Here is a 119,728-nt window from a genome sequence, read left to right on the forward strand (position 1 = left end):
GAGGAGGGCAGATCACAAGGTCAGGAGATCCAGATCATCCTGGCTAATATGGTGAAACCCCATCTCTACTAAAAATACAAAAAATTAGCTGGGTGTCATGGCGGGCACCTGTAGTCCCAGCTACTCGGGAGGCTGAGGCAGGAGAATCGCTTGAACCCGGGAGGCCGAGGTTGCAGTGAGGGGAGATCATGCCACTGCACTCCAGCCTGAGTGAGACTCCGTCACAAAAAAAAAAAAAAAAAAAAAAGGTGGTGTACCAAGGAATATCTTTGGAAATCCCCATGAACATGTGCAAAGGAATCTGTAGGTTACATTTCTAAACACTGAGTCAGAGCATCTCAGCACTTACAATTGTGATTGCCCTCAGAAGAAAATACACCAATTTACCCTCCTTCCAGTGATGGCTAACTTTGTGGAATTGGACGTTTTAAAAATTTTTGACACATGAAGCTAGGAGTCTGAAAACTTTTTCTGTAAAGGGCCAGATATGAATATTTTAGGCTTCGCAGGCCATCTCTGTCCCAGCTGCTCACCTCTGCCTTTGTAGAATGAAAGCAGCCATAACCAATAGATAAACAAACGAGGGTGACTGTTCCAATAAAACTGTACTTAGGAGCCTTGAAATCTGGATTTCATATAATTTCTACATATTACAAAATAGTAATCTTATTTTGATTTTCTTCAACCATTTAAAAATGCAAAACCGTTCTTAGATTGCTGTCTGCACAAAAACAGGCAATGGACTAGAATTGACTCGCTGACTATAGTCATGCCACCTCCTGATCTACCCCCAAAATGTTATCTAATGGTTTCAGTGATTTATTATGAATTATTAAGCATCTTTCATACATTTATTGGCCAGTTATATTTTTTCTGTGAGCAGCCTTTCATCCCTTTTGTCCATGTTTTTGGTTTTTTTTATTTTTTAATTGAAAACTCTGGATAGTCTGAGACTTTCTATATAGTATAAAAATGTGTTCCCTATCATATGTATTGAAAATATTTTCCTCTCACTTGTTATTTATGTCTTGATTTTATTTATTTTTGCTGTTGTACAGAAAGAAAACATTTATGAAATCAAATTTATTATATTTTCTTTATGGCTTTCAGATTAAAACCACTACTGCAAATTTTTTTTTTTTTTTTTTGAGACAGAGTCTTGTTCTGTCGCCCAGGCAGGAGTGCAGTGGCATGATCTTGGCTCATTGCAACCTCTGCCTCCCGGGTTCAAGCAATTCTTCTGCCTCAGTCTCCTGAGTAGCTGGGACTACAGGCATGTGCCACCACGCCTGGCTAATTATTTGTATTTTTAGTAGAGACGGGGTTTCACCATGTTAGCCAGGATGGTCTCGATCTCCTGACCTTGTCATACACCCTCCTCGGTCTCCCAAAGTGCTGGGATTACAGGTGTGAGCCACTGCGCCCGGCCACCACTGCCAAATTATAACTGAGACAGTGGAAGAGATCTGACCTAACAAAAGCCATCTTGCTTCTTCTAGCCTCCAAGCTGTCCTTGTTCATTCTGGTGTGGGCTGAACTAACTGTGGGAAGAACTTAGTTTATAGTTTATTTATTTTTTTCTGAGTTGGAGTCTTACTCCGTTGCCTAGGCTGGAGTGCAGTGGCACAATCTCAGCTCACTGCAACCTCTGCATCCTGGGTTCAAGGGATTCGCCTGTTTCAGCCTCCCAAGTAGCTGGGATTACAGGCGCATGCCACCATGCCTGGTTTATTTTGTATTTTTAATAAAGACGGGGGTTTCCAAACACCGCATGTTCTCCCTCATAGGTGGGAATTGAACAATGAGAACACTTGGACACAGGAAGGGGAACATCACACACCGCGGCCTGTTGTGGGGTGGGGGTAGTGGGGAGGGATAGCATTAGGAGATATACCTAACGTAAATGACGAGTTAATGGGTGCAGCACACCAACATGGCACATGTATACATATGTAACAAGCTTGCACATTGTGCACATGTACCCTAGAACATAAAGTATAAAATAAAATAAAATAAAGACGGGGATTTCACCATGTTAGCCAGGCTTGTCTTGAACTCTTGACCTCAAGTGATCTACCTGCCTCGGCCTCCCAGAGTGATGGGATTACAGGCATGAGCCACCACACCTGGCCTGAAATTATCTTATTTTCTTTCAACACTTTTACAGTTTTATCTTTTAGGTTTCTATTTTTAAAATTTATTAATTAACAAATAATTGTCCACATTATGGGGTACGATGTGATGTTTTAATCTCTGTATACATTATAGAAAGATTCAATCAAGCTAAGCTATCATATTACCAAATTACCGTTTCTTGTGTGGTGAGAGCATTTCTATTTTTAATGCTACTTTAGAATTTATTTTTGTGTGTGATGGTGCAAATGAGGGATCTGATTATTTTCTCCAAAATATAGCCATTACCTTAATATTGTTTATTGAAAAATATTAATTTCTCATTGCTTTGGAATGCCACTTTTACCATATGCTGAATTTCTGTATTTAGAACTGATTCTGTTCTAGCCTCTTCCAGGGATTTCTTTATTTTCTGTCCCAGTGCCAAATTTTATTAATCACTGTAGCTTTGTACTATATGTTGATATTTAGTTGGACAAGTCTGTTGTTGCTTTTCAGATTTTTCTTGACACAGTAACTTTACAAGATAAACTTAGAATTAGGCTTTTTGCTTGTTTGTTTGCTTTTTCTTTTTTTTTCTTTGTTAGAATTAGCCTTTTAATTTTTAAAATTTACTTGGGACTTTATTATGACACATTGATAGATAATGGAGGAGATTGAAAGCTTTAAAATATTTCCTCTTATCCAGGAACATTGTATGTTCCTTCATTTAATTCAGGTTTTGTTTGTTTGTTTGTTTGTTTTGAGACAGAGTCTTGCTCTGTTTCCCAGGCTGGAGTACAGTGGTGCGATCTTGGCTCACTGCAACCTCTGCCTCCTGGGTTCAAGTGATTCTCCTGCCTCGGTCTCCTGAGTAGCTGGGATTACAGGCGTGCACCACCACAGCTGGTTAGCTTTTGTTTTTGTATTTTTAGTAGAGACGGGGTTTCCCCATGTTGGCCAGGCTGGTCTTGAACTCCCAACCTTAGGTGATCCACCTGCCTTGGCCTCCCAAAGTGCTGGGATTACAGGTGTGAGCCACAGCACCCAGATTTTTTTTTGTTTTTTGGTTTTGGTTTTTTTTGAGACAGTGTCTCGCTCTGTCACCCAGGCTAGAGTGCAGTGGCATGATCTCAGCTCACTGCAACTTTTGCCTCCCAGGTTCAAGCGGTTGTCCTTCCTTAGCCTCTCGAATAGCTGGGATAAAAGGAGCCTGCCACCACACCTGACTAATTTTTGCATTTTTAGTAGAGGCAGCGTTTTGTCATGTTGGCCAGGCTGGTCTTGAACTCCTGACCTCAGGTGATCTACCCACCTCAGCTGGCAAGTGGATTATAGGCATGAGCCACCACACCTGACAAATTCAGGTTTTTAAAAAAATGTCCTAAAACAATATTTTAGAGCTTTATTCACATAGTACTTTACATTTTTAGTAAGATAGTGGATTATTTTATAGTGCTGTGGTATTCTGAATTTTTTTTTTTTTTTTTTTTTGAGACGGAGTCTCGCTCTTCCACCCAGGCTGGAGTGCAGTGGCCAGATCTCAGCTCACTGCAAGCTCCACCTCCCGGGTTTACGCCATTCTCCTGCCTCAGCCTCCGGAGTAGCTGGGACTACAGGCGCCCGCCACCTCGCCTGGCTAGTTTTTTGTATTTTTTAGTAGAGACAGGGTTTCACCGTGTTAGCCAGGATGGTCTCGATCTCCTGACCTCGTGATCCGCCCGCCTTGGCCTCCCAAAGTGCTGGGATTACAGGCTTGAGCCACCGCGCCCGGCCGAATTTTTTGTATTTTGTAGTATTTTATAGTTTTGTTATTATGAATGGGTACTTTTTCATGTCTTTTCTAACTAGGTAACAATCTGAACAAAATGGATTCCTGACATTAATGTTACTGCTTCTGTCACCTCACTCAAGCATATTACTTGCTTTAGGTTTTTATTAGCTGCTCTTTATCTGATTCTATGGCTTTATGTTAAAAGTTAGAAATAATAGGATGTTTGCTATCACTGGCAACATTCAATATAGTTCTAGAGAAATTAGACAAAACAATAAAAAAGATAATTTGAGAGGTATACATTAATAGTAGAAAGTAACTTAAATATTTTTAACAGCTGATAATTGTCTATCTGGAAAATCCACAACAAGCAACTAAAAACCAATTGGAACTAATAGAGGTCTTTAAAGCAGCAAGAAACAAGATCAACACTAAAAACCAATAGTTTTCTGTCAATAGCCATAATTCATTCTCTTCCATACTATTGCTAATATCCAAGTCCAACCCTTTCTATCTTTTACCCGGCTATTTAAATAATCTTCTGCGAGGAATACTTCTTTGCATGCTATGACCCTACAAGTCATTGTTTACCCAGCAGGCAGAGGCATATCTCAAGTATAATTAGACTCCTAGACTTAAAACTATTCAATGGTCCCTGACTACATTTATATTTCTCTTTTAGCTTTCTATAACATCTTGTTCTTTTTCTTAATAGCACCCATCATGATTTGCAAACATACATGTTTTTGTGTGTTTATTGAATATCTGCCTCTAGAATAAATGTTGTATAAAGGCAGGAAAAACAACATTTTTGTTACTACCATATATACTTAGAATATAGTAGGGAATTTAGTAAGTCTTTGCTGAATACATTGATCAAATCTACTAGGTTTTGTTTGTTTGTTTGTTTGTTTTGAGTCAGAGTCTTGCTCTGTTGCCCAGGCTGGGATGCAATGGCGCGATCTCGGCTCACTGCAACCTCCACCTCTCAGGTTCAAGTGATTCTCATGCGTCAGCCTCCCAAGTAGCTGGGATTACAGGTGCCTGCCACCATGCCTGGCTAATGTTTGTATTTTTAGTAGAGATGGGGTTTCACCATGTTGGCCAGGCTGGTCTTGAATTCCTGACCTCAGGTGATCCGCCCTCCTCCAGCCTCCCAAAGTGCTGGGATTACAGGCATGAGCCATTGCACCTGGCCATATTTACATCTTGTTTTCAGGTGTTTCTCCTTGTAGAGTTTTTTTTTTTTTTTTTTTGAGACGAACTCTCGCATTGTCGCCCAGGCTGGAGTGCAATGTCGCGATCTCGACTCACTGCAACTTCCACCTCCCAGGTTCAAGCGAGTCTCCTGCCTCAGCCTTCTGAGTAGCTGGGATTACAGGTACCTGTCACCATGCCTGGCTAATTTTTTGTATTTTTAGTAGAGTTGGGATTTTACTATGTTGGCCAGGTTGGTCTCAAACTCCTGACCTCATGATCTGCCCACCTAGGCTTCCCAAAGTGCTGGGGTTACAGGCGTGAGCCACCGTGCCTGGCTAGAGTTTTTTTAGTGATTGCTCTAAGTATTAAATTATATATTCATAAACTATCATAGTCTACTACCATTGTTTTTTACAAGTTGAGTGAGCCATAGAAACTTTACCTCCTTTTACATCTCTTTATCCTCCCCAGCTTATAATATAAATTGTCTTAAATATTTTATATAATTTAGAATATTAGATAATATATTTTTTGCTTTTTTGTCACATATAATTTAGAAAACTCCAGAGGACAAGGAAGGCTTATTTTTTAAAATTTTTTTGAGACGGAGTTTCACTCTTGTTGCCCAGGGTGGAGTGCAGTGGTGTGATCTCGGCTCACAGCAACCTCCACCTCCCAGGTTCAAGCGATTCTCCTGCCTCAACCTCCCCAGTAGCTGGGGTAACAGGCATGCGCCACCACGCACGGCTAATTTTGTGTTTTTTTTTTTTTTCTGAGAGGAGTCTCGCTCTGTCGCCCAGGCTGGAGTGCAGTTGCGCAATCTCAGCTCACTGCAAGCTCCGCCTCCTGGGTTCACGCCATTCTCCTGCCTCAGCCTCCCGAGTAGCTGGGACTACAGGCTCCCGCCACCTCACCCGGCTAGTTTTTTGTATTTTTTTTTAGTAGAGACGGGGTTTCACTGTGTTAGCCAGGATGGTCTCGATCTCCTGACCTCGTGATCCACCGGTCTCGGCCTCCCCAAGTGCTGAGATTACAGGCTTGAGCCACCGCGCCCGGCCCTAATTTTGTATTTTAAGTAGAGACGGGGTTTCTCTTTTTTGGTCAGGCTAGTCTCGAACTCCCGACCGCAGGTGATCCGCCCGCCTCGGCCTCCCAAAGTGCTGGGATTACAGGCATGAGCCACTGCGCCCAACCAAGGAAGGTTTATTATGTTTACACAAGTTTTTGTTTATCATGTTCTTCGTTCCTGATGTTCCAGGGTTCTTTTTTTATTTAGAGAAATCCCTTTAGCCATTCTTTAGGGTAGATTTCCTGGTTCACACCAGTTAAAATTTTCCTTCATCTGCGATTGTTGTTATTTTTCTCATATTCCTGAAAGATCCTTTACTGGATGGGATTCTGGGTTGATAGTTCTTTTCTTTAAGCACTCGCAAAATAGTGTGCCACTTCCTCTGGTCTCCATGTTTTCTAGCAAAAATTTTGCTGTCATTTGAATTGTTTTTCCCCTATAGATAAGGTATTTTTCTCTGGTTACTGTGAAGGTTTTTTTTTTTTTTTTTCTTTGTAGTTTTCAGAAGTTCAATTATGTTATGTTTTGGCATGGTGTTTTTTTTTTTTTTTTTTTTTTTTTTTTTTTTTTTTGAGGCAGAGTCTGACTCTGTTGCTCAGGCTATAGAGTGTAGTGGTGCAGTCTGGGCTCATTGCAACCTCCACCTCCTGGGCTCAAGCATTCTCCTGCCTTAGCCTCCAGAGTAGCTGGGACTGCAGGCAAGCGCTGCCACACCTCGCTCATTTTTGTATTTTTAGTAGAGACGGGGTTTCACCGTTTTGGCCAAGCTGGTCTTGAACTCCTGACCTCAGGTGATACACCCACCTCGTCCTCCAAAAGCTCTGGGATTACAGGCATGAGCTACCGTGCCCAGCCTGGCCTGATTTTTTTTTTTTTTAATCCTTTTGTGGGTTTGCTCTCCTTGAATCTGGCTTTGTGTCTCTTACCAAATTTGGAAAATGTTCAGCCATTATTTCTTTGAGTTGTTTTTCTACCCTGCCCTTGTTCTCTTCTCTTTCTGGGATTCTGATGTGAAGAATATTAGATATTCTGTTATAGTCCTTCAGGTTTCTGGGGCTCTGCTCACTTTTTTTCCCAGCCTCTTTTCTCTGTGTTGTTCAGATGGTATGAGATCTATTATTCTGTCTTCCATATAACTGGTTCTTTCTCTTTCTCCTCCATTCTGCTGTTTAAACCCCTCTACTGAGCATTTTATTTCAGTTATTGTATTTAATAGTTCCAAAATTTCCATGTGGTTTTTTTTGTTTTGTTTTGTTTTTGGCTGAGACCTCTGTTTCTTTGCTGAGCCTTCTATTAGTACATTTGTTTCAAACATGTTCATAGTTATTTGAAGTATTTTTATCATGGCTACTTCAAAATCTTTTTTTTTTTTTTTTTGAGACGGAGCCTTGCTCTGTCGCCCAGGCTGGAGTGCAGTGGCCGGATCTCAGCTTACTGCAAGCTCCGCCTCCTGGGTTTACGCCATTCTCTCGCCTCAGCCTCCCGAGTAGCTGGGACTACAGGCACCCGCCATCTCGTCCGGCTAATTTTTTGTATTTTTTTAGTAGAGACGGGGTTTCACCGTGTTAGCCAGGATGGTCTTGATCTCCTGACCTCGTGATCTGCCCGTCTCGGCCTCCCAAAGTGCTGGGATTACAGGATTGAGCCACTGCGCCCGGCCCAAAATCTTTACTAGATAATAACATCTCTATAATCTTGATGTTGACATTCATTGATTGTCTTTGGTTCTAGGTATAGTCATGTGTACTTAACAGCAGGGATATGTTCTGAGAGATGCATTGTTAGGCGACTACATTGTGCAAACATCAGATTGTATTTACACAAACCTAGCTGGTAGAACCTACTACATACCTAGGCTATATAATAGAGCCTATTGCTCCTAGGCTGCAAACCTATGCAGCAGGTTACTGTAGTGAATACTGTAGACAATTGTAACACAATGGTAATGGTTTTTTGTTTTGTTTTTTTGAGATGGAGTCTCGCTCTGTTGCCCAGGCTGGAGTGCAGTGGCAGGATCTTGGCTTTCTGCAGCCTCCACCTCCTGGGTTCCAGTGATTTTCCTGCCTCAACCTCCCGTGTAGCTGGGATTACAGGCCCGTGCCACTACACCAAGCCAATTTTTGTATTTTCGGGAGAGATGGGGGTTTCACCATGTTGGCCAGGCTGGTCTTGAACTCCTGACTTCAGGTAATCTGTGCACCTTGGCCTCCCAAAGTGCTGGGATTACAGAAATGAGCTACTGCGCCCGGCCAATGGTAAGTATTTGAATGTCTAAACATAATTAAGCATAGAAAAGGGACACTGAAAATATGGTTTTATAATCTTACCATACTCACATCATAAATGTGGTCTCTCATTGACCAAAAACATAGTTATGTGGCACATGACTGTATATTGGGTGCTTTCTATTGAATTCTGGACACATTTGTATTGTTAGCAGACTCTGGCTCTTATTTTTTAAGACAGTCTCCACCAGGTGCGGTGACTCACGCCTGTAATCCCACCATTGTGGGAGGGCGAGGCCAGCAGATCACAGTCAGGAGATCAAGACCATCCTGGCTAACACAGTGAAACCCCACCTCTAGTAAAAATACAAAAAATTAGCCAGGTGTGGTGGCTGGCTGCTGTAGTCCCAGCTACTCCAGAGGCTGAGGAAGGAAAATGGAATGGTATGAACCCAGGGCGGAGCCCACAGTGAACCAATACCGTGCCCCTGCACTCCAGCCTGGGGAACAGAGCCGCGTTCCATCTCAAAAAAAAAAGAAAAAAGAAAAAGTGTCTGCCAGTTTGGAGTGCAGTGGTGTCATCTTGGCACACTGCAACCTCCGCCTCCTGGGTTCAAGCGATTCTCGTGCCTCAGCCTACCAAGTAACTGCAATTACAGGTGCACACCACCACACCTGATTTTTTTTTTAGTAATGATGAAGTTTCACTGTGTTTACCAGACTCGTTTGGAACCGACCTCAAATGATCCGCCTGCCTCAGTCTCCCAAAGTGCTGGGATAACACACGAGCCCAGCCTTCGGTTCTTATTTTTACCTTTTAGGAGATTTTCTCTGACATTGCTGGGGGAAAGGAAGAAAGATGCTACTGCCAGATAAAGTAGGTGACTTTTGGCAACACATCGTGTCCAAAATTGGTGGGCTCCAACCTCACTTAGAGAAAGAGGCTGCAGACCCTCACAGGGTCTGAGTGTTACAGTTCTTAGACATGGTGTGTCTGGAATTTGTTCCTTCAGACATTCAGAGGTTTACTGGAGCGTTTCTTTTCTGATAGGTTTAGTGATCTCACCAACAAAAGTGAAGCTGCAAACCTCCACAGTGAGTCTAACAGCTACTTAAAAGTTGCACATCTGCAGTTTTTCCTCCTGGTGAGTTCGTGGTCTCACTTACTTCAAAAGAACTACATACACTTCTACACTGACTGCACTGCTCTTAAAGGCAGCTTTAAAAACACAATGGACTGAGTGAGCAACACCAATAATTGTTTTAAAGAGTAAAAGAACAATGCTTCCACAGTACAGAAGCTAATCCGAAGATGTTACCACAGTCTGCCCGGGCAGTCTGCTTTTATTCCCTTATCTGACCCCACCCACATCCTGCTGGTCTATTTTACAGAGAACTGATTGGTCCGTTTTGACATAGTGCTGATTGGTGCGTTTATAATCCTTGAGCTAGACACAGAGTGATACACAGAAAAGTTCTCCAAGCCCCCACTAGGTTAGCTAGATGTAGAGTACCAATTGGTGCATTTACAAACCTTGAGCTAGACAGAGTACTGATTGGTGTATTTACAAACCCTGAGCTAGACAGAGTGCTGATTGGTGCGTTTACAATCCTTTACAGCTAGACATAAAGGTTTTCCAAGTCTCCACTAGACTCAGCTCAGCTGGCTTCACCTAGTAGACTCTCAGCCCAGCTCCGCCAATCCCCAGCCGCGCGTACACTTCTCAGCCTTTGGGTTGTCGAAAGGACCGGGCGCCACGAGGCCGGCGGTGGCGCAGGAGCCCACCGTGGAGGAAAGGCTCGGACATGGCGGGTTGCAGGTCCCAAGCCCTGCCCTACGGGGAGGCGGCGGAAGCTCCGCGAGAATACGAACGCAGCGCATGCGGGCCGGCAGTGCTGAGGGACCTAAGTAACACCCGCAGCTGCTGGCCCGGGTGCGAGGCCCCTCACTGCCCTGGGCCTGTGGCGCCGGCCGCTCAGTGTGCGGGACCCGCCAAGCCCGCGCCCGCCGGAACTCCCGCTGGTCCGCGAGCGCCTGCGCGCAGCCCCGATTCCCGCCCGCGCGTCTTTGTCCACATGTCCCCGCAAGCAAAGGGAGGTGGCTCCGGCCTCGGCCAGCCCAGAAAGAGGCTCCCACGGTGTCGTGGCGGGCTGAAGGCCTCCTCGAGCGCTGCTGAGAGGTGACAGTGTGCTAACAGCCCTCACTCCCAGCGCCTCCGCAGCCTCGGCGTCCATTCTGGCGGCGCTTAAGGAGCCCTTCAGCCCGCCACGGCACTGTGGGAGGCCCCTCACTCTGCTTAGGGGAAGATGTGCAGGGAGAGGGTGGACGGGAATCGGGGCTGCGCGCGGCGCTCGCGGGCCAGCGTGAGTTTCGGCGGGCCCCGCACACTGAGCAGCCGGCCGGCCCAGGGCTTAGCACCTGGGCCAGCAACTGCGGAGGTTGCACCGGGTCCCTCAGCAATGCCGGCCCGCCGGCGCCACCGTCAAATTCTCGCCGGGCCTTAGCTGCCTCCCGGTGGAGCAGGGCTTGGGACCTGCACCTCGCCATGTCTGACCTCCTCTAGCGGTGGGCTCCTTCGCAGCCTGAGCCTCCCCGAAGGGCGCTGCCCCCAGCTCCCTGGCGCCCGGTCCCATCGACAGCCCAAAGGCTGAGGAGTGCAGGCGTGGCTCGGGATTGGCAGACAGCTCTGCCTACAAACCCGTTGCAGAATCCACTGGGTGAAGCCAGCTGGGCTCCTGAACCGGATGGGGAGTTGGAGAACTTTTATATCTAGCCAGAGGATTGTATGTGCACCAATCAGCACTCTGTGTCTAGCTCAGGGTTTGTAAATACACCAATCAGTACTGCCTATCTAGCTAACCTAGTGGAGACTTGGAGAACTAGCGCTCTGTGACTCTGGGTCTAGCGCAAGGATTGTAAATACACCAATCAGCACTCTGTGTCTAGCTCAGGGTTTGTGAATAAGCCAATTGGTACTCTGTATTTAGCTGATTAGCATTCTGTGACTGTGTCTAGTTCAAGGATTGTAAACACACCAATCAGCACTCTGTCAAAATGGACCAATCAGCTCTCTGTAAGATGGACCAATCAACTCTCTGTAAAATAGACCAATCAGCAGGATGTGGGTGGGGTCAGATAAGGGAATAAAAGCAGGCTGCCCGGAATCCCCCGGTGGTAAGCCAGTTTACAGGGTGGAATTGTTGGTGTTTTGGTTTCTATTATGCGTCTTGCTGTGCTTGTTCTTATGAGCTGTAGCATTCATTGTGAAGGTTTAGTAGGTTCACTTCTGAAGCTATTATAGACAACATGTCTTTGGGAAAGAATGGACAGTAAACGACTCAAGATGCACTGTGTTTAAGAGCTGTAACGCTTACCACGAAGGTTTGCAGCTTCACTCCTGACAGCAAGACTATTGATAACCCCCCAGGAGGAAGAAGGTTGACACATATCTGAATGTCTGGAGCAACAAACAGCACACAATCTTCAAGAACTGTAACGCTCACTATGAGAATGTATGGCTTCACTCTTGCAGTCAGTGAGGCAAAGAACCCACTGATTCTGCACGTCAGCCAGAATGGATGTTGAGGGTGAAGCCAGTTCTCGGACGCTGCCAGAGTGGATGTTGTGCTCTTTGTGTGGTCCTTAGGCTACAGAGAGTAGGAATTTTGTTGCACGTTTTATTTGGTCCTATACCTGTCTATTATGGTAATTTTTTTTTTGAGAAAGTTTAGCTTTTGTTGTGCAGTGGTGTGATTTTGGCTCATTGCAATCTCTGCCTCCTGGGTTCAAGTGGTTCTCGCCTCAGACTCTCGAGTGGTTGGGATTATAGGTGCCCGCTACCACACCCAGCTAATTTGTGTTTTTAGTAGAGACGGGGTTTCACCATGTTGGTCTGGCTGGCTGTGAACGCGTGTCATCAGGTGATCCACCCACCACGACTTCCCAAAGTGCTGGGATTATAAACATGAGCCACAGCGCCTGGGCAGCCATTCTGCCAAGTTTTCACATTTTTTTTTCTTTTGTTTTCTTTCAGGTGTCTCGCTCTGTTGCTCAGGCTGGAGTGTAGTGGCGTGATTTTGGCTCAACTGCAACTTCTGCCTTCCAAATTCAAGCCATTCTGCTGCCTTTAGCCTCCCGAGTAGCTGGGATTACAGGCGCCTGCCACCACACCCCGCAATTTTTTTGTATTTTCAGTAGAGCTGAGGTTTCACCGTGTTGAAGTGTTGAACTCCTGACCTGCCTCAGCCTCCCAAAGTGCTGGGATTACAGGCGTGAACCACCGTGCCTCGTTGGTTTTCACATTTAAGTCGGATATATAAGGGAAACAATTTTAGGGAACTTACCATGTCATTCCTGAGTCCCAAGGTCCCTGACTCATCACCCTTTTCTCCACCTTTCAGTGCCTTACGTGTCATGTATATATGTGTCCAGGGTTTTTAGTTGCCCTTGGTGAGCCGGGAAATTATGTCTACTCTGTCATCCCAGAGAAGCAAGTTTCTGAATGATTTTTAGACGGAATTAAAAATGGATACAAATGTAATTCCTCTTACACCATTCTCTCTAGAATCAATGTAGATCACCTTATAAGGCAGTTACTTGAGGCCGGGTGCGGTGGCTCATGCCTATAATCCCAGCACTTTGGGAGGCAGAGGCAGCAGATCCCCTGAGGTCAGGAGTTCAAGATCAGCCTGGTGGACATGGTGAAACCCGGTGTCTCCTAAAGATAAAAAAAACTAGCCAGGTATGGTGGCTGGCACCTGTAATCCCAGCTACCTGGGAGGCTGAAGCAGGAGCATCGCTTGAACCCGGAAGGCGGAGGGTGTAGTGGGCCGAGATGATGCCACTGCACTCCAGCCTGGGTGAGAGGGAGACTCTGTCTCAAAAATAAATAAGTGACTTGATGAAGTTTCCATGTATTAAATGCTAGTCAGTTCCTAGGGAATGCATATTACAGCAAGGTTGAGCATAATGCAGATATTCCTGAGAGGTGAAGCCAGCTGGGCGGGGACTTGGAGAACTTTTCTGTCTAGCTAAAGGATTGTAAACTCACCAATTAGCGCTCTTGTGTCTAGCTAAAGGTTTGTAAATGCACCCATCAGAATTCTGTAAATTGGACCAGTCAGCAGGATATGGGTGGGGCCAAATAAAAGAATAGAAGCAGGCCACCCGAGATAGTGACTCCCCCCAGATTTGTCTTATTTGCTCTTTTGGGTAGGCATTATGTTTATGAGCTGTAGTACTCACTGCGAAGGTCTGCAGCTTCACTCCTGAAGCCAGCGAGCCCACGAGCCCACTGGGAGGAATGGGTAACTGGGCAGGCCATCTCTAAGAGCTGTAACACTGCGAAGGTCTGCAGCTTCATTCCCCAAGCCAGTGAGACCACGAGCCCACTGGGAGAAGAACAATTCTGGACGCCTGGCCTTTATGCTCTGTAATACTTACTGCTAAGGTCTACACCTTCATTCCTGAAGCCAGCGGGAGCATGAACCCACCAGGAGGGATGAACAACTCTGGGCGCGCCACCTTTAAGAGCTGTAACACTCACAGCAAAGGTCTACGACTTCACTACTGAGGCCAGTGAGACCACTGAACCCCCCAGAAGGAAGAAACTCTGGACACGTCCGAACATCTGAAGGAACAGACTCCGTACACACCATCTTTAAGAACTAACACTGACAGCGAGGGTTCGTGGCTTCATTAAGTCGGTGAGACCAAAAACCCCCTGGAAGGAACCAATTCCTGACCCATTCCCGTCAAATGTTTAAAATTCTTGGTGGGGACCGGGAGCTTTGGCTTATCCTGTAATCCCAGTACTTTGAGAGGCCGAGGTAGGTAGATCCACAAGGTCAGGAGTTGGAGAACAGCCTGGCCAACATGGTGAAACCCCTGTCTACTAAAAATACAAAAATTAGTAGGGTATTGTGGCATGTTCCTCTAATCCCAGCTGTGCCTCCTCGCCTCAACACGGGAGGCAGAGGTTGCCGTGAGCTGCAGCCTGGGCAACAGAGCAACACTCTCAAAATAAAATTCTTTGTGCGAAGTTTAACTGAAAGGGTGAAACTGGCTGTGTAAGTCTGTTTTAAGACACTGGGTCTCTGTCACCCTGTGTAGTGGCACGATGACAGCTCCCTGTAGCCTTGAACTCCTGGGTTCAAGCAATTATTCTGCCTCAGCCTCTTAAGTAGCTATGAGTACAGGCATCCACCCCCACACCCAGCTAATATTTTTTTGTAGAGACCAGGTCTCACCATGTTGGTCAGGTTGGTCTCGAACTCCTGACCTCAAGTGATCTGCCCGCCTTGGCCTCCCAAAATGTTGAGATTGTAGGCGTGAGCCACTGTGCCCAGCCAGAGGGTGTTTTTTTAATGTGGCATTTAAAAAGAAAGTTGGAAAATACATTGGTTCCTGAGAGTATTCAATACTATTAAAGAAGATTGGTATATTTGTGACATATAGGGGAAAGCTTTTAGTATGAGTTAAATATAGATAAATCTTAAAGTTTTTAAAACATAGGCAGATCTTACAAGATGTGTTAAGTAGTAAGTAAATAGAACATGTGTTAAACAGAAAGGAATAAAGTCCAGGGTACCTAACATTCCTAGCCACCAAGTATACATGAGACACCTAAGCATGAAATATTCGATACATTAAATGTCCAAGAGGCACTAAATACAGGGTGCAAAATATGCATAAGCATGAAATAGTCATGAGGTCCTAAATAACGTTACGTCTGTCCCCAAGTGTCCTCTGTCCAAGAAACACAGTAAAACCCATGTTTTTTTACTGGCCAACACCCAAAGCTCAACTCTGCCAGGCTTGCTTGTACCTGCATCTCGGACAGAGCAAGTGTGTGTCATTGGCACAGGGCACCTTGCTTCTGAATCTCCTTGCTTAAACCTCTCGTCTTCAGCACCACCATCCACCGAAAAGTTGATGTCACAGAGAGGGGTGGGAGGTTGGGGCAGGTGGGGTACGGTGGCTCCTTAAACATTGTATGAGGCAGGCTTTAGGTAGCGGGCATCTTCCACCAGATTTGCACCCACTCTTAACAGCATTTACTTATCCTACCACCTTCCTCTTGCTTTTCACTGTCTCTTTAAATTGATTTAAGTAAACTAAGAGATTCTAGCATTTTCATTTCATCTGTGAGCCTTTCTGCTCACTGATCTCTGAGAAGGTAGTATACCTGGAGGCCATCGCATTTCCCACATGACAGTTCAAATCAAAATACGGAATCCATTTGGGGAGGTCAGGTTGATAGCTTCCCTTTTCCTCCTGAGAATGGATAGTCTGCATATTGTCTTAGCCGTCCACGTGTTGAATGATCAACTTTGCTATTTATGTAGACCAGGTTTTCATCACACATACACCCCTTCCTGATACAATTGCCCATATGTAAGCATTCACCTCTACCTTCCCTTGCTCCATTGTTTATCTGACAGCCATGTAGTGAGTGCTCACCATGTGTGCCAGGTGCTATCCTAGATTCTGGGGGCTAGAAGGAAAAACAGAATCCCTTCCGAAATACATAGCTTTGGTAAATAAATTAACGTATTAAATGCAGTGGCCTGGGGCAGTCATGGGCAGCTTGACTGATAACTCTAGTGAAATGTTGAGTTTTTGAATGACACAGGGTACATGATGTTAACTCAAATTTTCTTTTTTTTCTTTTTTTCTTTTTTTTTTGAAATGGAGTCTCCCTCTGTCACCCAGGCTGGAGTGCAGTGGTGTGATCTCAGCTTACTGCAACCTCTGCCTCCTAGGTTCAAGCGATTCTTCCTTCTCAGCCTACCGAGTAGCTGGGATTGCAGGCGTGCACCACCACACCCGACTATTTTTTTTTTGCATTGTTAGTAGAGACAGCGTTTCACCATGTTGGCCAGGCTGGTCTTGAACTCCTGACCTCAGGTGATCCATGTGCCTCAGCCTCCCAAAGTGATGGGATTACAGGCGTGAGCCACCGCTCAGCCTGTCTCAGATTTTAAAAGACTCTTCACTGAAAGACACAAATGCAACTCTGGATGTCCTAAGCTTCAACAGAGGACGTGCGAGTAAGTGTATCTGGCTGAGGCCAAGCTAGGAAGAACCAGAGCCAGGGTACAGCCAGGGCAATCTGTACATGTGGCCTTTGTTCTCTCTGCCGACCACCTCTCTCATTTCTCATTCCACATCGACTTGTCCATTCAATACATGTTTACTGAGTACTGGTTATGGGCCAGGCACTGTGCTAAATGCTGCATAAATATCACTCCTGTGAAACGAACATGTGAAAAAGGGGGAGGTAGGCTCTACAATGGTTAAGCCTGTTATGGAGCAGGTTAGCAGGGAATTGTCATGGAAGGAAAGAAGCTGTCAGGGGAAATGCAGATGAGTTGAAGTTTTAATTCAGGTGATCAGGGAAGGCCTCTTTGAGAAGTGACATTTGCGTAAAGACAGAAAGGAGGTGAGGGAGTGAACCGGAAGATTGTCTGGAGAGGGGTTCCAGGCAGGTGAAGCAGCTGGGAACAAGGAAGAAATACCAGTGAGGGGGAAAGAGAAGATGCTGATGTCAGGGAGGTGGATGTGTGGGGCTTTGCAAAGCACTGCCTGAGAAAAGGTTGCCACCAGAGGGTTTTGGGGAGAGAAACGGCACAATAAGACTTATAACACAAGCACTCTGGTCACTGTGTTGAGAACAGACTAAGAGACAGAAAAAAGCCTCTTCACTGCAAGAAACAAATGCAGAGTTAGGACAGCTCTGCCATTTGCTGTGTGACCTTGTACTCTGTGCCTCAATTTCTTCCATGTGTAAAAGCAGGAGATATTCATAGTCCTCACTGCACAGAGTTGGTATGAAGTGTAAGTTAGTTAACATATGTAAAGCGCTTCCAACAGTGGCAGATAATAAGCACTGCATATGCTTTTGCTAATATTTTTATGGCTCCAATAAATATGATCTAGAAGTAGGTGGCAGATGGGGTAGGTTAAGAAAATAGGCGGTTTTTTTTTTTAATGATTTCTTTTATTTCTTGGGGAAAGAGTTATTGACCTTGCTCTTCAAACAAACCTATAAAATACTCCCAAAGATGTAGAAATTGGTATTGTAGACACTTGATAGACATGAATTACCTGGGAGGACTGCAACTTGGGTTTGTTTTTTACATTTTTGTTCAGGGACCTGTTAATTTGTAAAGTTCAACACATTCAGGCTCCAAAAATGATAAACTAATGCTTAAATTGAAGCTCCATTCCCTTTCTTCATGAGCTCTTCTGTTGTGGGAGATGATCTCTGCTGCTGTTGCTGTGTGAGTACACACCTGTGTGTACCTGTGTTTGTCTACCAGACAATTCTTACTCAAAGCCTCTTTGTGGGAAAAACAAAACAAAACACCCAAACCTACTGATGGGCCTCAGTGACCGAATACTAAAAACTTAACATTCCCTGACATAGCTTGATCACACCCTTTTGACACATTTGTGTATCAGGATTCCGATAACGCAGTGGGTCCCCAGTGAAAAGCTAAGCTATCTCTTAACAACGTTAATGCCAGCTAGCAACATTCCCAAACACATATCATTGATTGATTTACTCTGGTACTAATTGAAATAGAGCAGAAACCAATTTCTTTAACTGATGACATGTTTTGATGGACTTTTCCTACACAGAAGAGCTATGTGTTCTGGTTGAGGAACGACACTACAAGAAGCAGCATATGGTAGAGTTAAGGACGTAGGCTTTGACATTAGACCTTACTTTAAATAATAGCTCTACCAGTGACCAGGACTGTAGGTAATTTAATTCTCTGAGGTTCAGCCTCTTCAAATATAAGGTGAGGGAAGGGCTCGAGAATCATCGTGGATGATCCTAATTAAGGTTTTAGGCTTGTGCCTGCATAGGGAAGAAGAGTCCCTAAAGCCATTCCCTGCTAGTTAAGACAAGTCTCCTTATTAATTGTTCAGGAAAGTCTTCAATTAAATTGAAGGTCTGGCATACTGCAACTCCTGCAAGTTCTTAGTCATTATCAGCTTTGGCTGGTTAGAATCCGCTATGATAAACACGGGCTTCAACTTAGCTCTCTGCAAGGTAGGTGCTGCTGCAAGTGGAAAGTCTGTCTTTAAGAATATGCGCTGCAATTTGCTTTATTCACTGATGATTATATTGATCGGATTTGTCTATGTTGATACTTGTAGGGGATGAAGGAGAGGGAGAAGTCAACGATGACAGCAAATTTTAGTGTAGAGCAACTGAGAGAATGGTGGTGCAGGAAACACAGGGAACAAGAGCGACTTGGAAGTGGGAATGGAGATAACATCATGCTGTGGACATTCGGGATCCACAGAGCTGCGTGGAAATCAGATTTAACTTGCTTTCTCTCCCCCTTAAAGATGCTTCTCAAGTAGCCTAACTCCCTAAAACAAACGGATATTTGGCATTAAGCCACATTGTTCTGCAGCCGCCATATTCTCTTGCAGGTAGAAGGCAGGCCCTTCCTGGTGTAAACAAACAAGATCGGGCTAAAGTGACAATCCTCCCTGATGGCCCGCATCTGGTTTATACCCTCTATTATTGGGGTCCTTCAAAATCCAGCCTCAGATGCCCTCCTCCCGCAGCGGTGGCCTCCACCTCCGGCCTGGTCCCGCTTACATGGTCCAGCTTGTGCAAGACCCAATTCCAGCTCCGGGTTTCCGGCTTTTGGCCACACAGGATTGGACCTGGTACTGGAGCTGGTCGGCCCTGCAGGTGCTGGGCCTGGGGACTGAGGAAGCACAGAGATTCCCCGCCCCGTTCCCCGCCTTCGGCACTCGCGGCGAGGCACCGTCCCACTCCCCGCCCCCGGGATGCAGGGCGCGTGAGGCTATTCGGCAGCTCAAGCCCCGCCCCCGCCGTCTCCATTCTCTGCTCACCCCTCTCCCAGGACACTGCGCAGGCGACACGATGCCCCGCCTTTCTCCGCGCCCTGCCGCGCCCCAGGGACGCAGCGCGCTCGCAACCGCGTTTCCGGCGCGAGCTGGCTGCTGTGCCTCGCGGCTTGTGCGCGCTTGTGGACGGCGTGGGCCTGCGGGAGATCGGTGCGGCTCCTTGGGGAGTATGGTTATTATTTCTGCCACTTTTAACTTTTAGGGATTATTTAGGAGTTTCACGGCCGTCTGCTTTTCGTCTTGCCAATTCAGCCGGGCCTGTAGGCCGTGTGGTCAGTGCTTTTCTCCTTCGGTATTTTCTGCTTGTCTTGAAAGAGGCTGTGGATGGGCGGAGTCCCCGAGCTCCTGAGGCAAAGGCTTACCCATGTAGCATAGTGTTGCCTCGTTTCCTGGTGGTTTTGTTGCTCCATCTCTTTAAAAGCCTCCCTTACTCAGTGCCTCCTCGAGTTAAGAAGTGTGGGCAAGATCCCAAGCCTTCTGCCCTTCCCCGTTTTATGGGAGCTTAATTCTTTCTTTCTTTCTTTTTTTTTTTTTTTGTCCTTGAGGGTCTCACTCTGTCGCCCAGCCTGGAGTGCAGTAGCCTGAATATGTGTCATTGCAGCCTCTGCCTCCTGGGCTCAAGCCATCCTCCCACCTCAGCCTCCCAAGTAGCTGGGATTACAGGTGCACGCCACCATGCCCGATATATTTTTTTTTTTTTGTATTTTTTAATAGAATATGGGTTTCACCATGTTGGCCAAGCTGTTCTCGAACTCCTAACCTCAGGTGATCCGCCTGCCTGGGCCTCCCAAAGTACTGGGATTACAGGCGTGAGCCACCTTGCCTGGCCTAATTCTTTAAACAGAATAAACGGGGTATGCATTGCTTTCCATCTTGTTAGGCTCACTGCATACAGGATACTTTTCTGTAACAAAATACGAGCTGTTTTTCCAAGGTTGCAATGTCACCTGTGATTTTGACTTGAGTTTTCGTATATTTTACCCCCCTCTTCTGCCCTCCTACCAAGAACTGTGAGTTGGATGCGGAAGTTTCTAAAAAACTTGAGTATTGAAATTGGCTGTTGCAGCAGGGAGGAAAAGCAACACCCCTGCCTCCCCCCGAAAGAGACATGAAAGTAGTTGGATTAAGGGCACGGGAGTATTTGCTTTCTGATTTAGTGATAACGTGAGTACTTGATGAAATGGCTAACACATTCCCTGATTATAGAGTTGGTCAGTGGATCTTGCTGAGTTTCCTGTGGGCCTATGTGAAATGATCGGCATCTGTTCAGCGTTACTATGTGCTAAGCACCTTTGCATATGCCATCCGTTGAATGCTCACAACAGCCCCAGGAAATTGGTACCAGTGTTATCCTCGTGGTACATGAAGGATACTGAGACTTAGGTTGCGTAACTTGCGGGTTGGACACACTTCTTTCGGACTGCTGGAGAGCTGTGCTTTTAACCACCTCTGATCCAGCTTGTTTTCCCCAGATTCTTGTTCTCTTTTCTGGACTGAGAAGAGAAGAATGGAGAAGAGCCCCTTCCCATTGTGAGTGGACAGTAAATGGGTATGGAGTAGCCAGGAGCTTCTGGAAACCAGAGTTCCTTTCCTCAGCTGAAAAGAACCCTAAGAGTAGACTGCCTGGGATTGCGTGGGGGATGGGAGGATCACTGGACCTGTGGGCCAGAGACTTGGGTTTGAGTCCCAGCTCTGGCTTTGCTGAGATGTGTGACTCTCAGAAAGTCATCCAACCTCTGTGGGCCTTATTTTCAGTGATAGAACCTGTGGGGAATGATTACCTTTTAGTCTCATCCTATACAATATGGTTTGTTTTTAAAGCCAGGTTAGCACTGACTTCTCTCTTGTGTTTTCAGAGTGCCTTTGCATTGGTTTGGCTTTGGCTACACAGCACTGGTTGTTTCTGGTGGGATCGTTGGCTATGTAAAAACAGGTATGGTTTTGTTGTTACTTAGCCTCTGAACATCTTCACGTTGTTCCAGTGAAATGTGAGTGCCCGGGTCCCTGAGAAGCAAGCTCGTTTGAGTCAGGTTTGCTGTAGGACCCCAAGTGGAGTGCAGGCTTCCTTGTCAGTGTTGCAGCTCCTGCACTTGCCTTCTGGTTATCTGGTGAAGCTGAGCCGGGCCTCTTGTGGAATGACTTGTTTTTGCCTCTTTATCTAAAGATAGGCAGGGGTGGTTGTAGTTTGTTATTATCATTGACTACCGTGCATCAGCCACGACCCCCAAGTGCCATCTCTGGGCTCAGGTAGGAGGAAACCTCTGGTCTACACAGACTGGTATTTTGAAGTCTCCTCGTTAGGCCAGGCAGGGGTGTGTGAGTGGCTGTGCTTGTTTCTGCCCCCTAGTCCTTGCCTGCATTCCCACCCCAGCCCCCACACCAGAATTCTTATTGTCCTGATCTTCTATTTTTTTTAACCACCTGGCCCTATTTCCCTTTCCTTTTGTGATATGCTGGAGGTCCTGCCTGTACACAGTTCCAGCCCTTCATAGTTAATCAGTCCTGTTTAGAAAGAAGGCCTAGCCACTAGCCATAGTTTCGGCCGGGCGCGGTGGCTCAAGCCTGTAATCCCAGCACTTTGGGAGGCCGAGACGGGCGGATCACGAGGTCAGGAGATCGAGACCATCCTGGCTAATATGCTGAAACCCCGTCTCTACTAAAAATACAAAAACTAGCCGGGCGAGGTGGCGGGCGCCTGTAGTCCCAGCTACTCGGGAGGCTGAGGCAGGAGAATGGCGTAAACCCGGGAGGCGGAGCTTGCAGTGAGCTGAGATCCAGCCACTGCACTCCAATCCGGGCGACAGAGCGAGACTCCGCCTCAAAAAAAAAAAAAAGAAAGAAAGAAGGCCTAGCCACTAGCCATAGTTCCATCTAAGGAGGGAAGATGGCCTTCTTTCCTTTCCTTAGATGGAAGTGCCCTGCCTGTTAGAGGAGAGAAAAATGGGGTGGGAAGACCCTGACTTCTCTGAGAAGATAGCACACTCCCCGAAACATCTTCCTGCTTGAGTCCACCTTGGCTATGAGCCGTGTTGAGAATTCTCTGTGCTGTCCTCCTTTGTAGGGATGGGGGTCTGGTGGATTCCGTGAGTGAAATAAGTGCCAGACATTACAATGCAAGCTGTGTTTGCTTTCCTCTAGGCAGGGTGCCGGCCCTGGCTGCAGGGCTGCTCTTCGGCAGCCTAGCCGGCCTGGGTTCTTACCAGCTGTCTCAGGATCCAAGGAACGTTTGGCTTTTCCTAGGTATGTCTGCTTCAGCGGCTCCTTAGGGCAGTCGTGTATCTGCAGTACTCTTTGCCAAAAGACCCTGGTTTGGTGGGATGGAGCGAGTTCTTCACACTTAATTTACTACAGTTTCACTGCTTCTCCAAGTCCAAGTCCTCAGAAAGTTTGAAAATAGGAGAAGGGTGGCGAAAATTGTCCTGGTTCCTGTTTATCATTTATGTAGAGAATATGGAAAGATTTCCATACCTCATGAATTGTGTGACTCTCAGAAAATCATCCATCCTCTGTGGGCCTTATTTTCAGTGTTTACGTAGTAGAATTAGCATCAAACTTGTATTACCTGTATTTACCCAGTAAAATTAGCATTAAACTTGTGTAAGACAAATATGTGTCAATCGTTGAGGTTTTCCGCTGAAAACCATTGGCCTCAGCATCACTAAAATATCACACATCTGGGTTAGGTTTGCATCCACGTTGCATTTTTCCCGTTTGAAAATCACCTCTTTAGCAGTCAGCTAAATAAATATATAAGACATAGGCCATGCCTTCAAGGAGCTTTCAGCTGACTTCACTGGGGAAGTAAGACATGAGCATAGAAGCAGGACTGGAAATGTACCCTGTGAGCGGCATGGACAGTGAGTGGGGTGGGGGACTGAGGAGTCCTACTTATCAGGGTGGCTTTCAGCACATTTCTGTGGGGCTCCACCTATGTGTCAGACGCTGCTAGCAGTGTGGGTTCCTCACTGTCTCCACAAACCCCGGGTGAGAATGAGTGCCATGTGGCAGGGAGAAGCCTTGTGATCTGTACACCATCAGCCGGGGTTGGGAAGGGAGGTCAGTGATGGCTCATGGGGTGTGCTGGGGAAGGAGGTGCGTCCAGGTCCCCACTCAGCCTAACAGCTCCCTCCCTCATGCTCCAAAATGACTTTGAGCCTGCTTTTTCCCTTTCTCTGATCCTGCTCCACTCAGCAAATGACCTCATGCCTATTGTAGAGAAAAAACAGCAGCCATCAGGTGGGGATTCCCTGGAACCTTTAATCTCCAAGCTTCACCTCGTCCTGTTTTCCCTCCTGTCCAACACCAGTGTCCTCCTCTGGGCTTTGGGTGTCTTCTCCCTGACCTTCTCCAGACCTTTACACCGGCAAGGATCCTGTCTTGTATTTACAGTCCTCCTTTTAGGTGGATCCCACCATTGATATTCAGATGTGCTTGTCTCTTTCCTCTTCATAAACTTCATTTTTTTTTTTTTTTTTGAGACAGAATCTCACTGTGTTGCCCAGGCTGGAGTGCAGTGGCGCGGTCTTGGCTCACTGCAACCTCCGCCTCTTGGGTTCGAGCGATTCTCCCGCTTCAGCCTTCTAGGTAGCTGGGATTACAGGCACCTCCCACCACGTCAGGCTAATTTTTGTATTTTTAGCAGATACAGGGTTTCGCCATGTTGTCCTGGCTGGTCTGGAACTCCTGACCTCAGGTGATCTGCCCACCTTGGCCTCCCAAAGTGCTGGGATTACAGCTGTGAGGCACCATGCCCAGCCAAGAGGGCAAGAGGGAGGGAGTGGGAGGCCGGAAGCCTACAGCACCTGCTATTTCCCCCAAGGTGGGGTGGTATTCTCCCATCCAAGTACCATGCAGGACCGACTTTGCTTAGCTTCTGGGAGCAGACAAGATCGAGCATGTTCAGGGTGGTATGGCGGTAGACCAAAAACTTCTTAAAGATCATTTATGCAGCTGGGCGCGGTGGCTCACACCTGTAATCCCAGCAGTTAGGGAGACCAAGGCAGGCGGATCACCTGAGGTCGGGAGTTCGAGACCAGTCTGACCAACATGGAGAAACCCCCGTCTCTACTAAAAATACAAAATTAGCCTGGCGTGGTGGCTGGCACCTGTAATCCCAGCTACTCGGGAGGCTGAGACAGGAGAATCGCTTGAACCTGGGAGGTGGAGGTTGCAGTGAGCCGAGATGAAGTCACTGTACTCCAGCCTGGGCAACAGGAGCAAAACTCCGTTTCAAAAAAGAAAAAGATCATTTATGCTTCCTCTCCCATCCCACATGATCAGCCCATCTCAGTCTCTGTTTCTATCCCTGTGTTTGTGGAACAGCTCTCCCTGAGGCTGCCAGTGACCTGTGTTTGTACAAAATCCAATCTACATTTTTCAGTCCTCATTTTACTTGGCCATTTAGCAGTTCTCAGCGTGGTTGACCAATCATTTTCCATTCTCCTGGTTTCCCTTTTTATCCTCTCAGTCTCTATTGGCAACTCATTTTCCTTTTTGGCCACTAGACATTGAAGTTCTTCAGGCTCTTTTTGTCTACTCACTTGACAGTTTTTAAGTATCATCAAAGCCTATGCCTTTAGTTTCCACCAATACACAAATGACACAAATTTGTTTCTCCTCCAGGCTGAATTCTCATGTATTCATTTGCCCACTTTCCTTCAGATGTCTCCGGGAATCTGTACGGACCTAACCTCATGGCCACACACTCCTCCTGTCTACTGTTCTCCATCCATTCGGGTCTTGATTGCTCTCTTTCCCCTCCACCGCCCCCTTTCTGACTAATCCATCAGCAGGTCTTCTCGACACTATCTCCAGCCCTTATCCTGGGTTGTCCTCTTTTTCATCTGCACAACCATCATCTTAGTCCCAGTTATCCCCCCTTTCTTACCTGCATTCCCAAGGACGTTCCTTAGCTGGTATCCCCATGTACCCTCTAGTTTCCGTGAAGTTTGTTCTGTATGGTACAGCTAGAACTATGCTTTCAAAATGCAACTCTGGACCGGGTGCAGTGGCTGACGCCTGTAGTCCTAGCACTTTGGGAGGCTAAGGCAGGAGGACTGCCTGAACTCAGGAGTTTCAGACCACCCTGGGCGACATGATGAAACCCCGTCTCTACTAAAATTAAAAAAAAATTAGCTGGGCACGGTGCCAGGTGCCTGTAGTCTCAGCTACTTGGGAGGCTGAGACTTGAGGATTGATTGAACTGGGGAGGTAGAGGTTGTAGTGAGCTGAGATCATGCCACTGCACTCCAGCCTGTGTTGCAGAGTGAGACTGTCTCAAAAAATAATAATAATAATGCAACTCTGTTGATGCATCCTTCTGCTTAGTAGCCTTTAATAGCTTCTCATTGCTCTTATGATGAAAACCCAATCTCTAGTATGGCCTTCAAGGCTCCATGTGGCCTGGCCCCTCTTACTTGCAGACTACATCTTGACTTCTGTGCCACACTGCCCATTTAGGGTGAATGTGCCATGCTCCCTGTCAACCACTGGGCCTCTGCATGTACTGTCCCCTCTGCCTTTCTGGAAAGGGCATTCTCATCCTTCAGCTTATTAACTCCTGTAATTTCAGATCTCAGCCAGTCTTCACTTCCTTGACTAAAAGCCTTGCTTGATCTCCCTGAATAGGTTGATCCCGTGTTGAGCTTTTTTGTGTAGCATCGATTATACCTGAAGCACAAATTGTTTTTCTTTGTGTGATTGTTTAAAGTCTGTCCCATCAGACCTGAAGCACTGTAAAAGGGCAAAGACAGTTACGATTACCTTTTTATTCTCCAGGACCTAGCACAGCGCTTGACATGTAGTAGGTGCTTTGACAGTTACCCAGTGGGAATTGCGTGCAGGGTAGAGGAAATAGCGTCTGCAGGGCGTGAGAAACAGCAGCATTTTGGAGAAAACTAACGCATTGATGGCTAAAGGGGGGGGTTTGCAGAAGATGAGTGGTAAGAGATGAGGCTGGAAGGGCAGGCAGGGCCGAGGCTGGAAGGGCAGGCAGGGCCCAGGCTGTGAAGGGCCCTGTTTGGCCAATATTGGTACTTGGACCCATAGGATGTGGGCACCAGTAATCTCCCCCCACTTGGAGAAGGAGGAATAAGCATAGGGTGCGGTGTGAGCCTTGAGAGATGGGTGGGGCTTGGCCCACTTCTGATTCCCCTGCGTAGAAGATGTAATGAGTTTTGACCCTTCTTTGTATCTTTTTCAGCTGCTACATCTGTTACTTTTGTTGGTGTTTTGGGATTGAGATCCTACTACTATGGAAAAGTCATGCCTGTAGGTTTAATTGCAGGTGCCAGGTACTTTTATTTGTTACTCTTCTTTACCATGTAGAATTCAGTTTATTCCCCAGGATACTTTATGCATTCAGAACCTTACTTGTTTCAGGATATCTGATGCTATGCATCAGCTGACATTTGATTTATACACTAATAGGAGATGCTTCAAAAACAATGGTTGATTGAATGTCACAATGACATGAGTATATCCATTCACTGTCTAGATGGCTTTCTTCTCTGGTCCTAGCTCCTCCCTATATGGTGGCAGAAGTTTTAGTGCAAAGCTATGACTGCAACCTTTTGTGTGACTTGCGGGGAATGTGTAGGGGTCCCATATTTCTTAGATGTGTAGGTGTCTTTTATAGAAAATTTTGCTAAAAGGGAATTTTGATTGAATCCTGTTTTCTAATTTTGATTATAATATGTAAACCAAATTGTGGTTTTTAAAAAATTTAGTTGTAGGCCAGGCACAGTGGCTCACACCTGTAATCCCAGCACTGTGAGAGGCCGTGGTGGGAGTATCACTTGAGGTCAGGAGTTCGAGACTAGCCTGTCCAACATGGTGAAACCCCTCTCTATGAAAAATACAAAAATTAGCTGGGTGCAGTGGTGCATGCTTGTAATCCCAGCTACTCGGGAGGTCGAGGCAGGAGACTCACTTGAACTGGTGAGGCGGAGGTTGCAGTCAGTTGAAATCGTGCCGCTGCACTCCAACCTGGGCAACAGGGTGAGTGAGACTCCGTCTCAAAAAAAAAGAAAAAAAAAATCAGTTGTTAAGTATGATAAAGACGTGCTGAAGGCAGGGGAATTTTAACAAACCTGTTTTGGAGAAAGATTACATACTCTACTCTCATCATAGTTGCGATGCTGCCGGTGTAATATTTTATACCTGAAGCAAAAGAGTCATTGTGGAGCAAAGTCTAGAGCAGTAAACTGAGAGGCTGGAGATTTGACCATTAATCAGATCCGTGATGGTGGGGCGGCCTTGCTCTCTCTTGCCTCCATTTCTTCATCTCTTCAAATTATTGGCAGTTGGATTAGGATCCAGCTCATGTGTGCTATTTTAAGACCTCAGTATGAGACTGTCCCTTGGCTTGCGTTTCCTCTGGTTCCTCCAGGGATGGAAATTTTACCTCTGACCACTCTTGCCTTAGTACCTCCTCCCCCACGCAGTTGTGAGGAACGTGCAGAGTTTAGTTCCTTAAAAACATAGTTGCCTGTTCTGTCCTTTACCTGACGTTTTCTATCTTGTTTCTTTTAAACAGTTTGCTGATGGCCGCCAAAGTTGGAGTTCGTATGTTGATGACATCTGATTAGCAGAAGTCATGTTCCAGCTTGAACTCATGAAGGATTAAAAATCTGCATCTTCCACTGTTTTCAATGTATTAAGAGAACTAAGTGCAGCATTTTTGCATCTGACATTTTACCTAAAAAAAAAAGACACCAACCTTGGCGGAGGGGTGGAAAATCAGTTGTTACCATTGTAACCCTACAGAGGTTATAATGAGGATGTAACATGAGCATGTGGAGACCCTCATAGAGCTCGATTCTTGTGTATCGATGTTATCTCTTCTTTCTGTATCTATAGGTAAATCTCAAGGGTAAAATGTTAGGTGTTGACATTGAGAACCCTGAAACCCCATTCCGTGCTCTGAGGAACAGTGTGAAAAAATAGAGTATCTGTTCTTTTGCTCATCTTAGACCACAGACTGACTTTGAAATTATGTTAAGTGAAATATCATTGAAAATAAAGTTTACTATAAATAATATTTCCTATGGTGTCTTCATTGCCAGAGCTGGTCTAGTTCATAGAATGACATGGTGCTAGCCACAGGATATAGCAACTTGAAAGTATTTTGTTGATATTTAGAAATTACCTATTTTGAGAAATTTAAGGCCCAAGGAAAGTTATTTGATTGTACATTGTATTGAAGCTTGTTTCAAAATGATCTCTGAGGATTTTTTTTGTTTTTTAAGAGACAGGGACTTTTTCTGTCACCTAGCCTGGAGTACAGTGGTACGACTATATCTCACTGTAACCTCAAACTCTTGGGTTCAGTCCTCCCACCTTAGCCTCCTGAATAGCTGGTACTACTGGTGCATACCACCTCACTAACTTATTTTATTTTTTTGTAGAGATGCGGTCTTGCTCTGTTGCCCAGGCTGGTATCAAACTCCTGGCCTCAAGCGATCCTCTCTCCTTAGCCTCCCAAAGTGGTGGCGTAATGAGCATGAGCCACTGTACCTGGCCACTGAGGATTTCTAAGATTAGGACTGTGTAGCAAAAAAAGAAGAAAAAAATGTGTTTTTTTTTGTTGTTGTTAATTAGTTCATACATAATTGTGAAACTAGAAGACCCATCTAGAGCTTGAATCGCCTAATTTGGTCTCTACATCGGACACATTTACTGGATACTGGTACGTTTTTAGTTTATTCATGTTTCAACATGAAGAATTAATCTGGTGCCCCTTGCTTTAGTTTTCATTCCATTTGAAAAGGTAAGGAGCTGGGCGCAGTGGCTCACACCTGTAATCCCAACACGTTGGGAGGCCGAGGTGGGTGGATTACAAGGTCAGGAGTTTGAGACCAGCCTGGCCAACATGGTGAAACCCTGTCTCCACTAAAACTTCAAAAATTAGCTGGGTGTGGTGGCATGCGCCTGTAATCCCAGCTACTCAGGAGGCTGAGGCAGGAGAATTGCTTGAACCTGGGAGGCAGTGGTTGCAGCGAGCTGAGATCGTGCCACTGCACTCCAACCTGGGCGACAGAGTGAGACTCTTGTCTCAAAAAAAAAAAAAAGATACTTGCTACCGATTTCCCCTAACTGATACTGGTTGAGTTTAGAGTATAGTTCAGACACTTTATGTATTTGCCTAAGCCCCTTGATGGTGGTCCTAGTTTTCCATCCTTTTTTATAGGACTCTGGACAATTGAGGGCACTTGTGTTGCAGTGGTAGAGGCATCAGAAGGCCATAGACCATCCAAAGCTACCAGCCTCCCAGGCTTCCATAGCTAAGAGTTTGAAGCACAGTGTTGGCCCTGTTTTCATCTATCATGGAGTGTTTCCAAAGGGCACACATTTTTGCCACCTTCAGTCCTAGAGGAGCACCTGAATCCTGAATGACAAGGTTCCCTGAAGGTGGGAGTTAGTTTAGGTGCCAAGTAGATCCCTGTGTGACTATTTGGTCCTCAGCAATCAGCCTAGAAAATTCTGAGGCAGCCCGCAGATGAGAGGCAGGAGGTCTTCATAGCCCTTGCCAAATCCCCTTGTCCCTGCTTCTCTGCAAAGGTCCCGGAGTATTTACTGCCTAAGGGTTGCGCTGGGTCCTAGCAGTGCAAGGAACAAGCCATGGTGCTTGCTCTTCTGGAGTCTAGTGGAGGAGGCGGACGTCTAAACAAAGGCAGTACAGAAATAAGTGTATAATGGAGGTAGATCTCTATGACTGTGGGGGCACACGGAGGGGAGTGGGCATTTCTGTTTAGGGAGTCAAGGTAGGCTTCACAAAGAAACCAATAGTTAAACTGAGCCTTGTCAGTTGATTCATGAGTCAGTTGACATGAACTCCTTTTGTGAGTTGTCTATGAGGAATTCATAGGTAAGGAAGGGCAAATGTCTCGGATAGAGGGAACAATACATACAGTGCCTCAAAGGCATGAAACTGTGTAGCACAGCTGGGTTCAACCTTTCCTTAGGGATCTAATTTTTTTTTTTTTTTTTTTTTTTTGAGATGGAGTATGGCTCTTGTTGCCCAAGCTGGAGTGCAGTGATGCGATGTCAGCTCATTGCAACCTCCACCTACCGGGTTCAAGCGATTCTGCCTCATCCTCCTGAGTAGCTGGGATTACAGGTGTGCACCACCATACCCGGCTTTTTTGTATTTTTAGTAGAGATGGGGTTTCACCATGTTGGCCAGGCTGGTCTTGAACTCCTGACCTCAGGTGATCCACCCGCCTTGCCTCCCAAAGTGCTGGAATTACAGGCGTGAGCCACCGCTCCGGGCCAAGATCTAATTCTTTATAATGGCTTTTAAGTTGTACGGATGTTTACTATTTAGTTTACCATTCCCCTACTGATAAAAATATGTCTTGTTTAATGTCTTTGATAGCCGGGAGCAGTGGCTCACGCCTGTAATCCCAACACTTTTGGGAGGCCGAGGTGGGCAGATCGCCTGAGGCGTTTGATATTACAAAGGATGGTGTACCAAGAAATACCCTCATGGAAATCCCCATGAACATGTGCAAAGGAATCTGTAGGTTACATTCCTCAATGCTGAGTCAGAGCATCTCAGCATTTAAAACTGTGATTGCCCTCAGAAGAAAATGCACCAGTTTACCCTCCCACTAGCGGTGGCTAACTGTGGAATTGAACTTTTTAAAAATCTTTGACACGTTAAGCTGAAAGTCTGCAAACTTATTCTGTAAAGGACCAGATAGCATTTTAGGCTTCGCAGCCCATCTGCGTCCCAGCTGCTCACCTCTGCCTTTGTAGAATGAAAGCAGCCATAGCCAATTGGTAAATGAGTGTAACTGTTCCAATAAAACTGTACGTATGGGCCCTGAAATCTAGATTTCATATGATTTCTACATATCACAAAATAGTAGTCTTATATTGATTTTTTTCAACCATTTCTAAATGCAAATCCATTCTTAGCTTGCTGTCTGCACAAAAACAGGCAATGGACTAGAATTGGCTCGCTGACCATAGTCATGCCTGTAAGAGTTAAAGAAAGAAGAAACATGAAACGCGGCTTTGCAGTCAGAGACAGGTTTTCTTTAGTTAAAACCTGAGAGGCCTCCCAGCCGATTTCAGTTAGGAGCACTATCTCCTGCAGACTAAGAGTGTATATTGGTTTTAGGGTGAGGGGACTTATCAGAAGCTTGGAATGTTTGTGTGTTCATGGTGGGGTTGGAATCTCTCTGGGAGGAGGGGTTATCTTGGGACGAACATCTTCCTGGCTGGAGGGGTCTTACCTTGGGGCCAGCATGTCTCTGGTCTGGGAGGGGTTTGAATGTTTCTGGTTGAAGACGTTGTGGTTTATGGTAGTGCTGACCTTACCCATTAGGCTGATGCCCTTTGAATTCAGGCGGTTTTTATGAAGGTGAACTTGAGAATGAGGGATTGTCCAAGATGATGATGCTCCTGCTCTGTCCATGCCAACCCCTAATTTATCCAAAAAATGTTATCTAATGGTTTTGATGATTTACTTATGAATTATTAAGCATCTTTCATACATTTATTGACCAGTTATATTTTTTTCTGTGAGCTGCCTTTAATCTCATTTGTTCACGTTTTTGGTTTTTTAATTGAAAACACTGGATAGTCTGAGACTCTCTAGTATAAAAATGTGTTCTTTATCATATGTATTGAAAATATTTTCCTTCCATTTGTTGTCTCTTGATTTTGTTTATTTATTTTGCTGTTGTACAGAAAGTAAACATTTATGAAATCAAATTTATTATATTTTGTTTATGGCTTTCAGATTGAAACCACCATTGCAAAATTGTAACTGAGATAGTGAAAGAGATCTGGCCTAACCAACTCCATCTTACTTCTCACCTCCAAGCTGTCTTAGTTCATTCTGGTGTGGGCTGAACTAACTGTGGGAGGAACTTAGTTTATAGTTTAAAACAAAGATGAAGGCCTGGCGTGGTGGCTCACACCTGTAATCCCAACACTTTAGGAGGCTGAGGTGGGTGGATCATGAGGTCAGAAGATCGAGACCATCCTGGCCAACACAGTGAAACCCTGTCTCTACTAAAAATACAAAAAAAAAAATTAGCTGGCATGGTGATGGCGGGCACCTGTAATCCCAGCTACACGGGAGGCAGAGGCAGCAGAATTGCTTGAACCTGGGAGGCAGAGAATGCAGTGAGCCGAGATCGCGCCACTGCACTCCAGCCTGGCGACAGAGCAAGACTCTGTGTCAAACAAAACAAAACAAAAAACCCAAAGATGAATAACAGTCCTTTCCCGAAACAAACCCCCTTCTTACCTGGAGACTTGACTGCCTTTGTAGCTTAGCCAAAAGATTAGAAAATATGATTTAGGAGTCATAAGGAGTTGGAGGCTACAAGATTCTGACCGTTCCCAAATTGCTCCTGGGGGTAACATCACTATTGTAAAGCCTAAAATCAGTGCTTGAGATATTTTGCAGTCCCTGCACTTGATGGATCACCTGGCATCACCCAGATTGATAAACTGGCTCATCTGATCTTGTGGCCCCCACCCAGGAACTGACTCAGTGCAAAAGGACAGCTTGTACTCCCTATGACTTAATCTCCCACCAGACCAATCAACACTCCTGACTCACTGGCTGCCCCCGGCACACCAAGTTATCCTTAAACACTTCGATCCCTGAATACTCTAGGAGACTGATTTGAGTACCGATAAAACTCCAGTCTCCTGCACAGCTGGCTCTGCGTGAATTACTCTTTCTTTATTGCAATTCCCGCCTTGATAAATCAGCTCTGTCTAGGCAAAGGGCAAAGTGAACCCATTGGACCGTTACAAGATTTTGTGTCTTTGGAAAGCACTTCACATTTTTACTCTTTTTTTTGAGATAGAGTCTCGCTTAGTCACCACAACCTCTGTCTCCCAGGTTCAAGCGATTCTCCTGCCTCAGCCTCCTAAGTAGCTGGGATTAAAGGCATGTGCCACCACACCTGGCAAATTTTGTATTTTTAGTAGAGACAGGGTTTCTCCATGTTGGTGAGGCTGGTCTCGAACTCCCGACCTCAGTTCGGGACCTCTCGCCCAGGCTGGAGTGCTGTGGCACGATCTGGGCTCACTGCAGCCTCCACCTACTGGGTTCAAGTGATTCTCCTGTCTCAGCCTCCCTAGTATCTAGGACTACAGGCATGTGCTACCATACCCGGCTAATTTTGTATTTTTAGCAGAGCTGGTGTTTCACCATGTTGCCCAGGCTAGTCTCAACCTCCTGACCTCAGGTGATCCACCCACCTCGGCCTCTCAAAGTGCTGGGGTTATAAACGTGAGTCACCACTGCACTTGGCCATTCATGCATTCATTCATGCATTCATCTTAGTATGGACTCATGGATAGTTCTTTTTTCTTGGGGTTGTAATACTTATTTTCTTGCTCAAATTGTTGAGCTTTGGCCATTGGAAACTCAGTTGACCTCTGCCAAAGGGTTTGTGTGTTTGTAGAACTTCCTTATTGGGCTAGTTTGTGTGTTTGTAGAACTTCCTTATTGTCTGGCACTACAAGACGTTCTAGGCTCGGCCGGGCGCGGTGGCTCAAGCCTGTAATCCCAGCACTTTGGGAGGCCGAGACGGGCGGATCGCGAGGTCAGGAGATCGAGACCATCCTGGCTAACACGGTGAAACCCCGTCTCTACTAAAAATACAAAAAAAAAAAAAACTAGCCGGGCGAGATGGCGGGCGCCTGTAGTCCCAGCTACTCGGGAGGCTGAGGCAGGAGAATGGCGTAAACCCGGGAGGCGGAGCTTGCAGTGAGCTGAGATCCGGCCACTGCACTCCAGTCCGGGCGACAGAGCGAGACTCCGCCTCAAAAAAAAAAAAAAAAAAAAAAAAAAGACGTTCTAGGCTCATCTTGTATATTTCCTGTCCTAGTACTAGAAGCAGCCATTTCTCCAAGTAGCCCTGGTTCCTTTTATTGAACAGTGGTATTGGAAACCAGTATCTGAGTACTAGGTATGCTTGTTGCTACTGGGCTGAAATCTACTTAAAAACATTTTTTTTTACATTGTTACTCTTTTTCTAGCTTCCTAAATTAAATGCTCAAATTCAGCATAGTTTCCATGCTTGCTTCTTTCACAAATAAACCAGGCTCATAATTTTTTTCTGAGATCTGTTTTGGCTGGATGTTACACGTGTTAATATAGAGGTATATTATTGTCCATTTCTAAAAGGCTTTTCATTTCAATTTTGATATTTCCTTTTTGAAACATTTATTTAGAACAATATTTTTGAATTTTTAAGTGGATAGATTTGGGGGCCATGGCATTTTGTGATATTCTAATTTTATTACACTGTAGAAAGAGATTGTGGTTTGCATATTTCTACATTTGAGAATTTAAGATTTTTTTTTTTTGTGGCCTAACAATCGGGTTACATTTTTTGTGAATGTTACATGTATTTAAGAAGAATGTGAAGATTTTCCTTGTTGGTCAAAGTTCTATATGGTATACTTTTGAAAAACTTAGTTTACTGTATTATTAAGTATTTCTTTACTTATTTCAGGTCTCTAGATTTTTTTTTTTCTGAGAAAAACCTCCTACTCTGATCATTTCTTTTTATATTTATAAATCTTTGCTTTATATATTTATGTTGTTTTAACATTTTATTTCGAACATTTTCATATCTACAGGAAAGTTTCAATAATCTTCAGGAGCAGCCACATACCCTTCACCTAGTCGCACTGATTCACCCGTTGTTAGCATTAGGCACATTCTCTCTCTCTAAATACACACACAGACACACACACATGAACAGAAATGAAAAAGCCTCTAAAGTATCAGCAAATCAAGTCAAACAATATAGAAAAGGAATAATATACCACAATCCAGTGGGATTTACATGCAAGGCTGAGTTGCAAGATTTGAAAATCAATTAATGTAAACATCACATTCACAGGCTGATGAAGAAAAATCACATGAGCACATCAATAAATGCAGAAAATGGATTTGGGAAAATCCAACATCCATGTATAATACAAACTCCCAGAAAACTGGAAAGAGGAGCTTTCTCAAATTGGTAAAGCGTATCTATTTAAAAACCCCTACAGCTAACATCATACTTAATAAGGGGAGAAATTAGATGTTTTCCCTGCTAAAACCAGAACAAGGTAAGGCTGTCTACTCTCACCACTCCAGTGCTATACTGGAAGTCCTAGCTAATGCAATAAGACAATAAAAGCAAGTAAAAGGTATACTGATTAGGAAGGAATAAATAAAACTGTTTTGCTTGCAGATGACATGATTGTCTGTGCAAAGTCCCAAAGAATCAACAAAGAAACTCCTGGAACTAATAAGTGATTATAGCAGGTATGAGGATATAAGGTTAATATATGAGTCATTTGCTTTCTTATATACCAGCAATGAAGAATTGAAGTTTGAAATTAAAAATACAGTATTGGGAGGGAAGAAAAAATTACAGTATAATTTACATTAGCACCAAAAAACCTCACATATTTAGCTATAAATCTAACAAAATATGTACAAGATCTATATGAGAAAAACTACAAAACCAATGAAAGAAGTCAGAGAAGATATCAGTTCTCCCCACTTGATCTAGATTCAGTGTAATCCCAATCAAAATCCCAGTAAGTTACTTTGTGGATATCGACAGTCTGATTTTAGAGTTTATATGGAGGGATAAAAGACCCTAATAGTCAACATAATATATTGAAGGAGAGAGACAAATTGGAGGACTGACATTACTCAACTTCAAAACTTTTATAAAGCTAAAGTAAATAAGACAGTGTGGTATTGGGAAAGAATAGACAAATAGATCTGGAACAGAATAGAGGATCCAGAAAAAGACCCACATAAATGCAGTCAAATGATCTTTAACAAAGGGAGCAGAGGCAAGTCAATGAAGAAAAAAGGTAGACTTTTCAACAAATGTGCTGGTGCAGTGGCTCATGCCTGTAATCCCAGCACTTTGGAAGGCCAAGGTGTGTGGATCACTTGAGGTCAGGAGTTCTAGACCAGACTGGTCTATATGGTGAAACCCCATCTCTACCAAAAATACAAAAATTAGCCAGGCATGGTGGTGGGCACCTGTAATCCCAGCTACTCAGGAGGCTGGGGCAGGAGAATCGCTTGAACCTGGGAGATGGAGGCTGCACTGAGCCGAGATCATGCCACTGCACTCCAGCCTGGGTGTCAGAGTGAGACTCTGTCTCAAAAAAAAAAAACAAAAAAGCAACTACTGGAATGACAGGACATTAACATGAAAAAAACCTCAAGATACAGAACTTACATCTTTCACAAAAATTAACTAAATATGGATCACAGATCTAAATTTAAAATGCAAATTATAAAACTCCTATTAGCTGGTTGTGGTGGTACACACCTGCAGTCCCAGCTACTTGGAAGGCTGAGGAGGGGAGGAAGCTTGAGCCCAGTGAGTTATGATTGTGCCACTGCACTCCAACCTGGACAACAGAGTGAGACCCCCATCAATAAAAAACGTTTTTGTTTGTTTTTTTTTAAAGCCTCATAGAAAATAACAGGATAAAATCATAAATGACCTTGGGTTTGGTGATACCTTTTTAGATATGACATGATAAGCACAATTTATGCAAGAAAAAATTAAGTTAGGCTGCATTAAATTTAAAAACTCCTGCTCTTTGAAAGACATTGTCAAGAGAAAGACAAGCCAAGCCATAGATTGGGATAAAATATTTGCCAAAGACATCTCCGATAAAGGAATGTTATCCAAAATAGACAAACTCTTAAAACTCAGTAGTCAGAAAATAACCCAATTTAAAGGTAGACAAAGGATCTGAACAGATACCTCACCCAAGAAGATAGACAGATGGTAATGCATATGAAAAGGTGCTCAACATCATGTCATTAGAGTGTGCAAAGCATAATAGCAGTGAGATGCCACTACACATCTATTAGAATGACCAAAATCCAAAACACTGATGCCACCAAACACTGGTGTGGATATGGAGCAACAGGAGCTCTCATTCGTTGCTGCAGGAAATACAAAATGGTGCAGATACTTTGGAGGACAGTTTGGCAGTTTCTTTTATATTTTATTTATTTATTTATTTTTTATTTTTGGAGATCGAGTTTCACTCTTGTTGCCCAGGCTGGAGTACAGTGGCACAATCTTGGCTCACTGCAACCTCCACTTCCTGGGTTCAAGCAGTTCTCCTGTCTCAGCCTCCCAAGTAGCTGGGATTACAGGCATGCACCACCACGGCCAGCTAATGTTTTTGTATTATTAGTAGAGATCGGGTTTCATCATGTTGGCCAGGCTGGTCTCGAACTTCTGACCCCAGGTAATTCTGGAAAAAGAAAAACTGTGGAGACAGTAACAAGGTCAACGGTGGCCAGAAGTTCAGGGCAAGATAGGGAAGGATAAATAGGGAGATGACAGGATTTTGAGGGAGTAAAACGATTCTTATACTATACTGGTAGATACATGTCCTTATACGTTTTGTCAAAACCCATAGAGTACAACACAAGAGTGAACCCTATTATAAACTATGGACTTTAATAACAATGTATCAATACTGGCTTATCGGTTGTAATGAATTATCTACATGAATGCAAGATGTTGATAACAGGGAAAATCAGGGAGGGGGAGATGAAGGGGCATATGGGAACTCTACTTTCTGATCAATACTTTCATAAATATAAAATGGCTTTTTTTTTTTTTTTTGAGACGGAGTCTCACTCTGATGCCCAGGCTGGAGTGTAGTGGCACGATCTCAGTGCACTGCAACCTCTGCCTCCCAGATTCAAGCAATTCTCCTACCTTAGCCGCCCAAGTAGCTGGGATTACAGGTGCCCACCACCGTGCCCAGCTAATTTTTGTGTATTTTTAGTAGAGACGGGGTTTCGCCATCTTGGCCAGGCTGATCTTGAACTCTTGACCTCAAGTGATCCACCCGCCTAGGCCTCCCAAAGTTCTGGGATTACAGGTGTGAGCCACTTTGCCCAGCCCTAAAACTGCTTTTTTTAAAGACTACTAATTAAAACAGCAACAAATAGAATTCAGGATATAAGGTTTAAAAACATAATGAAAACACACTAGTTAACCATATTTATTTTAATGTCTATTCAGAGTTTAAAAGTTTCCCAGTAACACAAAAGACTGCACAGCTTTGAGACATTAAACTGTACAAATACATATAACCATTACCCCTAGGATAAATTACTCTTTAGATTTTAACAGTTTTCAGCATTTTACATCTGAACAGTTGAATCTTCTATACAAAAATATCATTATTATTATTTTATAATATGCCTTGGATAATGCCCACAAGATGACACCTATTACAATAGCAGTTGTTACAAAGTCACAAAATACGTAAAAATCTCAGTTGATAACATTATTATTCTTTAAAAAGAATTTACAGTACTAAGGTCCAGCCCAGAAAGGGGCAAGTTTAAACAGAGTAGCCCAAAGTTCAAAGTGTCTATTTAAAATACCAGTTTGGAAATAAACTAAGACAATAATATGTGTACTATGTGATATCACTGCCCCAGCAGCTGAACGCACTTGCTTTAGAGGAATGTGAACGTCAGAGCTGAGTCAGTGGTCAGCAGCATGAGTTGGCTTGGGGGAACCAGCTGGCACGCTTCATCTTTTTGTCTTGTAGGGACACAGAAACGAAGCAGTTTGAAGAGTCCAATGAACCAGCATCAAACACAGTTTCCAAAACTTTATTAATGATGTCAAACCAAGAGAACCTTGACTTGGTTAATATCGAAGTCATCAAGCCATCGGGTTTGACAGTCACCTTGAATTCATAGAAGCTGTACTGTCAAGATCAAAATACAAGCGGTCTACTAAAACCAGGTGGCATAACTTTGATACTCTCTATGTTAAGATACATTTATTTCTTAAAAAAAAAAAAAAAAAGCTGGGCACTGTGGCTCACACCTGTAATCCCCACACTTTGGGAGGCCGAGGCAGGTGGATCACCTGACTCGTTTGAGACAAGCCTGAACCTGACCAACATGGTGAAACCCTGTCTCTCCTAATACTACAAAAATTAGCTGGGCGTGGTGGTGCACGCCTCTAATCCCAGCTACTCGGGAGGCTGAGGCAGGAAAATCACTTGAACCCAGGAGGTAGAGGTTGCAGTAGGCCAAGATGGTGCTACTGCACTCTAGCTTGGACAAGAGTGAAACATCGCCTCATAAAAAAAAAAAAAAAAAAAAAAAAAAAAAGACATCCTGCTCAAGATTGAACTTACCATCGCTCCCATAGCTTCAAAGGAGAAAAACAAATTATTGCAATCTTTCTGTCATTGACAAAATGGCAGCACAGAGCCTTAGCCAAATAAGAACCACAGCTGACAGCCAGCAGAGGTTGGCCCAACTGCTGTACAGAAACAAAAGACAAATCTCTTGAGCCAATCACAGCAAAGTGAAGAACTACTAAACCATTTGGGCACATACAACAAATGAAAACTAAAACACTCTAAACATTTTCTGGACATTTTTTTTTTGTTTTTTGTTTTTGTTTTTTAAGAGTTCTTATTGGATTTACTATTTATTAAATTGTAGATCAAATACTTCATACTTTGGCAAATAGTTTATTCAATACTTTGTAACATCCTACCCATATATCAACACTGTGGGCAATGATTCTAAGAAAATGCATTTCTTGGAAATAAATAAAATAGGGGATGATTTTTGCTCTTCCAAGTACCCACTTTTGCATATTTCTTCCAGAACTCAGTAGAAATAGACATCTGTAGACATTTCCCAGGGTCAAGGAACTTGCACGTACTCTACGGAGCAATGCTGTGGGGTTTCACACCACAGACTTCTACCGGTGGCCTCCGTACTTGGCCACCCAGTCTGTCCTCCCGTGCACTGAGGGAATGGGCTGTGCACGGTTCACAATATTTAGGTTTTTTGCTGTAGGATTGTAAGTACGTCCTGAAAACTGCCCCCGACCAGTTTTTGTGTTCCAGGTATATTCTGAAAGAAATCAGATTCGGAAAATAGGGTTTTACTCATTTGCTTATCAAACTCAAAGAAATTCATCCTCTCATTTGATGGGGAAAATTGAATTTATGTTTAAAAGATTAACTCAGAGGCTTTTTAAATGTTAAAACCAAAAATTGTAGTGTGCTATTTTGTTGACATCAATTAGAATTTCCAATAGCTGGCTGGGCACAGTGGTTCACGCCTGTAATCCTAGCATTTTGGGAGGCTGAGGCGAGTGGATCACCTGAGGTCAGGAGTTCGAGACCAGTCTGTCCAACACGGCAAAACCCGTCTCTACTAAAAATACAAAAAAGTCAGCTGAGCGTGGTGGTGGGTGACTGTAATCCCAGCTACTCAGGAGGCTGAGGCAGGAGAATCACTTGAACCCGGGAGGCAGAGGTTGCAGTGAGCCAAGATCGTATCGTTGCACACCAGCCTGGGCGACAAGAGTGAAACTCCGTCTCAAAAAAAAAAAAAAAGAATTTTCAGTAGCTGAAGAGCCAACATTCCTGGTTTATAGTGCTGACGCTACTGCTATTTTCAGTATTTTACTTTTAGATAGGCAATGCCAGGTAAGAAGACCAAGAAAAAGTATTGGCTCAAATTCAATGGGCAACACCCACAGTGTTAGTGACTTTGTAATGTCACACTGTGGTTACATCTAAATAATATTCACACAGTATCACTACAGAAAAATGTATTTGGAATTGTGAATCTATAAAACTGTGGCTTCATGGAGAAACACACATGGGGTCCTATAATAGATTTCTTTTTAAAAATTAAAATGTGGGTTTTATAGTGAAGTTTTTTTGTGTTTTTTGTTTGTTTTGTTTTGTTTTTTAATGAGGCGGAGTTTCGCCCTTGTTGCGCAGGCTGGAGTGCAATGGCGTGATCTCAGCTTGCTGCAACCTCCACCTCCTGGGTTCAAGCGATTCTCCTGCCTCAGCCTTCTGAGCAGCTGGGATTACAGGGGCGCACCACCACGCCCCGCTAGTTTTTGTATTTTTAGTAGAGATGGAGTTTTTCCGTGTTGGCCAGGCTGGTCTGGAACTCCTGACCTAAGGTGATCCACCCACCTCAGCCTTGCCAATGATCCACCCACCTCAGCCTCCCGAAGTGCTGGGATTACAGGTGTGAGCCATCGCACCCAGCCGATACTTCATTTCTCATTGGGAAAATCATGGGTGGGAACACAACTCCCTGAAATGGTAGGATCCTAAACTTTTTTTTTCTTTTTTTTTTTTTTGAGACGGAGTCTCACTCTGTCGCCCAGGCTGGAGTGCAGTGGCGCAATCTTGGCTCACTGCAAGCTCCACCTCCTGGGTTCATACCATTCTCCTGCCTCACCCTCCGGAGTAGCTGGGACTACAGGCACCCGCCACCATGCCCGGCTAATTTTTTTGTATTTTTTTAGTAGAGATGGGGTTTCACCGTGTTAGCCAGGATGGTCTCAATCTCCCGAACTCGTGATCTGCCCACCCGGCCTCCCAAAGTGCTGGGATTACAGGTGTGAGCCACTGCGCCAGGCCGGATCCTAAACTTTTAATTACAAGGTTGTTTCATTCATATATCTGACTGTTTAAAAATTTGTGAAAAATTTTAAATTTCTTGAACATTTGTTATCTGAACAATTTATGAGCTAAAACTGCTTCAACATTTCAAAGGACAAAGCAGGAGATCATTTTACAGAGAATTTTGATGCCTTCTTCAGTCCTTCCTTCATGCTTTCCTCACCTCGAATTGAGAGCTAAGGTATCACAGGGATTGTATCTGAGGAGGGGTGTTTGCTTTTTGCATCTGGGGTTTAAATATCTCTTCACACTGTGTAGTAGCTGCCATTCTTAGATTAAACTCTAAGTGTTAATACTGAAATGAATCTGACCGTTTTGTATTCCCAGCTCTAGCTATCCCATATTTACTGGCATGGTTGGCAGTTTTTCTTAAATTTTCACTGTAAAACTGGGAGGTAGGAGGGAATTCTGTGAGCACGTGGTCCTGACAAGCTACTAACTTCAGCACGGGTGAATAAGATATTAAGTGTGGACATCCTGGGTAAGACGGCAGCCTGACTGTGGTGTAGTTTGGTGGAGGCAGGGAGGCCAACAGCTTCCCACTCCATGGTTTGACAGGTCCTTTTATTCCAGTCTTTTACTAGGCTAAAATTCTCAAAGTCAAAGCCACTAAAAAGCTATCTAACAAAGTCAGGGACAATGTGTCTACAAAGGCCAGTTAGGGCACCATGTTTTCTAGGAAGAGCCCTTTAGTTACAGCCATTGGAAGAGAAACGAGCCTCTGTCTGCTAAATTAGTGAGCTCAGCCATGTGGGCCATAGGTCAAAGTAGGAGTAGAAGAGACAGTGTAGGAGGGGAGTAGAGAGCGGGAGAGAGGCAATAAGCCCAGCTTATTCAGAGAGGGAAAAGGGAGCATGGCATTAAGCTAATGAGTGAGGCTCTGAGGGCAAGAATTGAGAGCTTTGGGGAGTAACAAAAAGAGAAGCCTTTTTCCAGGTCATGACATCACCTAAGTCAAGTCCTAAATGGTTTTAAATGAAATTGTGTTCAGGACAGTGTTTTGTAAAACTTTTCCAAGAGGGAATCATTGTGCTAAGACGGGGGTAGAGTTGAGATTTAGGGTTCCTTTCCTAGATATACTAGAATTTTAGGACTCAAGTACCTTTGGTGAATAACCCAACAGCTGAGAGGAGCCCAGATCTTGTGGCAGGGCAAGAAATGCTTTTGTGCCTTAGTGGGACCACCCCACACCTCAACGCCCCGCAAGAGCGGGATAGCGAGCCTTGTAATGCTTGCTCTGCGTTTAAAAACTGCATCTGTCCTATCAAGGACATTTAACTTCTTGTAGAAAATCTGTGCTAAACGAAAGAAGTTTGCCTTTAGTTATGGATTTCGTTGATGCCACTATGATGTAACTGTTAGCAAGATATAAAACTTGTGTAAGATGCAGATCATAATAGTACCTCCTGGAATAGAGCCCTGGGAGAATTAATGAGTTAATGTACACAGAGTGCTTAACACAGGATCCCGCACTTCTAAAGTGATCCTACAGGGTGCTGTGTAGAACAGAAGTCACTCCTCCAAGTCCTTGTTGTTAGTTTCAAGGCAAGGAATAAGGAAGTATTAGGAAGTTTGAAGGAGAGATCACATGGGGAGGAAGACATTGATTTTCCGTCTCAAAATTTAAGGGTAGAGGCCGGATGCGGTGGCTCACGCCTGTAATCCCAGCACTTTGAGAGGTCGAGGCAGGTAGATCACGAGGTCAAGAGATTGTAATCCTCCTGCCCCACCTCTACTAAAAATACATAAATTAGCTGGGCGTGGTGGTGCGCACCTGTAGTCCCAGCTACTAGGGAGGCTGAGGCAGAAGAATTGCTTGAACCCAGGTGGTGGAGGTTGCAGTAGGAAGCTGAGATTGCACCACTGCACTCCAGCCTGCTGACAGAGCAAGACTCCGTCTCAATAAAAACAAAAAAACAAAAACAAAAAACAAAACAAAACAAAAAAACTTGAAGGGGAGAAAGAAGAGCAAAGACGAGACTATGAAGAAGGGGGAAATAGTTGAGTAAATATGGTAATGACCTGGTGTTATTTTCTTGTGGGAAACTGTCACCCATCTGGGATGACAGGAAGACACATCTCTTACGGAACAGTGTTTTTCTAAGGATTTGCATTGACCACTTGAGAGTGATTAATATTTACTTCATTTTTTACCTTTCCTCCAATCACCATCTGGAGAAAATTCTGATAAGCAAAGTAAAGAAATGAAAAGTTAAGAAAAAGCATTTACTTAAAAAAATGAAAACAGAAATATGCATGCTAATTGGATAGAATAATTAATATATAAAGGCCTTCAATATCTTACAAAAATATTTTTAAAAGACCCACTCTTGATTTGTAAGAGTAGATACCCAGGTAACAAAATAATTTGACACATTATGATTTTCTGCTTTTATATTAAAAATATAAAATGTGGCTGGGTACAGTGGTTCACACCTGTAATCCCAGCACTTTGGGAGGCCAAGGCAGGTGGATCATTTGAGGTCAGGAGTTCAAGACCAGCCTGACCAACATGGTGAAACTGCGTCTCTACTAAAAATCCAAAAATATTAGCTGGGCATGGTGGTGCATGCCTGTAATCCCAGCTACTGGGGAGGTTGAGGCAGGAGAATTGTTTGAACCCGGGAGGTGGAGGTTGCAGTGAGCTGAGATTACACCACTGCACTCCAGCCTGGGCAACAGAGCAAGCCTCCATCTAAAAATAATAATAATAATAAAATTTTATATTTCTAAATGAATGACTCATAAGGCTGGCTTAAATATTTGAGGCTTTATAAATATCACTGCTGTATATAAAATGTTTACTTATTTTGTTTCAGTGGACAGATAATGAAGCAATTCTTTTCACAGATAAGGTAACTGTAGTACTACTTAAGCAGTTCTGTTGTGGCAAGAAATAAAAAATTAAAGAAGTCCAGGCTTTATACATTTTTAGCTCCAATACTGTGAACTTTAAAGACTGGCATATCTAATCAGGGGTTTTAATATAAGATAGTGGTTAGGGTAGGCTGTGAGCATACTTTCAGAGTCAACTTTTAAATTAAACTACAGGCCAGGCATAGTTGCTCATGCCTGTAATCCCAGAGTTTGGGGAGGCCAAGGTGGGAGGATTGCTTGAACCCAGGAGTCAAGATCAGCTTGGCAACATAGCAAGACCCTGTTCCTACAAAAAAAATATTTTTGAATTAGCTGGGCGTGGTGGTGTGCACCTGTATTCCCATCTACTCAGAAGGCCGAGGCAGGAGGATCACTTGAGCCCAGGAATTCGAGGCTGCAGTAAACCATAATTGCATCACTGCACTCCAGCCTGGGTGATAGAGCAAGGCTTTTTCTCTATAAAAAAGAGTTAAAATAAATAAATTAAACTACAATTAGGTATCTTATCAAAGTTCTAATAATTTGCCTCAATGTTTATTTTTGGTGCTTCACTAAGGATATCTATTTCAGATTAAAATGATTCAGAGACCATTCATGGTCAAATCTGACTGGCTTAAGTACAGAATCATCACCCTCCATTTCAAGTGTGTACCCCCACATGTGGCTGTCACATGCCACGCCACTGGGGAGCAGGCTTACCTCAGTTAGGCATATCGCTGGAGGGTGGAGAGATAAACCCTTCCCCGCCGAATACTATTGCAAAGCAAAAGGCAGGGTGTGAAAGTCCTGCCACCACTCATTTCTACGCCTTAAGATGGAACTGTAGAGACACACCTCATGTTGACTCATTCATAAATAGAGTGTCAGCATTTAGTAAGCTTTCACCCTGTGCCAGGTCCTGGGCAGAGGGCTCTGGAAAAGGCATTTTCTCACATCTCACTGTGCAGCACAGCACACTCTTTGGAAGTGGATTAAGTTGAGTTTCTATCCCAGCTCCACTAGCTGTGTGACCTCAAGTAAGTTACTTCATCTACATTTCGTCATCTGTAAAGAAGAGATCTAGCTACATCATCAGGTTATCATGAGGATTAAATGATATAATCCCAGTAAGCCCTTTACACTGTGCCTGGCAGAGAGTCACCACTTAATTAGAGGTAGCTCTTCTTATAATTATTAGACCCTCAAATGCACATTTTTGGAAGAAAAATAGGACATTTCGGTAAAAACAAAAAGAAATGCATTAATGAGGTGAGGCTAAAAGTCTTTGCTGGGAAAAGTGACTGCATAAACTTAAAAAGGAAAATGCTCCTTTCTGCTCAGGAATCTAGAAAACTGTATCTGAAGTTGTTCTTACCTGAAGCCGTTGCATTGAGAGGTGCTAAGTGGATCCTCTGGCCAGCTGACTGCACTTCTTTTTTGAGAAAGGAAGAATATATCCTGACTGATTGTAAGTAGCATAGCTTCCAAGATTTCCTAGTGACATATCATAAAGTTTCACAGTCAGAAGGTGAATATTTTAGGCACAGTAGAATAACATTGAATACTCCCCCATTACTTCTAAATACTACTTTTCAGCATCTACTATGTTCTAGGCACTATGCTGTGCTTGTTACAGATATTCTTATTCCATCCATACAACAGCCCTCTGAGATCACATTATTGTCCACATTATTATCCATATCGTGTGGCTCTCCGACGTTGAGTAACTTGCCTAACTTCTCACAGTTAGTAAGAGACTGAGCTGGAGTCTGAACTCAAGGCCCAGGGGTGTTCAGTTCACCCTGAACATGACAGGCTTTCTCACGACCCCACTTCTTTTTTTTTTTTTAGAGTGAGTATCAATAGAAAAGTAAGTTTTTCTACCATCTCCTTGAACTTATTCACTGAAAGTATATACTTTTTTTTCCTTTTCTTTTTCTCTCTCTCTCTCTCTTTTTATTTATTTATTTATTTATTTATTATACTTTAAGTTCTAGGGTACATGTGCATAACGTGCAGGTTTGTTACATATGTATACTTATGCCATGTTGGTGTGCTGCACCCATCAACTCGTCAGCACCCATCAATTCATCATTTATATCATGTATAACTCCCCAATGCAATCCCTCCCTCCTCCCAACCCCACTTCTTAATATGGGGCTGTTTCCGACTGCGAAGCCCCCATCTCCGAAGTGCTCTCTGTGTCTGTCTTCGTTCTGTAAAATGGTTGTAAGTGGACCTATTCTCGTAGGGTTGTTGTAGGGATTGATGAGACTCTTCAGAGCATGTGGCATAGAATCTGTACTCATTAAATGTCAGCTAGCATCATTGCCATCATTATCGTCACCATCATCATCATCACTATTGGTGCATGCTCAGTGTGGCGGTAGCATGGGGATGTATTGATGAGGAAAAATCTAGAGTCTGGAGACCAGTCAGGAAGTCACTGCTAATAGCTGAAATGAGAGAGGATGAGGGTCTGAACCACAACAGCGGCAGAGGGTGAAGAAGAAGGGAACGAAGCAGGTTCACGGGGTGGAGGTGGCAGGGAAAGAGGGGAATATAAACTAAGTTTGTAGCTCAGGTGACTGGGTGCATTGTCCATGGATAGCAACATAGGAGGAGAATGAGGATGGGGGGAAAGACATGGTACCCAGAGGACATTCAAATTGTGGCAGACAGAGGGCAAGTGGGCAGGCATGGAGACTGGTAATGATCAGGGTGTGGTGGTTACAGAGTTGTGGGCTTGGAGGAGCCAGCTCAGAGGGACTGCGAATGCGCAGAGACCTGGAGTAGACCCCGCAAGGAACATCAGCATTAAGGGACAGGAGAGAAAAGGACCCCATGGAGCAAGAGAACAGGTAGAGAGGGGGGTGGTAGGAGGAACAGGGTATGGAAATCCAAGAGAATACACACTGAGTGTGGAAAAAGGAATGGGAGATGAGGCAGAGGACTTGGATGGGACCAGCACTGCCCATGGGATCTGGCCACTGGGATGTCAAGATCTAGCGGAGCTGCTGCACCGGCAGGAAGCTGACTGAAGACAAACAACAACCAGAAGTGACAGGTGGAGCTAGCTCTGCAAGGAGACAGGTTTATCTCTAGAAGGCGAAACGAGGCTCTGATCACCCTTGTGGTTTCAAAGCACTGTTGAGTCAACAGAGTGTTTTCTCCATAGTGTTATCTGTTCACACGTCTCAACACTGGGCTCTTGTGTCCCTGAGGTCTGTCATGGCACATCAGGCCTCAACAGATGTCTGCTCGTGAAGCAACAAATGTTAAAGTGCAGTATTATGTCATCAGCCCCTAAAGGATTGTATACAGTAAGCACATGCTCTCAGTCTATACACGTTTAACCCTACTGCATTTTGCATAAGTTCAGCTGCTGCCTACTTTAACCTTTTACTTCAGAAAAATTTGAGGAAGGAAATTCAAAGCAGTGATTGTATTCACTAGCAGCTTCAGTCATGTCTCTTGCTCTCATCCTCATCAGCAGAGCAAACACTTACTAAATGCTTAGCATCTGACTAAATTCCAGGTAGGGTTATATAGGAATACCTAAGGAAATTTCGTCCATTTTATGGACGGGAAAGCTGGCTTAAACTACTTGTCCCAAACCACAAAAGCTGGTGAGTGACGAAATGGGGGATACGTCAGACTCTAGGATTCATGCATTGAACACTTATATGATGCTTCTTATTGGAGAAAGAAGTTGTTAGGGGAAAAAAATGACCAGAAAATTAGGTCTTCTTGAATTATTTTGGCTTATTATTTGAAGTACCTTGTATGCTGTGAATTTTCAGATTGGAGCCAGTGGTTAGCACTGTTGAAACCAGTGACACTGAACCCTTAGGAAATCCACCGTCTCTATTAACCCAGTTAACCTTTTTTTAAAAAAAAATTATTTATTTATTTATTATTTATTTATTTATTTGAGATGGAGTCTTGCTCTGTTGCCAGGCTGGAGTGCAGTGGCGCAATCTCGACTCACTGCAACCTCCGCCTCCCGGGTTCAAGCGATTCTCCTGCCTCAGCCTCCCGAGTAGCTGGGATTACAGGCACACGCAACCACACCCAGCTAATTTTTGTATTTTTAGTAGAGACAGGGTTTCACCGTGTTGGCCAGGATAGTCTCGATCTCTTGATCTCATGATCTGCCCGGCTCGGCCTCCTGAAGTGCTGGGATTACAGGTGTGAACCACCGCACCCAGCCTAACCTTTTTTAAAAAGTGGTTGTTCATGCTTAATAAATGAGTTTCAGAACTTTGAAAAAAAAATTCCAGGAATATAGATCACAAAATTAGAAAATACTCTTTTGATTCTTTTCATTAGAATTATTTGCTTGATTTCTTCTATAAAGTTCCATAATTAATTTAAGAAGACCAGCATATAACTTTTTGAGAGCATATTCATCTTAAAATCTCAATTACTGAAGGAAGATATTCTTGATGAGACAGAATGCTTTTCTTTGTCCTAGTCCTGATTTGACTTCTAAAAGCAGATCATCTTGGTCTTTTATGTCAGGATTAGGGGCACATGTTGAGAGAGAATTAGACAAGAGATTCAAAGAACAAATTGCATTCATCTGACACCCAGAAATTACCTTGTAGGTCCTCTAATTTTTCAGGAAAAGTTTCATTGCATGATAGTTTTTCGATTGGTTTAATTATGCTTTCTTCTAAAGAGAAGACAGATGGAAAGAAAGAATAATAGTAAGGAGAAAGTTTTAGGAAAAGCAGAGAAAAAATGGATTAGATGATTAATGAAAAGACCCAGAAAGAACCCTTAAAAATGCAAAAATGTCCCCATGTGTCATCACAGCATTTATTTGATGCCAACTGTATATTGCCCTGAGACTCAAAGTTGTTCTACTGTCATTTAATTGAATTTGTGTAATTGGTTGGTTCAGTGAATATTATTTTTAATTATCTGAAGAAAAAATAAGTAAATTACAGTGCTGCAGTGTATGACACCTCAGCAACATTAAATGGATAAGCTGAGTTTTTAAAGAATCTGGAAAACTTATAAAAAGTTCAGATGTATTGAGTATTGATGTCACATCAGAATATCTCACTAAACTACTCACTTATTATAATGGTAATTGTCAAAGTTTTTGATCCAATATCACCTACATTAAAAACAAACTGTACCTCTTCACACACTTTTAAGTTGATATTTAAAATTTTTAATCATAAGTTTAACAGTTGCAAAGGATGTTATTTCTGACATATTGTAACTATAGACATTTTAAAAATAAAACTATTAGTGATTTTGTTTTGAGACAGAATCTCGCTCTATCGCCCAGGCTGGAGTGCAGTGGCGTGATCTCGGCTCACTGCAACCTCCACTTCCCGAGTTCAAGAGATTCTCCTGCTTCAGCCTCCTGAGTAGCCGGGTTTATAGGCGCATGCCACCATGCCTGGCTAATTTTTTTTTTTTTTGTATTTTTAGTAGAGATGGGGTTTTACCATGTTGGTCAGGCTGGTCTCGAACTCCTGATCTTGTGATTCGCCCACCTCGGCCTCCCAAAGTGCTGGGATTACAGGAGTGGGCCACTGCGCCTGGCCAAAACTATTAGTGATTTTACGCCCTCCAATATTGACATAAAAATACGTGAACAAGTTCCTTTTTGACACTTGGACATTTCACATTAATTCCTTTTTCCCTTCAAATTATATTTTTATTTATACCTCAGCTTCCAAATTTTATCCAAATGTAATCTTAGGCTTAAAAGTCTTAAAATTGGCCACTCTAAAATATGTATAAATTACATTTTAAAAAATTTCTTGTAACCATAAGGATATTAACATACTATACAAAGTTAGTTATAATTACAATGATTCATTGTATATAATTAATCAAAAAAGTTAAATATATTTTATTACTAAACACGAAAATTCAGTTTTTTGCAAACGCATCTCTTAATGAGAAAGGTGAGGCTATTTTCAACTAGTTCATGTATCAACAAATGAGTATTTATTGCTGGAATCACAGCATCAGGGCCATTTTCTCTCTTCTTTCTTATTCCTTTCTGGAGACAAAAGCACTAAGAAATCTCGCTAATACAAATAGATAGTTGGGAACAAAAGGGGTTTTGTGATAGCTTTGCCCTCTATTCTTCAAACACTCTTCAAAGTTACAGATCAAAATTCACATATTGATCTCATAAAAAAAATTAAAAAAACATTTTAAATTACCTGTCAGCTAAGAACTCAAGCAGGGAGAACTGTTAAGACTCTGTGACTTTAAAAAGGATCTGTTCCTCAGTCATCAAATCAAAGTTACTGACTCTCTCAACAGTGACATCAACATACCAGAATTTCCGTTTCATTGGCACCCCAGATATTTTTACATTTTGAGGAAAAAGCAAATGCACCATGGTAGCCAGTGAGAAGTCTTCTTTTCAGCATAGAGACTCCCTGCTAGGGCAGATCCATTTCAGGAAAGACTCAAATGGAGGTTGAGAATATCCTTAAAACTAGCTATACTCAAGAATTAATGGAAAAACCTTTTTTTTTTTATTATTGTACTTTTTAATATAGAGGCACAGTTCCACCATGTTGGCCAGGTTGATCTCGAACTCCTAAGCTCAAGGGACCTGCCCACCTCCGCCTCCCAAAGTGCTGGGATTACAGGTGTGAACCACCACGCTCATCCAGCTGAAAACAGCTTTACTGAAGAGGCAGTGTTACAACTCCATGATGGCTCCAGCAGAGCAGGGCTGCCCCTAGGCAGAGTGTAGCGGAAAACCTTTGTGTGTCTCCCCAGTGCACACGTATCTTGGTTGGAAGAGCACTGCAGTATACTTAAAAGTAGACATCTATAAAGGAAAACCACGTACATGTACATTTTGTATTCGTGCGTTACCTGCACTGCTCCTTTTGAAAGCGAGTTCTGCCCCGACGGGTCCCAGTGACTTAGGGAATAACTGGTTGCTCCAAGTGTGGGGGTTTATTTCCTTTCCACTGGCCATCAAGGACACGTTCTTGGGATTCACACCTGAGAAGAACAAAGCAGCCGCTTCGAAGGTTAGAGCGGATCATAAACGTAAAGGAAACATGTGTAATACATTCAAACAAAGATTAGAGATACCTTGGACAGGAGAATGGAAATAAATGTAGGTGAAATTGTAGCAGATACTTGCTTTCTGATGAAGCCCTTAGCACAACCCTCTGGGATGCTGACAGTGTACTTTATAGGCAGAAGATATTTTCTATAATATGATAACATTTGATGTTCTTGCTAAGGGTCTTGTAAAAAATGAGGTGTCACAAAAATTTTTCTTCAACAACACGACATTTTTTTTTTTGTTTTTTTGAGACAGGGTCTCTCTCTGTTGCCCAGGCTGGAGTGCCGTGGTGTGATCTTGGCTCACTGCAGCCTCCACCTCCCGGGTTCAAGTGATTCTTGTGTCTCAGCCTCCCGAGTAGCTGGGATTACAAGCGCCCAACAGCATGCTTGGCTAATTTTTGTATTTTTAGTAGAGAGGGGATTTCACCATGTTGGCCAGGCTGGTCTCAAACTCCTGGCCTCAAGTGATCCGTTCACCTTGGCCTCCCAAAGTGCTGAGATTACAGGTGTGAGCCACCACACCCGACCCAACATGACATTTTCATGTCACTTGTTTTGAGCGTATATTCTTGGCCTGACCTTGGTGTAGCAGGGAAAACAGACACATGACTAAGAACTCAGGAAAACCTTTGAAGTTCGGAGACAGGAAGCTCCGCCTGTAGCACTTATTTGTATGTGAGACACAGTAAAATGGAAAGTTTATGCCCTGTGTACCAGAAAGAAGGCATTGCAAATGTACTTGGAAAAAGGACAGTTTTAATTACTTATGATTTTCTGAAATCTGTGAAATGTCCATTCAGCCTTGGGCTGTGATACTAGTGGTCAAAGGGAGTTGTTTCAACCTGTTCTTAAGAGACTTGAAAACTTCTTGAGCTTGTTTGCTTTTCACTGATAATTAGAGTGAACTTGCCCATTCTATGCCTTTAGGTCATTCACGGAGAGTTTTCTTTATCTAGTGCCGAAATAATCACTGGGGACTCCATTGATTTAGGAAGTCAAAACTGTCTCCAGTCAGTTGCGCTTTTGCTTTTTGCAAGCTGAATTCCTTATAAAGGTTTCATATTTATGAGATATGTAATAATGTCCTTATTTTGAAACCAGAAATACTGAGCCTCAAAAATTACCCATTATCAGTTCTCCAAGGAAACACTTCATCAGGCAAGTAATTCCCTTTCTTTAAAGGATTTAACTTCCCTAATAAAACTACAAATCAAACTATAATAGGCAACTACTGTCTGGGCGCAGTGGCTCATGCCTGTAATCCCAGCACTTTAGGAGGCTGAGGCGGGTGGCTCACGAGGTCAGGAGTTCGAGACCAGCTTGGCCAACATAGTGAAACACTGTCTCTACTAAAAATACAACAATTAGCTGGGCATGAGGCAGGAGAATTGCTTGAACCCGGGAGGCAGAGGTTGTGGTGAGCTGAGATCGTGCTACTGCACGCTAGCCTGGGCAACAGAGTGAGACTCCATCTCAAAATAAAAAAAAAAGACAAAAAAAGGCAACTACCTGACCATAAAGATGCACTTGGTGGCAATTACTCATATTAAAAACATCTTTAGGCTGGGCATGGTGGCCCACGCCTGTGATCCCAGCACTTTGGGAGGCCGAGGCAGGTGGATCACCTGAGGTCAGGAGTTTGAGACCAGTCTGGTCAGCATGGCAAGACCCCGCCTCTACTTAAAAGAATACAAAAAAATTAGCTGGGTGTCGTGGTGCCTGCCTGTAATCCCAGCTACTCGGGAGGACCCAGAAAGGAAGTGCAAGGTAGGGGGTAAAACATTAAAAATCGGTGTGAACACAGTTCTCATAACTATAGTTCAACGAAGAATGAGTTCTGAATATTTAAATAATGTTGTTAATCCAGTTGGCCTTGGCAATATTCCTAAATTGGCTTTTTTTTTTTTAAAGTAAGTATTTTAAAGTAAAAGGAAGGTAAGTAAATTGTTGAAGATAATTAGTTTAATTCAAGGTCTGTTTTTTTTTTTTTTAGGCAGACTTTTGCTCTTGTTGCCCAGGCTGGAGTGCAATGGCGCGATCTCAGCTCACCAAAACCTCCACCTCCCAGGTTCAAGTGATTCTCTTGCCTCAGCCTCCCGAGTAGCTGGGATTACAGGCATGTGCCATCCCACCCGGCTAACTTTGTATTTTCAATAGAGACAGGGTTTCTCCATGTTGGTCAGGCTAGTCTCCACCTCCCAACCTCAGTTGATCTGCCCGCCTCAGCCTCCCAAAGTGCTGGGATTACAGGTGTGAGACACCATGCCTGGCCTCAAGGTCTATTTAAGATAAATATTCCAATTTTGTTGGAAATTGATATATCCTGTTCTAGAATTTTGTTATTTGTTCATAAATTTCCACTGGGTACCTCCTATACACCAAACGCCCTTAGGAAGAAGCATAAATTAATATAATTTGATATTATAATGATAGATATCATTATATGATGATAATCCCTTGCCTCAAAGGACATAAGTCAGTTAGCAAATATTTACTGAGCACCTACCAGTGTCAGGCAGTGTGTGGCACTGGATAAAAAGTGGTAAACAAAATAGACCAGTTTCTACTCTTTGGCTCTTAGAATCTAATGAGAAGGGAGACAGTTTTAGTTATAACTAAGTAAATACATAATGAGCAGTGTGCATAATATTTAGAAGAATCTAGGGTGGAGGGGGCAAATAACAGAAGCAACTCAGCCAGTCTTTCTTTAAATAAGCAACTTTAAGCTGAAATATGAATCATGGTTAACCCCCATTTATGCCTGAGGTCGCAATTTTTTGAAATTTTGCAATCAGGCCTTGGCAATGACCTTGAGCAGTAGGATGTAACTCCCACATGCTTAGCGTTCCAATAACGGAACACTAGGCATAAATGTGTTTTAAGGGGTGGGGAGGTGTGATCCTTGAAGAGGCAACAGTTTGGGCAGAGGACCTGAGATGGGACAGAACTCAGAGATGGCCAGTAAGGGTACAGCAAGAACACGGGGTGGTATAAAATGAGGCTGGAGAGGGAAGGAGGGGCGGGTCACATAGGATTTTGTGTGCCGTGTTGAGAAAGTGAAAATGCTGTAGCAGAGGCTAAATGTAGAAATGACACAGGACATTGAATAAACAGGGTGGGAGGAAAGATGGTAAATAATGAACGGGAAGAGAGAAGGATCCACAGATCAGCTTCAAAAGGGCTGTGGAGGCCAAGTACAGTGGCTCACACCCGTCATCTCAGCACTTTGAGAGGCTGAAGTGGCTGGATCACTTGAGGTCAGGAGTTCATGATCATCCTGGCCAACATGGTGAAACCCCATCTCTACTAAAAATACAAAAATTAGCTGGGCGTGGTGGCGTGCGCCTGCAGTCCCAATTACTTGGGAGTCTGAGGCAGGAGAATCAACTGAACACAGGAGGCGGAGGTTGCAGTGAGCCGAGATGGTACCACTGCACTCCAGCGTGGGCAACAGAGCAACACTTCGTCTCAAAAAAACAAAACATAAAAAGAAGTGCAATGGAGTGAGCTGCTCTTCTGGCCAGCAGTGGTGGCATCGATTCATGCCCAGAGTCCTGGGTCTAGGAGCAGGGGGTGAGACCAGAGGGCACCGCTGAGAGATTAGCATTTCCATTGCGTACTGTATTTGCAACTACCTTGTGATAATTAAAGTACCTAAGGCTTACAGAGTGAGCTGACAGATGGTGCAGTCCCATTGTAAGTTACAGAAAACGGAATCTTGCTCCAAGTACACAGCCGGTTAGTAGTAGCAGGTCAATAACTATGACTCTTGCGTCTCTTTCCCTGAAGGCCAGTGTCACAGATCTGCCAATCCCTGTAGTATAATGTCATGCTGCCCTGCAATTATATGGTACATTTCTAGAGCTCCCATAATCCTAAAAGTTGATGCTTAATAAGACCTCTTATACTTGGCTTTAGGGTAAAGAGGGGGCCCCAAAAGATATTAGTATTTTTTATTCCTGAAGATACTCAATTACAAAAGTAACTATGGATCATAAATAAATGTCAAGGATTGCTTCTTTTTTAAATTTTTTTTATTTTTTGAGACAGAGTTTCACTCTTGTTGCCCAGGCTGGAGTGCAATGGCACGATCGTGGCTCACTGCAACCTCTGCCTTCCGGATTCAAGCGATTCTCCTGCCTCAGCCTCCTGTGTAGCTAGGATTACAGGCACCTGCCACCACGCCTGGCTAATTTTTTTGTATTTTTAGTAGAAATGGGGTTTCATTATGTTGGCCAGGCTGGTCTCGAATTTCTGACCTCAAGGGATCCACCGGCTTTGGCCTCCCAAAGTGCTGGGATTACAGGCATGAGCCACCGCACTCGGCCAAAGATTGCTTCTTATTTGGGTTTCTATCCTCTGCATAGTTGCTGGTTCACAATAGGTGTTCAATAAATGTCTGTCCAAGTGACTGAACTGAGCCTGATTCTAGTTTTAAATTTCATCCGACTCCAGAGGGGTCATCTTCAAAACAATGAATGCCAATAAGTGACAGTAAGGCTCAAGTTTACATTCCAAACAATTCTTTGTAATTGAGTTTACTTTTTAAATCTCAATTATAGCCATACTTCTGATCCCAAGTAATTTGCAGACTTTGTTAGATTTCTAGTTAAAAAGGAAATTATCAAACAGGTCTCAGATACCCTGAAATAAATTTTTGAAAACCACATTAGGAAGCAGAACTATGAAAACAGGGTGCTTTGGCTCAAAGGATAAATATCCTTTGACAAAAGTTTGCAGTAGTCTTTCCTACCACTCACTTGTATAAGTAAGAAAATACCGATTTGTGATATTTCAGTCAGTGAAATGTACTGTTTTTGTTTTGTTTTGTTTTTGAGATGAAGTCTTACTCTGTTGCCAGGCTGGAGTGCAGTGGTGTGATCTCAGTTCACTGCAACCTCCGCCTCCCAGGTTCAAGCAATTCTCCTGCCTCAGCCTCCTGAGTAGCTGGGATTATAGGCATGCACCACCACGCCCAGCTAATTTTTGTATTTTCAGTAGAGATGGGGTTTCACCATGTTGGCTAGGATGGTCTCGATCTCTTGATCTCATGATCCACCCGCCTTGGCCTCCCAAAGTGCTGGGATTACGGGCGTGAGCCACCTTACTCAGCAAAATGTACTGATTTAAAAAAAAAAAAAAAAGTGAAAAGTATCTCCCATGAACCTATGTACCTATGTTTTGGAAATTTCCTTCCATCCCTGCTTTTGCAATCAGATTAAAACTCTCTCAGAATTTCTTTTTTTCTCTCTCATGATTTCAACACCAAAATTTACACACAGGTATCTAAAGATTAGATTTAGAGGATTTCTGCTGCTTTCAAAAGTGTGCCTCAACCCTGGTCTTGATCCCAACTCCTTTCCCACCTTCCTAAGGTCTTCAGTCCCTCACTCATCCGCCTTCACCTCCTGTGTTAACAGTTCCTCCTCTGTAAGGGATCCTGCTCCTCTACACGCAGACCTGCGTGGAGAACTGCTGAAATGCCTCATTCCATTTCTAAGCTCCTCTTCACAGCCATCTAAGATGAAGCAGCCGAAATGAGGCCTGCCATGTTTACAGTCTGATTGTCAGGAAATATGGGCAGATTTCTCATTCTGTGAGTGTCATGATATGACAACTTCCTATACAAAAATGTTAGAATAACTTATTTTCTCTCACTTTCAAGAATCAAAGCATAATGTCACAAATAGAACAGTTTTCAAACTGTAGGTGAAACGATAGTCAGGAAAATTTGACCTCATGAGGAAGAAAGAATACAGACTTTAAGGTCAAAAGTAGATTTTTTTTTTTTTTTTTTTTTTTTTTGAGGCGGAGTCTCACTCTGTCACCCAGGCTGGAATGCAATGGTGCAATCTTGGCTCACTGCAACCTCTGCCTCCCGGGTTCAAGTAATTCTCCTGCCTCACCTTCCTCAGTAGCTGGGATTACAGGCACCCGACACCACGCCCGGCTAATTTTTGTATTTTTAGTAGAGACGGGGTTTTGCCATGTTGGACAGGCTGGTCTCGAACTACTGATCTCAAGTGATCTGCCTGCCTCGGCCTCCCAAAGTGCTGGGATTACAGGCATTAGCCACTGCACCTGGCCTCATTAACTATTTTAATAAGATACTTGTAAATTAATTTGGCATATGTGACCAGTAAGATACGTATACATTTTTTCATTGTTTCTCTATCCAGACATACACAAACAAGACCCAGGTTTTTTCAGGCCCACTTACCATGTCTCACTCTGGTGCCACAGAGCCTAAAGACGTGCTTACATCAACAACGACAAAAAATATCATAGGGCTGGGTGTTGTGGCTCACGCCTGTAATCCCAGCACTTTGGAAGCGAGGCGGGTGGATCACCTGAGGTCAGGAGTTCAAGACCCGCCTGGCCAACATGGTGAAACCCCGTCTCTACTAAAAAATATAAAAATTAGCCAGACGTGGTCATGAGCACCTGTAATTCCAGCTACTTGGGAGGCTGAGGCAGCAGAATCACTTAAACCCAGGAGGCGGAGGTTGCAGTGAGCTAAGATCGCGCCACTGCACTCCAGCCTGGGCGACAAGAGCAAAACTCTGTCTGTCTCACACACACACACACACACACACACACACACACACACACACAGTATTTAACCTATTTAGATCTCCAAATACCCAGGGTTATAAAGTTTTTGCTCTGTCCTTGATGGCTTTATGCCAATTTCTTCAACCTCCCAAATACGTTAGTGTCTTTCTCCTTACAAATCAGCACAGGACTGCAGTCCCAAAGCCTCAATACACCGCCTGTAAGTTTATATCAACTTATTCAACACCTGTGGCTAAACCTATACACCCACTATGCCTTCTATTTTCTATCCCATTCATTTCTAAACCCTCTGCTTGGTTTCATTTTGTTTTTCCTTTCCCCAATTACTAACAGCAAGAGAGTGTCAACTGATTTTTTTTTTTTTTTTTTTTGACAGAGTCTTGCTCTGTCGCCCAGGCTGGAGTGCAGTGGCCAGATCTCAGCTCACTGCAAGCTCCGCCTTCCAGGTTCACGCCATTCTCCTGCCTCAGCCTCCGAGTAGCTGGGACTACAGGCGCCCGCCACCTCTCCCGGCTAGTTTTTGTATTTTTAGTAGAGACGGGGTTTCACAGTGTTAGCCAGGATGGTCTGGATCTCCTGACCTTGTGATCCACCCGTCTCGGCCTCCCAAAGTGCTGGGATTACAGGCTTGAGCCACCGTGCCTGGCCTGAATTTTTTTTTAAGACAGAGTCTTGCTCTGTTGCCCAGGCTGGAGTGCAGCGGTACCATCTCGGCTCACTGCAACCTCCGCCTTCTGGGTTCAAGCAATTCTCCTGTCTCAGCCTCCCGAGTAGCTGGGATTACAAGTGCCCACCACCATGTCCGGCTAATTTTTGTATTTTTAGTAGAGACGGGGTTTCACCATGTTGGCCAGTCTGGTCTCAAACTCCTGAACTCAGGTGATCCACCCACCTCGGCCTCCCAAAGTGCTGGGATTACAGGTGTGAGCCACTATGCTCAGCCCCAGCTGGATTCTTAGAACTGAAATTTCTATGTTTGCCTAAAAGGTACACAGGGAAGTGTGTTACGGATCCATCTTTTGCGAGCAATCCAGTCTCAACCTTTTCTCTTGTTTGCCAGGCCCCATCTTCCCAACAAGCTTCTGGGAAATGGAGACTGTGTCTTGCTTCAGGAGACTTAGATGTGAAAAGCAAATCTTCCTCAGATAAACACTGTGGCCCACTCATGTGTTTAGAAAGTTATAAATGACCATGCCCACAAAAACACAAAAGAAAAAGATCATCTTCTCCCTCACTGGATTAAAGATGTATCTGTGCAGATACAGGATGATTTAAAAATGGATTCCCTTTTAGATTAAATTGAATTGAAACATTTCCTTTTCACTTGGATTTAGAGAAGAAAATGCTATTTGCAGGCACATTATAAACTCCCCACTGTCTGTCCAGATCTTTCTCCCAAGCTCCAGATTCATATACCCAAGCGCCCATTAGGTGGATCAACTAAGATGTTTAACAGGCATCCTGCACTTAGCTCTCCATTCTCTACCTCCACAGTCCTCTCCTCTTCTCATTTCCCTTTCTCAGCTAAAGTCACCACCGTTCACCCAGTTCCCAAGTCAAAACCTCAGATGCTGCCACTAATTCTTTCCACCAATCTACCTAGTCCTATTGGTTCCACTACCAAAATGTGTAGATTCTGCTCACTTGTACCTCTGCCACTTCCACTCTGGAACCAGCCATTTACATTACCCCATCCCATCTGGACATAAGCAGTGGCCTCTTAACCAGTCTCCTTGTCTCTCTTGAGTTCCCAGCATGCTCTTCTGAGCAGGCAGAATCTTTTAAAAATGTACACCAGGTTGGCTGGGCATGGTGGCTCACGCCTGTAATCTCAGCACTTTGGGAGGCTGAGGCGGGCGGATCACAAGGTCAGGAGATTAAGACCATCTGGTTAACATGGTGAAACACTATCTCTACTAAAAATGCAAAAAATTAGCCAGGCATGGTGGCACATGCCTGTAGTCCCAGCTACTCAGGAGGCTGAGGCAGGAGAATTGCTTAAACCTGGGAGACGGAGGTTGCAGTGAGCTGAGGTCCCACCACTGCACTCCAGCCTGGACGACAGATCGAGAGTCTGTTTCAAAAAAAAAAAAAAAAAGTACACCAGATCATTTAGGAAAGAGCATTTGAAAATCTATATTTTATTTATTTATTTATTTATTTATTTTTGAGACGGAGTCTCGCTCTGTCGCCCAAGCTGGAGTGCAGTCGCCGGATCTCAGCTCACTGCAATCTCCGCCTCCCGGGTTTACGCCATTCTCCTGCCTCAGCCTCCCGAGTAGCTGGGACTACAGGCGCCCGCCACCTCGCCCGGCTAGTTTTTTGTACTTTTTAGTAGAGACGGGGTTTCACCGTGTTAGCCAGGATGGTCTCGATCTCCTGACCTTGTGATCCGCCCGCCTCGGCCTCCCAAAGTGCTGGGATTACAGGCTTGAGCCACCGTGCCCGGCCTCTATATTTTATAAAAAGTTATAATGGGGGCACAGAATTGGTTTAATAAAATTTAGGATTTACTGAATGCATAGCTTTGGCAAGGGGTGGGGGTTCGTGTTTTCTGGAAGCATACTCATCATCTTGATTTTTGCTCCTAAGCATTTCTTGAGCAGAATTCTACTAGTGGTAGAAACAGGAGGTCCAGAAAAGTCCTTGGTGACAGACGGACGACTAAAGAGCTCTGTGATTAGGTTTTTCACTTCACTGGTGCCCTTTCTTCGCAGAGTCCAAGACACTTGAACCTGACCTATCTATACTCTAGTTAGCAGCAAACATTTTCTTTGCTCCACTTACCTGGAAGATATCTTGATTGTTTCAAGTAGTACTGTTTAGAGGTCGGAGCAGATGACAATTCGGAATCCGATTTTAGGGAAATAACCGCAGGTAAGCTCTTGTTTTCACCTGTCGAGTGGTTGGCGCCTGAGGGTACTGGCTCTGGAAGCCTTGAAAGCCAATGAAAGGTAGCATTACAGCACGAACAGCAGGAGGATCTCGCCCACCCTCTGCACATCTTCCTAAGCCAGTCAATCTGACCTCTCTTAAATGGTTTCCATCAGTCTTTTGGCTAAATGACAACTTCCCCTCTACCCCCATAGATATCAGGTTGTGCACAGACTCATTTCTGATACCAGACAGTATGTGACAGGAGGCTTTATAACTGAGCAACAGTTTGCTTGTGTGTAATGTTTCTATCTGTCCTGCAACTGCTGCAGTTGGATTCATGACGTGGGAAGCTGGTGTGTGGAGACGGAAATAACAGCCATCTTCACCTGTTGACTAAAATAATGTATAATCAATGAGGTTGTTTGGGGCACGGTTTGAATGGCCTAAAAAACGGAAGTGGGGAAAGAAGTGCTAGAAAAGCTCCCATATACAATGTCTAGGCACAGAAACTAGGTATTTGTGGAGACATGCCTGTGTCTCGGTAGCCACAACAGACTTGTGCGGTGGCAAAGCACCTAGCTGGCTGTTTGGTGGTGTTAGTATTAAGACTGACTCTCTGCCTGTTGGTCACTGACTCCCACAGTCCTGTTTCTGTGTAGGGACTGAGGACTTTCTGCTTCAAGGCTTAGTTTTGTCTCATTCCCAAGGCCTGTTCCTGAGGCCTCTTTGACCAGGTAGCAGTGCGTGAAGCAGCCATTGCTTTGTTCTGCTGCCCATTCCTCTGTGCTGTAATGAGCCCTCCACGGCCAACCTTCTCCCCGCCAGCCTCCGAATGGGCTCCTTCTTTGCTGGGGCCTGAATATACTGCCCAACTTCCATCACTTGTTAACTCCAAGCATCCACAGTTTCCACCTAGAAATTCATGCTACCATACCCTACTCACCAAGTCGACGCCCTTGGAAATGGACACTCACTTGGGTGACCCTTTGAACTGCTGGCCACCTGCCTGGGGTCTGCTTCACTGGGAACAGTCCCGCCATTTCTGGCATCTTTCCCTTCCCCTGAGCCCATTGCTGTTGTACCACTAACTGAAATTCTACCCATTCTCAAAACTGCTCACTCTAAAAAGACTTTTCTCTCCTCATCAGAGGGATCTCTGCCCATAGAACTCCTAGTGCTCCTTGCAGCTGTCACTAGTGGCACTAAACACACACACTTGTCATGTGTTATCGTCCTCTGGAGGTCTTATTTCTGTTGCTATATATTTGATGAGTTGAGAGAGGCTTAATTCCGACTAGGTATTCAGTAAACAGCTACTGAATATAAATGCAAGTATAAATGTAAATATAAATATCGTGCTTTTTGTTCACTTTTAAGAAGACAACCAGGCCGGACGCAGTGGCTCACGCCTGTAATTCCAGCACTTTGAGAGGCCGAGGCAGGTGGATCACCTGAGGTCAGGAGTTTGAGACCAGCTTGGCCAACATGGTGAAACCCCGTCTCTACTAAAAATACAAAAATGAGCTGGGCATGGTGATGGTCACCTGTAATCCCAGCTATTTGGGAGGCTGAGACAGGAGGATTGCTTGAACCCAGGAGGCAGAGATTGCAGCGAGCCAAGATCACGCCATTGCACTCAGCCTGGGCGACAAGAGCAAAGCTCCATCTCAATAATAATAACAATAATTTTAAAAATAAGACAACCATTAAATAAAAGGTATACATGTTAGTATTTGGTACTCTGTGTTCTTTATGGGGAGGCCCTGGCTGCCTGAGAGACCTAGCAGGGGACGGCAGGGTCTGTTCAATTCACTAATTCACCTCCTATTCACAAATCCACCAAATTCACCTCCTATTCACCAATCCACTAATTCACCAATTCACCACTAATTCACCAATTCACCTCCTATTCACCAATCCACTAATTCACCAATTCACCTCCTATTCACAAATCCACTAATTCACCAATTCACCTCCTATTCACAAATCCACTAATTCACCAATTCACCTCCTATTCACAAATCCACCAACTCACCAATTCAGCTCCTATTGCTAAAGAAGCAGCATGGGGTAGAAGAGAGAAAGACCTGGATTTGAATTAACCCTCACCTGATCTTGGGCAAGAAACCCAGCCTATCTGAGTCTCAGCATCCTAGTCTGCAGTATTTTTACTGAAGTATGAAAATTATAAAGTTTAGGCAGGAGCTTAACAGATGGTAGTATATTAATAATAACCATATGCCAAGAATTGTACAGGACCATTGAAAGATGCCAAAAAATAAAAATGTAGAAAAAATGGCTGGGCGCGGTCACGCCCTGTAATCCCAGCACTTTGGGAGGCCGAGGTGGGCGGATCAGGAGGTCAGGGGATCAAGACCATCCTGGCTAACACAGTGAAGCCCCGTCTCTACTAAAAATACAAAAAAATTAGCCAGGCGTGGTGGCGGGCACCTGTAGTCCCAGCTACACAGGAGGCTGAGGCAGGAGAATGGCATGAACCTGGGAGGCAGAGCTTGCAGTGAGCCGAGATTGCACCATTGCACTCCAGCCTGGGCAACAGAGAGAGACTCCATCTCAAAAAAAAAAAAAAAAAAAGTAAAAGAAATACCCACATGAAAAATTCATTGTCAAACCACTTTTCTAAAGAATTTCAAAAGAAAAGGGATAATTAATGTTGAAGAAATTTACTAGTTGTACTACAACCTTGATCTTTGTTTGATTTTTTGAGACAGTGTCTTGCTCTGTTGCCCAGGCTGGGGTGCAGTGGCTCCACCTTCCAAGCTCAAGCAATCCTCTCACCTCAGCCTTCTGAGTAGCTCAAACTACAGGTGTGGGCTACTACATCTAGCTAATTTTTGTATTTTTTTTTTTTTTTTTTGTAGAGATGGAGTTTTGCCATATTGCCCAGGCTGGTCTCAAACTCCTAAGCTCAATCAACCCACCTACCTCAGCCTCCTAAAGTGCTAGATTCATAGGCCCAAACCACCATGAACAGCCACAACCTTGATCTTAAATATAGGTTTTGATTCAAACCTCTACCATCCTCAAAAATATATGACTAAAATGTATGAATAAATTATGAATAATTATAAATAATTATGAATAAAATTTAGCTGAAATCAGAATGACACGGGTTTTAAAAAATGTTTTCAAGTCGCCAGGTGCAGTGGCTCATGCCTGTAATCCCAACACTTTGGGAGGTCAAGGCCAGTGGATCACCTGAGGTCAGGAGTTCGAGACCAGCCTGGCCAACATGGTGAAACACTGTCTCTATTAAAAATACAAAAAATTAGCTGGGCGTGGTGGCACATGCCTATAACAATCTGAGCTACTAAGGAGGCTGAGGGAGGAGAATTGCTTGAACCCTGGAGGCGGAGGTTGCAGTGAGCCAAGATCACATTACTGCACTCCAGCCTGGGCAATGAAGTGACATTCTGACATTCTGTCTCAAAAAGAGAAAAAAGAAAATAAAATGTTTCAAGTCTCCTATATAGTACATCAACGGTCTTCAAACTCTTCTGTTCCTAGACCCAAATAATTTTTTTTTAACTACGTAACTCCCTGCACATCTTTAAATTGACATCTATAATTTTTCATCATAAATTTATTCCTTATTTCTTGTTAACAGCAGATAGAAACGGTATTTTATAAGATGAAATATTGTGAGGATTGACTGCAACTGGAGTGTTTCATGGTATGGTTTGATAAAATAAGTTTTAACTACCTTATCCATAATACACTCTGATCCTCAAAAAATAAGTAAAATTTTAATCCACATGTTTTGAAGACACGTGGATTAAACACGTGGATTAGGAAAGAGTCTCTGTGGAATGTGAAGACCTGGAAATGGATTGCCTAAGAGTTATCCAAGCAAAAAAGAAAAAAAAAAAAAGAATTATCCAAGCATATGTACTCCTTAGAGATTCCCCGCGCCCCAAAGTGAAGACATCCATACTATAGCATGCCAAATAGCTACGGGATAAGTTTTCCTGACTCATAACACAACTGTTCTTCCTATTCTTCTGTTTCAAAGAGAAAACAGAGCATTTTAGTATATTTGAAAGAATACACATCACTAAGCCTCGGTGCTTCAGTGCTTCCAAATCACCATGCTTCCCAACATGGGCTAAAATACAGTAGCCCCCATTATGTGTGGGGGATATGTTCTCAGACCCCCAGAGGATGCCTGAAACCACAGATAGTACTAAACCTTATACAGCCCGTCTTTTCCTATATGTATGTGCATACATACCTGTGAGGAAATTTAATATATAAGTTGGGCACAGCAAGAGATTAACATTAATAACTAATACTAAAATAGAACAAGTATAACAATATATTGTAAGAAAAGTTACGTGAATGTGCTCTCAAAAATATCTTTTTTTTTTTTTTTTTTTTCAGAGTCTTACTCTCACCCAGGCTGGAGTGCAGGGGCGCGATCTCGGCTCACCACAACCTCTGCCTCCTGGGTTCAAGTGATTCTCCTGCCTCAGCCTCCTGAGTAGCTGGGATTACAGGCGCCTGTCACCACACCCGGCTAAGTTTTGTATTTTTAGTAGAGACGAGGTTTCACCATGTTGGACAGGTTGGTCTTGAACTCCTGAACTCAGGTGATCCACCCGCCTCAGCCTCCCAAAGTGCTAGGATTACAGGGGTGAGCCACTACACCTAGCCCAAAATATCTTATTGCACTGTACTGCAGGTAAATGAGACCATGGAAAATGAAACTGCAGGTTAGGGGGACTACTGTACCCAATTTCTATAAGACAAGAACCAACAGAAAGCCAGTTTTCTGATTTGTCCCTTTATTTAGTAACTCTATGCCATGTAAGAATTGAAATAACTGAGAGGTGTGACTTTCTTGCCTAAAGTGGAAGAGGACTTGAGTGGGCTTTTCCTCAAATTCCTGTATTTTTAGGAGAGAGTACCTATGGAATGTGAAGACCTGGAAATGGATTGCCTAAAAGTTATCCAAGCAAAAAAGAGAAAAAGAAAAATTATCCAAGCATATGTACTCCTTAGAGATTCCCCACGCACCAAAGTGAAGACTTCCATACCATAGCATGCCAAATAGCTACGGGATAAGTTTTCCTGACTCATAACACAACTGTTCTTCCTATTCTTCTGTTTCAAAGAGGAAAAGAAAAAAAAAAAAAAGAAAGAAAGAAAGTATCTTTCCAAAATATTCACCAAAACTTAACCCATCCTAACTTCAAAGTTGAAGAATACACTGAGGATGACCTCACTTATAAAAAGAAAAGGAACTGCTAGAGATATTAAACTTCCAGAAAAGACTCAGAAAATGATCAAAAAAAGTTTAGAACAGCAAGCAAGCAGATAAGGAAATCTTAACACCATCAGAAGAAGCCGTTAACTTGGCATGTGGTGCTCTGCTTTCTGCAACCAGGCATGTCAATTTCAAAGGGGAATAATGATGGTCATTCACAAGAGCATCGTGAAAATGGAACAGGATCCCCTCTGATATGTTTTGGACATCTTTCCTCTCTAAATCTCATGTTGAAATGTAATCCCCAGGTTTGGAGGTGGGGCCTGGTGGGAGGTGTCTGGATCATGGGAGAAGATCCCTCATGAATGGCTTGGTACCATCCTTGCAGTAATGAGTGAGTTCTCACTCTGAGTTCACGCGAGACTTGATTGTTTAAAAGAGTCTGGGACCTCCTCCCTCTCTCTCTTGCTCCCTCTCTTGCCATGTGACAGGCTGGATCCTCTTCCACCTTCCGCCATGATTCTAAGTTTCCAGAAGCCCTCACCAGAAGCAGATGCTGGCACTATGCTTCCTGTACAACCTGCGGAACCATGGGCCAACACATTCTTTATAGCAATGCAAAAACGGACTGACACACTCTCTCTACACACACACACACACCCCACTCATCTGTTAATACTGAGAATTGTTACTGTGAGAAGCTTCTTACCTTTTCAGAGGTATGTGGAAAGATTTGCATTTTGTGGAAGGAACCAATATATTAAGCAATCTTTTTTTCTTTTTTGAAATGGAGTCTCACTTTGTTACCCAGGCTGGATTGCAATGGCGCGATCTTGGCTCATTGCAACATCCGCCTCCCAGGTTCCAGAAATTCTCATGTCTCAGCTTCCAGAGTAGCTGGGATTACAGGTGCACGCCACCATGCCCAGCTAATTTTTGTATTTTTAGTAGAGACGGGGTTTCACCATGTTGGCCAGGCTAGTTTCAAACTCCTGGCCTCAAGTGATCAACCCACCTCTACCTCCCAAAGTGTTGGGATTACAGGCCTGAGCCACTGCACCCAGCCTATTAAGCAAACTTTTCTTCTTTTAAGGTCTACACGCATTTATATTTAATGAGTAAAATAAAGTGAATGCATGGCAAAAATAGTTTTCTGAGGAATTTGAAATCTTACCGAAATGGAGAATCTTTTTTCCTTTTTTCTTTAAAAACACTCATGCTTGGCTTCTTGGAATGGGAGGCTCCGAAATCATAGTCCTCCAACTCTTCCCAGCTATCTCCAGACTTGAAGACAGTCTGACCCCAACGCCTCCTACCACTTTTATGACTCAGTGTGCCATTTGGCTTCTGTGGTGGAAAATCAGTCATAATCTTTAATCATGTACTGAATGCCTTTCATGTACAAGCTACTACGTAAGACACTAACAGTCCCCATTCTCAAGGAGCGTTCCATACACTTAAGGGCCTAACATATATACACATTTAAAAGCATGAACAAAAATGGGCGGTACATGCAAAAAATATGACAGGTGTTCAGAGGAGAGATCTCTGTGAACTAGGTCAGTGGGAGACTTGAATATTTTGGATCTGAGTTGACTCTTCATTGACACGAAGGATCTGGAAACCCGAGACTTAGCTATGTCTCTTTGGGCAAGGGACTTAACTTCTCAAAGCCTTAGTGTCCTCCTTAACTGGGGACAGCCTTAATGAGAAGGACACTAAGGCTGGCATGTGCCAGCATCTTTTAATCTTCCCACTCCTTGAAAGTAGACACGGCATCCAAAGGCACACCAGTCATCCTGTGGCCACAGGCATGACAGCCACCTGCTCAGGGTGGTGGAGCGGGAAGCCAGCAGCAGCCTGCCTCCTCTGCAAGCTTCATGAGCTCCAGCTGCCCACGACCCAATTTCTTGTTATGTGAGAAAAACAGCCTCTATTGTTTAAGCCACCGTGGTCGAGTTTTTGTCATAAGTCCCTGAATGTAATCCTAACGGAAACAGAGAGGGAAGTATGAGTCTGACTGTCACAGAATGGAGGCATCATTAACAGAAATAAGGAACAGGAAAGAAGTCCTGGCTTGGAGCACACAACGAATTGGTTTTATACAAATTTACAGGGAGTGGTGTGGGGGCACATAAATAGAAAAATCCAAAAGGCAACTCAAAACTAGGGAATAGAGCATGGAAAGTTTTCAGAAAATACAGCTATGTTGGGTGCAGGGAGATGCTTAAAGAACGGACATGCTATTGCTTGAAGCTGATGGTGTCACAGTGATGGTGATGGATGATAACAAAAAGCAGTATTTGCCAGCTTCTACACTAGTATTTTCTCTGCCAGGTAGAACAATCTCCAGAATAAAGAGAATAAAAAAATGTTAAGCTCCAGATGAGTAGGGTTAATAAAAGGTTACCCTTAGTTGAGTTTGAGCTTCCCTTCTGTTGAATTGTATTTTAGGGTGCCGATGCTGAATGCTGCTGAACAATGTCAGTGATATCCAAGAATCCTGTATGTCTGAGAAGACTGGAAAGTGGCAAATATAATACTCTTAATAAAGTAGAAGATTTATTTTTGCAAACTCCACATCAGTAAGTTTGGTAGAGGATGAGGGCAAAGATTCTAAAATCAATTATTAAAGGGGACGTTTGTGAGCACTAAGGAAAAACAGTGATAGCTCATATAGAACACACTTTTTCATAAATGGCAAACAATGAATTCATTCAATGTAGTGTATGTGAACTTTAGCCCATTGGGTGAAGGCAGCAAAGGCGATCAGCACATAGTTGAAGAACTTGACCAAGAGTACTGATGAATGGATCAATGTCAACCTAGGAGAAGGTTGTAGTGGCCTGCCCAAGATCTCACAGTCGTTCTATTCATCATGAAGATTCAGGAGGAAAACAGACAACTAAACAAATACATAGCTGGCAAGAAGCTGGGCAGAATGGGTAAACTGAGAAGAAAAAATAAAGATTCAAAAATAATTAGAAATTGGAGATGTAAAAGGTCTTGCAACTTTTTGAATCCTAGAGATGAAATACACAAGTCAGAGGTACAGAATATGCAATTTAGGAGAAGCATTTATGAAAAAATCGGTATACTTAGAAATTTTAGCTGACACAATACTTAATCCCTGGATTAAGTATTGGAACTTACCTATATAAAAATGTGTGTGTGGCGGGGCGGGGGGCTAGGTTATTCTCTTGAACTTAGAGAATACACACAGGGCCCCTAGCATATGCATGGCACTTAGTAGCTACTCCATAAATAGTAACTTCCTTTCCTTCCCTCACAGTATGAGTCAGCAATTGAGGCATCTTCTAAGGGGTTGTGGGGAGGACTGTAATCATTGGTGGCGCGAGTGCACATATGGTTTAGAGTGTGGGAAGTGATTCGTCCTGCTCTGCATTCCCTGCCTGCTGTCTGCTCCAGTTCTGGCAGCCTCCTTCTAAGTGGGAAGCAGGATGAGAGGGGACTTAAAGGCATATTCATAGTAGGAACTGAGAGTTATCAGTCATTGGTGAATGGCGTTATATGCAGGGCCCTTAAGGGAAATGGAGATGTTTCTCTAGAGAAAAGGGCAGATAATATAAGGGCTATTTTCAAATATCTAAAAGGCTGCCTTTCTAGAAAAGTGATTAGCCTTCATTAAAAGCTAGAAAACCAGATTTTACCCAGTATAAGGAAGAACTTTCTAATATTCAGAACTGTTCCAAAGATAAAGTGGACTCCTTGGGACCCCAGAGGTGGTTTGCAAGTCATGTGGGCAATTATTCAACCCTTCATTCACTGAACAAATATTTACTGAGAATCCACCATGTGGCAGGCGCTGGTCAGGGTGCTGAGGCTGTACTGATAAACAGACAAACATTCCTGACCTCACTGAGCTTGCTGCACTCCAGAGGAAGAGACAAATAAACAATAAACCTAAGAAATAAGTAACAGTATGTTAGAATGTGATTAGTGCCACTGGGGGACGAGGAGGCCTTGCTTATACTGGGTTGGCAGGGCAGGTGGGGACTGGATAAAGAAATAGATACGTGCTGTGTAAGACCAGTTTCCATCCGAAAATGCCATAATGCAAACACATTTGGGAGTGTATACCCCAATGGGACAGCTAAAACACTACAGCAACTGAAGAGCTCCCGGAGTCGAACAAAAGATGGAAGAAAAAGTTTTATACTATGCCTGACACTTCAAAAACCCATTCTGGCTGGGCGCGGTGGCTCACGCCTGTAATCTGAGCACTTTGAGAGGCCAAGGAGGGCAGATCACCTGAGGTCGGGAGTTCAAGACCAGCCTGACCAACATAGAGAAACCCTGTCTCTACCAAAAATACAAAATTAGCCAGGCGTGGTGGCACATGCCTGTAATCCCAGCTACTGGGAGGCTGAGGCAGGAGAATAGCTTGAACCCGGGAGGCGGAGGTTGCTGTGAGTCAAGATCACGCCATTGCACTCCAGCCTGGGCAACAAGAGTGAAACTCCATCTCAAAATAATAATAATTATAATAATAAATAAAAACCCATTCTCTCCATGTTCCTTAGCATTTAAGAACACTGTAAAATGATAGTACTGTTGAAAATTCTTAAGATTTAGGATCAGTACTCTGGAGTACCCGATTCTTTTAAATTATTTCTTTGAATTCTTCTGCATTGAAAGAACTTTAGGCTGGGCTCGGTGGCTCACGCCTGTAATTCCAACACTTTGGGAGGCTGAGACGGATGGATCACCTGAGGTCAGGAGTTCAAGACCAGCCTGGCCAACATGGTCTCCACTAAAAATACAAATATTAGTCGGGTGTGGTGGTGGGCACCTGTAATCCCAGCTACTCAGGAGGCTGGGGCAAGAGAATTGCTTGAACCCAGGAGGTGGAGACTGCAGTGACCCGAGATCGCACCACTGCACTCCAGCCTGAGCAAATAGAGTGAAACTCTGTCTCAAGAAAAAAAAAAGAGAAAGGCCCAGGCGCGGTGGTTCACACCTGTAATCCCAGAACTTTGGGAGGCCAAGGAGGGTGGATTACTTGCAGTCAGGAATTCAAGACCAGCCTGGGCAACATGGTGAAACCCCATCTCTACTAAAAATATAAAAAATTAACCAGGCGTGGTGGTGCGTGCCTGTAATCCCAGCTATTCGGGAGGCTGAAGCAGGAGAATCCCTTGAATCCAGGAGGCAGAGATTGCAGTGAGCTGAGGTCGTGCCACTGCACTCCAGCCTCAGCAACAAGAGCAAACCTCCGTCTCAAAAAAAAAAGAAAGACTGAAGACTGTAGTATGTACACTTGGTTACTTTTATTCTGAAAGTTTTTCTTTTTATAAACCATATTAGAATTTTAAGTGATCTCATGTGAAGCTCCAATCAGAGGACTCAGGGTCTTTAACAAAGAATAATCTTTTCTATCTTTTCCAACATGATTAGAAATGCCTCGAAACAAAATCTTCATTGCACGAGTCAAACTACTTCATTGCAAGCGTCATGACTGGCTACTCACGGTTGGCACGTTTTTGATGATGCTCGGGAATAGTGTTTGTGGCGGTTTCTGCTGACTCTGTTGCTTTGGAGGTTGCTGGACGCTCAGGTTCTGTGGTGGCTGAATGGGCTGCAGTGGCTGCTGGCTAGTTTTTGGCTGGGGTTGTCCAACAGTCTGATCAATTATATCCGGCAGAGGCTTAGGCTCTACTTCAACTAAAGATGGCTTTGATTCTAACGGTTGCAGTTGCTTATTTAAAGACTGTTTTGATTCCAGATGATTTGAGGAAGGACCTAATACCTGACCAACTTGAAAATATGGGTGTTTCAATGCCTGTAAAAACATAGAAAAAACAACAAATGGAAAGCGGTTCCACCTAAACATATTGCACATAAACTATGACTGGCCCGGTGCGAGGCATGTATCATTAGCCCACATGAGCTTCAAAGATTTAGAAAGCAGCCGTCATTCCCTATACAGTGTCTCTTTTACAAGATAACCAGAAAAAAATGATTTGAGAAATAAATTGCATTAAAAAATTAAAAGTGGCCGGGCATGGTGGCTCACGCCTGTAACCCTAGCACTTTGGGAGGACGAGGCAGGCAGATCACTTGCGGTCAGGAGTTCAAGACCAGCCTGGCCAACATGGTGAAACCCAGTCTCTACTAAAAATACAAAAATTAGCCAGGCATGTTGGTGGGTGCCTGTAACCCCAGTTATATGGGAGGCTGAGGCACGGGAATCACTTGAACCTAGGAGGAGGAGGTTGTAGTGAGCCAAGATTGTGCCACTGCACTCCTACCTGGGCAACAGAGCGAGACTCCGTCTCAAAAAGACAAACAAATAAAAAAAAAAACCGGTACAAGTAGGAAAAATAGAAAGCTCACTTGTTATTATAACATCTAAGCAAAACAACTGTTCTATTTATTTGATTTTTTAATGAAAATAAAATCTAATTTATAGGCATTGGCTAAATTAATGTGATTACTTCAAGCTAAAATACTACACATCAATAATGGTTTAGAGTACATTCAAAGACATTAAAAAGTGAATTAAGAAAATTTTCCATATAGATTATTTGAAATGATTAACCAGAGCTGTATATAAAATTCCGGGTTACTCTCAGCCTGAGTACAACAATATACCTACTAGTAACAGCAACAACAAAAAAAATCGAAAGAGGGGACGACAAAGGCATTCTGTTGAAGTTTATTTCATCAGTATACCAGCAAAGAGAAGACATTTATGGGAAGAAAATATAAAAATACTAAGAAAAATGATCACTGCGTTTTCCCTAGACCAGTCACCCGACTGCTCACATGAGAGGGAAGGGACCCCCTGGTGTACGGGTGGCACCGTCTAGGGCAGTGCTTCCCAACTGGGGGCAAGTTTGCCCCTTGGGAGATATCTGGCAATGTCTGGAGACATTTCTTCTCATAATGACAGGGGTAGGGGGATGCTACTGGTGTCTAGTGTCTAGAGGGCCAGGGACAATGCTAAATACCCTATAATGCACAGAATAGCACCCCACAGCCAAGAGTTATCTGGTTCAAAATGTCAATAAGGCTAAAACTGGAAAAATATTCTACAGAATGTCTAAAGCCTGTGTAGCTCAGCTATGGAAAAATTCCCTTACTGGCATCAAATACCTGGGCAAAGTAGCTGTTCTTTTTTTTGGGGGGGTGGGTTCCTTAAGATGGTCAAGCTCTGTTCCCCTGAACCTCCTGCCTTTAGCCAGTCCCCACACACGTGGGAACACAGCCCTGACCAACAGTTAACTCCTCCCATGTGTAAGGTCAGTTTTTAGAGGAACAGAAGGCAGCTTGGTACTTTAAATGTCTTCATATTCTACAACTTAACCAACCTCTCCCCCTAAATTAGGTCTTTCCACTTCCACTAAAAAGCAGGGCTGTGAAACAGAGCACCAGCAAGAGTTCGTTAAGGGTTACTTGCATTATCAGTGGAATACACAAATATGCGTAATTTAAATACTTCAATACCTAGCACACTGAAGGTACTCAAATTCTGAATTAAGTAACATTAATTAATTAGTATGTCAATATTCCTAAATTACTTATGCATATTTTGGAGCTGGAAACTTTGAGGATGTGTTTTGTAATTTCAAGGCTTTATTTATAACAACTCTTCCTTTTTTTTTTGAGATGGAGTCTCACTCTGTCGCCCAGGCAGGAGTGCAGTGGCACCATCTCGGCTCACTGCATCTGCCTCGCGGGTTCAAACAATCTCCTGCCTCAGCCTCCTGAGTAGCTGGGATTACAGGCACCCGCCACCACGCCCAGCTAATTTTTGTATTTTTAGTAGAGATGGGGGTTTCACCATGTTGGTCAGGCCAGTCTCGAACACCTGACCTCGTGATCCACCCACATCAGCCTCCCAATTGCTAGGATTACAGGTGTGAGCCATCATGCCCGGCCAACTCTTCCCTTTTAAGATACTTTAAGATACCAGTTACTATCCTTCAAGAAGAGGGAAACTAAAAATTAATAGCATTTATTTTTTCCTATTTACTTAAGGGAAGCAGTGATCACTGTCCAGAATGAGAAACGTGTAGAGTTCTCAAGATGAAAATAAAAATTTAACACCCAGAGACAACCAAGACTAACATTTTTTTATACTTTTCAGTATTTTTTCTCATATAAAATGTATTTTTCAAAGACAAAATCATATTATTTGTATAATAGTATTTTAGCATGAGATTTGTCCCAAATTGTTTAAAAATTTTATTTCACAAATTCACTGTTAATGCTGCAGTGTATTCCAAATTAAAGATGCACATAACTTAAGTTTAGAAACTTTATTTATTTATTTATTTATTTATTTATTTATGACAGAGTCTCACTCTGTCGCCCAGGCTGGAGAGCAGTGGCATGATCTCGGCTCATTGCAATCTCCACCTCTTGGGTTCAAGTTATTCTCCTGCCTCAGCCTCCCGAGTAGCTGAGATTACAGGTGCACACCACCATGCCTTGCTAATGTTTTGTATTTTTAGTAGAGACAGGGTTCTGCCATGTTGGCCAGACTCCTGGTCTCAAACTCCTGACCTCAAGTGATCCGCCCGCCTCGGAAAGTGCTGGGATTATAGGCATTGGCACTGCAGAGCCACCGCATTCGGCTGGAAACATTTTGATTAGCTTTCAATGGACAGTTTTCTATTGGAATTGAACATCTTTGAGCATAATTTCTGATTGTCTTTAAGGCTCTTTTTATTCTCTTACTAAGAGATAAATGAAAAATGGTATCTCATTTCTACTTGCATTTTATGAGCGTAAACAAAGACTGAACATTTAAAAAGCATTTTTGGTAATCTGTATTTCTTTTCCTGTGTTTCTTTTTCATGTCCCATGACTACTTTTCTTTTTAAAATACATTTGAAAAACTTATTGTGTCTTTATTACGAAGGTAATACATGTTTAGAAAAATTAGAAAATATGGGCCAGGTATGGTGGCTCGCGCCTACATTATTCTAGCACTTTGGGAGGTCAAGGCAGGACAATTGTATGAGGCCAGGAGTTTGAGACCAGTCAGGACAACTTAGTAAGACCCCATCTTTAAAGAAATGAAACTTTTTTTTTTTTTTTTGAGACGGAGTCTCGCTCTGTCGCCCAGGCTGGAGTGCAGTGGCCGGATCTCGGCTCACTGCAAGCTCTGCCTCCCGGGTTTACGCCATTCTCCTGCCTCAGCCTCCGGAGTAGCTGGGACTACAGGCACCCGCTACCTCGCCCAGCTAGTTTTTCTGTATTTTTTAGTAGAGACGGGGTTTCACCGTGTTAGCCAGGATGGTCTCGATCTCCTGACCTCGTGATCCGCCCGTCTTGGCCTCCCAAAGTGCTGGGATTACAGGCTTGAGCCACCGTGCCCGGCCAGAAATGAAACTTTAAAACAATTTTAAAAAAGAAAAATTAGAAAATACACTTAAATGGCTGGGCATGGTGGTTCATGCCTGTAATGCCAGCATTTTGGGAGGCCAAGGCAGGCAAATCACCTGAGGTCAGGAGATCGAGAGCAGCCTGGGCAACATGGTAAAACTCTATCTCTGGCTGGGCGCAGTGGCTCACACCTGTAATCCCAGCACTTTGAGAGGCTGGGGTGGGTGGATCACCTGAGGTCAGGAGTTCGAGATCAGCGTGACTAACAAGGTGAAACCTCATCTCTAATAAAAATACAAAAATTAGCCAGGCATGGTGGTAGGCACCTATAGTCCCAGCTACTCGGGAGGCTGAGACAGGAGAACAGATTGAACCTGGGAGGCAGAGTTTGCAGTGAGCCAAGATTGCGTTACTGCACTCCAGCCTGGGCAACAGAGTAAGACTCCATCGCAAATTAAAAGAAAAACAAAAACAAAAAGAAAACACCTCCATCTCTACAAAAATACAAAAATTAGCCAGGCATGGTGGCGGGCACCTGTAATCCCAACTACTCGGGGAGAATCGCCTGAACCCACGAGGTGGAGGTTGCAGTGAGTCAAGATCATGCCACTGCACTCCAGCCTGGGCAACAGAGACTCCATCTCAAAAAAAAAGAAAATACACATAAACATTTCAGTATTTTTCTTACGTTTCTGTAGAGTATTATATTAAGAATTAACAATAATTTTCTCTGTCTTATCTTTCCATTTTAAGATTTTTACATAGAGAAAAATTTTAATTTGTATGTAATCAAATCGTTTGAGTTTTCCTTTTGTGGTTTCTTCTATTATTTTTATACCCATGTTTTTTTCACCTTGAGATCAAAGACACGTGTATGTTTTCCTTTTGTTTCTATCAGTTTAGGGGTGCTTTTTTCTTACACTTTGAAAATGTAATCCTAGTTGGGCATGGTGGCTCACGCCTGTAATCCTAGCACTATGGGAGGCCAAGGAGGGTGGATCACCTGAGGTCAGGAGTTTGAAACTAGCCTCACCAAGATGGAGAAACACCATCTCTACTGAAAATACAAAATTAGCCGGGTGTGGTGGCACAAGCCTGTAATCCTAGCTACTTGGGAGGCTGAGGTGGGAGAAATGCTTGAACCCTGGAGGCAGAGGTTGCGGTGAGCCGAGATCACGCCATTGCACTCCAGCCTTGGCTACAAGAGTGAAACTCCATCTCAACAACAACAACAAAATGTAATCCTTCTGTGATTTGTAAAGTGTGGTGAGCAGTAAGAACCTCAATTTATCTTTCTCCCTAAGAGCTAATGAATTTTCCCAGTATCACCCACCCACTGAGCCGTCCTCCCCTCTTTGTGATGCCACATTTGTTTACCTTATGCTGACTCATACGTTCTGCAACATCGAGCTATTTGTCAATTCTTATGCCAGTACTTCCACTGTTACCATCATCAATTTAAAGATTACTTTAATATCTGATGGCACATGCTGTCCATCCCTATCACCGCTCTATTTTTTCTTTTTTTTGAGACGGAGTCTCACTCTGCCGCCCAGGCTGGAGGTGCAGTGGTGCGATCTTGGCTCATTGCAAGCTCTGCCTCCCGGGTCCATGACATTCTCCTGCCTCAGTCTCCCAAGCAGCTGGGACTACAGGCGCCCACCACCACGCCTGGCTAATTTTTTTTTTTTTTTTTTTTTTTTTAAGTAGAGACGGGGTTTCACCTTGTTAGCCAGGATGGTCTCGATCTCCTGACTTTGTGATCCGCCCGCCTCGGCCTCCCAAAGTGCTGGGATTACAGGCGTGAGCCACTGCGCCCAGCCTCACCACTCTCTAATTACTTATTCTTGTTTTAAAGTGTCTTGACTATCCTTTCCCATTTGTTCTTCCAGATGACATTTAGAAAATATTTTCTCAAGATTAATTTAAAAAAAAAACAAAATAAATTTTTGTAATTGTCACACAGAATTTATATTTAAATGATGAGAATACAATAAAGATTATTATTGCCTTTTTATTGAAGCCTTGCAGACAAAAGAACTGGGTTTTAAAGGCCAGAGACTTGGAATACATCTGTGGATATGTCAGGTGCAGTCACAAAGCAACAAAGCCTGGGTGCCACAAGGCTGCCCTCTTGTGGCAGCCAGAGGCTGCACACTCCAGTTCCAGCAAGGGATGATACTGTTGTATAGTGAACCAGAATCCCACCCCTAAACTGTAAAGACAGCATAGGAAGGTCTACTATGTGGAATGATTCATGAGATGCCTTTTTGCTACCCATGACAGATTCCTTCATAACTAGTCTGTCACATGTCTGAATTTTTATCATTGCAGATTGATTCCTTGTTGCAACCTCAGGGTTCTTCATTTGAACCACAAAACACAGAAAATCATTGGTGTGGCTATTTTTGCATTTCTCCCAATGATCTTATATGCCTAGAAATTAATTTGTTACATACGCTGGATGCCTAGGGCTTTGTGTTTAATTCTCTTAGTAAAATCCTGGTTGAAAATAGACCTGCCTTTGTAAATGAAAACATTCCTGATATTAAAAAACCTAAACATTTTAAAAGGTCTAACAGGAAGACTCCTCTTACCTGGCTTGCTGTTGGTCTTTTCTTTGGATCCCAATTCAACATTTCGGTCATGAGCTGAATAGCTTCATTACTGGCATTGGGAATAAGAGTTTTTAAGTTTATAGGAACACACTGGGGAAAACGGAAGTTCATAGAGGATGCCAGCTGGTATCCTTCTGGCCAGTCACTCTGTTTCAGGAATATATAAGTGTGGGTGGGGAGGGCAAAACAAATTGTTTTTAGTAATCCATTTAAAAAACACAGCAGTAATATAAACATCATTTATGTTTGAACATTTTCATGTTGATCCATATAAATAAAATGAGAATGAAATACCAGACCATGTCTACAATTCAGTGCTACGACAGTGTAGAAAGAACATTAAGCTAAGAGTTAGGAAACAATGTGAAAAGCACTTTTATAACTTTTTTTTTTTTTTGAGACAGGATCTGGCTCTGTCATCCAGGCTGGAGTGCAGTGGTGCAAATCATGGCTCACTACAGCCTCACCCTCCTGGGCTCAAGAGATCCTCCCACCTCAGCCTCCTGAGTAGCTGGGACTACAGGTGCATACCATCACACCTGGCTTTTTTTTTTTTTTTTTTTTTTTTTTTGTGGAGATGGGGTTTCACTATGTTTGCCAGGCTGGTCTTGAACTCATGGGCTCAAGTGATCCTCCTGCCTGGGCTTCCCAAAGTGCTAGGATTACAGGCACAAGCCACTGTGCCCAACCTCTATAAATTTCACAATATTAAACTCTTGTCTGGTTTTAGATCCTGATGGTGATGTTGCTGTGATGATATCTGGGTTAACTCTGAACAAATAAGGAAAAGTGCTTTACAAAGAGGCTAACTGCTAACAAAGATCCTTGTTGTATATATTACCCATCACATCCAATGTTAAAAATGCACATATATGGGAAATGACAATTACATTAAAGCTTTAGTATCTACATTTACTTGTGTAATGTTAACTACAAGGCACATACTAATTTAATTAGGATGGCATTATATACACACTTATAAAGCACCTTTCAGAAAGAAAGGTATAGATGAAATATAATTATAGTTAATTGAAAAGTACTCAGTTCAAGAAGTCAAATATCCACAGGAGAGATATAAAAAAGGAAACAAGAAAGGGTAAAGAAAATATAAGGTTCAAGACACCAGGGGATGCCAATGGCCAGCCACAGAGTGAGTAGGAAAGAGCCCAAGCAAGGCTGTCTGTGCAGTGTCAGCTGGGCATCACCCCCAAGTTACACTCTAAACACACAGAATTTTTCCTGAAGTTCTTAAGGAAAGGCAAACACCTGTTTTTCTTCAGCTGGTGGGATTCTGGCTTCTGGCAATCCTTAACCCACTCCGATTAAAAAAATAAGGATTATGACCGGGCACGGTGGCTCACGCCAAGTAACCCCAGCACTTTGGGAGGCTGGGGTGGGCAGATCACAGACCGCTTGAGCTCAGGAGTTCAAGACCAGCCTGGCCAACATGGTGAAATCCCCTCTCTACTAAAAATAGAAAAATTGACCAGGCGTGGTGGTGCACACCTGTAATCCCAGCTACTTGGGAGGCTGAGGCATGAGAATTGCTTGAACCTGGGAGGTGGAGGTTGCAGTGAGCTGAGATTGTGCCACTGCACTCCAACCTGGGCAACAGAATGAGACTCCATCTCAAAAAGAAAAAAGAGTATTATAAAAAAATTAATCATTAAAGTATGAGCCTATTTCAAAATGAAAATATCAGCTATCTAAGCAAAAGTTGTAAATAATCAAAAATTATAAAATTAAAAGCAAAGTGGCAAGACAGAAATACTCAAAAGTTATAACAACCTAGGAACAAGGGTACTTACTTTTTTGGGAGTCCCTAAAACTTGGCAAATTTTAAAGATTTCATCGACCTCACTTGTCCCTGGGAAAAGTGGCCTTAACATATAGAGTTCAGCCATGATACTTCCAACAGCCCACACATCAATGGGAGAACTGTAAACTGAAGATCTCAGTAAAACTTCAGGGGCACGATACCTATGAGAACAGAAAACAAAACAGGTGATTTTGATTGCAATTTCAAAGGTGAATGGGCAGTAGCATTCTATGCCCTTTGGTCATGCATTTCCATCAAGGAACAGATATTCAGACCCCGTTCCATCTGTGTGTCAGGCACTTGTACAATGTTTTGGGGACAATAGGACATAACACATGTTCCCTGAGCAAAATGAGTGGGGCTGGAGACAAACAAATGTCTATGAAATGTCCATGAAGGCTAAGACAGGAACTCAACTGAATAGATATGGAAATAAGTGCCATCTGATATATCAAGAAAAAAAGTAGAAAAACCATGTTACAAAGCATTATATTCAGCATCTATTCACAAGGAAGCACAGAAAACAAAAGATGATCAAGGATTATCCCTGAGTAGTGGAGTTTTTCCTTCTTTTTATCAGTTTGAAAGTACTGATATCCTCAACCGACTCCTCTTCTGTAGTCAACTATATTTACTGAGTGGAGTTTTGCTCTTTTTGCCCAGGCTGGAGTGCAGTGGTGGGATCTTGGTTCACTGCAACCTCTGCCTCCCGGGTTCAAGTGATTCTCCTGCCTCAGCCTCCCGAGTAGCTGGGATTACAGGGGTGCAACACTACGCCCAGCGAATTTTTGTATTTTTAGTAAAGATGGGGTGTCCCCATGTTGGCCAGGCTGGTCTCGAACTCCTGACCTCAGGTGATCAGCCAGCCTCAGCCTCCCAAAGTGCTGAGATTACAGGCGTGAGCCACCACACCCAGCCTAACAATATTTTTAACTGAGAAAAATACTCAATTTACAAGAGCAAAGTGAGCTGGTGAGTCCAACACAAAGTCTGCTAAGTGGAAGATACTCTCAACTCTCTTTTTTTCCAACCAAAATGTGTAAATATTTCAGTCCAAATGTTTGGCATAATGTCTTTCTGCGTTCATTGAGAATACAGCAAGCCCTCAAATAAACTAGTTTTGTTCAATGTTTTTTGCTCAATGTTGTTTCATTGTAATGTTGATGAGAAAGAAAAAAAGAAGGCATTTCTGGCTGAGCCACTGTGTGGGGTCTGCATGTTCTCCCCAAGTCTACATGGGTTTTCTCCGGGACTCCAGCTTCCTCCCATATCCCAAACATGTGCATGTCAGGTGAACTGGGGTGTCCGTGTGGCCCCAGGAGGAGTCAGTGGGTGCATGTGTGTGTCGGGGTGGAGGGATGGGGAGTGCTGCCATGGGAGGCTGTCGTATCCATGGTTGGTGCTCACCTTGCACCTCCAGCTTCCAGGACACGCTGTAGCCACCTGTGACCCTGAACTAGAATAACTGGGCAAATAATTATCTTCTTTGTTTTTATTAATCTTTCTTAAATGTATGTATGGCTCACATGTATTTCAATGTTCAATACTAGTGTTTTGGTTGCTGTTTAGAAGTTTGGTGGCCAGGCGCAGTGGCTCACGCCCATAATCCCAACACGTTGGGAAATCAAGGTGGGCGAATCACGAGGTCAGGAGTTAGAGACCGGCCTGGCCAACATGGTGAAACCCCGTCTCTACTAAAAATACACAAAATTAGCCAGGTGTAGTGATGGGCGTCTGTAATCCCAGCTACTCGGGAGGCTGAGGCAGGAGAATCACTTGAATCCGGGAGGCAGAGATTGCAGGGAGCCAAGATCATGCCACTGCACTACAGCCTGGGTGACAGAAAAAAAAAACAAAACAAAACTTTTGTGATGTTTTTGTGACCAGAAATGTGCCATGAAATTGTTTATTTTAATTAGCCTATGGTCGAATTGATTTCATCATACATTGTTTCACTTAAAGTCAGTTTCCAAGAACCTATTGATGATGTTAAGTGAGAACTTACTATACTTTCTTTGACGAATATTTTTACAAGCTTTATTGATATAGAATTCACATAATATACAGTTGATCCATTTACAGTGTACATCACACTGCTTTCTCCCAAGGTGCCTTCACATGTCTTCCCTCTTCCATCTCTGTGTCTGCCTTCGTCTCATAAGGACATCAGTCTTATTGGATTAAGACCAGCCATGCTGTGGTCTGACCTCATCTTAGCCTGATTACATTTGCAAAGACCCTATTTCAAAATAAGGTCCCATTTGCAGGTTACATAACCAGGGCGGATCCCTCATGAAAGACTTGGTGCTGTTCTCTTGTAGTGAATGAGTTCTTTTTCAGACAAGATGAAATTAGTTCCTGAGACAGTGGGTTGCTCCACGGCAAGCTTCCTCCTCTTGTTTGTTCCCTTCTCGCACATGCCCATCTCCCCTTTGACCTTCCCCCTGCCACTTTTTTTTTTTTTTAATTGAGATGGAGTTTTGCTCATTACCCAGAGTGGAGTGCAATGGCACGATCTCAGCTCACTGCAACCTCCACCTCCCGGGTTCAAGTGATTCTCCTGCCTCAGTCTCCTGAGTAACTGGGATTACAAGCATGCGCCACCACGCCCAGCTAATTTTTGTATTTTTAGTAGAGACGGGGTTTCACCATGTTGGCCAGGCTGGTCTTGAACTCCTGATCTCAGGTGATCTACCCACCATGGCTTCCCAAAGTGCTGGGATTACAGGTGTGAGCCACCGTGCCCAGCCTGACTTTCTCCACCATGTTTTGATGTAGCATAAAAACCCTCACCAGAAGCCAAGCGGGTGCCAGTGCCAGGCTTCTTTTGCAGCCTGCAGAACCGGGAGCCAAATAAACCTCCTTTCTTTATCAACTTCCCAGCCTCAGGCGTTCCTTTACAGCAACACAAAACACACTAAGACACGGACTCCTTTCTTTCAGCCCCCACATCTGATTCATTAGAAAACATACCCAAAATTCCACACTTTCTCACTACCGCATGTCCAGCAGGTCCAAGTCACTATCATTTCTGGCCACTCTACAAACTCTGCCCTTGTTTCCTATGACTGCCCTCCTCATTCATTCTGCGCTGTGCGGAATTCACGTGGGGCATGCACCTGTCTCAAAGCTTTTATATTTAGCATTTGCTCTGCCTAAAAAAATTCCTGCTGGCCCTGGCATCTCCTTCAGGGCTACTCTCAGTGAGGCCCTCCAGGTAAAATAGCAACATTCCTTTCCCCCCCTATCTCCCCCAACTCCCTGCCCCCTTTCATATTTTATTTTTCTTTATTATAATGTATCAACATAATCAAATGTTTCAAATTTCTTTCTTTCTTTCTTTCTTTCTTTTTGAGAAAGAGTCTTGCTCTGTTGCCCAAGCTGGAGTTCAGTGGTGCAGTATTGGCTCACTGCAGCCTCTGCCTCCCAGGTTCAAGTGATTTTCATGTCTCAGCCTCCCAAGTAGGTGGCACCAAGGCATGTGACACCACACCCAACTAATGTTGTATTTTTAGTAGAAACAGTGTTTAGCCATGTTGGCCAGGCTGGTCTTGAACTCCTGGCCTCAAGTGATCCCCCATCTCGGCCTCCCAAAGTGCTGGGATTACAGGCGTGAACTACCATGCCCGGCCTGATACACGTATGTTGTTTTCACTGGAGTATAATATTCACACAGGCAGAGGCATGTATTGTAAGAGCAGAGCTTGATGAATTTTCACAAATACAACACATCCACGGACTCAGTACCCAGATCAAGACAGATATGTTATCGGCCAGGCACAGTGGCTCATGCCTGTAATCCCAGTACTATGGGAGGCTGAGGTGGGTGGATCACCTGAGGTCAGGAATTCAAGAACAGCCTGGATAACATGGTGAAACTCCATCTCTACTAAAACACAAAAATTAGGCAGGCATGGTGGCGGGCACCTGTAATCCCAGCTACTAGGAGGGCTGAGAAAGGAGAATCACTTGAAACTGGGAGGCAGAGGTTGCAGTGAGCCAATATCATGCCATTGCACTCCAGCCTGGGTGAGAGAGTGAGACTGTCTCAAAAAAAAAAGGGAGACATGTTACCAGCACCCAGAAGGCCCCTTGTGCACTTGTCCAGGCACCACACACACACACACACACACACCTCATGGACCGCTTGCTATCCCGACATTTATGGCACAGATTATTTTTCTCTGTTTTTGTACTTTACATAAACGAAATCACATGGTATGTGCTCTTTTTCTGTTTGGGCTCTTGCTTTCAACATTGTCTTAGATTCACCCATATTGCTGCATGCAGTCATAGACCATTCACTCTCATTGTTGCAAAGCATTCCTCTGGGTGATATACAATGCTACTGTTCATGGACATTTGGGTGGCGTGCAGTTGAGAGGATTCACGTCTTTTGGTGAACATGTGTATGTCTTTGTGTCGGTGACCCATAATATTTTTAACTTGTCTATCTGTGTATTGGCTGTCATATAAGCAGCATAAGGCAGAGATTTTTCTTTTATTTTTTTATTTTACTGCTGTGTTCTCTGTGCCTAAAATGATGTTTGGCACATAGTAGGTGTTCAATAAATTATTTGTTGAATGAATGATTGAATGAATAAATGAAATTCTTTTTCTTTATTTTTTCATTTTACTGCTGTGTTCTGTGCCTAAAATGATGTTTGGCACATAGTAGGTATTCAATAAATTATTTGTTGAATGAATGATTGAGTGAATAAATGAAATTCTTTTTCCTTATTTTTTCAGTGATCAGAAGAGCAATAAATCAATCCTTCGCTTTCTTTAAACAATATAAAATTCAATTCTATGTTTTAAATATTCAATACAGAACTTCCAGAAATATGTAACAATCCATCGTAGGAAAATTTCACCATAGGCTTATGCCTCAGGAGGGTTGCATAATCCTACTCACCATCTGGTAGAGACATAATCAGTGTACGGTGGCTGGGACCTTAATTCTCTCGCAAGTCCAAAATCAGCAATTTTCACAAGCTCTGGGCCCATACAAAGCAAGTTTTCTGGTTTCATGTCCCTATGAAAAAAACCTTGGTGATATATAGAGAAAAAAATAAAATCAATCATTAGGTTTGAACATAGCTTTATCTGATTTATAAACAACATATAAATGAACCCCCTCTTTTGTAACTAGAAGCATCATCTTAGGAAAAAAGTAAACCATATTTATTGTCTAACAAGTAACGGGATGTAGGGACCCTGCTTTTAAAATGCTTTGGCAAGAGAGTTCACACAGTGTATGAGATAATTAAAAATAACTACCCATTTAACATTTATTTTTATTTGTGACTCCAGTGGGTGTTCAGGCGCTGAGCTAGGTATTACTACACTACGATTATCTCCATTCATTTGCACAACAACCTTAAGGAGGTACTGTTATCACTGTTGTGCAACAGAGGAGGAGGTTGAGGGCCAGAGTGAAGTCACCTAATTAACGTGTGAGAAGTTTTTGTTTTTGTTTTTGAGGTAAGTCTTGCTCTGTTGTCCAGGCCGGAGTGTAGTGGCTCGATCTCCACTCATTGCAGCCTCAACTTCTTGGGCTCAAGCAATCCTCTCACCTCAGCCCACTAAGTAGCTGGGAGCACAGGTGCATGCCACCACTCCCAGCTAAGTTTTTGTATTTTTGATAGAGACAGAATTTTGCAACATCACCCAGGCTGAGAAAAGCACTTTTAAATCAGGTTTAAGTCAGTGCAGCTGACTCCTTGAGAAAAATCACTTGTTTAAAAAGTCCATTCAATAAAAATGTAACTCCACACATCAAAACTAATTTCTTCATTTAAAATTATTTTATCTAATGTTCAGTTTTACTCAATAGCTGTGTTATTGCAAAATCCCAATAATTATAATGTTTATATTAGCAATTCAATCTATAAAATAAATGGTTATGAAGCTAATGGGGAAACCAAAGAAAATGAGGCAGAAAGCCCAGCAGGGGCCGGGTTTGGTGGCTCACACCTGTAATTCCAGTACTTTGGGAGGCCGAGGTGGGCAGATCATGAGGTCAGGAGTTTGAGACCAGCCTGGCCAATATTACGAAACCCTATCTATACTAAAAATATCAAAATTAGCCAGGCATGGTGGCGGGTGCCTGTAGTCCCAGCTACTCGGGAGGCTGAGGCAGAAGAATCGCTTGAACCTGGGAAGTAGAGGTTGCAGTGAGCCAAGATCGTGCCACCACACTCCAGCCTGGGCAACAGAGCAAGACTCCATCAAAAATAAATAAATAAATACATAAATACATAAATAAATAAATAAATAAATAGAAAACCCAGGGGGAAAAGAAGAAACATTAAAGCCCTCCTGGCAGATGCGTATTTGTCTTAAGGAAGGCTTTTTCTAAGGGCAGTCTAAAGTATTCTGGTTATATCCAAATGGCTTGGGTTCCAGTGGCCTTGAGAGGCAGGGAGACTGCAGGTGGTCACTTGAAGAGGCTTTTCATGTAGCTTTGGGGCTGAGAAGACTTTCTTTTACCTTTTTCTTTTCTTTTTTTTTTGTGTTTTTTTTGTTTTGTTTTGAGATCCAGTCTTGCTCTGTCACCCAGGTTGGAGTGCAGTGGTGTCATCTGGGCTCACTGCAACCTCCGCTTCCCAGGTTCAAGCGATTCTCCTGCCTCAGCCTCCAGAATAGCTGGGATTACAGGTGTCTGCCACCACACCCGGCTAATTTTTTGAATTTTTAGTCGAGACTGGATTTCGCCATGTTGGCCAGGCTGGTCTCAAACTCCTGACCTCGTGATCCACCTGCTTTGCCCTCCCAAAGTGCTGGGATTACAGGTGTGAGCCACCGCGCCCAGCTGGGGTTGGGAAGACTTTTTAAGCCTAAATGTTTTTAATCACTTCAAAGCCAGAGTGGGCTCTGTTTGTGACATCTGTTTAACAGTTTTGTAATCCAAGTTTATCCGGTACTTCTTACTCTAAATAGTTGGTAACATCCATTTCACTGTGTCCAAGAGACATTCATTGCACTTTTGTAACAAATGTAATGACAGGAATGGGACCATGTGAGGCAGAGCAGAGGGACACTAATTCATAAGGTCTCAGAGAACTAAACCAATTACACATTTGTGCAGCTGGGGCTTTCCCCATCCTAGTATACATATATTGGTAATTCAGTTCTATTTGAACTAAAGATTAGTTTTTTTTTTTAAAGCAACTATTTTATTTTATTTATTTATTTGAGACAGAGTCTTGCTCTGTCACCCAGGCTGGACTGCAGTGGCACGATCTCAACTCACTAACCTCCGCCTCCCAGGTTCAAGCGATTCTTCTGCCTCAGCCTCCCAAGTAGCTGGGATTACAGGCACGTGCCATGACACTCAGCTAATTTTTGTATTTTTAGTAGAGACGGGTTTTTGCCATGTTGGCCAGGCTGGTCTCGAACTCCTCACTGCAAGTGATCTCCATCTGCCCGCCTTGGCCTCCCAAAGTGCTGGGATTACAGGTGTGAGCCACCATGCGCAGCCAAACAACTATTTTAAAATATCTATTTTATTGAAGTATTACATCTGAGATGCTTAACAGCAAGAATTATGTGGCTTTTGTAAAAATGTGTAATTGTCCTTATAGCAATTGTCCTTATTCCCAAATTACTATGTAGCCAACTCTATAGTCAACTCTTGATTATTCATATGTTATTTCTTTCAGTCAGTTTTAAAATCCTAATCGAACTTCCTCCTTCAATGCCTTACGCTTTAGATGTTGCTAACAGCATAAATCAACCCAGGCAAATATCAAGTGTTACCACGCTGACCAGAGTTTAAAACAATTAAAACTCAGGAATTCATTATGAATAATTAAAATAGCAGATGTCCCTTATTTCCATATAGTTAATACATTACTGTTCTTTGCCAATAAAGTGTAGTGTATCATTACAGAATTTAGACTTTTAAAAGACCCCAACAGTTTATATGGTACAAATAAAAAGTTTTTTTAATGTTCTTAAAACATTTTTAAAATATTAGTTTTATAAGTTTAAGAAGTATTCTTAAAATATTTACATGGAGCCGGGTGCGGTGGCTCAAGCCTGTAATCCCAGCACTTTGGGAGGCCAAGACGGGCGGATCACGAGGTCAGGAGATCGAGACCATCCTGGCTAACACGGTGAAACCCCGTCTCTACTAAAAATACAAAAAAAACTAGCCGGGCAACGTGGCGGGCGCCTGTAGTCCCAGCTACTCGGGAGGCTGAGGCAGGAGAATGGCCTAAATCCGGGAGGCAGAGCTTGCAGTGAGCTGAGATCTGGCCACTGCACTCCAGCCCGGGCGACAGAGCGAGACTCCGCCTCAAAAAAAAAAAAAAAAATTTACATGGAATCCCGCAGAGCATTTTTGGAAGGTAAATAATTCCTGTAGTAGTTAGAGAAGAAAATAAAAAAACAAAATATAAACTACAGGATAAGGCTGGGCGTGATGGCTCCTGCCTGTAATCCCAGCACTTTGGGAGGCTGAGGCTGGAGGATCACTTGAGTCCAGGAGTTCAAGACCAGCCTGGGAAAAATTCATCTCTACAAAAAATAAAAAATTAGCTGGGTGTGGAAGCATGCATCTGTAGTCCCAGCTACTAGGGAGGCTGAGGTGGGAGGATCACCTGCGCTGAGGAAGTCGAGGCTGCAGTGAGCCATGATGGCACCACTGGACTCCAGCCTGGGCATCAGAGTGAGATCCTGTCTCAAATAATAACAATAATTAAAAAAAAATACAGGAAGAGACATGAAAGGAAACTAATGGTGATTTTTGAGTGCCTATGTTCAGAACACAGCAATGGTACAGGACAAACATTCTAATTTAATATCTAAACATCCAGTGATTCTAAACAAATGTTTTAAAAAAAATCATATTTACTTTTTGGACTAATAATTATTTTGGTTTGATAGATATGAAAAACTACATTAATCAAAGTACACAATTCATAGAAAATAGAACAAGTATTAATACTTTCTTTAATTTCCATTCACAGAATAGAAACAAATAAAAGTAAATACTAAGGAAAACTATAAAACACTGCTCCACGGGTGCTACAAACTATTTAAATGTTAATAGTTGGTCATGCTAGATGAAAACAGTCGAATCTTTTCCAAAACAGGGTCCTTTGTTTTTTTTCATTTCCATGATAAAATTAGGGGGATGAGGTTACAGGATGGGTATATGATGATTGAGACTAAAGGCTGACGATGATTAAACTGTTAAAAAATTCTGCTATGGTGGAAGATAATTGTAGATTATAGAAATTCTATTTTATTTATTTATTTATTTTTTGAGATGGAGCTTCATTCCTTTTGCCCAGGCTGGAGTGCAATGGCATGATTTCAGCTCACTGCAATCTCTGCCTCCTGGTTTCAAGCGATTCTCCTGCCTCAGACTCTCAAGTAGCCAGGATTATAGGCGCGAGCCACCAACCTGGCTAATTGTTTATATTTTTAGTAGAGATGGGGTGACCTTAGGTGATCCACCCGCCTCAGCCTCCCAAAGTGCTGGGATTACAGGTGTGAGCCCGGCCCGATATGTGTGTGTGTGTGTGTGCGTGTGTGTGTGTGTGTGTTTTATTTTTAGATGGAGCCTCGCTCTGTTGCCCAGGCTGGAGTGCAATGGCGTGATCTCAGCTCACTGCAACCTCCGCCTCCTGGGTTCAAGCAATTCTCCTGCCTCGGCCTCCTGAGTAGCTGGGATTACAGGCGCCTGCCACCATCCCTGGCTAATTTTTGTATTTTTTTAGAAGAGACGGGGTTTCATCACGTTGGCCAGGCTGGTCTCAAACTCATGACCTCAGGTGATCTGCCTGCCTTGGCCTCCGAAAGTGCTGAGATTACGGACGTGAGCCACCGTGCCCAGCCAGAAATTCCATTTTATATAGAATCACAGAAATTATAAAGTTTTAAAATTAAAATGTCGGTGTGTATAGGCACATACCCCAAATTCATAGCTATCCAATATAAAGTTATTTAACAGTTTTATAAGTAATTCCTATGCACAATCTCAACAGTAAGCTAAAGAGGCAGGAAAATGAAACTTAAAAGAAACCTACCATGTTTATGGATAAAAGCCAGCCCTTGCAATATTTGATACATAATATTTCTGATGACTGACTCAGGGAACAGCTTGTTTCTGTAAAGAAACGAACAGTCACATGATTCTGTTAAGCAACCAGCCAACCAATCCAAAGAAGGATTATATTCCCCCTGCCTTGGAGCCTCTACTGGCCTCACCATACTGGTTAAAGGTGTGATTCACAGATTGATAGTGTGAAAGCTCATACATTTAAAACATGAAAATTACATTTTTTTTTGTTTTGATGTGAGGTAAAAACTCAAATCCAAAACTGAATATATTGTACACATATAAAAATATATGTGTATACGTATATATTTTTTGAGACAGAGTTTTGCTCTCTGTTACCCAGGCTGGCATGCAATGGCACAATCTAGGCTCACTGCAACCTCCACCTCCTGGGTTCAAGTAATTCTCCTGTCTCAGCCTCCTGAGTAACTGGGATTATAGGCATGCACCACGATGCTTGGTTTTGTATTTTTAGTAGAGATGGGGTTTTTCCATGTTGGTCAGGCTGGTCTTGAACTCCTAACCTTAGGTGATCTGCCTACCTCGGCCTCCCAAAGTGCTGGGATTACAGGCGTGAGCCACCGTGCCCGGCCTAACTAGCTGAATTTTAAACTGTTCCAAGAAGAGCAAAGCAAGTTGAAAAACTGAATTACTAACAGATAAGCCAAGCATGCGAATCTGTATTATGTAGGCTTCAAGAATTTTAGAGGTGGCCGGGTGCGGTGGCTCACGCCTATAATCCCAAGCACTTTGGGAGGCCAAGGTGGGAGGATCGCTTAAGTCCAACAGTTCAAGACCAGCCTGGGTAACATGGTGAAAACTTGTCTCTACAAAAAATACAAAAATTAGCCAGGTGTGGTGGTGCAGGCCTATAGTCCAACTGCTGGAGAGGCTGAGGTGGGAGGATCACTTGAGCCTGGGAGTTCGAGGCTGCAGTGAGCTGTGATTGTGCCACTCCACTCCAGCATGGTGACAGAGTGAGATCCTGTCTCAAAAAAAAAAAAAAGGGAAAAAATAAATAAAGTTAGAGATATAAATAAACGCTTCAGTTATATTCTGCATATTGGTGTTGTCCAATAGAAATGTAAGAGCTGGCTGGGCACAGTGGCTCATGCCTGTAATCCTAGCACTTTGGGAGGCCGAGGTGGGTGGATCACCTGAGGTCAGGAGTTCAAGAGCAGCCTGGCCAACATGGTGAAACCCCATCTCTACTAAAAATATAAAAATTAGCTGGGCGTGACGGCACATGTCTGTAATCCTAGCTACTCAGGAAGCTAAGGCAGAAGAATCGCTTGAACCCGGTGGGCGGAGGTTGCAGTGAGCTGAGATCACACCACTTCATTCCAGCCTGGGCGAAAGAGTAAGATTCCATCCCCCGCGAAAAAAAGAAAGAAATATATATGATGGCTACTTATGTACTTAACATCATTTTTCTAGCAGCCATGTTAAAAGAAATCAAACAGGTAAAATTAATTTTTAACAATATATTTAACCTAATATGTGCCAAATATTATTTCAACATGTAATCAATATAAAAATGAGCTGACTGCACCACTGTACTCCAGCTTGGGTGACAGAGCAAGACCATGCCTCTAAAAAATTTTTTTAAATTATTTATTTATTTTTAAAATTTACCTTTTTTTTGTTTTTTGAAAAAGAGACACAGGCTGGGTGCGGTGGCTCCCGCCTGTAATCCCAGCACTCTGGGAGGCCAAGGCAGGTGGATCCCTTGAGTTTAAGAGTTCGAGACCAGCCTGGGCAACATGGTGAGACCCTGTCTCTACTAAAAATATAAAAATCAGCCAGGCGTGGTGGCGCATGCCTGTAGTCCCAGCTACTTGGGGCCTCACTGAGGCAGCGGAATTGCTGGAGCCAGAGAGGTCGAGGCTACAGTGAGCCATGTTTGCACCACTGCACTCCGGCCCTCCAGCCAGGGTAAAAGAGCGAGACTCTGTCTCTGAAAAGAAGAGAGACACGTGGTCTCATTATGTTGCCTAGACTGGTCTCAAACTCCTGGGGCTCAAGCAATCCTCCCGCCTTGGCCTCTCAAAGTGCTGGGATTACAAGTGTGAGTCACCAATCCTGGAGTAAAAGAAATACAAAAATTATTAAGATATTTTCTCTTTTGTACCAAGTTTTCAAAATCTGATGTGTAATTTATTTTACATTTACAACACTCCTCAATGCAAACATTTCAGGAGCTAAATAGCCATATCTGACTAGTGGCTACTGTATTAGTATAGCTCTATACTATATATACACACACACATATATAATGCATATATATAAAAATACATATATATATATATATTTTGAGATGGAGTCTTGCCCTGTTGCCCAGGCTGCAGTGCAGTGGTGCAATCTTGGCTCACTGCAACCTCTGCCTCCTGGCCAACATGGTGAAACTCTGTCTCTGCTAAAAATACAAAAATTAGCTGGCTTCCCGGGTTCAAGCAACTCTCCTGTCTCACCTTCCTGAGTGGCTGGGATTATGGGTGGCCTCAACCTCCTGGGCTCAAGCAATCTTCTCACCTCAGCCTCCAAGTAGCTAGGACTACAGGTGTGTGCCACCATGCCTGGCTAATTTTTAAATTTTTTTGTAGAGACGGAGTCTCACTATGTTGCCCAGGCTGGTCTCAAATTCCTGGGCTCAAGTGATCCTCCCACCTCAGTCTCCCAAAGTACTGGATTAAAGACAGGAACTACCGCATCCAGCCAGATTTATATATATTTCAAAAATAGACGAAAATTTAATATTTCATGCATTTATGTATTTCATTTTTTTCTTCAACAAGTGTATCTTGATATTTCATGTATGTATATATCATTTTAATATTTTACAGGACAAAATTTATTAGAGGCTGAAAATTAAGATTACTCATAATTCCACGTGATTAAGAAACTTTTAATTTTTCAGTATTCTAATCCAGTCCTAATTCATTTGCATGCATAACTTTTATATTAGGAATGAATGTCACATACACGCAATTTCGTTTGTTTTTTCCACTTGGAAGCATTTTCACAATCCTTATAATTATCACCTTTAATGGTAATAATTCCATCAATATTATATAATAATTATCAACCTATTTTTGCACTGATATTTATTTTAAATAGTTCAAAAAGTAAAGCTTAGTATAGACATTTAACAGAATATATTATTTATAGTAACTATAAAGACTACATATCCACATAAAAAATACTTGTAAGTAAATGAATCAAATTAAAAATTTTGTCCCACTGAAATTACAACTAAGTAAAAAGGCGTGCATGTCTATAGACAAGGCCTAGAAGGGACTTTAGAAAAGTAAAAACTGATTTGAGGGGCAGAAATTTACTTTTATTTTAATTGATATTAATGTTATAATGATTTTGGCCTGGAACATAAGAGGCATTCAATAAATATGTTTTGAGAAAGGGAAAAATATGATTAAAGAAGAATTCACGTAACATCTTCAGACCTTGAGTGAGTGAGTGTATGCGTGTGTGTGTGTGAAAGAAACAGAGAGAAATCAACATCATTACTTTGGAAAATTATTTCTAAGTATTTCAGGATTTTTTGTTGAACATTTCTCACTTTAAAAGCAGGCAAAATGGATGTTAATCTCCCAGATGTGACCAGAACAACCATCAAAACATTATCTCCCCAAGCGCAGGGCGGAAGACCGAAGCTCTCCTTGTACAGATTCTGTCCACACATATTTAAAAATTGTGAACTTCCTTGGAATTGGTAACACATCAAGTCTGATCATTGACTTGTGCATTCTACTGAATGAATTTTTTAGATCCTTTCTTGAAAGCAACTTCATTCCTTTCTCCATTCTTTCATTAACTTTCACAAGATGCTTGGGAGAGCAACCAAGATAATTTTCTCAACAGTGCCCAAGGCCAGCTTTATTACTGAATACTAAACTATACATAAATGTGTATTTTAAAAAGCATAAATAGATAGTATGTGTATTTATGTAAGATACTGGACTTCACTTTCAAGGATTTACAACAGGAAGATGCTGGCTATGTCACAGCTGGTTCTTCTTCAGTGTTAAATGTTACCCTTTGATAAAGGTAACAGAACTAGTTAATTTAAATTTACCTTTTGGAGTGATCAATTTTTATCTCGTAAAGTATGACATATTGAAAGGATCAAAAGAACTCATGGAGGGAATAACAGGGGAAAATGTGAATAAAAACATACCTGTCTTTCATTAATTGATAGAGGTTTTCTTTCATATATTCAAATATAAAATAAAGATGGTCATTTTCTCTGATAACTTCTTTCAATTTAATAACATTGGCATGATTAAGTTTCTTCAGAGACTGAAAAATAACAAATACGCATTAAAATTTCTGTAAAAAACTTATAAAAGTTGGCAAAATCGTATCAATGCTAAGTATGATAATTATGTAATTTTCCATTTCTCCTGGGTTCATTAATTAATTATATTTTAATATCTCCATAATTGCTTTAAGTAATGAACGTTAACTGCAAACAATAAACCAAGCCAGCAATAGCTATTAAACATTTCAATCTGTTACATTTTTCCCTTGGTTTATAAATAGGTCTAACTTTTGTCTGACTTAACCATGCAAAGGTATCCAAAATTATATCCAAATCTTTAAGCATAAAATCTAAGGAAATAGTATGTAGTTATTTAAAAAGATGTCTTCGGTGGCTGAGCGCGGTGGCTCATGCCTGCTATCTCAGCACTTTGGGAGGCTGAGGTGGGCGGATCACCTGAGGTCAGGAGTTCTGAGACCAGCCTGGCCAACATGGTGAGACCTTGTGTCTACTAAAAATACAAAAATTAGCTGGGCATGGTGACACACACCTGTAGTCCCAGCTACTCGGGAAGCTGAGGCAGGAGAATCGTTTGAACCCAGGAGGTGGAGGTTGCAGTGAGCCGAGATCATGCCACTGCATTCCAGCCTGGGTGACAGAGTAAGACTCTGTCTCAAAAAAAAAAAAAAGAAAAGAAAAGTTGTCTTTGCGTAATATGATTTTAAGATGCTCTCTTAAAAGTGAAAGTGAACTTTCAAATGTGAGGATATAATTATATGCTGTTCTCCACTGACATCAGAACCAAAAGAAATGAGAAATGAATATAAAGGAAAAACAAACACAATTATCTTCAGAATGCTTCCCACAGAGAATAAAATAATCTTAACTACTATCCTCAGGTAGCATGAGGCCTTCCAGGTTCTTTTCATCTTCAGGATTTTACCTTAACTTCTCTCAAGTTCATGCACTCATCCCAAGAATAGAACTTTCTCTTCATCCTAAAATAAATTAGGGAAAGTTTAGTGTTCAGGGATTGAGAATTCAAAGACACACATTACGCTGCCGGCTTTCTTACTCCAGCATTGGTTCACTTTGGACGAGCTCTCTCTCCCTTTCCTCATCCTTACAAGGAAATCACCTCCTGTATCTCAAGGCTACTTGTTAGGCCTATGTCACATCCAAACATCAGCTTTAACGCAAAAGTGAAAAAATTACCATTAATCTTCCTTTCTGGGTGAGTTCTTAACATTTCTCTAATCAGTTTAATTGTGCCTTTCTTAAACGGTCCCTTTCAAGTTCCTCTCTTTTTAGAACTTAAGAGATAAATACAAAACACTATACTTCAGAGGGAGTTAGGAAAAGAAACCACAAATTTTGAGCAAATGTAGTCAAATAATCTGATCTGATAACTCTCATATCATTACATCAGCTTTAGACAAGAGACCCATAGTTAAATGTCTCCTTACTTAAATTATTTAAGTCGGCAAAAATTCAGAAGTAACTCTAAACGTTAGAAATGGCTTTCTTGACCATCCTGGCTAACACGGTGAAACCCCGTCTCTACTAAAAAATACAAAAAACCAGCCGGGCAAGGTGGCGGGCGCCTGTAGTCCCAGCTACTCGGAGGCTGAGGCAGGAGAATGGCATAAACCCGGGAGGCAGAGCTTGCAGTGAGCTGAGAACCGGCCACTGCACTCCAGCCCAGGCGACAGAGTGAGACTCTGTCTCAAAAAAAAGAAATGGCTTTCTTGGCCAGGAGCGGTGGCTCATGCCTATAATCCCAGCACTCTGAGAGGGTGAGGCGGGCGGATCACAAAGTCAGGAGTTCAAGACCATCCTGGCTAACATGGTGAAACCGCGTCTCTACTAAAAATATAAAAAAATTAGCTGGGCGTGGTGGCAGGCACCTGTAGTCCCAGCTACTAGGGAGGCTGAGGCAGGAGAATCTCTGGAATCCAGGAGGCAGAGGTTGTAGTGAGCTGAGATTGCGCCACCGCACTCCAGCCTGGGCGACAGATGAGACTCTGTCTCAAAAAAAGAAATGGCTTTCTTGAATTTTGTTCTTTACTTCCCCTCTTTCATCCCAATGTTGGTTTCTACTAGAGATAAATATACCAAAAGTGTATTTAGGGTAAAAAGTATTTCCACTATATACACCATAGTTCATTGTTGTGTTTTTACATGAACATGTGTTTTTATATGAACAGATTTTTAGTCACCATACAAAACACGGGATAAAAAACAGGATTCATATTCTAAAAAATGTTTCTTCAGGTATGGGAATTATAAGGCTGGGCTGTGAAAAAGAAAAACCAAATACGCCATGCTGCTTTCATTTAGTAATATAATCTCATACCGAGATGTTCCAGAAGATCCTTGGGAAGCTTAGCATTGTCTTTATTAATTACAATAATCCTTATGATCCAGAGGCTCTATAGGGGTATAATACACAGGTGAGGAAATGAGTAAAAATTGGCAGCACAACATCATGGCCAAGAACAGAGGCTTTGGAACCACACTGCCTGGATTCAAATCCTGGCCCAGTCACTCACCGTAGGACTTTGGACAAGTTACCCAATGACCAGTCTATGCCTCAAATTTCTTAGTTAGCCATACAGTAGAAACTACTGCATAAGAAGAGCTTCTTGCAAACTGCTTAGTTCAGCACTCAATAACTACTAGATGTTTTCATTTTTACCAATATCTGTGATTGACTGTAAGATGACATAAAGGACATCACAAAGATGACATAAAGGGCATCACTGCTATTATTTCCAAAATATCCTTAGTGAATGAGAATTTCATTTGCAGTTACTCAGGTACTAGACATTTATGAAGAAGTGTGATGAAATGGGGGTTTACTAGCTTATTAAAAGACACCTTTCAGTGCTACAGATTTATAAAATGTCCTGCTGAAGCATAATGTGCCCATGCCCGGCCAGATTTGATTTTTTTGTTGTTGTTTTTAGACAGGGTCTTGCTCTGTCGCCCAGGCTGGAGTGCAGTGGTACAATCTCGGGTCACTGCAAGCTCTGCCTCCTGAGTTCACGCCATTCTCCTGCCTCAGTATACCAAGTAGCTGGGACTACAGGCGCCAGCCACCACGCCTGGCAGATTTTTTGTATTTTCAGCAGAGACAGGGTTTCACCCTGTTACCCAGGATGGTCTCCATCTCCTGACCTCGTGATCCGCCCCGCCTCAGTCTCCCAAAGTGCTGGGATTACAGGTGTGAGCCACTGCTCCTTGCCTCGGATTTTTTTTTTTTTTAGAGACAAAGTCTCCCTGTGTTGCCCAGGCTGGAGTGCAGTGGCTATTCACAGGCTCGGTCATAGCGCACTACAGCCTCTAACTTTTGAGCTCAAGCAGTCCGCCTGCCTCAGCCTCTGGAGTAGCTGGGACTACAGGTGCACATCAGCATGCCCAGTGAGAGTGCAGATCTTACAGGTAGAATGAAAGTTTCAATTATCACTGAACTGTGAAAAGTAACTTGAACATATTTTTATTTGGCTTCTAAAAGATTGGATACTTTTAAAATTCTGGGCCTGGCGTGGTGGTCCATGCCTGTAATCTCAGCACTTTGGGAGGCCAAGGTGGGTGGATCACCTGAGGTCAGGAATTTGAGACCAGCCTGGCCAACATGGAGATACCCCGTCTCTACTAAAAATACAAAAATTAGCTGGGCATGGTGGCGCATGCTTATAATCCCAGCTACTTGGGAGACTGAGGCAGGAGAATCGCTTGGACTTGGGAGGCAGAGGTTGCAGTGAGCCGAGATCGTGCCACTGCACTCCAGCCTGGGCAACAAGAGCGAAACTCCGTCTCAAAAAAAAAAAAAAAAAAAAAAAAATCTGTGTTCTCTTCATCCATCCAGATGTACTCTCTTCATCTCTTCTTCTTTCCAGCAAATACCACTTCTCAGCAGTACTTCCCTAAGGCAATGCATGTATCTATCTACAACAGAAGTTTCCTTGCAAAATGACTATCCCAAAGGTAAACCAATTGCTTAGAATAGCTAAGAAAAGGCATTTCCTTTTAGGGTCCTTGCCATCTTTCGTTATTTATTAATTCGTCAATATCTACCCCATGCCAGGGCAATGAACAAATCAGAGATGGTACCATGGTGTTCCCATCTGACACAGGAAATCAACTTCAGAAATGGAACTACCTCTCAAGTTCTTAAAGGGCAGAGGGCTTAATAGATATTTATTAACTTAATGAAGTGGGGGAATCTTTCTACCATCCTCTAACATAAAGTATATAACTTTAAAAAAATGGCAGCAGAAAAGACATCAGTGATCTAAATTAAAACTCCCCAAAGGAAATAGTCAAAAAGGAACCTCTTATTTTGTTCAGTGTAGCGTTCTCTCAACTTCTAACCATTCCCCCTCCAACATATCCTAGCCAGTTTTGACTGCATTTCTAGACCGCTCAAAAGATTTGCCTGCTGAATTAGGCACAGATTTTCTTCTCCATGTTCACATTAGCAGATTACACCACCCTATCCGTCATCTACCAACTGTCATGCCATGCCCTTGCTTCTTCAGGCCAACTCCGGAAAAGCAGAGGGCTAGCATTCAGCTTCTTCTCTGCTTCTCAACGTAATTCTGAACTGGTTTAATTCCTACTTGTTAAATTCCATATGGAACATGTTAAACGCTGTAACTAGTAACACACGGAACTTGTTAAATTCCATAGCTGAACTTGTCTAATTTCAACAGAAACCCCCCACTCCCAGCCCCCAACTCTGGCTCTTTTGTTTAAAAGGTTTTTAGAATGAAAACACCTTCTTCCAGGTAATCAGTTTCCCTTCAAGGGGACATGTTTACCGCCCACTCTGAAAATTAAGGCTAGGCAGCTCTTCTTCAGCTACTCCACAAAATGTATTCAATGTAGAATTTACTTATTATTTATTTATTTATTTTGAGAAAGAGTCTCACTCTGTTGCCCGGGCTGGAGTGCAGTGGCATGATCTCGGCTCACTGCAACCTCCACCTCCTGGGTTCCAGTGATTCTCCTGCCTCAGCCTCCTGAGTAGCTGGGATTACAGGCACACGCCACCACAACCAGCTAATTTTTGTATTTTTAGTAGAGATGGGGTTTCATCATGTTGGTCAGGCTGCTCTGTAACTCCTGACTTCAAGTGATCTGCCTCCCAAAGTGTTCGGATTACAGGTGTCAGCCACCACACCCGGCCTGGAATTTATTTTTAATTTTAGGGGAAAAGTATCAATGGAGCTTAAAGTGTTACCCAACAAGATACACCTAGAATATTTAAGCCTAAATTGGAAATGCCTAAAATTTTCTATCTCCAAGCAAAAGATTGATTGGTTATTATGGGATGTGCATTGTTTTGGTAACAAACAAAAACAATGAGAAGGGAGAATGAGGACTCTAGTATCTGTAATTTTCAGATAAAGTTTATCCCTGTATATCAGGCTTTAAAGAGATGGCAAAGCCTGCTTGTATGACTCTTGTAGATAACATAACTATCTCATTCAGACTTGAGGAGTAACGGCTATAGAGAATAGTCAGTGTAGGTTAAACTGTTAACCTTGCCAGTAGCCTGCCTTCACAGTTGCTTAACTCCTAAGAGATGTTCACGTCTGTCCTACCACAGTGACTCATAAACGCCTTGTTATGAGGAACGGTCCTGCTGTCCAAGACCTAACAACCTTTCCAACTTCAGACTCTTGATCATAACCTCCTATCCTTTTCACCGTCATTACCCTCGAAACTTCTTTATACAACCTCTTTCTTGTTCAACTTGTGGCTATTCCTACAACCACCTGAGTGGCAAGGCTTGCCTCCTCATCCTGCTTGGCCCCACCATCAGCCTTTCATCCACTATGTTCTCAAGATCACACACACATTCTGAACATCCCCTTCTCCCATCGTTCCACTGCTCCTGCCTTGTCATCCTCCAGTCTCCCCTCTCCATACAGATGGGTGGAGGTGGAAAGAAAAGTCACGAAAATGCTCCCAGCAGCTCCACTTTCACATTCATCCCGTGTAATTTCAGGCGGACTCTTCCTGACACTGGGAAACTCTTTTGTGTCTTTCTTAGCAACTCAGTAACTCATCCTTCACAGCTCTCCAAAGCTCCACGCCTCCACTGCCCTACTTCCCGCTACTCCTTGTCCCACTACAGTCTGGCTTCTACTATTCCACTGGAACAATGCTCACCACGGCCGCCAGTTATGTCACATTCCCCAAACCCAAGGAACACCACAGCAGATGATATTGTTGAAATATCACAAGGCCATTTCCAGCCCCTTTCCTTCTGCCTCCTAAAACAGAGACTGGAAGAGTAAATACTCTCTCAGCCTCCTTTGGAAGAGAGACCACGTGACCCAGTGCTAGCCGGTAAGATGTAAGGGGATGTCCTTGAGGACTTCCTGGGAAAGAATTATTACTTCTTCATAAAAGATGAGAAGAGTTTGCTGGTATTATTCTCTTTTCTTCCCTCCTTGAGCATGGATGTAATGCCTGGAGGTGAAGTAGCCATAAGGTGGTCATTAGATGACACATTTGAGGACAAAAACAATGCTAACCACTCAGCATGAAAATCATAGAAAACATATGAATTTCTTGGGTAAATGTTGAGCCATTGAAAGAGCTCTGGAATCACCACACTCAAGACTTCTTGATACACGTTTCTGCTTCTTTAGATCTTTCCCTCGGTTTCAGATATTTTCTACACTCTCCTGGTTTCTCCCCTATTTCTCTGGTAGTTCCTTAGACTTTTTTTGTAAGATCCTATTCCAGGGCCCATCCTTTATATGCCATGGTTTCTCAGTGCTTCAAATGAGGACCTCTCTTTTCTTCTCCCTCTAGAGAGTTTTAATTACCATCTGTAGACTAACCATTCCAAATCATTAGCTTGCACCTCTGTTTTGAGATTTAAATACAAATATTCAATTGACTAAAAGTCATCTTAAAGTCATTGTGCCCCAGACTGAATTCAGCTTTACCCCTAAAGCCTGTGATTTTCCCCTCCTTGACATGGTACATGGCACCACCACCATACATTTAAGCCAGAATCCCAGGAGTTAGCCTGGACTCTTCCCCATCTTTTACTCCACCCTCCACCCTCATGTCCAGTCACCAGTTTCTATACAGCCTGCTTCCTAAATGTCCCTTGACTGTATCCACTTACATCCATCCCCAAAGTTATTTTCCTGTCAGGCCACCACCACTTCTAACCAAGATGACTGCACTGACCTTCTAACTCTAACCAAGATGACTGTACCGATCTTCTAACTGTGTCCCTGTGTCCAGTCTTGACCTCTTCAATCAAGTCTCCAGTCTTCTGCTAACCAGCCATTTCTAAAAATTTGATCACATGAACAATTCTGCTTAAAATCCTTCATGACCTTCTAGTCCTCAAGATATACAGACTCCTTCATCTGGCTTCACGACTTCACCTGTTAGCCTCACGTCCCTCCTCTGCCCACTTGTAATCCACATTCCAGTCACCTACGCTTCTTTCAGTTACTCAGCCCCAGTTAGGCCCTCACACACTCTCGCTTGCCTCCAGGGCTTCATACATACTATTTCTTACTCCCTGGAGCATTTCCCCATCCACCCCCCACTTTTAAAAAAAATAATTTTCTCTCATTCTTGAGGTCTCATTGATTTAGGAAGCCTTTTATGATACCTTTCCAGTGTGGCTTCTCTAGGCTCCCATAGGACCCAATATTCCCCCATCGTAGGACGTAGCAAACTTGATGTTGTAACTTCTTGAATCTGTTGGTCTTTCTGATTATACTGTAAGACATCTATCTTGTCCCCATTTTGTCCTGATCATGAAACACAGTAGTAGTTTAACAATTCTGTGATAAATGAATTTTTCAATTTTCTTCAAGTCTTCCATGGGACTCCTCTTCTCATTCACTTTTGCTCCATCCTTGCCTAAGGTGGAGCACTGCTCAGCACACAGTAGATACTGCATGTGGCAGACACATGGTAAGCCGACTAGCCGAAGGCCCTCCTTCTCTTCCTCTTCATTCAGAGTCAGCTTTTACACAGGGATATAAAATGCTCAGCTAAGTAATCAGTTTCCCATCCTCTCTGCAGCTAGGGATGCCATGTGGTACACTTCTGATCAACGAGAAGAAACCTGATGCATTCTGGATGGGATGTGGGAAAGCTTTTGCTTTCCCATTTAAAAAAGAGTACAGCCGGGCGCGGTGGCTCAAGCCTGTAATCCCAGCACTTTGGGAGGCCGAGGCGGGTGGATCACGAGGTCAGGAGATCGAGACCCTCCTGGCTAACACGGTGAAACCCCGTCTCTACTAAAAATACAAAAAAAAAACTAGCTGGGCGAGGTGGCGGGCGCCTGTAGTCCCAGCTACTGGGAGGCTGAGGCAGGAGAATGGCGGGAACCCGGGAGGCGGAGCTTGCAGTGAGCCAAGATCGCGCCACTGCACTCCAGCCTGGGCGACACAGCGAGACTCCACTCTCAAAAAAAAAAAAAAAAAAAAAAAAAAAAAAAAAAAAAAGAGTACAGTAGGCCGGCACGGTGGCTCGCGCCTGTAATCCCAGCACTTTGGGAGGCTGAGGCTAGTGAATCACCTGAGGTCGTGAGTTCAAGACCAGCCTGACCAACATGGAGAAACCCTGTCCCTACTAAAAATGCAAAATTAGCCGGGCGTGTTAGCACATACCTATAATTCAGCTACTCGGGAGGCTGAGGCAGGAGAATTGTTTGAACCCGGGAGGCGGAGTTTGTGGTGAGCTGAGATAGCGCCACTGCACTCCAGCCTGGGCAACAGAGCGAGACTCCATCTCAAAACAAAACAAAACAACACAAAATACCATATTTTTGAAGAATAAAACAAATACCATATTTTGCCACTCAGAAAAAAATGATGAACATTTTGTCATATAAAACCAGACAGTAATAACCATCTGTGGGACCACATCCAAGACCCAACGCCCCTTCTGATTCTCCTACCCTTCTCCCCAGAAACCACGGCTATCATGGATTTTGGGGTGTATCTTTCCATGCCTTTAAAAATATTTTTCTGTATGGATGTATTTGTGTACAATAAAGTATTTCTTTGTGTGAATTTACATAATCATTTAATCTACAAATGAGGGCTATTTCAGCTCATTTTGTCTAATAACACTCACTTCTTAGGTTTCTGTCTTATTGCAGTAGTGAGTATCCCCAATGCAATCCTAATCAGCAGGACTGCTAGCAGGCATTTGGGGTTTTCAAACTAAATGTACTGATATTACTTCTGATATTTCACATTAATATGAATTATATAGGTTTTCTCAGGTTAGGGAAGTTTCTTTTTATTCCTATTTGCTAAGAGTTTTGTTTTTTTCTTAAGATAGGGTCTCACTAGGTCACCTAGGCTGAAGTGCAGTAGTGGTGGCACTATCTTGGCTCACTGCAGCCTCGACCTCCTGGGCTCAAGCAATCCTCCCACCTCAGCCTCCCAAGTGGCTGGGACTGCAGGTGCGTGCTACCATGCCCAATTAATTTTTGTATTTTCTGTAGAGGCGGGGTTTCACCATGTTGCCAAGCTGGTCTCAAACTCCTAGGTTCAAGTGATCCTCCTGCCTCACCCTCCTAAAGTGCTGGGATTATAGGTGTGAGCCACTGCGTTCAGCCAAGAGGCTTTTTTTAATCAAAAGTTTTTTAAGAAACCAAGGTTTTTTTTTAAATTCATCAAATCACAAATGAGTATTGAATTTTATTAAGCCTATTCAATAAATTTTTCATTTCCATTATTGTATATTATATATTTACTTATCTGATGATAATGACTGTTTAAAAATATTTTATGAAGTTATTTCCTTGTACATGTGATGGTTTAGATCATAATATTTTAAAACTCTTGCTAAAGCATTTAAATTTTAGATTGTTATAATTTGGTTGATGTGGTGATGTGGAGATGTGTATCCGATGAGTCTGAGACAGGTTCTGGGGGAAGCCGACCACCGTGTCCCAGGGGTATTCATACAACCCTCTGGAAAGGCCCAAGGAAGGAGCCTCTGGAAAAGGGAACTGAGGTGCCTCTTGCCAACAGCCAGTACAAATATGCCAACCCTGTGAGTGAGTGTGATGGGTTGAACTGTGTCCCCCAAAACTCCTATATTGAAGTCCTAGCCCCTAGACTTTCACAGTGTGACAGTATCTGAAGATAGGGTCTTTAAAAAGGTAATTAAGGTTACCTGAGGTTTTTCAGGTAGGCCCAAATCTGATATGACTGGTGTCCTTATAAGAGGAGCCTGGGCAACATGGCAAGACCCCATCTCTACAAAAATATTTTTAAAAAATTAGCCAAGTGTGGTGGTATATACCTATAGTCCCAACTACTCTGGAGGCTGAGGCAGGAGGACAGTTCAGGCTCTGGAGGCTGAGGCTATACTGAGCTATGTTTGCACCACCATACCTCAGCCTGGGTGACAGAGTGAAACTCTGTCTTGAAAAAAAAATAGGGGGGAAATGTGGACACAGACATGCACAATGAGAAGATCATATAAAGACCTAGGGAGGATGTGGCTGTCTACAAGCCCAGGAGAGAGGCCTCAGAAGAAACCAAACTGCAGATACCTTGATCTTGCACTTCTTGCCTCCAGAACTGTGAGGAAATAAATCTCTGTTGTTTAAGCCACCCGGTCTGTGGTACTTTGTTACAGCAGCCCTAGCAAACCAAGAGTGAGCCACCTTCGAAGTAGATCCTCCAGCCCCAGTCAAGCCTTCGGATAACTGCAACTTTGGCCAATTATCTGACTGCCATGAGAGAACCCAAGCCAGAACTACCCAGCTAAGCTACTTCCAAATTCCTGACCCACAGAAACTATATGAATTAATAAATGTATCTTCTTTTAAATCACTAAACTTTGGGGATATTTTGTTATGCAGCAATAGAAAAACACAGTGGATTAAAAACAAGTTAAAAACAATTAATTCTATTTCATAAGTTCAGGAATATAACATATATCATTCAGAACTCAATTTGACATTGTGAATACCATCTGATTTTGAGACCTTGTTTTAAAGAAATGATAAGCCCTACTCTGCATTCAACTTTAAATGTGAAAAACGGGTCAGGAATGGTGGTTCACGCCTGTAATTCCAGCACTTTGGGAGGCCGAGGTAGGTAGATCGCTTGAGCCTGGTAGGTCAAGACTGCAGTGAGCCATGATCATGTCACAGCACCCCAGCCTGGGCAACAGAGGGTGACCCCCATCTCAAAAAACACAAACAAAAGTGAAAACCAACAAATAAATTTGGAAGAACATCCCAAAGATTACCTATAGTTTTGGTCCAAATGTATTATATATATGAAAAAGGAGGTACTCATATGTTTTGGTTTTTCAGTGTAGCTGGACAAGCCTGGCAATTAAAATAATATACACGAAAAACAGCAGAATTCCTCTTTGGCAATGTTCTTTTCCAAGAATGACATTCCACATGAGCCAAATGCTATTTGATCTAAACTAGACCTCCTTCTGTGCTTCTGTGTGTGTGTATGTATGTGTGTATGTGTGTATATATATACATATGTATTTTTTTTTTTTTTTTGAGATGGAGTCTCCTTCTGTTGTCCAGGCTGGAGTGCAGTGGTGCAATCTCAGCTCACTGCAACCTCTGCCTCCCGGGTTCAAGCGATTCTCGTGCCTCAGCCTCCCGAGTAGCTGGGATTACAGGTGTGCACCACCATGCCTGGCTAAATTTTGTATTTTTAGTAGAGATAGGGTTTCACCATGTTGGCCAAACTGGTCTCAAACTCCTGACCTCAACCCAAAGTGCTGGGATTACAGGCATGAGCCACTGCACCCAACCTGTGCTTGTGTGTGTATGTGTGTGTGTGTGTGTGTGTGTGTGTATATTTTTTCTTTTTTTTTTTTTTAGACGGAGTCTCACTCTGTCATCCAGGTTGGAGTGTGGTGGCATGATCTCAGCTCACTGCAACCTCCACCTCCCGGGTTCAAGCAATTCTCCTGCCTCAGCCTCCTGAGTAGCTGGGATTACAGGTGCATGCCACCATGCCCGGCTAATTTTTGTATTTTTAGTAGAGACAGGGTTTCACCATGTTGGCCAGGCTGGTCTCAAACTCCTAACCTCATGATCCACCCACCTCGGCCTCCCAAAGTGCTGGCATTACAGGCGTGAGCCACCGCGCCCGGCCTGTGCTGGTATATATTCTTAAGTGAGGACAGGAAAACAAAGAGCAGAGTTTTCAAAGGTGAAGTTGGCAGTGTCATACACAGTACCTTTTGATGGCCACCAGCTCCCCGGATTCATTACTTTTGCCCATAAGCACACTCCCATACGTGCCGTCCCCCAACTGTCTCATGGTTGTGTAGCGGTTCATCTTGGAAAAATAATGCAGCAGAAGTTGTTGATTGAAATGACTTCCTTGTTGAATGTAAATTTGAACGCTTCTTAATTTTTATTTGTTTTTGCTCTCACACTGTTGTTGCTACACTGGTGACAGGTTTGTCATCATTCAATACAGGCTCCTCCCCAAGATTACAAAGGTTCATGAGATACAGCATGAAGGAATCTGGCAAGGAAACAGCGCTTCCATTCTTATAGACACCCTAAAGAAAGAAAACAAGGATATCATGAATTTTCATGAACAAGTCTCTTCAAAAATTGTACTGGCAACTTAGAGCAAAGGGAAAAATTATAAATAATATAAATACTATTGTGTTAACTATTTGTCAGTAACTCATTTGTCTATCTAAAATGAAGTTCACATATAACTCACTGGTAATACTCACTTGGTAAATGCCTCATTTACATGGTACTGTGCTATTTATGTTCGACAATGGCATAATGGCTTGTATGATTCCTTTGTTACTAAATATAATCTATATTATTCCAAATCAGATCTTGGAAGATTGATGTCTATATTATATCCATTCTTTGAATCAATTTTTGTATCGTATTTAATTTGGCATATTATTTAAAACTGTATTATTTGTAAATTTTCTGTGGAATATAAGTACCCCAATTGGGTAAGGTAAGTATAAAGCAAACTTTTGTTTTGTATGAAAGGAATAGCATTATTTTAAAATTTCGTATTCTATTTAAATAACATGCTACTTTATTTTACACCAAACTAAGAAAAATTTAAATACTAATTAGAATTTAGTGTTACACTAGAGTCATACAAAGAAATAAGAAACAGCTGGGCATGGTGGCTGATGCCTGTAATCCCATTGATTTGGGAGGCCAAGGCAGGAGGACTGTTGAGGCCAGGAGTTTGAGACCAGCCTGGGCACCATATCATACCCTTCTTTACATAAACTAAAAAATTAGCTGGGCTTAGTGGCACGCTTGTAGTCCCAGCTACTTGGGAGGCTGAGGCACGAGGATTGCTTGAGCCCAGGAGTTCAAGGTTACAGTGAGCTATGACCACACCACTAAACTCCATCCTGGGTGACAGAGTAAGACTCTGTCTCTAAATATAATTTTTTTTAATAAATAAAAAAGGGAAGTGGAGCCTGAAGATATGACTGAAATGTTGTAATCTCATAATCAAACTTGAATGAGTGAGGAATTGTTTCTTATGGATGAACAAAGAAAATGTTTTATCAAGATGGAATGTACTTCTAGTAGAGATGCTATTAACACTGCTAAAAAGACAAAAAAGAATGTGTTGTTTTGGTTTTTTTTTTTGAGACAGAGTGAGACTCTGGTTGGAGTGCAGTGGCACAATCTTGGCTCACTGCAACCTCCGCCTCCCAGGATCAAGTGATTTTTGTTCCTCAGACCTCACCCATCACCATCACTCCCCCAGTAGCTGGGATTACAGGTGCGTACCAACACACCTGGCTAATTTTTATACTTTTAGTAGAGATGGGGTTTTGCCATGTTGGCCAAGCTGGTCTCGAACTCCTGGCCTCAGTGATCCACCTGCCTTGGCCTCCCAAAGTACTGGGATTACAGGCATGAACCAGTGCCCAATCAAGAACAAAGGATTTAGAATATTACATAAACTAAGTTGACAAAGCAGTGGCAGGATTTGAGAAGACTGACTTCAATTTTGAAAGAAGTTCTACTGTAGGTAAAATGCTATCAAACAGTCTCACATATTACAGATAAACCTTTTATGAAAGGAAAAGTCTGTCAATGTAGCAAATATCATTGTTGTCTTATTTTGAGAAACGGTCACAGCCATCCAACCTTCAGCAGCCACCACCCTGATCGGTCAGCAACCATCAACATAGAGGCAAAAAACCTCCACTAGCAAAATGATTATGACTCACTGAAGGCTCAGATAATGAGCATTTTTTAGCAATAAGATTTTTTTTTTTTTTGGACAGCCTCTTGAGTAGCTGGGACTATAGGCACAAGCTACCACGCCCAGTTATTTTTTGTATTTTTAGTAGAAACAGGGTTTCACCATGGTGGCCAGGCTTGTCTCAAACTCCTGACCTCAAGTGATCCACCTGCCTCCACCTCCCAATGTGTTGGGATTACAGGTGTGAGCCACTGCACCCGGCTGCAATAAGATATTTTTAAATTAAGGTATATATATTATTTTTCTAGACAAAATGCTATTGTATACTAAATAGACTACAGTATAATGTAAACATAATTTGTATATGTACTTTGAAACCCAAAAACATGTGTGACTTGCTTTATTGCAATATTCACTTTATTGCCGTGGTCTGGAGCTAAACTACCACAGTATCTCCGAAGTGTGTCTGTAGTTTGTTTTAAAGCACCTTTTATCACTTAGTTCTTCATTCAAAGAATATTTTTCTCTCACTGTAGCACTTTCATTTACATCATAGAAACTGCTTCTCTATTATATGCAGGAATCTAAGACCAACAAGGACATGTTATATTTGTCAAAATACTTAAGATTTCCCAACACAGCCTTTCCAGGAAAAGAAACATAAACATGAGCAGACATAAGCGTGCAGAGAGGCACAGTAAAGCTATGTTGTTTCCTATTTACAGGAATGTATCTGTTCACAGAAAACTTGAGAAGAATCCTGTGGGGCTTTTAATAACAGGGAGTGTGGGCCGGGCACCGTGGCTCATGCCTGTAATCCCAACACTTTGGGAGGCCAAGGCAGGTGGATCTCCTGAGGTCAGGTGTTTGAGACCAGCCTGGCCAACATGGTGAAACTTCGTCTCTACTGAAAATACAAAAATTAGCTGGGTGTGGTGGTGCAGTCCTGTAGCCCCAGTTACTAAGGAGGCTGAGGCAGGAGAATCACTTGAACCTGGGAGGCAGAGGTTACAGTGAGCCAAGATTGCACCACTGCACTCTGGCCTGGGCAACAGAGCGAGACTCTGTCTCAAAATAATAATAATCATAATAGGGAGTATGTATTTAACATTTCTCTTATTTCATGTAGGTAACAATCCCTTCAAAGGCACATATAAAATAATTTAGGCTATGCTAACTCCATGGCGAGGATCTTGAAAAAGAGACCATGACAGCAGATTCCATTTCTATTTAGGATTTTCTTCATTTTTGTCAGATTAAGCCCGAGCTAATGATCATAAATACCAGCAAATGGTTCCCCATTTGCCTGAGAAAGAATAGTTTTTGTAAGTCATTGTTACCTTATGCATAGACACTGATTCCAAATATTAAGGCGTTAATGTAGAGAAAGGCAGTATCTCTCTCTACATGGTTTCTGATCAAAACATGAATTTGCTTTTCTTCATTTTGCCTTTATCTCTATAAGCAAATATAATTTGGAAAAATCTTTTGGGTTGTTTTGTTTTGTACTACGTTAAACAAAACATGGACTAAAGTATATTTCTTCTCATTTAGGATTTTATTAAATCAGTATTTTGCAATTTATCACCAGCATATTAAATTGCTGTACACTCTTTTCTAGCTACCCTATTTAAGGTGGCATATAACTATCTCTTTTAGGAAATATGTTCACTCTAGGTTTACTGATTCTTTCTGATTAAGTAAGCATATAGAGAATATATTTGCACAAAAGGCCATCATGTTCCTCATGACAGTAAGATCGTAAAATAAAAACATGGAAGGATTAAATGACCTGTCTAGGATCAACTAGAGAATCAACGATGGAGTCAATCCAATAGGCGCATTTGGCTTGAAGCTGTTGGTTTTTCAGGGCCGTCTCCAACTTTTAAACAAGCCATTCTTAGGAACTGGTGCCAGCTCTTACTATCCCTAATGAGGCTAAATAAAACATCTCTTTGCTCCACAACCATGCAGACTAAGCTCCACAACTCAAGCCACCTACCCCAACCTCCACCTTAAGATTCCTAATGCAGCTCCTCACTCAAACACTAAGATATCGCTGATTAACTGGAAAGTGAAGTGGGACTACCCCATAACCTGACTAAACCTTAGGGCTACCTCTGGGTCATTCAGACCAGTGAAAAATAATAAAAACAGTAAAGGGAAAGAGTGAGACCTTAGAACTTGAATGGTTAAGGGAGAAAGAATCTAGGTGGAGCTCCTCTCATGAAAATTATTATTATAATTATTATTATTTGAGACAGAGTCTCGCTCTGTGCTGGGACCGACCTGCAGACCCTGGCTGAATGATAGATCAAAGAATGCACTCAGGTACAGGTATCCAGTGAAAGAGTAGGCTAGGGGACTGGGCAGCACACAGACTGCAGCAGGGTGCTGTAAACCATGGCCCTGACCAGCTGGCGCTGCGGGCATTTATTCAGCACAGATTTAATGACAAAGGCTTTGAGTTAACACACTTGTGGGTAATCAACATGGTCGCCCGCCCCTCCCCCGCCCCCACCACCCCCAAGAGAGCAGTCCTGCCCACAGATGATTAAATGCCAGGTTCTGAGGCCTAAGTAAACTAACTTAACTTTACCTTCCCTTGTTATCTAACCTAAGCTCTAAGAGTATTCAGCTGCCTTCGGCCAAGTTTTCTTTCGAAGCTTTGCAAACCCCTGGCCTTCCAAGAAGGTTTGCATCTTTCTACGATTTTTCCTACCACCCTGACCGATCTCCTACAGCTCTGTTGCCTAGGCTGGAGTGCAGTGGTGCTATCTCTGCTCACTGCAACCTCCACCTCCTGGGTTCTAAGCGACTCTCCTGCCTCAGCCTCCCGAGTAGTTGGGATTACAGGCACCTGCCACCATGCCCAGCTAATTTCTGTATTTTTAATAGAGACAGGGTTTCACCATGTTGGCCAGGCTGGTCTTGAACTCCTGACCTCATGTGATCCACCTGCCTTGGGCTCCAAAGTGCTGGGATTTACAGGCATGAACCACTGCACCCGGACATGAAAATTATTTAATTCAGAAACATAATGGTACGATAGCATCATCTTTTTTTTTAACCAAATTATTTTCATGTTAACACCTAACCAAAGACAAGCATTTGAGGGTATGAAGGGTAGAAAAGTAATGTAGGCAATTCTGAAAAAGGACATATTACTTGAGAAGGGAAAGGAAGAGAGAGCTGCCTCTAGTAGCATGGTAATGATAGTAGCGAGTGTTATTCAGGGAAGTGGAAACAGAGTGACAAAAAAATTTACCTTCATTGGCCCAACAATCTAAAAAATAAGAATTAATCGGCCGGGCGCGGTGGCTCAAGCCTGTAATCCCAGCACTTTGGGAGGCCGAGGCGGGCGGATCACGAGGTCAGGAGATCGACACCATCCTGGCTAACACGGTGAAACCCCGTCTCTACTAAAAAATACAAAAAACTAGCCGGGCGAGGTGGCGGCGCCTGTAGTCCCAGCTACTCGGGAGGCTGAGGCAGGAGAATGGCGTGAACCCGGGAGGCGGAGCTTGCAGTGAGCTGAGATCCGGCCACTGCACTCCAGCCCGGGCCACAGAGCGAGACTCCGTCTCAAAAAAAAAAAAAAAAAAAAAAAAAGAATTAATTACACCTCTCTCTTCCACTGTTAAGGCCATCAGCCACCCCATCGCCACCGCCCTGGGGTGGGAGGGTGACCTGAAGCTGTACCAGCACTATCAACACAATAGAGCATTCAGTCACCGATGACCTTTGGACCAGACGGGGGCACGCACAGCGTCTTTGCGAGTAGCTATTGTGGCAACTTCATTCCAAGCCTAACCAATCAACTTTTGAATAAACACCGGCAACACCAATTGTCTGTCCACTGATGATTGCTATAGGATAGGGTGTACTTATATTGAGGGAAGAATAAGCAAGGAACAAGACCATTTCCCAGCTCCTTTCTGTTGGAGGGGTAGAGTGGTGAGGATTATGGACATGACATAGATTTTTAAAAGGTCAGATTAGTGGTTCTGTGAGGATCTGTCCCATTTAAGCCCTAGCTAACCTTTAAGTAAAACAAGTTTACATACTACGCTCCCTAAGAAAAAACTTTGGAAAGCCTCCTTTTGAACTGTATTAATTACAAAATCAACAGCTGCCCAGGGTGAGAAGCTGATCATTGCAACTGTTTCTTCTATCCCCTGAACATACAAGGACAAAGGTCTAATCTAGAGACACAGATATAAAGGTAAAGCTTTTTTAAAAATCATGATTTCCACGTCCCTGTTCCCTGATAGCACATAAGCAACTACTTTTATCAATGTAGCATAGTAACTACTGATTACTAATCAAAAAGCAGTCTATGTTCCTTAAACACAGGCTTCCCATGATTCTACAGTTCACGCACAATAATATTTCTCTACAAGTTATATATATTCTTCTCTGTTGATCCATGGAAAACTAATTCTACAAAATAGGGATATATTAACAGTTTCTTATGTACATGAATATATATAGATATGATACATATGCAACAACACAAAACCTAAGTAAATTTAACTATCATCCTCAATTTAACAGAATTGTTAAAAACTTGGAATTTTCTACAATCAAGCTATAATAGTTATTGACTTTCCTATGGGTTAAAGAAAAAGATGCTTATTTAGAGGTTTAATTATAGACCTACACAAAAATAAATACCCTTATAATTTATCTCTCATTCCAGTTTTCAACTTTTTCATCTAAGTTCATAATTACCGTTTATTTAAGTGCACAGTTGTTGTAAATCTGGCCTTTATTCTCAACAGCTTTTGCCAGCTAATAAGAGATTTAGATAGGATTAAAGAAGATTAACATAGAGGGCAAATGAAGGGTAAAACTAGTGTCTGCCAATCACTGAACAGATAAGACTTGGATGTCTTCAACTTGGCTTTCTAGCACATACTATAATTATGCCACTCCGAGGCTGGCATTAACGCTTCTAATACATAACAAAAGAGTAATTAACGTTTTAAAAGTAACCAAATTCTTTAAAAAGCAACACAGGAAAAAAGATCCCAAACTAACCAAGTCGAAGGTTTACAGAAATTAAATAAAGCTATTACGACGGAAAAACAAAGACTATATCTTAAAATACAAAAGCACAGTTCTCTGTGCTGATATTCACAAATTATTTCAAAGCTTACACACAAATAAACAAACTCCACCCCGACGAAAAGATTAAACGTCCTGCCTGGCGCCTGCAGTGGAAGCAGGCGGTGACACGGTCGGGGGAACTCTCTCCCTGCGGGTCAAGCCTCGGGAATCGAAGGGCCGGGGAGGCGGGGCCCCACCGAAAAGCTGGAAAATAACTTTTGTCTTCACCATTATTTCACTCAGTGGGTTGTCTTTCTGAATAAATTAAGTCCGATAACTTTGGCTTCCCTCTTTGAGAATTCCGTTACCATTAGAACAAATGTCTGTTTCTTTTAAACGATTATCTAAACATAATTGCATACAGCTCTTTCCTTGTAGGATTGAGATTACTAACCACTAAAAACCAGTTTTATTGCTCTCGACACCGCACTCTTGACCTGTCCCTAAATTAAAACGTATTATTTGCAGAAAAGGGACAGGTTTCGTCACACGCTTTCTGATCCCACTCTGCAAACCAGGGCCCTTAAAAGGCTCCGGGGACCGCGTGGTGGAAGAAGGTGGCGTCCCCCGGCGCCTGCAGTCCGGCGCCGTCGGGGGGACGCGGGTGTGCGGGATACTACTTTCATCTGAGCGTCCTTTGGGATGCACCAGCGAGGGCTGAAGTCGGACCTAGTTCCCGTTTTTCTCCCTTCTTTTAGATTTTGCAACAGTTCTGAACTCAATTCCGCGTCCTCCCTGAGACCCAATCCTGCCTCTCTGTCCTAAAAGCAGTTTCCACCGCCAGCCCAAGCAGCAGGGGAGAGGAGGAGGGCGCAGAGGTGGGAGGCCCCGGAGGAGAGGTTCGGCTAGGGGGTCTCTCAGGCTAAGGGACGCCCCGCCGTCATCCTCCCACGACAGGCCGGCCCCCGCAGTCCAGGAGGCGGGAAGCTGTCCGTAGGTCTGGGAGACACCCACTGCCTTCCCTCGGGCGGACCACTCCCGCCCGCTCCGCCCCTCTGGGGACCCTCCTCCCTCCAGTACTTCTCCTACCGGCGTCAGGGACCCGTCTCCCGGCGGAGATTGGCCCTGGTAGCACAGGACGCCGAGGGGACATGCCTGGCCAGCCTCGCAAGTCGGGCTCGGGCTGGGTCGGACAGAGGGTGGTGGCCCCGCAGCCCGCTCGGGATTATCTGCCCGCGGCGGCCACTTACCTAGTTCACTCACTTGTGAAGCTCCGGCGTCTTGTGTGTTTCATCTCCTAGGAAACGGCGGGGGCAGCAGGCGGTCCTACGGCCCGCCCAGAGAGGGCGTGGCCTCGCGGGAAATCCCCGCCAATCCCACAGGCCCCCGCCTTCTCCGGGGGGGGGGGCTTCAGGGAGCAGGGGAACCGTCGGCTGAGCTGCAGCAAGTGTGCCATTTAGACTTGGGGTTTAGAGGAGTTGATTACCTTTTCAGTCAGTTATTTCTCAGAAGTTGGTTTGTTTACCCTTTATTTTGTTTTGGTTTTGTTACGATTCATTCTACAAAGTCTTGATTAATTAAAATGTTTCCCAGACCGGGCAGAGCAAGAGAAGGACGTCTGTTTGCCTCTTACTTGCACTTGTTTATGCCTGGGGAAAAACTGTTCTCGTATGCAGTTCCTTATATTGGTCAATTCCTCGGGTATGTATTATCGCTTGGGCTGCACTTCTAAGTTTGTTTCCATTCATTCATTCAGAGAACCTGCCTAGTATCAGCCACAGGGTTAGATAGTGGTAATTCGAAGAAAAATGAATAAATGTTTGAATAAATGGATAAATTTATTTATAGAATTTAGAGAGGAGGAGACACTTGTGTTACTGCAAATAGTTCAGATTGGCTGGCAAAAAGGGTCTATGAAACAGAAACATAAGCGATGAAGCAGTGGTGCAGCCAGTTAGTAATTATTAGGTGTCAGGCTGTGGGCTTGGGACCAAGAATAGTGCCAAGGTAGACACGATAGACATGCCTGTGGCCCTCACAGCTTAAAGTGAAGTAGGCTTTCTGAGTATGTTTATGGCAGCACAATTCACAATTGCAATGATGTGGAACCAACCTAAGTGCCCATTGAGTAATGAGTGGATAAAGAAAATGTGGTGTATATACACCATGGGATGCTACTCAGCCACAAAAAAAGAATGAAATAATGTCTTCTACAACAATTTGGAAGAGTGGGAGGTCATTATTCTATGCAAAGTTATACAGGAGTGGAAAACCAAAAATTATATGTTCTCACTTGTAAGCAAAAGCTAAGCTATGAGTATGCAAAGACATACAGAGTGAAATAACAGACTTTGGAGACTCAGAAAGGGGAGGATGGGAGAGGAGTTAGGGATTAAAAAAAAACTATGCACTAGGTACAATATACACTACTCGGATGATGGGTGCATGAAAATCTCAGAATTCACCACTATATAATTCATCTATGTAACAAAAAACTACTTGTACCCCAAGAGCTATTGAAATAAAAATTTAAAAACAGGCTGGGCTCAGTGGCTCATGTCTGTAATTCCAGCATTTTGGGAGGCCGAGGTGGGTGGATTACCTGAGGTCAGGAGTTCAAGAACAGCCTGGCCAACATGGTGAAACCCCATCTCTACTAAAAGTACAAAAAACATCTGGGTGTGGTGGCACGTGCCTGTAATCCCAGCTACTCAGGAGGCTGAGGCAGGAGAATCACTTGAACCCAGGAGACAGAGATTGCAGTGAGCTGAGATCATACCACTGCACTCCAGCCTGGGTGACTGAGCAAGACTCTATCTCAAAATAATAATGATAATAATAAATGGCCGGCGCGGTGGCTCATGCCAGCACTTTGGGAGGCTGAGGCGGGCGGATCACCTGAGGTCGGGAGTTTGAGACCAGTCTGACCAACGTGGAGAAACCCCATCTCTACTGAAAATACAAAAAATTAGCCAGGTGTGGGGCGCATGCCTGTAATCCCAGCTACTCAGGAGGTTGAGGTAGGAGAATAACTTGAACCCAGGAGGCAGAGGTTGCAGTGAGCTGAGATCACACCATTGCACTCCAGCCTGGGCAGCAAGAGTGAAACTCCATCTCAAAAATAATAATAATAAATAAAAGATTCATTGCTCTCCAATAAATGAGTGAAGTAGGCAGGCAAAGTAAAAAGCATAAGTTTGATAGGTCCTAGCAGCTTTATACACCCAGTTATGAAGCCTAAGCTTTAACATGTGTAAATGAGGAAAACCGGTGAAGAATCTCTCACAGAAGAGTGACATGCTCACATTTGCATTTTAGGAAGATCCCAAGAGCAGCAGTGGGTAGGGTGGATTTGAGCTGCGAGTCTGGAGGCAAGAGAAAGATTGGGAGTCTACTGCAACTGATTGGGAAGAAATGATGAGGATCCAACTCTAGTAGTGATGATGGAAATAGGATAGAGAAAGAATTCAAGGGATGTTTAGGAGTTCAAATTGGCAGGACCATCAGCCTTGGATGAATGGTGGATAGTGGCATCCATGACCAAGGTGGAGAATAATGGAGGAGGAGCTGATTTAGGGATGGAGGATGTGAAAGATAACACGCCTGGTTTTGAAATTTTCAAATTGAGGAAAATCCTAATGCAGATTACAAGAAGGGAGTTTGAAATACAGATTTGCGACCTAGGGTTCTTTTAGAGCTAGAAATGCAGATATGTTGGGATACTGTGGATGAAATCACGGATATAGATGAAATAAACTGTAAGAAGAGAAAAGGGATGGGATTCTGGAAAACTCCATCCTCTAAAGAGTGGAGAAAGAAGGAGTAGAGGTGAGGAAGAGACAGACTGAAAAAAGAAAAGTCAGGGAAGTAGTAGGAGATCGCTCAGAAAAATGGTATTTCAGAATGAAGAAAGGTAGGTTTCCCAAAAGAAAGATAAAGAGAAAGGAAAGAAGGAAAGAGGGAGAAAAACAAGAACAGAACAAATGGCATTTATTCCGTCTGAAGAGCTCTTCTGTTTCAAAACAAGTAGAGCATGCACAAAACATATTTTTTCATTACGTTTCACAATAGGAAGAATGGAAATTCTCTAAGCACCTCTAACCCCTTCTAAAAGGTACCTAATATCTGAGCAGAGCAGTGAACGTATCTGAAAGGCAAAGGTGGCCCAAAGGCAAATTCCATTTGAGCATTTCAAGCAGCTGATGAAGCCTTGGACCCGTCGCAATAGGGCTGAGCTGGACCCGGCACTAGAAAATCAACCAGGGGAGCTTAGAAGGGGTCGAAGTGGTCCCAGATCAGGAGCACCATCTGGATCCCAAAGGAAACAAACACAGTCATCTCTGAAGAAGGCATCCTCAGCTTAGGCCTCTAGGTTTTCCAAAAAATATGAGCTCATGACCACAGAGGAATGAACACCGTCAAATGAGAATCTAGAAAAAGCAACAATTATTCAGACTTTCCAGGATTTCTGAAATTGGAAAAATCAGCTTGAATGCAAAATAGCTATATATGAAATACATAGAGAAATGGAAGAAGGAATAGCAAAAATGAACAGAAATCAATCAGGAATATTAGAAAAGGAATTAAATAAACTGTTAGAAAGAAACATAACTATTGAAACTTTAAAAATGAGTTACATGTTGTATTAGAAGAAAAGAAAGAATTAGGGGATTGGCATAAAATCTGCAGAAAGTACCTAGAATATAGCATATAAAAGATAAGAAGATGAGAAATACTAATGAGAAATTAAGAGATATGATGGATAAAATAAGAAAGTCTAACATGACATGGGTCTAAATAAATTCTAAGAAGTAGATTTGTTGTTGATAATGCATTGCTACAGCAGTTGTTGTTGTTGTTTTGTTTGTTTGTTTGTTTGTTTTTGAGGCCGGGCGAGGTGGCTCAAGCCTGTAATCCCAGCACTTTGGGAGGCCGAGGCGGGTGGATCACAAGGTCAGGAGATCGAGACCCTCCTGGCTAACACCGTGAAACCCCGTCTCTACTAAAAATACAAAAAACTAGCCGGGCGCGGTGGCGGGCGCCTGTAGTCCCAGCTACTCGGAGGCTGAGGCGGGAGAATGGCGGGAACCCGGGAGGCGGAGCTTGCAGTGAGCCGAGATTGCGCCACTGCACTCCAGCCTGGGCGACAGAGCGAGACTCCGTCTAACAAAAAAAAAAAAAAAAAAAAAAAGAAGTTCCTTTACAGTAGGTCTGTTGGTGGTAAAATGCTGCAGTTGCTTTTTGTTTTTATTTTGTATTTATTTGATGGAGTCTCAGACTGTCATCCAATCTGGAGTGCAGTGGCGTGATCTCGGCTCACTGCAAGCTCTGCCTCCCGGGTTCACGCCATTCTCCTGCCTCAGCCTGCCGAGTAGCTGGGACTACAGGCAGCTGCCACCACGCCTGGCTAATTTTTTGTATTTTTAGTAGAGACAAGGTTTCACCATGTTGGCCAGGATGGTCTCAATCTCCTGACCTCGTGATCCGCCCACCTCGGCCTCCCAAAGTGCTGGGATTACAGGCATGAGCCACTGCGCCCGGCTTTGTTTTTATTTTTTAAAAATCTCTCTTTGTCCTTGCTCTTGCAACATGGCTTTCTTAGGTACAATTCTAGTAGTTTGAGACTTATTACTTCTCAGTACCATTTGGGGAAATTTTCGTTTGAACAGAAATGTTCATTTCATCTTCCAGTATCCATTTTTACTGTTAAGAGGTCTGCTGTCAGTTTAATTGCCACTCCTTTGTATGTCATCTCTCTTTTCTCTCTGGTACTTTTAAGTTTGCTTTGTCCCGGCACTCTACAGTTTTACTACTTTGTGTCTAGATGTGAATATCTTTTTACTTGTCCTGCTTGGTGTTATCTGTGCTTCTTATATCTGTGGATTTAAGTCTTTAACCTGTTGTAGAAAATAGCCATGA

At 43.1% G+C, this 119,728-nt stretch overlaps 2 protein-coding genes across 10 annotated transcripts; one reads left to right on the forward strand and one right to left on the reverse strand.

Annotated features, from left to right (window-relative positions):
* The first annotated feature begins 19,287 nt into the window (after nt 1-19,287).
* Nucleotides 19,288-28,320, forward strand: TMEM14B (transmembrane protein 14B). 9 transcript variants are annotated; one of them, XM_033216208.1, is made up of 7 exons: nt 19,315-19,430; nt 20,487-20,638; nt 20,753-20,829; nt 21,137-21,213; nt 22,419-22,520; nt 26,482-26,572; nt 27,817-28,320. In XM_033216208.1, exons 2-7 carry the CDS (start codon nt 20,579-20,581, stop codon nt 27,866-27,868), a joined length of 459 nt encoding a protein of 152 aa, XP_033072099.1. In that variant the 5' UTR covers nt 19,315-19,430; nt 20,487-20,578; the 3' UTR covers nt 27,869-28,320. The 9 variants fall into 9 exon arrangements, with proteins under 9 accessions (XP_033072095.1, XP_033072094.1, XP_033072093.1 ...); XM_033216210.1 differs by having other exon boundaries at nt 19,321-19,447; XM_033216207.1 differs by lacking the exon at nt 20,487-20,638 and adding an exon at nt 20,287-20,444 and having other exon boundaries at nt 19,349-19,430; nt 20,680-20,829.
* An 11,143-nt stretch (nt 28,321-39,463) lies between these two features.
* On the reverse strand, nt 39,464-115,118 carry MAK (male germ cell associated kinase). Its single transcript, XM_033216213.1, is given in 16 exon segments — nt 39,464-40,209; nt 46,021-46,095; nt 46,098-46,139; nt 49,249-49,323; nt 51,513-51,644; nt 61,080-61,228; nt 67,571-67,743; nt 71,888-72,199; nt 78,351-78,518; nt 80,180-80,351; nt 85,106-85,238; nt 90,231-90,310; nt 94,458-94,579; nt 95,485-95,539; nt 106,779-107,108; nt 115,060-115,118. Coding segments are annotated over 15 exon segments (1,944 nt in total). The 5' UTR covers nt 106,880-107,108; nt 115,060-115,118; the 3' UTR covers nt 39,464-40,054.
* Between the last annotated feature and the right edge of the window lie 4,610 nt (nt 115,119-119,728).

Source organism: Trachypithecus francoisi, unplaced genomic scaffold (genome assembly GCF_009764315.1).
Source record: "Trachypithecus francoisi isolate TF-2019V2 unplaced genomic scaffold, Tfra_2.0 Lachesis_group10, whole genome shotgun sequence".
NCBI lineage: Eukaryota > Metazoa > Chordata > Mammalia > Primates > Cercopithecidae > Trachypithecus > Trachypithecus francoisi.

Excerpts from the sequence above, each read along its gene's own strand:
- TMEM14B (XM_033216202.1), top strand. The coding sequence starts at position 19,297 with ATGCCCCGCCTTTCTCCGCGCCCTGCCGCGCCCCAGGGACGCAGCGCG. Across the intron at positions 19,431-20,679 it reads CGTGGGCCTGCGGGAGATCG|GTTGGACACACTTCTTTCGG; the intron begins GTGCGGCTCCTT and ends CGTAACTTGCGG. Across the intron at positions 26,573-27,816 it reads GGTTTAATTGCAGGTGCCAG|TTTGCTGATGGCCGCCAAAG; the intron begins GTACTTTTATTT and ends TCTTTTAAACAG.